This window comes from Lichenostomus cassidix, chromosome Z, assembly GCF_008360975.1.
Source record: "Lichenostomus cassidix isolate B80296 chromosome Z, HeHo_3.0, whole genome shotgun sequence".
NCBI lineage: Eukaryota > Metazoa > Chordata > Aves > Passeriformes > Meliphagidae > Lichenostomus > Lichenostomus cassidix.
This window is the reverse complement of record NC_139511.1, coordinates 67,285,338-67,428,107: the sequence shown is the minus strand read 5'-3', so window position 1 is coordinate 67,428,107 and position 142,770 is coordinate 67,285,338. Positions and strand designations below refer to the sequence as shown.

Below are 142,770 nucleotides of genomic sequence, written 5' to 3'. Positions count from 1 at the left end.
TATATTCTCATCTGGAATAAAGAGGTCTAGCCTAAGAAAATACACCTATGCTCCAGAGTGTCTCTGAGATATGATCAGTCTGGAAGGCCTGACTCTGATGGGACAGCCTCCTTCTTATATTGCAGATGAAAGTTCAGAGCAGTCAGAGTACTTACCCAAAGCTATCCAGAGAGTCAGGAGCTCAAATGCCTTTTGTCTGACACCTGAGCCACCACACTGATAACTTTGAGTCTGTTATGTCCATTGTCCTCTTCATTAATTTCTTCCCAATGACTCCTGGCTGTGGTGGAGTCAGTTTGTGCAGCCTGAACATCACAACATGTTCTGCTGCCTCCTGAGTGCTCTCAGGAGCACTCCTTGCTCTTGGTGGCAACATTGCTTTTAGGAGCAATATCCTTCCTTAGTGCTTTCAGTCATTCCTTTGAGATTCTGCTGAGGGTCTTGCACTGCCAGGTGACCTCAGCCACTCAGAGAGAAAAAACAAAATAAATAGACTTATTTTTCAGAATTATTATCTTACAGCCCTTTCTGTTTCCATCCTTCAAGTTCTTGGAACCATGTGTTTCCAAAAGATGTCAAACAACTGACTTTTAAACCCTTAGAAACCATGTCTGGGTCCAGATCTACAAAAGTGACCCACATTTATTGGGTTGCCTTCCTAAAAAGCAGGCGCTTGTCTTCATGATAAGTGCATTTAACAGCCTTGACTAAAAAATTAAGTTTTAGCAAGCAGATTTTATTACTGCAGCCTCTTGCCACAGCTGTTTCATGGCCATGAATTAATGTGGGTCATGTCCCCATTTTAACACTAGCCTGATCATCAGACCTAAGACAACAGATTTAATGGCTTCAGAATAAATAGGACTAAACTGCTAACCAGAAATAAATGGATTAAAGGGTAGGTCTGGAGGTCTTTAGGCCTGAAGTCTGATTATATTCTGTCTCTTCTGCCTGGAGGTCCTATGAGAAGACATACCAGTGGCCATAAACACTCTGGACTCCAGGGTGTTGAGGTTATGTCAGAGACCTTTAAAGATGAGAACTTTCCTGGTCCCTGATGAATGGAGAGTCCAAAAGTATATTTCAGACACCCAATCTGTCTTTTATTGTCCAACAAAAAGCATAAATAAATAAATGCTGAGTCCCAGAATCTTCCTGTTTATGCATCTTTAGCTAAGAGGAGGTAGATTTCCATCTGAGCAGCTCCACCCCGTCTGCATCTGTTGTCTTATTTGTCCTGGCTCCCTTACTCACCACTTCTACACTCTCTCACACTTTCTGCAGGGGTTTATCTCCTTCCTCAGCCCTGTGTGTGTGTGGAATAACTCACCTCTCTCCACAGCAGAGAAGCCAAACCCCCCAGCTGCCCTTGCCAGGGCACCCACCAGAAACAAGATCTCACCAGTGCTACAGATTTAGTCCTAACAGGGAACCTGCTTTTAGTGCTTCTCTGTTCCCCAACACAGATCTGCTCACGTGGGCAGACCAGACTTAGGCACATTTTATCAAAAGACATCTGCAAACTGTCCTAGACTCTTTCCTAAGGTGGAATATTGCAAAAATCTGAAGCCCTCATGACATGGATATGTGCTCTAGCTGGGTTCACGGCACAGTAAAAGTTGTCAGGCAGATGCACACCACAACGAGGAATGGAGAAAGAAAATGCAAGTGGACTTGTGAAGGTGAGGCCACTTAACCCTCATCTTCCACCACCTATCAGATCCCACAACTTCCTTCTCTCTGAGATTCCTACTGGCTCTGACCAAGACTTTCCATTGGAAGATGCCTTTTTGTCAGAAGGGACAGGATTAACTGCTTCCCTCAGGGCACCAGGTAGAAACTCTCCCTTGTCTTCTGCAGGCTGGAAGAGGCCACAGCAGAAAAGACAGTGTGGGGTTCTTTTTTTTCCCCAGTTCAAACTGAACCATCCTCCAACACCTTCCCACCACACTTGTACTACTGGATCCTGTGTGGCATTAATGGAATAAGGACAGGGGGTCCCAAAGAGAAAATTTGAAATGTGGATCATGGGTTTCAACAAAAGGAATAATCAGCAAACATGAGAAATTCACCTTAAGAGAAAAAATCTAAATCAGTAGTGCAAGTGCAGGGGAGCCTGTGTGCTACAAGAGGAAATTATGGATGTGTTTACTCATCACAAGATACCAATTAGTGCATCGGAAGGCACTACTGCCAATCAACTAATGTAATAATTGACTGTATGCAAAAGACTAATTCATTTCAAATGCGATAAAAAGAGTTTGCTTAACCCAGCCGTGAAGGTGTTTAAACTCACCCATCTAATTTCACAACCAGGACAGGCTCAAACAGAAGAGAGTCAGTTACTATGTTTCATCTGACAGGTAATAATTTCTTGTGATGTGTTGACTTAATTCTCTTGCAATCACATGAACATGCCCTTAATTAAGCACACAAAGGCAATCTGTCCTGACGAGCAGGGGAGAGAGGAAGTGCAGTGAGAGATGACAGCGACAGCATCAGACGCCGGCTGGTGACCTGGGAATCAGAAAGGAATTTTATAACATATGGAAATTCAGTCCTGTGAGTAACAATGATCATGACAGTAAGGCCTGGGAAGGCAAGAACAACTCAGATATGTTGAAGAACTTGCAAGGATTAGAAGATAGTGGGATATACAAGGGGGTCTATAGAAGAGGTTCTTAAATTACATTGGAAGTAAGTGGAAGGTGAAGAAATGCAGACCTACTCTGAGCAGGAAATGAGAACACATGGCAATTCTTCCTGGGGTGCACCTGGAAGAGTGTGGCCAGCAGGTCAAAGAAGGTGATTCTCCCCTTCTACTATGGCATGGTAAAGCCAAATTGGGGTGCTGTGTCCAGTTCTGGACTCCCCAGTTCATGAAAAACAAGGAGCTGCTGGAAAGATGCCAGTGGAGGACTACAAAGGTGGTGAGGGGACTGAAGCACCTCTCTTCTTATGAGGAAAGGCTGAGAGAGCTGGACCTGTTTAGCCTGGAGAAGAGATGTCTCTCAGTGTTTGCAGATACCTTACAGGAAGGTGTCAGAAGGATGAGGCCAGACTCTCTCCAGTGATGGGATGAGTGTGTGACTGAGTGAAAGCTGGTACAGCCCATGCCGTGCTCAGAATGTAGGAAAAGGTTAAACTGAGACATATTACCAACCATGGAAAATGTTAAAAAGGGCTGGGAGAAGAGTCCAGAATGGGATAAACATGGGTTGAAGCCCAGTGGGCAGAATTTAATAAACCAGGAGTACTTAAGGAAGAAGTCACAGACACTTCAAACCCATTAGTAATTATCTTTGAGAACTCTTGGCATTCCCATAGGACTGGTGAAGGGTAAACACAACATCTATCTTTAAAAAGCAGGCCCTGGAGGACACTGAGAATCCCAGCTCAGTCAAGCTACCTTCTGTACCGGGAAAGACCCCTGCCTGTCCTGTTAACTGATCTGTTTGTAAGTGCTGGGAACATAATGATGTGATTGGTGCAGGTAGGGTTTGTTGAGGAGAAAACACATCAAATCAAACCTGTTTCCTGGCAGATTGTCTTGTGGTCTGGGAGGAGGTGGGAGATGAGATACCACTCTTGTCATTCTCCAGCATGAAATCCTAATGCAAAATCAGCAAGGTACAGCTGCACTAAAAGAGATTTGTTAAAAGAGATTTGTTATCGGAAACTTTCTTCTGCAAAGTGTGATCTCAATTACAGAAACATCTCAAAAGGATGCCCTGAGGGGCCAGGCTTGGGCATCATTTTGGTCTGTATTTTTACTGATTCCCAGGCAGAAGAAAAAGGGCCTGACAGTGAGTCTGGGAGGGGTCTGGAGTACAGGCTCAGGTAGAATATAAATTACTTTATTAAAGCAAACTAAAAGTCTGTAGTGCCATGGGGAAAAGGGTGGCTATCGTGTGGGTGGTAAGGACAGGAGAGCCAGAACTGGGTCATGGGAAGTAATTATTTTGCTTTTTCCATTGCTGATGGAGCTGGAGCTGGAGTCCAGTGCCCAACTGCCCCTACAAGCCAGCAGGAGTCAGGTCAGGAGAAGCTTTGGAGACTTCCAGTGGTGAGGTTTGGTGTGAGTTGAACCTGTCTGGGGCACAGCTCCCATCTGGAAGAAAGCCAGCATGAAGACCCCAAGTACTGCACACAGCTGGGACCTGAGGGCAGGGTTGGGGCAGCCATGTGAGCCTGGGAGAATGATGGTCTTGCAGGAATCTGCACCATGGTGCTGATGCCAGGATTTATGGTCTCCCAGCTCCAGCATGTGCTGCTAAGACTGACCCCCTTTCCTAAGCCCTCCCTAAAGTTTAATGCCCACATTCTCTGGGGGCTTTTCAATCTTAGGGGGAAACAGCACTGAGTGTGCAAGCGCTTTGCTTGGGTTTTCCCCACACAGACCTGGGCCTCATGGTTTCCTCCAGTCAGTGACCATCAATAGCATGGCCTTTCTCCCTGTGCTCAGGCAAAATAAACTCAAGGTGTGCAAGGCACTGGCTGGGAGCAGAAGGATGCACATGTTCAACAGCAGGGGCTGATGGAAAACCCACAGGAGCCAGACAAGTAGGGTAAAGGTAAACCCTCTCAGTCCAGGGCCCTGACTAATGCCCGGGGTGACACAATGCAGGTGATTCAGCAAGGTGGGAGGTAAACAGCTCCCCTCTTCTGGAGCTTCCTCCAGGGTCCCTGGCCCCCTTGACACCCCTACTTTTGCTGCCAAACCCTTCTGGGCACACCTGGCACCCAGGGACAGCCTGCCTGCATGTATTTATCCCCTCCCCAGCACAGAGTCACCTCACCTTGTGCTCAGCCACTCCACACCTAAGGGAACCCACCAACCCATGACACGAAAGCCTTACTCAGCAGCAGCTGGGAAAAGGGAAATTGAAGTTTACTTTCACAAGGAATTTTTTTTTATGCCATTCCCTGCCTCAGGGAATGCCTCTGCAGCTGGCAGTGAGTAGGATGAGCCAGGACCATTACAAAGCATCACTCACATCTCCCAAGGTCTGAAGGTTGCTTTCCCAGGCTAGTGATGCTCACCAGTCATGTTGGGCTGCTGCCACAGTAGTTTGAGGGGATTCAGGAAGAAGACCTGCCCAAAATGTGGGCATGCAGCCAAGGAATAGATTCAGACCAATATTTAGCTCAAGCCTAGTGTAATCTCTCCACAGCTTGAGCCATGTGAGCCACTCACCATTTCTCCATTTTTTTTACATAGCTTGGACCCAGCTGCTCCCCCATGCCACTCACTGTACAGCAGAGACCTTTGGAGATGGGTCCATCTTTCAGCAAAGCCCTCTCAGCCACAACAAGGCACTCAGCACAAAGCTGTACATCTTGCTCTGCCCCTGCTCATGAGGTGGAAGCAGTCAGTACCTCTTCTCCATTACTCCCCATTCTTCCCCCAGTTCACAGGCAGGGCATGAGGGACATCAGCTCCACAGCTCTCTGCACCTGAGTTTGGACCATTTTTTCTCATATTGCCTGAAAGTAGATTGTTTTTGTTGTTTGCCTGGAAGAGAAAAATCATCCCAACATACTCAGTCAGCATGGCTGCTGCAATCTCACTCAAGTATTGAGTTAATCAGGCCCACCTACAGTTTTTTCCCTGCTCTCCTTGCCCAGTCCAACATTTCTCTCCACATCATGCACAGGGGCAGGACTTGGTGCTGCCAGCCCCAAGGTCCCCAGCAAGCTACTAATGGCACACACAGACTCCACCAACTCACCCACACCCCATCCCAATTCCTCCTGCAGAGAGACCCCTCCACTGCTCACGCTTCCCAGGGAAGCCATGGCACCTTGTCTCCAGCTCAGACCTACAATGAGTGGCTCAGTGATGTTCCCTGAGAACTCCCACCTCTGCAGCACTGGGTCCACCAGGACCTGACACTCCCTGGGTCTCTGGTGCTGAGGCCTGTCCTGGCTGATCTTCTCAAGACCAGTCTGTGCCCAGCTCAGAGGTACACACAAACTGGGGCACTGCTGGGAAAGGGTTAAAACCCCAGCCCCTGCATATTGCTGGGGAATTTTGTAAACCACAAGGAATTCAAGCTGCTTTGTAGCAGGGTGTGCAAGGAAACCCAGAGAACCACAGGCAGTTTGCTGTGTGGTTTAGGAAGCTCTCAGCTAATTGCCACCTGCTGTCTGAGGTGGTGCTGGACTGTGTAGTAATTTAGATGCAAAACAAGATCAAGACATTCACCTGAACTCCATCAAGCCAGAAAATAGAATTTGCATGCAACTTATAAACCTGCTTTACACAGCAGGTTGTAAAACCAGAGACCCTTTGGTCCAAAAGGCAAGGAAATAATTAAATGTCTGCTTATGGGAAAGCAACTCCTACACTTACAAGACATCAGATTTAGTGTAGACCAAACATGTACATGAGGAAAGCAAACTTTGTGAGGTATTTATGTTATTCAATGAGATGCTCTTGTGCAAGAAATACTGTATAGCTTGTTGGCTGAGAGCAAAGATGTAGGAGGGTGTTATTAGAGCCATTCAAGGCATTAGATATGTCATATAAACACAAGCCTTTGTTCTGCTTGAGAAAGATGCCAGTTTGAGAAATATGCTACTTGAAGAAAGCAGCAGAATAAGTACAGACAAAAGGCACTGCAGTTTTTATGAACTATGAAAAGCATGTTCCTCTAGAGGCACTTTCTATTCCCCAAGTATCTCAAGCTAATAGATGACTGAAAAACTTTCTGTTGATGTTGGTTATCTTTCTGATTCAAGACTTTAACTATTAGACTTGGTTATTCCCCAACTGATTGTGATGGCAAAACACTTTGAAGAAGTTTAGTGTGGATTTTCTTCACCTTATATAAACCTTTATGTAATTACTCCTTCATTCCTTTTTTTATGTAGATCCAGGAGGGTTTATGTTGCATATGCCAAACCCCCATATTGTTAGCATGACAACTCAGAAAACAGAGTATTTGCAAGAGTCAGGAGGTATTTCTTTGGCAGCACATAGAAAAGCTCCTTAGAAAATTCAGAAAGACCTGAAGGATAATAGGAAGGAAAAGCTAGTGGGATTTTTTTAAAAGAAATTAAGTGTCAAGACTTTGTTCAATAATTAATATAATTAAAAAGACAACTTCCATGCTGGAGGACTTTAATACACATAGCAAAGTTTGTCCAGTTTATCTGGAGCAAAATCTTCACTTCTGTAAGACCCTGAATAATATAGAATGGCATCTCACCATCAAATTCATTCAGATAATTTCTCTACTTAAGAAAAAGGAGAAGCAAAAATAGTTTTTCTAAGAACAGAACACTTCACAAAACCATAAGCTGAAAATTTCAACAAGTGAACTCCACAAGGACACTGACTCATTGCAAGGACACAGAAGCAACACAAACAATCTGCTTCAGATCCAGACAAGTATAAAATAATTGCACTTTCTTTCTTATTTTGGTCTTTGAATAGAATGATCATAAAAAAACCTCTGAACTGAACATGTAAATGTGTCCTCAATCCTCATCCCTCAGCACTCATCACACCCTCTCTGTAAACAGCCCCAGCAAGACAAATAAGTGAAATAAAAGACTTTATCATATAGCACAATTGCCAGACTCAGCAAAGTTTCAGCAAAATGACATATCAGAGGCTTCTGTGTTCTGGGTGGGGTAAAGCATTTAAAACACTACCCACAAATCAGACTGTCACCTTTATGGATGTTAATGGATTTTTTTTAAAAGTTCTCGTTAATTCAGCATATCCCTGCTAATCTCATGATTAGAACATTTTTCTGAAGATGAAACACAAACAAAATTTCAATGAGAAAGAAAACCAGTAGGATTTGGTTGTGCTTTAGCTAGCTACTGAGATTTCAAGACAAGTCTTTAGATGATTTTTTCCAAATAATAGGCTTAGAGGACTTCTTTGGTTTCACAGAACTTGTTAATATCACCTGTGTTTGTCCATTCAGCCTGTGAGTTTGTAATTGACATGCCCAGGAGGATTCTCCAACAATGAAATGGTGAAGCCTCCTGTCTACTGCTGATGCTTGCAGCAGCTCTTTTACTAATTTGGGCAAAAGGGTGAGCCTGCTTAGAGCTGTAATCCTTTCAAGGCCTTTCTGCAAAGGGGTTGCAGCTTGCATGAAACACACTTCACTCTCTGCTTACTTTAACATCCTATGAAATACCTTTGTCCTGAAAAACCCTGGGCAAAAACATCCAGCAAACCCTCTGGAGTGGAAAACTCATCTCCACAAACCACAGTTAAAAGGCAGTGTGTTGGGAAAAATGAGGCAGCAAATGTCAGTGCCCTGAGTGGTGCTCACACTGAGGTGAAATGCATTTTCATCAGTGCTGGAAGATAAAGTGGGTCAATGAGTTATGGCATTCCAATGACAATGGCTGCCCCACTTCTAAACTGTGCCCTGAATTACCAAAGCCTTTTGACACATCAGTCCAGGATTTCAGAGAAAGGAGGATTTTAAAACTGAAAATTAACAGCAATTAATAGAACTGGAATAGAGCCAAAATAGCAAGACAAAAGAAAGCCTCTGCTCTTGCACTGAAATTACAGAGAACCTGAATCCGTCCAGATGAAATGCAAGTGTCTCACCTCTCCTGGATCATCCTCATTAAATCCCTGTCCTCAAGACACTTTTCAACTCCATCAGCTCCTCCACTCTTTCTCCTACCTGTCAGTGACACCCCCTGCAAGAAGCATGGCCTCTCTAAAAAAGTTACATATGCAGCAAGACTTTGTCCAGTTCCCAAACATTTTCTGTGATTTTGCCATTCAGTTATCTCTCCTCACTCAAAAATAGAGGTATTGTAGTAAGTAACTGCAGCTTTTGCTTTCTTCAAGCCACAGCAAGTATTTTTACAGGAATCAGATCCTTGTCAAACAACAGCAGTAACATCACAGCCAAGCTTCCTGGAATTACCTTTTGTCTTGCTGCTACCAGGTAAAATTCAAGACAGTGGGGATTAGCAGGGAGGTGGATAACATTCAGGTGGGCTTGTTTGTCAGCACTGTGAAAAGTTAGGATCAAATCTGAGGCCACTGTATTTACCTCCCAGAATCAACATGCCAGGCTTATGATGCAGAATCATAGAAAAATGGAGTTGGGGCTGTCTGCCTAGCAATTCATAGATACCTGGGGCTGGATTAGAGGATTAATATTGCTCAATATACTTTTACTAATCCAGAAAAGGAAGTGAGCAGTTAGGTGACAACTGGTTCATTGCTCACTCCCTTCTCAGCTCTGTTTATGAATATATTAAATAGCAATGACCATAAATTAACACGAGTTAGTTACACAATCATAGAGAACTGGGATGCAAAGTGACCTGCAGAGAGCCAAGAAGAGGTCAGCCCTATCCTTGTGATTACAGACAGATAATAGGTTTATCCAGCCTGTTCTTTGAGATTCCCTTGCTGGTAATTTCAAGCCTGCCCAGATCTCACATTTTAGCCCCCAGAGCTCCCACTATTCCTAAGATTTCTTCCATTGTCATTGCTACAATGCACTCTCCTAATTTTCTACCTCTCCAACTGAGAGAACAGGTTCTTCCTTCTATTTTTGCATTTAAAAGGTGGCATTGGGCCCCTTTCACTCTTCTCTGTGAAACAGGAGGGGTTCGTTGTCTCTCACTTCAGTGTTGGGACCTAAGTAAGTTCTTCTGCAAGGGCAGACCTTTTTAGAAATATTATATCTGTATACCCCCCTAAAGAAACTTGCTTTTGTTACTCACCTCTTCCAGACCATGTACAAACAGACCACAGTCTGAAAAATCACTGCTCTAGACCAAACAACCCTGGTTCTGTCCATGGATCATGTTCCCTCACCCTCCAGTCACTTCTGTTGCATTCCTCTGAACTCTCTCCTGCTTGTACATAACCTTCCTGGAGGGCAGTGCCCAGAGCTGGTCATATTACTGCCATGTAGGCACTAACCATGCTAAAAAATCTTTGGAACTATTTCATGTATCCTACGTTTAATGCTGTTGTTTGTAAATCCCAGGGATGATTACATTTTCCTTTCCTTTTTGCAACACCATGACTCTGTTGACTTATGGTCAGCTGATAACTGCTACAGCCACCTGCAAAGCCCTTTCTGTGCAGCTACTGCCTCCCTAGAAGTCTGCCTCTCCCTTGTTTGTACAAAGGGCTATTCCTGCATCCACACCGAGACCTGCGCTGTCCTCCTGGAAATGTATTCCTTCTCTCTCATCAGAGCTCATAAATACAGTGAGCAAAGAGCTGACAGGGCTGGGCACATCACTGTGAGCAAGGAGTGACAGCTTGTGGTCTGTAACACTGGAAAATAGAACTCCATAATGCCAACTGAAAAAGGAATTAATTTAATTGTTCAAAACAGGCTTAGTTCAGCCTCTCTCCTGAGACACCTGAACACCACAGTAGTCAACTCACTGGCAACCTCTGTTCTATCAATGATCAGCCACAGTGTTCCTTTTCTAATTAAATCTTTGCTTCCAAGTGGGAACTTCTCCCAACACCTCCTGGTTCCTTGCTGATGTTCTGCAAGATGCAGCCTGAGCAGCACATCTCTCAGAATAATCTATACAAATGAGGGTGGGCTTGCAACACTAGCACCACACAGCTCTGGTTACCGTAGGGGAACAAGGAAGTTCAGGTAGGGATTCCCAGAAGCAAAAGGGAAAATTGAGGCTTCCCCAGTTCCTGAGCAGTACCCAGCACAAGCTGCCTCTCTACCAAAGTCTCGTCCTGACGTAACACCCACATTTCATCACATTTCACCTGAAGTGAAATGGGAAGTGAGCCTGTGAGCTCCCAAAAAGGTGGAGCTTTAAAATCTGAGCTGAGGCTTTACGCCTCAGGTGTCCGGCAGGTGAGGTGGATAAAACAGGTCATGGCATCTCTCAACAGCAGTGACCAGGAAACCCATCAGAGCCATCCTGGCCTTATATAAGCACTTCAGCCAAAGCTGCAAAATAGAAGCAAGAAACAGGAGGCTGGATGAAATCGAAGCCAGGAATTTTCTATAACATGTTTCAGGTTTGTTTTGTTTTGTTTTGTTTTGTTTTGTTTTGTTTTGTTTTATCAAAAGGACTAAGTCTGGAGAATTTTGACTTAATAACTTTACTCTGAAACATTCCATGGGCCACAGTTGTGGAGTGTCTCATGCACAGTGGCCTTACAGATCCTGTTCCCCAGGGACACCAGGGCACCTCTACAGGTGGTGAGGACAAGCCAAGCACATCCATGCGTCCTGTAAACAACCCCAGCAAGACAAATAAGTGAAATAAAAGACTTTATCACATAGCACAATTGCCAGACACAGCAAAGTTTCAGCAAAACGACATATCAGAGATTTCTGTGTTCTGGTAATGCCCATCCCATATAAACTGTTCTCTTTAATTTCACACTAAAGAACATTTTAAGAACATCAAGCTTCTCAGCTAGTTCAGATCACAGATAAAGACAAAGGAAGGGTCCATCACGTTGCCTGCATATCTTCTTGCTTTGTATCAGGATCTCCTATTCTCGCTTACTAATTAGACCTCAGCTGACAGGCTGAGACAGTTGGGGAGACTTTATAGCACCTTACAGTACTAAAGGGGCTTCAAGAAAGCTGGAGAGGGATTTTTAGCAAGGAAATGAAGAAATAGAACAAGGGGGAATGGGTATAAGCTGACAGATATCAGGTTTAGATTAAATATTAGGAATTCTTGTCTGTGAGTGTGGTCAGGAGCTGGCACAGGTTGCCCAGAGATTCCCCATGGATTCCCCATCCCTAGAAGTGTTCAAGGCCAGTCTGGGCAGACCTGGTCTAGAGGAAGGTGTCCCTTTAAGGTCTCTTCCAACCCAAACCGTTCCATGATAGAGGAGTGAGTGCTTTAGCACCCAAAAGCCCTACAGCCTCCCATGCTGCAGCTTGTCATGCAGGACTCTTCACCCAGCAGTGCAGTCAGCCTCCCAGCTCACACACAGCCGGATATCAGCTTCTTGCCATTGGGAAATACTTGTAGTTTAAAGGTACAAAAGCAGGTCAAATCCTAAGATTTTCCACATGCACATCTTCTGAAGCATGAAAGAACATGGGGAGGGCCCCAGAGCTCAGTGAGGTGCACAGGGCAGCCCCACCTCACCAGGCTGTGCAAATCACACCAGGCTACAGCCATGCCTGCACCACATCCCCAGGAATCTCAGCACGAAGAACCCAGCCTCTCCCTTAACAGGAGGGGAGGAAGGCTAGAGAGGACTGATGGGAGTACCTGTGAGACCCTGGGATGCTGCACCACCCTGTTTGACCACCCCCTGGGAGAATTCATGCACAGGCCAAACAGTGAGCCAGCAGTGCCACTGAGCCAGGGCCCCACAGATATTTTTCTTTCTTTTGGCATCTGCAGTGGCTGTTTCCAGCCCATTAGCTGTTCTGTCATGGCCTAGGTGTGGATGCTCCCACTCCTGGGGCACAGATGGGGCCCCACTGATGGATTAACCACCTCAATAGGCAACATGAATGGCAGGCATGATTTGTGCACTCAACTGCCAGGAGGAATCGGGTTTTAATCTCATGCAAATATGGGTCATACCCTCAGCTCACAGCCTGAATCACATCCTCACCTTACATTCCTGACCCACCTTCCAGCACGCTCCAGCCCCCCTGGCAAGGAAATGGTGAGTGCCAATTCAAGCACATCAGAGACAGCAAAGGGGGAGCTGTGCCTGAGAGTCCCATTATAACTGGGTTATAATGGGTGCAGCTGAGCCCCCTTTAACGTGCCCGACAGAAGGAAAAGTTTAAGTCCTGTCTACTTTCTTTTTAAGGAGTTTCAGGAGATTGTTTTGGAGATGGACATGGACAAAGAGCCATCAAACCACAGCTGCATGGATTTGCTTTCCTGGCTGCCTAACACCACAGCTGCCCAGAAACAGCAAACCCATCCCTATACCAGGAATCACGTCTGGTCCTTGATTTGGTGAGTGCCCTGCGAATAAATTACATAAGAAACCTCTGATTACATAAAGTACATTGCACAATGCATTATATAAAGCTCAGGTCGTGGCCTAATCAACCAGCACTCAGCTCTCTTACATCAAGAAAAATTGATCTGAGGAGCAGCAAGGAAGGGGGAGGAAGAGGAGGATGCTCTCCCTGTCTTGAGGAGGCGTGTGGCACACACGTGGCACACGTGCCCACTCAGCACATTTCCATCCATGAGCCAGCCCAAGATGAGCAGCTTCCAGCCAAACCCTAACTTTTGGCTCAAAGGCCACCTGCAGGATACCTGAACAGGGGAGAGAATTATGCACTCCTCAGAAAACAGACCCATCATGGCAACCACCACACCGTTAACCTTGTCTCCAGGTTGCACAGTCCATCAACCACAGTAACACACCTGGAGGGAAGAAGGGAGAAACTCCTCATGAATGCATTGCTCAAAAAGGCCTGGTTTTCTTTTCTGTCACTTTTTTATTTCAAATCAGCAGGAAATAGCCAAGGGGAATGTTTGAATGCTGACAGTGATAGAGGAAGTTTCACACCAGCAGATGGAAACCAAAACAAACTAGGAATTCTATGCTGAATCTGGTGCCAGAGGTGTCCCTAAGATACGTAACAGAAGCCAAAGGTTCCACTTCTGTGCCCTAATAGTCTTCTTTTCATTGAAAAAATTGGGGTTTTGTAGTTTTTGAAGTCCAAGAGCCACATAAAATTAGCCACAGCATTTCCACCACAGGGGTGGCAGGTGAGACCTCCTCCTTCTCTTGAAAGACTTTGCTCTTAGAGATCCCTGAGGATACCTGTGGCTTTAATACAACTCTTTCAGTCAGCTACAACAGGTCTTGTACAGGATTTTGAGCTTGCAAGTACTTCAGGGCAGGAAACATGCAAAGTTCCCATCATGTCTTGCAGAATCCGATCAAATCTGCAGGGCCGTCAGTGAAAATAATTTTTTACTACTGCAGGTTTCAGTGATAACAGTGTCTATTACATAGGAAAAGAAATAAATCCATAGGGGATGTCTGCTGAAAACAGTGAGGTTTCAGCTGTGCTTTGAAGTAGAATGGAATGGTCCAGAGGCAAAGAAGTGCTGGAAACCACTGGAAAAGGTACATTGTGCCAGACATGCAAAGAAGTTCCTTGTACCAGTGGAGAGGCTGAGAGTTGCAAGAAGAAGAGAAAGGCTCTCTTTGAGGGTTGATTTTTGCAGCTGGGCTGTTAAACGGATGGTGAAATTCTGAGAATAGAGATGGGAATGCAGGAAACAGCAAGGGCAGTGCAGAGAAATGCTCATGGGATATTTCTGAGTCTTGGAGGGAGATGGTTTCTGATAGCTCTTCCCATGAGAATGGCCATAAAAGAATCCAAGAAGAGACAGGATTTTGTGTTCTGTCACATTTCCCTTTGGTCACAGAAGCACCAGCTGTCACCAGGGGAAGACAAGAGGTGGGCCAATTGGATGACATGAAGATGGAGGGGTGTTACACCTCCCTGGCACTTCCCAACACAACTGGCAGCAGATTTAGGGGGAAAGAAAACTACAAAACACACCAAAAACGTTGCCCTGCGTGATAAAACCCAAAGGGAAATTGTGAGAGGTGAGAAGGGAGCCAGAGCACATTCCCTGGGACCAGCCATTCCCAGGGAGGGAGTTCCCACCATATCTTCTGCAGAAAGGAATGAGTCAAGGAGGAGTTGCCACATGCACGACGGAGCATGCCGGTGTGCACAGGGAGACAGCTTTCCTGCTTGGGTGATGGGAATAGGGAGGATAACTCAGGAGACCTTTCTTGCAGCCAAGATCTCCATGGGGCAGGTCAAATGGGTCCTCAGAAGTGAAGGCACTGCAGACAGATCAACATGCTGAAGCCTGGATGTGGCTTCAGGAGAAATTCAAACACTTGGAGCCCGCCTGTGCCCAGAAGCCATTGCAATGGCAATGAGTTCAGGTTGGAGGCAGAGGATAGGGAGTTGCTCCTACCTACTCCTTCCACCCACCCTGCTTTTCTTCCAAAAATGGTGTTATCTAGGGGCTATTCAGTACACAAAGGCTCTCTGTGCCAAGGCCAGGTTTCTGAGTCACTAGATGGAAAGCAAACCCTTGCCACCGGGGAGATAATGCCTGTAAATTCAGGAGTGAGAGGAATCTTGCACAAGGCGCTGGGTTCCCAACTATCGCTGTCCCACGCCTGGCCAAAAGCTGTGGGCTTTAGTGCTCTGTGTAAAATTCCCTAAGCAGACACAAGATGCCAACCCATGGGACGCTCAGGCTGGCTTCACCTCCTGTTTGTCCAGTTGGGAAACTGGTTCTGCAGCATGACCAGGGAAACCTGGTGATCCTGCACCAACTCCTCCCTTTGTGTGAAACGGCGTTGAACTGGTGCTTCCACTCAGGCTTTCTCCAAAGAGTCTGTGCCACCCACACCTCTGTCTCACACAAACTGTGTGTTCAGGGGATCCCAAATAATCCCCAGCACAAACAGCCTTTGTGCTGTGACCTGGGGAGATAATCACTCACATCATTCTTGGTAAGATCAGACTTTGCAGCTTGCATTAACACAAAGCTCACATCAAAGCCAAGTAAAGGACAGCAGAATGTGGCCAAAAGGTCTCATATTTGGTCCTGGCAAGCCTTAGTGACAGTCAGGCAATCCATAATCATGTTTGATGCACAGGCTGGTGGCTCACAGGGGGTTTTGTCACTGTGGGTTGCAGCACAGGATTGCTCAGATGCAAAAGGGAGGTGAGACAAAAAGAGAGGAGCTCTCCACAGGACACAGCAGAGCCAATGCAGACCAGCACCAGGGAATTCCTGAGTCAGGAAAGGGTGGGAATGCATACACTTTGCACAAAAGAACAGAGGCTCAGAGAAGAACTCTGCAAAATCTCAGGTCCACACCATGTGCCAAAGCCAAGCCACAGAAAATACTAATGTCACTTTCCTGGCCAAGAAACAGCTATGTTGGTACAAGGTTAGCAGTGCACAATTAGGGCTCCTGCCAGCACTGGCCCATCAGGCAAATCCTCAAGGTTTTGTCAGGCCTTAGATATAATGCAAAGGATTCTGCACTGACCTCTTTCAGCCTGTGGTCCCCACTTGAGGGACAGGAGATTCCATACTCAAATCCCTTCTCTCCCTGAAGGAATGAGACACCATACTGAAGGAATCAGCCCCCATGCAACAGCCATGCTAAGTGCCAGAGGGACACAGCCGAGACTTCCATATCTCTCCTTTGGAAAGCTTTCCCATTTTGTACAAAATAATCTGAAAGAGAGCATGCAAGCCGTATCTACCAGAAAAGCCATGGCACAGGGCCTTCAGCAGGACAGCTGGAGAGAGCCCTTCACCTCAGCACCCTGCTACATAAGCAGGCATGAAAGACATGGGTTCAGGCCCCTGTAGGTGGGGAGGGAGCCAGACCTGGGTCTCCTGAAACCGCAGGATGGGTTTAAGATTAAAAAATAGGAAGGTAGCCAGGGAAGAAAAGGAAGCCAGCTGTAGGAGAGAATTACATACTATGTTTAGCTCCCCTGGCTGGAACTAAAAAGGACAAAAATGGTGTGTATTTGGCTTAAAGATCTGTATTCTCAGCCTGGAGTATTTGGGGAATTTGGGGAATTCCCCTACTGTGCAGTGTACAGAGTCCAGGACAGTTAATACCATATTTCTAGATGGGGAATAACTGGGGTTAGAGGTGCTGTCCCACATTAGTGTCCTTCCCCAGGCATCCCAGGGGAGCACCACCACCTTCATGTGACCAGATGCACCCCAGAAGCCCCACGGTGGACTCCACCCCTCCCCTTTATCAAGATAAACAATGTGGTTCTTCCTCCCCTTGTTTTTGGTGTCCAATGCCTGGCTAAGGAATGGCAATGGAAAGTGGTATATTTATAGAGAGAGAGAGAGAGAGGAGACAGGTAGCAGTGACATTCAGAGTGATAGATACAGTTAGATTTAATTATACAGACATGACTGTATACTTTTTGCCACAGTAAAATATCTGCCATCACTTTTCTGTCGTATTTGTTAGTTGCCACAAAATTTAAGGCATTTTCAGGGTCTGAGCAATATGCACAAGATCAGACACAGCATAAAGCAGTGACAGAAACAATCCACACTATGTGAAAGGAAGGATCCCAAGGGGTTTGCACCAAGGAAGAGCTTGTCTGCCTGGTTCAGCTCAGCCAACAGACCTGTGATTTTAGTGACTCCTGCTCTGTCATATAGGGGATCCATTGCTTGGAGGAGGCCTTTCGCTAACAAGGTTACATGTCAGGTTTTTGCCAGAGAAGAAGCAGCAGTGTTGACCCAGAGCTCAGGTGGAGTGCTGCAGAGCCAGCCTGATGATGCTGTGTGCCTGGCTTTTCTGCACCACCTTTCCTTGCTGCTTTCCTGTTAAGGCATGGGAGAAACACCAGCACTGTGCTGAGGGCAGGGGGAGGCAGGTTGGCAGGCAGCTCAGTAAGTGGGCCTCTTCTTTGTCAACTTTTTCAGCCTTTTACCTTTTTAATTCTATTGTTTCTCTGCTGGGAGAGCTCTGGGGCACCACTTGGTGCCCAGCCATCTCCTTATCTTCCTCTCTACGGCCTCTTTGGTCAAGGACAATGAAATAATCCAACGCAAGGGAAGCTGACATCTTCTTGGAGGTATGGACAGAGTACAGACCATGGAGGTAACATGGGAACACTCACCTTTGTGTCCTTGGGTCACCCAGGCACTCCTTGCACATTCAGCTGTGGCTGTGTACTCTCCTCTCTCTGCTCGTGGGGGTTGGCTCCATCTCACATCAAGATCAGTGATAAAAGCAGGGAATAAATAAATACAGTAAATTGAGAAAGATCAGCTCATCAGGCCAAGCGCAAACGCTACAGAGTCATCCAGAAAGCATCCTGCAACTTGCAAACAGGAACTGATAGGGATCCTCTTCCAAGGGCTGAGCTTGTTCATAACTGATGGATTCGCTTGGCCAAAACCACCTCCTGCATATCTGGGTGTGAGCACTGCTATCTGCTGCTGCATCGTGCACAGCCCAGATCTCTCCTGGGCCAAGGGCAATTCTCAAATTGGAGAGACTGGAAGCATCAACAGGGGCAGATCTGCTGTCCTCATTAGCCCATCCTGTCAGGGAGCATTTCAGGATGAAAGTGGGGGAAGAAACACGCATTTTTATCTTGTCACATTCTTGCATATGGAAGGGAATAGCTGAATCCCTGTGGCAAGTTCTGCCTAGCAGAGCAAGCCCAGCTGCAAAACCTCATGCTGCGGCCCACATAAAAGTCATCTTGGGAACATCTCTTGGGAGTCATACCACAAAAGGGCTCAGTGCCTGGCAACAACTACAACAGTGGAAAAAAAGCCTCACTATGGAGTCTGGGCTCTCAAGACACTGTAACACAATCAGTCTCACCAACTCATTTCCTTACCCTGGGGAAGCTGCAGCATGGCAAGCCACCTGAATCCTCTCATTAGAACTGCTATGATGGGGAAGGCACCCAGTAAACCAGGTGGTATCACACCTCACCTGCACTCCACAGGTCATTGCTGAAGAAAGAAAGGAAGACTCTTAGCAAGACTCAAGGAGGCGTCATGAGGCAAGACAGCAGCAGGATGAAGCAACCACTTGGGCAGCAAAAGACAGGAGCAGGAAAACCTGCTCTTGGGTCAGATTCCTTTGTCCAGGCCAGGTCACACGCTCTATCCCATTCCTGTCATTACTGCTGCTGACTTGCAGAGCAAACTCTGACATCCAGAGATCTGCAAGGCAGATGGACAGTAATCATCACAGCTGACCACTGGCATCACTCAGGCCGAAGAGCTCCACACCCCGTGTGTTTGGTTTGCAAAGCCAGGTTGTGGTAGAAGGGGGGTTACAGGGGTGGCTTCTGCGAGAAGCTGCTGGAAGCTTCCCCCATGTCTGGCAGAGGCAATGCCAGGCAGTTCCAGGATGGATTCACCACTGTTCAAGGCTGGGCCAGTTGTGAATGGTGGTAATGTCTTCATGATAACATATTTAAGAACAGAAAGAAATTATGCGGATGAAATTGTGTCCAAAGAAGAGCAGGGTGAGAACATGGGAGAGGAACAGCCCTGCAGACACTCAGGTCAGGGTAGAAGGAGGGGCAGGAGCTGCTCCAGGTGCCAGAGCATCTTCTTCCCCTCCTGCTGTGCCCCTGCAGCCCATGGAGGGCATGGGGGACCAGAGATCCACCTGCAGCCCCTGAAGCAGCTCAGGCTGGAGCAGGGGATGCCTGACAAAGGGCTGTGAACCCATGGGAAACCTGGAGCAGGGGGATGCCTGAAAGAAGAATTTGGACCTGTGGGAAACCCATGATGGAACTGTCTCCTGGCAGGACTGTGGAGAGAGGAGCCCAGGCTTGAGCAGTTTCCTGGCAGAACTTGTGACCCTGTGGGAGCACACACTGGAGCAGCTTCTTCCTGAAGCACTGCAGCAATGGAAGAGTGACCCACTCTGGAGCAGTTTGTGGAGAATAATATCCGTGGGATGGACTCACTTTGGGGAAGTTCATGGAGAACTATTTCCTGTGGGAAGGACCCCACACTGGAGCAGGGGAAGGATTCCTCTCCCTGAGCAGCAGCAGGAACAGTGTGTGATGGACTGACCACAACTCCCATTCCCATCTCTCTGCTGTGCTGGGGGAGGTGGTAGAGCTGGAAAGGAGGGAAGGGTGGCGGGGGAAGTGTTTTTAAGATTTATTTTACTTCTCATTATCCTGCTCTGACTTTGATTAGTAATAAATTCAATTAACATTTCCAGTTCAACCCTGTTTTGCCCATGACAGTATTTGGTGACTGACTTCTTCAGGTCTTTATTTCAGCTTATGAATCTTTGTTGTATTTTCTCTCCCTTGTCCAGCTGAGCAGTGACAGAGCAGCTTTGGTGGGTGCCTGGCATCCAGGCAGGTTCAACCCACTACCCCCAGCAGTTCCCAGCCTAAGCCTACCCATCCTGCATGGCTAGGACTTGGTGAGCTCCTTGGCGAGGCATTAGTGTGCTCACCACCTCAGAAATGCACCCAAAGAGCCTTTGCTGGGCAGGGTTTGCCTGTGGATAGTCACAGCTCCAAGGGATGGCCCAGCAAACCCTGACTCCCTGCCTTTAGGATTCCATACTTTTCCTTGCTGCTGTCATCTCGACCATCCCACCTCTGTCTGCAGTCTCATCTTGCCCAGCATGGCCACTTCTCCCAGCTCGTGGGCAGGGTATGGCAGGGTCCCAGATGGGATTTCAGACTCAGGGAGTACCCAGAGATGGGGTTACAGACAGATGGGGTAAGGGTGGAGAGGACGGGTGGGAGGGGTAGCTTCTCCATGCTTTTTGCTTGAGCTGTTCTACCTCACAAGGCAAAAAAAAGAGTCCCTTGAGCCATAGAATGCGTAAGAGTGAGCACAGCTCCACTGTGAGTCATCTCTGCCTTGAGACAGGAAGGTAGAGCTGAAGTTTCCCACACCTTGAACACATCTGGCACTGGCACTCCATGCCAGGGGAGCATCTTCCATGGGCTGAGAGACACACAAGCCTCAGGGACAGCACAAGCCAAAGCTGAGCCTGAGAGGAGCAAATACCATGATATGTGGCTCCCAGCTGCCTGTTTGGTGTGACATTCAGCAAGATCCCTTCCAAGTCCAGTGGAAATGTCCCTGCCCATGGCAGATCATCTGGGAAACAAGATGACCTTTTAGGTCCCTTCCAGCCAAAGCATTCTGTGAAATCCCAGCTTAATGGGGTCCAGTCAAATCTGCCTGCAGAGCCAGGACCCAGCCTGTGCATAAAGAGCACAGCCAGGATTGGGCTATCCACTGGAGGTGACTCCTTGGATGTGTTACTGCTGAAATCCTAAGAGGAATACAGGAACTTCTCACACTGGTGCCGCAATCCCACTGGAAAGACTAAATGCAAATCTACCCTGGATCAGCCCATGTGTTTTAGGCTGCTGTAGAGACAGCAGCATGAGAAGCTCCCTCCTGCTCTGCCCTTCCCAGCCTTTCCCTGTGTGCCCCAGGAGATGTAGCAGAGCACAGAAGCAGAGCTCAGGATGACAGTGCTTGTGGGACCCACCAGATTCAGGAGCCCAGCTTGAGCCTCTCTGTTCCCACCCCAGGGCCAAATGGTGGTCACCCAGCCCCCTAGAAGGTCTGTGGGGAAGTTGATGCTGCCCTCCAGCCCTCCAGCTGGTTTGCCACCACATGAGCTGAAAACATAAACTGAACAAGTACAGCTTGAGCAGGGAGTTTCCCTCTGAGGGCTTTGCAGCCCTTTTTGGGGTAACTCAGCTTCAGGCTGTGCTTGTGGGCAAGGGCAACCCAAAGCCCAAAGGTGTCACTGGATATGGGTACATTGTGGAAGACAGCATGGAGACAGCTTGGGCAAAGCAGAGGGCAGTGCAAGGCCTGCACTCCTCTCGGTGCTACATCTATGCCCATCTACCTCCCTGGTTAGCTATTTTTGTTGACAATGCACACAGCCCACATCCTGTCTTCTCAAGAACTCCATGTGGATGATTCCCAAAGAGACCTCATGTCCTCTGATTCCCCTCATGTCCTCTGCCACCAGCTGCAACATTCCTGCTGTGCATATTGAGCTCCACCTCAGCAGTGCTCAAAACCACAGTAGTTCAGGGACAAGAAAAACAGATTTCCCCTCTCAGGATCCTCAGATAGCTGCTCTGCGAGTGAACGCATCTTTGCTGTCTCCAGCAGCTCCCAATGGAGGTTGAGTTGAGCTTTTTTCCTGGGAGATCCACACCTTCTGGAGGGCTTTGCCCATGCGCTGGCACGGCCGAGGTCTGCCCTGACTCACACCGAGACTCGTTTGCCCCAGGGGTACCAGTTCCAGCCATAAATCCCAGCCCAAGAGAGGCCTGCCAGTACGCTTGGCCCAGCCAAAATTCCTGAAGAAAAGCTAATACTAATAAATGCAGACTTGCTGGAAGTGTTGGCACGAGCCAGCAGGATGTGGCTGAGCTTTGCGCAGAAACCTACCAACGGCGCTGTGGTTTCAGGTGAAACTCAAGACATGTGAGTCCTCTGTCCGAGTTTCACCACTGGGTTTCAGCATCACCCTCAGCAGCAGGAGCCTACCACCACTGCAGGACATGGATGCAGCAGCTCTGGGAAACTGGGAGCACAGCCAGATCTCTAGCACCTCCAGGGCTGGAGCAGTGGGCTGGTTCAGGAGGCAGAGGGGAACTGGTCTGCCCTGAACCTGCAATGGCAGGGTTCCCTGGCAGCCTGCAGGTCCTGGATTTCATCTCACTCCCCAAAAGGTGACAGGGAGGCAGCCCAGCCCTCTCCAGCTTGCAGCAGAGGCACATGGGGGTGGCACCTGGCCTGCAAGCCACACAATGCTGCTGAGAGCTGGGTGGGCAGCCCACACACCCCTCCACTGCCAGCCTGACTTGCTGCAGAGATTACTGCACCTCAGGCAGCCTCCATGCTGACTACCCTCTCCATCCCTGCCAGCAGCACTGCCACTGGGAGCTGCAAGCCCAAAGCATCCTCTACCCTGCATCCTCTACCCCCTCCATCTCTCATCCTGCATCTCCAAAACATTGCAGTTTGTGGGTTCAGGGCTGCTTGCTACTGAGCAGGCTGTTTTCTCCAATTGCCACCACCAACAGATTTTTGCCCATGCAAAACAGCAGACAGGCCACCCTCTGTTTCCAGGGTTTGTGGGGGAAATCACTCAGGCAGGGCTCTTTTGTCCTCATCAAAGGAGGGATGGCAGCTTTGTAGCATCCCATTTCCATGGAGCTGCTTCACAGCAGCAGAGGTGCAGAAGAAGCCTTGCAAGACACGTGAGTCTTGCAAGAAGTGTGTTACAGGCTGATAGTTTATCTTGGACCACTCCTGAGCACTGGCAATCCCACACCCCTTGGAGGAAAACCCTCTTGGCTGCTTTGAACATTATTCTCCAAGCACAGCAGCAGGCACATGGAAATATTTTCATGCTCAGGGACATGTCTTGGAAGAGAGGGAAAGAGTGGCTGGTGTCATTTCCCTGCTTCCAGCACTGCTGGTGACTCATCCTGTGACTTGGGTCCCATTGCTCCACAAACCACCCTGTGCCCAGCTGAGATGGGAAGATAAGGGCAGCTGTGTCCCCACACTGCCAGACCATGTCTGTGAGGAATTTTTATAGCTCTTTACACACATAGGAGGTAAAGACTGCAGCCTTACAGGGGAACTGACAGGTTGGCCCCTCAGCCTGGCTGTGGGGAGGTGAGGGAAGAGCTGCTGCCATGGGGAAATAGTGTAAGTCCAACAGGTCTGGAAAAGGCCAGTGCTTTTCCCCAGGGTGGCAACCTCAGTGGCATGGATGGACAGTACATCACTGGGGTGAGCAGAGGGTGCCAAATGGGATTTTGGATGCTTTGATTGATGGCTGAGATCTTGCCCATGGCATGGAAACGAGCAGGGGAAGGGACCCTGCAAGCCCATATCACTGTGTATCAGCATGCCAGCCATCCTCCTGCCTTGCACAACAGGGCCAGGCTTACCCTCTTTTCAGAGTCATTCCCAGACCCCTGGCTGTGATGTCCCATCCATTCCTTTCCTCAGACCCCATGCTTCCCCTGAAACTCCCTCCCTAGCTGCAGCTCACGCCCTCCCTGTCTCATCCCATCTGCCTCCAACCGTCAGTGCTTCAGGGCAGGGAAAGTATCTCATTGCCTCCTTTCAATGTGGCAAATTGCTGATGCTAAACAAATTGCATTTCTTGCCAAAAATCATCACTGTCGTGGGGCAGGAGCTGGGAGCGTTACTCACTTAGGGAATTGCATTTGCCTGTGTCAAAATGGGCTGGGGGCAGCAGCTGCTTCAATTGCTCTTTGCTACAGGCCAGTGGTGACATGGCACAGGCCACCAGCCCTCAGCTTTCCAGGGAAAGGCATGTCATTCCCCAAGTCCTCACCATCCTCCAAGTACCAAAAAAAGTGAAGAATAGGTGCAGGCATGCCTATATAAATGTAAGGTATAGGGCAGGCATAAGACAGGGTAATACACTGCCCTATAACCATTCAAGGGAGGGACACAAAGTCTATTTTGTAAGTCATAGAGGAAAGGAAATGTGCTTGGGACAGCACTGCCTGGGGAAGGGAACAGGTCCTGATGCTGTGGCAGCAGGAGGAATGTTCACCCTCTGCAGCCCCAGGCTCCACTGGGAGGGAACTTGGGATTTGGTTGCGAATTATTCCACCTGGCTGAGTCTTTAGCAAAGATAATCCCCACTGACAAGACCTAACAGTGATGGCTGGCTCAGCCCTGCATTGTAGGACACCCCTTGCACCATGCAGTCCTGCCCTGTGTGCCCTGATCCCACTGGATGGAGGAGACACCACTTTTTCCCTCTGATCTCCTCTGGTCTGGGGAGCAGCCATGTTTCAGGATGGGGTCTGCTGATCCCTGCTATCTTCACAGAGCTAGGTGCCCACCTGCAACACATTGCTCCTCATCCCTGCCCTGTAACACTGCCAGGGTCTCCAAACATGCAGGAGGACATGGTTACCCCATGGCAGCATCTCCAGCCTACAGCCGTGATCTTGCCCTACATTAACATGAAGCAGTTAATGAAGCAGGTCAGCATTTCACCAAACCAGGCCTGGCTACCATGTGTGTTCACCAAATCACAGAATCAGCTGAATTGGAAGTGACCCACAAGAATAATGGAAGCCCAGCTCCTGGCTCTGCACAGAGCCATCCGCAAGAATGACACTGAGTGCCTGAGAGCATTTTCCAAATGCTTCTTAGGCTCTGTCAGGCTGGTGCTGTGACCACTTCCCTGGGGAGCCTGTTCCAGTGCCCAACCTGTTCCAGTGCCCAGCCATCCTCTGGGGGAAGAACCTTTTGCTGATATCCAACCTAAGCCTCCCATGACACAACTTCAGGCCATTCCCTTGGATGCTGCCACTGTCACTACAGAGTGATCAGTGATCAGTGATCAGTGCCTGCCCCTCCTCTTCACTTCATGAGGAAGCTGTAACTGCAGTGAGGTCTCCCCTCACTCTCCTCCAGGCTGAACAGACCAAGTGACCTCAGCTGCTCCTCATAAAGCTTCCCCTCAAGGCCCTTCACCACTGCCCTCCTTTGGACACTCTTAATTAGTTTTATGTCTTTCTTATACTGTGGTACCCAAAACTGCTTCCAGCACTCCAGGTGAGGCTGGCCCAGTGCAGAGCAGAGCAGGACAATCCCCTCCCTTTCCCAGCTGGCAATGCTGTTTTCTTGATGCCCCCCAGGACAGGGATGTCCCTCCTGGCTGCCAGGGCACTTCTGACTCATGTTCAATATGCCATCAGCCAGGACCCCCAGGTCCCGTTCCCTGGCACTGCTTCCCAGCATCTCATTCCCCAGTCTGTACATACATCCAGGGTTGCCCCATCCCAGGTGAAGAATCCAGAACTTTTTCTTGTGGAACTCCATGTGGCTGGTGATTATCCATCTCTAATTTGTCAAGGTCTCTCTCAGGACCTCCCTGCCTTCACAGGAGTCAACAGCTCCTCCCAGTTTTGTATCATCTGCAAACTTGCTCCAGTTCTGCATTCAGGTAATTTATGAAGATGTTGAAGGGCAGAGGACCAAGGATGGAGCCCTAAGGGGCCCCACTAGTGACAGGTCTCCAGTCTGATGGCACCACAGTCACTACAACCCTTTGTGCCCAGCCCATGAGCCAGTTGCTCACCCATCACATGGTGTGTTTGTCCAGCTTTGGGATGGACATTTTGTCCACAAGGACACAGCAAGAGATAGTATTGAAAGATTTACTGAAATCCAGAAAGATTACATCCACTCACTTCCCTTGATAACTAGGCAGGGGAGAGCCAGCAAATGACAAACTTAAAGCCTAGTGGGGCCACCACTGTAGTTTTACCTCCCAGACACTGTGATCCTCCATGTTTTAATATGCATGAAACAACATGATGTAACCAAAAGGGAGAGACTCAAAGCTAATTAATCAATACAGTACCAGGTTCCTGCCATGCCTTTTTCTGGCACCTCTCTTAGACTTCCCATGCATATTCAGGAGCAGCATGAACAGGAACAGTCTGTCTGGCACCTTCAGCAGTGCAGGAGTTACCAGCACAAGGCACAAGTGTTTCTGTGCAGGCTCACTGCCAAGACAAGCCCTCAACACCTTCGTTTGTGACAGCAAACGAAACCCTGGGGAACAGATTCCCCCTTTCTCGCTCTCCAGTGGGAAAAGGCAGAGTTTGCTGAGCCTGGTCATGATGCTCAGCAAGAAAGTGGAATAATAGGGAGATTCTTGATGCATGCCCACTTCATTCCTCTGCCAGAGCCCACCACAGCACCATCACCTACCCAGCACCTCCCCACTGTGCTTATGGCCAGTGTTTATTTTTCTCCTGGTGACTGCTGAGCCTCTGGCACTTGAGTCTAGTGCAAAGGCTTCACAGCACCAGAGAATGAGTCTTTGTGACAGCTTGTATGGTTTGAGCAAATTGCAGTTTCGTTCTTCTCCCCCCACACAGCCCTGAAATGCCAGCAGCCAGCATTGCTTCTCCCACTATCCCTTCTGTCCCAACCCCAGCCCCTTTCCAGACTGCGTTTCTCCCATTCTGCAATTCCCCCACCCAATATTTTGATTTCCCCTTCCCTGTGGTGCACCCTGCACTTGCTGCATCACTCTGCCCTTCTGAGGAGACCACAAGCACTAAAAGCTGCTACCTGCCAGAGCTGCTTTGCTTGGGAACCAGTATTTCCCAAAAGCTTCTGCCTTGGCTGGGAAAAATCACTTCAGGTCCAGAGTGCTTTCCTGATAACAGAAACCCCAGCAAACAAGCCGTTCCCCAACCTGGCAGAATGGCCATTGTGGGAACAGCAAACTAGGGGAGGATATTCCCTTTCTGAGCCAAAAAAAACCACAGACAATCACTCCTTCCCTAGCCAGCTACAGAAATTTAACCTAAGGGTTTCCAAAAATCACTAGTAATTGTGGGTGCCTGAGCAAAACGCTTCTTTGAAAGGCCTTTATTTCCAGGACACATGTGCTTCTTGCCTTTAAAGGGTCAGCCTCAAGTCAGACAGCCCCACGGAGACCCCAAACAGCCTCTGAAAAGATCTCAGCAGCCCCCTAGAATGAACACTGAAGTCTGAGCAATTCAGTAAGCACTCAACCTGCTGTGGTCATCCCATAATCCCAGCTGTTTCATCAACCCTGTTTCCCTTTCATAAATCTTGTGATGGTCACTCAAGGCTGTCAAAGGTGCCTGGCAAGCAGGAGTCTGGCGGTAGAAGGTTCCATCTACCTCCCCTCCTGCTGAGCCAGCACCAGCAGCCTCCCAGCAGCAGCTGTCTGACCATCCTTGCAAAGCATGAACTGATCCTTTGAGGAGAAAGCTGCCCAAAGGGTGGCTCAGGTAAAGGCCCAGGAGGACACACCAGCATTTGGAAAGTCCTGCTAGAAAGCAGAAAGCATAGATAAAGCATGCACCACTGAGCTCTGTGTATGGACTCCATCCGTACACTAAGCATGCCAATGTCACTGCAGCCCAGTCTTCCATTAGGAAGCACCTCCCTGTTTGCACTCACCCCCCACACAGAGGAGACCCCTGCAAAGAGCTTCTGAGGTAGCTTTGCAAAATCAACACATCAAAGCCCATTGCTCTTGCCTCAGCTCTCCCTCTGCCCTTATCCCACCTCCTGCAACATGACACGGCATGGGCTCCCCAGGGCAGCTCTGTGTTTGTGCAGCTCTTGTTTATGGCTGGGACCACAGCTAATCAAACAAGCAAGTGCCCACTCACTGCTCTGGAAGCCCAGCACAGTTGTCAAACAAGGGCACCCTGAATAACCCAGGCCCTACCCCATCTTTCACAATAGGAATTAGTCACAGCGCTCCAAGGAGGGCAGTAAATCCGGCAACAGGAGATAAAGTTACAGCAGAGACCTCACTTGTCCTCTCTTGTGTACCTGAGACACCCCTTTCCTTTGGATCCTGCCTTTCCAGACCCCTTTGAGGTGCAGGGATCCTCTGCTCCTGAGAAAGGTGTTTTGTGTTTTGCTTTAGGTAAACTGTGGCTCAAGAAGTCAGAGCACAGTGATATCCAGGCCCCAAGAGCAACCAGGGGATGCCCAGAAGAGACCACCAAATTGATTAAAGGGTTCGAGCACCTCTCCTATGAGGAAGGGCTAAGAGAATTGGGTTTGCTCAGCCTGGAAAAAAGGTTTCAGGGTGACCTACTTGTGGTCTTCCAGTACCTGAAGGCAGCCTACAAAAAAGATGGAGAGAGACCTTTCACAAGACACATAGTGACAGGACAAGGTAGAATGGCTTCAAACTGAAAGAGAGCAGGTTTAGATGAGGTATTATGGAGAGATTCTTCCCAGTGTGGGTGGTAAAGTACTGAAGCAAGTTGCCCAGAGAAGCTGTGGATTCCCCATGCCTGGACATGCTCAAGGCCAGGTTGGATGGAGCTCTGAGCAACCTTGTCTAGTGGAAGATGTCCCTGTCCACAGCAGAGGGGTTGGAATGAGATGATCATTATGATCTCTTCCAACCCAGGCCATTCTATTCAGATTATATGGTTTCATGATCACCAGGCTTTTCAGAGAAATGGCAAGGTGATTTTAGTCCATGGGCATTGCCCAGAAGGGTCTGAGTTTACCAGGTGATAAAACATGACCTAGAAGATTTGCAGTGTTTGACCATATGAATAAGGCTTTCAGAATGGCTCCAAGGTACTTTTAAATATTTGGATACTGGGAGATTGAAGGCAATGAAGAGTTATCCTTCCCCTGAAACCAGAGGCAGGATCCTCTGGATCAGCTACAGCTTTGGCAACAAGATTATTGCAAGCACAGCAGCAATAATGTGTTATCTGGGTGACTTTTGCTGACACAGATGTATCTCAAGATTCCAGGCCATGTAACCTGGGCTAGCAGTGGTCAATTTTGCTAGTGTTAGGTGAATTCATGACAAGGTCTCTGCTGAGCTACCAGCATTTGTCACCAAAACTGGGCTCACATCTGGCTGCTGAGCACAGTGGCACCACCTTGTGAAACACCAGCAGGTTGGTACTTGTACAAGGGCTTGCTTACCAGTTTCATTTATCATCGGTTTATTGGGACCAGCAGAAGATTTGCCCAGACAAATTTGCTGCAAATGGAGGGTGAAGGAGCAGTTTTATGCCTTTTTAAAGGCAAATAGGAGAAGTAGAAATACAATACCTGGCAGTGTAAAAGAGGCAGGTGAAAGCAGAGCTGGGCTGGGGAGGACAGGAAGGGCTATCCCTACAAGGTGCTTCCTTCACAGACTCCACTGCAGGAGCTGGGCTAGGGAGGACAGGGCAGAGGACATTATGGCACTGTTCAGCTGCAAATGCAGAGGCCACCTCTCCATAAATATTTCCAGGCAGGAAATAAGCCTCTGAGGCCTCATCCCATGACAGCCCCAGCCAAGGGGAGTAGGACCTTTCAGACTATCTGGGAAGCAGGAGGCTGGAGGAGCTCTGCAGCCCTGGAAGCTAATGCAGGCTCTGGCACATGCTTGTGCCCGGGGGAAAAATGGATATATGCAGCAGGAAGAATGTTCCAGCATCCAGAACATAGAGCAGGGGGAAAAGAAAGGACAGGATGGGGCATAGAGGGAACAGGCAGAGCTGTGGCACAAGCCACCACTGCACCAGCTCCAGTGCTGTTCAACAGTTGTGTTGGCAAATTCATGGGACCCAGAAGTCAAACTGCATGTTCAGAGTGAAGGCAAACAGACACAAAAAGCAGGAACAATCCAGCTACCGAGGAAAATTACAGCCATTGCTGAAGGCAGGTTGGGCAATTCCAGCATCTAGAGGATGATAAAGCACAACAAAGAGAAGATTAAAAATTAATCCCTAATTAGCTGCTTCTGAAACCTGTTGAAATCACTGCCTGCATCATTTGCTAATGGACCTGTCAGCAAGTTCTGAGGCTGCAAGGGTCACACTAGCAACAGAACGTGCTGCTTTGTTCTCAGGTGAGAGATCTATTTTGCCCATTAGGAGCTTTTGATGTTTTCAGTTTAAGTGCACTCAGAAAGCTCTTGCAAGCAACAACGGGCAATGGATTCCACCTGCGGCCTCCCTTAGTCACCAGAAAAAAGGAGAGAGAAAAATGATCCTTGTAATTTTAATATACTAGATACATCTCAAAACCAGGGATGCTGCACACATGTACCAATCCTGTAGGACACACTGTGCCTCCAGCATCAATCAATGTGCACTAGGAAAACAGCACCAGCCCAGAGCCCCATCTCTGCCACAGCCCTTTCAAATGATTCAGAGAAAACATCTGAAAAACAAGTTGTGAATTTCCTCAGCAAAGCACTGGGTTCACTACCAACAGCTGGAGAGGCCAGTAGGTCTTGAAGCAACACAACGTGCTATCCGAGATGCTCCTTACCAAGAAACAACTGCTTAGTTATCAGGCTGCATGAACCTCCACCTGCCTTTCCTGGCTTGATGTACTTCTGCTTTCTGCAGTATGTGCTGTCATGAAGTCTGTTTGTGTTGCTCTGCATCTGATTCACCCAGGCTTTGCTGTTGGAACATGTGTTCTGCCTCCATCAGAAGAGGGGATGGAACAGGTGCATTTACTCCCTCTTATTTCCTTCTCTTCCCTCATCAGGAGTCTTCATGATCATCCCACATGACAGAAATAACCCAACATCCCTGCTCTGAGTAGGATCACCTGAAGCAGGTTGCCCAGGACCATGTCCAGTTGGGTTTTGAGTATATACTACAGAGACTTTACCACCTCCCTGGGCAACCTGTGCCAATGTTTAACCACCTTTGTGTTAAAGTATTTTAATCAGAATTTCCTGCATTACAGTCTACTCCTCTCAGCCATCATTTGGCACAACTCCATCTTCTCTACTTCCCCCTCAGTTATTAAAACACATTGGTAAGAACCCCTGGGCCTTTTTCTTCTCCAGGCTGAACAAGCCCAGCTCTTGCACCTTCTCCCCCTCATGACAGAGGCTTCAACACCTTTATTATCTTTGTTGCACTTCACTGGACCTGCTCCAGTGTATCCACGTTTCATTTTTACTGGGAAAACCAGCACTGAACACAGCATGCCAAATATGACTCAGTGGGGCTGAGCAGAAGAGAATAACCTGGTCATATCTTAACAACTGTATTTTTGTGTTTTGCTAACCCCTACAATAGCAGCATCTGGTATAAACTCCCTACCAAACCAGGAAACTGCCTTCCTGTTGCACCCCTCAGCCATATTTTTCAGACCTTGACATTTTCGTGTAAATACAGTTCCAATTCCTACAATTTCTTCCTGACCAAGAAAAAGGGACACTTTAAAAAACTTTATTCCATCTTTATATTTTCTTCAAAATAAAAAGGCATTTGTATTCTTGAAAACAATAACAGGTCCCATTGCTTTTCTGAATCAGGTATATAAAGATAAATAGAGTAAAACATACAGTTCTGGGATTTAAAAAGCTAAAAGGCTTTTGTAGGACTGATTTATAAAAAAGGAACATCCCCAAAGTGAAAAAACTGCTTCAGCATGGGCCACTCTGGCACCTCTCAGTGGTTTCAGATAGCCCATTTCTCTGTACGAGCTTCCACATTTTTGACCAGGCCTTCTCCCAAAATCTCAAAGTCCTCCAGAATTGCTTCCACATTGGGAACACAGACCAGCTCATTGTTCACAGTGGTCACCTTCCTTCCTTTCATGCTGGAGACCTGCAGGACACAAAAAATATTGCACAAATGGGAGCATCTACCCAGAGTTGCATTGCAACCTCTGCCAGCGCCAAGTAAGAGAAATAAATTCCTCTCCTGCCTTGTCACATCCAAACCCTGCTACACCACTGCACCCAATTCCCAAAGTTTCACTTCTCAACAGCATCGGTGCTCGTTATTAGAGCTAACAAAGTGCAAGAGTGACCCATCCAGCCCCTTTTAGAGTTTACCCTGGAGCCACAGTCCAAAGACTGCAAGGAAGTGAGGAAGAAAAGTAATGGCCAGGGACACAGTGGAATTGCAAGCATGCAGACACATGGCAAAGCCTGTGTAAGCAGGGCACAGGGAGTATGCAAAAGGGATCACAGCACAAGGCTGAGTTAAGAGCTGCTTCTGCTCTGCTCTTTGGTGGGTGTCAAGACTTCAGGTGGGAAGATGTCCTGGCTTCAACAGTGGCAAAACCCTCATGTTTAATCCAGCCAGACGCAGCTCCAGTGCAAGCATCTCCTCCTGTTTCACCACTGTGAATAACTGGGTTTCACAACGGCAGCCAGGCAGAGTGGCCAATGCCCTCTGGCCGTGAAGAGAGGGGAGATAAATCACACAGAGACTGACAGCAGAAAAGCCTGGGCTGCCAGCTCCAAGCCATGAGTAACCGGTTTCTTTGCGTCTTTCCTTCATAGAAAGCAGCATGAATCACTCCAGCGTGCCTCACACCTGGCTTAACCACCCTCTACAGTTTGCCAACCCACACAGTGCAGCTGGAAAACAGCTCTGTGCATCAACGGGACATGGGCACTCTGGACCTGAGCTTGCCACCCTGGCTTCTTGTGGGTTGGGTATTCTGGGTAAGATTCTGAAGCCACAAGAATGGGATCATCTGTTTCCCTTCTCTGACCTGCTGATGACTGTAGGCATTGTGCCACAGCCCTGTCTTGGTTTCACCCCTTCTAAGAAGCAACAGAACTATGATCTCCATTTCTCAAAGGGCTTTGGGGCTGATAAGAGTTGGACAAAGCAATTACCATGTGGGAAAAAAAAAAAGCCCTTCAAGCTTACATGGTATAAAGGTAACGTGAAGCTCAAAGCAGAGACAAAAACTCACCTTAAAAGGCTGAGGTTGAAAGCTCAAAGGTTTCCACAAAACTGCAATCACTTCCCCACCATGCTTGTCATAGAAGAACAAGGCAAGATCATCAAAGGCATCCTGGGTAGAAAACAAACACAGGTTAAGGACAGTGATCCCTCAGAGAGAACCCACTGAGTGTCTCTCACTGTGGTCCTCCATCAGCTGATCTGGCACTACCAAGTTTTACTTCCTGAATGTCCAACAACCATATCCAAGAGTTCACAATGCATGAGACAAAGAGACAGGCACTACCCAGCAGGCACTCCTGCCACAGTACATTTCATGGCACCAAAGACAAACCCCAAACCAGAGACCAGCATCTCAAGCTCTGCAATCTGTGCAACCAAGGTATCAAAGTACCTTCTTCCCCCAGAGTAAACTCCACGTGAGCTGTAAGCACCCAGTGCCCAAAAAGGAAACATAAGAGCAGAAATTTTAAGTAACACAATGTTTTGTGGGGCGCAAAGAGATGGAAAGTTTAAAGGTGGCATTGCAAGAATCTGTCCTCCTTGCCCCCTGTGTTTCAGCAGCAGTGTCAGTGAGCATATCCTTTGGAAGATGCTCACTGGGAAGCAGGGATCAAAGAGAGATCTTGCACAAAGGGATGACTAAAGCCCACAGTCTGGCTTCCCCCAAACCCACACAAGCTGGATTCCCAGGGCTGCAAGGAGGCAGGAGATGAGCATCACAGCAGAAGGAAACAATGCTGCGTGCAAGCATCATCTCAAACCCAAAAGTCTGGCCCTACATGTAGCTCATGACCCAACATGCTGATACCAATAGATGTGCACCCTCAAAGAAGCTGACCAAGACAGCCAAGCAGCTACTCCCTGACACTTGTTTATCTTGGTGGAGATTAGCATCAGGCAACAAGACATGTTTACCAGGCTGAGCAAACAGTCCTCAGCAGCAGTACAGCACAAGTTTCTGTACAGAGTTTCATCGGCCTTGGAACAAATTATTGCACAGAATACAGACCCTCTGCTCCCTTTTCAGCCTTTTCTTCCATCCCTTTAGTTGCCCAGCTTTTACAAAGAGACCTCTCTGCTGGCATCATTGTATTGTAAAGTTTTCATGAGGATATGTATGAAAAAAAAAATCAACATCAAAAGCAAGCTTGGATGAGATTTTGTATGGACATACCACGACTGCAATCAGAAAAGAAAAAAAAAAAAGGTGGACTGGGTTGGTGTTATCAGTGATCCTAAAGGGTGAGGTGGCATTTTAAGAATACAGACCTGATAAGTAAAGAGGGGTGGTATTGTCTGCAATCTTCAGAGATAGATTTGAGTTTGGACTGTTGTTGCCCTCACAAAGAGCAACAAAATTAAGTCATCAAGATGGGAAGATCCCAAGAACTGCCAACTCATCCCACTCCATGGGCTCTCACAAGGGCAAGCCTGGTCAAGGTACTATTTCACCAAACTGGCTAGAAAAACCATTGTCTAAAAATACATTGAGAAAGAGGCAATCCACGCCAGCATTTCCATGCTGAGAGCAACAAGTTATACTCAGAGCCCAGTCAATAGGGAAGACTCCTCCTTTAGCCAAAGGGCAAATAGAAAAAAGGAGGGAAAGCTCAAGAAAGGGCAATAAAGCTCAGGGCACGCTGACCCGCCAACGTGCGGCTTTCTGAACCAAAGGGGAGCAGAGCATGTGAGAACCTGAAAAAGCCCAGCTACTCTGCAGGGCGAGGTCCTCAGTGCCACGCGATGCTCCTTATGAGAACAGTATTTTTTACAGATACATCTTGCTGGACAGAAGCCAGGAGCATTTGCAGTAAAGAAACCCTCCCAGGCCCAGCTAATTTCCCAATAAAACCACTGTTTGGCCTGATACCCAGCACCATTTTTTTCCAGACAGCAGGGAGCAGAGAGCAGATGTTAAAAGGATGGTATTCAATTCAAAATGCCAGCACTTGTCCCACTCCCAGCATCATGCATGTGATAGTGTTCAAGCTGGCCTACCAAGCCGCAGATATGCCCATCCAGTTCTTGGGAAATTGCAGCTTTAAAAAGGTCTGGTGTGTTAGTCACTGCACTTCTGTTTGTTCAGAGGCTTGGGGAGTAAAAGCAAACAGTTCACCCTCCTTTTTACATCCCATGTTCTCTGCCCAGTGTCACTGGACTTGTCTGAGCCTGCAAACACCTTCTTCCAGGAAAAGTTTCAGAGAAAAGGGAGAAAAGGCACAGAGTACATTTGTTCCCTTCTCAAGCTGCTCTATCTTTGGTTGCAATTCAGCTTGCAAGGCCCAGCAAAATCTGCCTTCAGCAAAACATACAGCTAATTCCCATCTCACAGAGACCTGGGGGACCTACAAGCTCAGGGCTTCAGTTTGGAGAAACCTCATTGTCCAGGGAAGGTGTATATATCACCTGGAAAAAGATGATAACAAGCTCTGTAAGGAACCATCTGGGTTAGAGGAATGAAAAGGGTGGAGAAATGTAGTGAGTAAAACTATACCCTGATCTAAATACCCTGACCAGATTAAGCAGCTCCATTTGAAGCATGGATTTTGCAATGTAACAGAGTTAAGTATCGACTAGTTTCTAGGTATCTACATTGTTAACTATCTAGATTGCTTCTAGTTAAGTATCTACATTGTTGTTTAGGGAGACAGGTTTTTTTCATCTCTCCCTTTATCCACCCATTTTTTCACTGTTCCTACCAACAGATTAGGCTCATTGCATCACAGCTGTTGGAAGACCCTTTTAGGAAGGTCTCCCTAAAAGGAGAACAAGATTGTGTCCTAAACTAGCTTTTCCTGGCTCAACAGCAGCTCAGAAGGCAAATGCATCAATAAACATTTGCAGAGTGCTCAGAGCACTTTAAGTGCTCTTTGCAAGGAATCCACAAGTGCAAAACCCTATTAAAAGGTACTTACTTCCATCAAACAAATACATTTGTGGTTAACATTTTGAGGTCTCCATCATCCTAGAGCAACCTGTCCCGATGTTCTCAGTTACGTGACACAGACCGAGCCTCCCACACCACCCAATGGAGCAAGGAGCACTGTCTAATTAACACCAGGCTGAGCTATTTCTGTGTCACAGTGGACTTGCACGTCACCCTCCTGCAGGGTTGGGGCAGCAGCAAAGAAGTGTGGCAAGGAAAGAAGCCACCCATGTCCTCCTGGCTGCATCACCAGACATGCAAATCCACCAATCTATTGAGACAATAAGTCTTGTGTTACTTCCTACAGGACAAATCCTACAGGGCCCCTGGGAGGGCATTACCAACGCAGAGGAAATGCAGCTACAAGTCCTCTGTCAGCTCACCCCACGAGCACAGGGGCTGATGCCTCGCTGATGCTGTGTGCATCCACCCTGGGCATTATGCTAAGGGTCTCGTGGCTGCTCTTCATCTCTACAAACAGCTGATTTCCTGCCACCTCTTCCCTTCCAAGGACACAGATGCAGACAGAACAATTTCCTACATGATATGAGAGCCCTCAGAGTTTTTTCAGTTTGTCCCTGTCTGCCTGGTGTCACCACAGGAAGAGTCAGCCCTGTCAGTCAAAACAGGAAGGGGGCAGACTGACCTGGAAAGATTTCACCAGTGTCAGCTACATCACATAATCACAGCTTATATATTTTAAGAGACAGAATATTTTTACTATCATTAATTCCTTAACATGCAGACACATATTCTTACACCATGGGAGACAAAAGGAAGGGGCTCCATGTCTTCCTGATAGTCTTGCCTCAAGGTGCAAGAAATGCAAAACATCGCTTTAGAGGTAAGGATGTTTACAGTAAAGCAGGAAACATTTTCCTGCTCATTCACACAGAAAAGATCTCACAAGATGGGCACCCCCTCTGCCACAAGCTCTTCCTCAGGCATCTGCAGCCCAAGAAAGCAAAATTTCAGTGATTGACAGGACATCCAATCAGTGACCTGGTGAGACCAAAGACCCAGTAAGAAAAGTGAGATCTGTTAACAGCCATAACAGACAGGCAGATGGACATGGCACAGGCAGCTTCACCTGATTTACCCCACCATGAGTGAACAGCTCTGGGAAGTGACCTTTGGGTTTTGTGAGCTGCAGAATGCAGGCATACAGGCATGCCCACACCCCTGTGTTCTCTAGATGGTCTCTTGAGTCCAGAGAACAGCCAAGCCACCCTGGAGCAAAAGCTGCACTGACTAAGCCTTCTCACATCACATCCCCAGCAAACATCAGGGGGTTCCATAGCTCCACAGCCACCACAGCACAGATCAGCAGCACGCAGAGACTCAACGGGAGCCTCATTTGAGACACTTAGATTTAACTTAGCCTTGCTGGAGAATCCCCACCAGGAACCAATGCAGGGTTTGCTCAACAAGATGCTCTGGACTGTAAGTGGCAGGGAGGCTGTTGATGGGCTGAAGCTCCAGGGAAGCCCTCTCTGTGGGATGTCTGGCACCTGCTTTCCCTCAAAAGCGTCTGTTGGCAAAGCCTTCTCATCTGGACAGACTCACAGAACAGGCCCTTTCTATCAGATCTGTCCTGGAATTGAAGAAGTTGCTGCCTGAATCCCAGAGCCAGCCTTTCATCTCTACCCAGAGCCTCCCAGGCACCACAGCAACTCTATCAGGCCAGTTACTCCAGCACATCTATTTGAAGCAGGAAAAATTAAAGCAGTCAAGACTCAACACCTCTTCTCCTTTCATTTTCTACTCTGATTAAGCTCCCTGAAGAAGGCACACAGCAATCCTTCAGCTCCTGAGCATTCCTGCCTTGCTAACCTCTTTGACTTTAGAAGAACAGGGGCGAACAGGCTCGACAGAAGAGTGGATCTCCTGGTTAATGGTCCAAATACACTGGGCAAGAAGCTACTCCCTGCTCCTCTCAACTCAGAACACCAAGGCATTTAAATTCCTTTTGCATGTGAGAATCTAACTGAAGGGCAGATGTTTCTTTTCTGCCCCTAGAAGAACAGAAAATCCCACAGCATCTGTGTGGCAGATGTCTGCCTTTGTTGCTACAAACCCACCATGGCTGCACTGTCAGGCATGGCTACAGCCCTGTTGCTCAATTCTGTGGTTTGTGCTGTTAAGAGAGAGCAAATTACTCTGAACCAAAGCCAGTCAGTTCTGTGTCCAAACTGCCTTCTCATCCAAGATCTCTCATAAGGATTCACTGGTGTCACAATGCTCCTTTCTGGCACCAACTTCTTGCTGGGTTTGGATCACCCCCAGGGCTCCCATCCCACAGGATAAGGAGAAGTTGAACACTGCTTAGAGCAACAAGAGCCAGGGAAGGAGAAATACAAAAGTGCAGGAGAAGCTACCCAGCAAAGCTGAAGTTGATGAAAAGGTCTTGCCTTTAAGCAACAACATCAATACACCAAGAAATGAAGCCAAGAATATTTCTGGTGGATGGAGCAGCTTCTATTGACAGCTCAGTATCACCAGCTTGCAGTGATCCTGTAGTGCAAAATCAGCTTTTGACGCCGTCCATCCCAACTGGATACAGCTGAGTTCTCTGAGACCACGTGCAGCATTACCTCTGTGATTTTTCCAGAAGAAACACCTGTTTTCCAGAGAAGCAGATATTCATCAGCCCCGCTTCAGGTCTGACTGCTACTGATCTGGATGCTATGAATGACAAGTGGACTGGTACTGCAAGATACTTCCAATATGATGGCCACAAGGGAACAAACCATATCTAAGACTTCAAGACAAAGAAAAGCCCCCCAGACAGGGATGCTGAGGCAGATGTTGGGCTCTCTGCCCCACAGCTCACTCTTCAGAGAAAACTGTGACCAGTTTCTGATCTGTTCCTTCCCAGGCACCCCCAGGTCAAAGAACAAGGGACACGAAGAGAATCAACACTGCTTCTAACAAGGCAACATGAACTTTGCTCATATCCATGTTTCTTCACAGGGATGTTAACATATTGGATTTAGGAGCAGCTGTAATGTGCAACCTGACCAAACACTATTCCAAATCTATTATAACCTGTATTAGAAAAAACAGGCAGTAAAAAGCTGTAAAAATTCAGGCAGTCTGGATGTCACTACTGACTGGACGAAGTAAATCATAATTGCCTGAAGATTAATGAAAGCTGCTCTCAAGGAAAATCTTGTCTACCTTTCACTTCAAGAGCCACTTACTGTCAGCAACTTGTCTAGATGCATAAAAATGTCCTATAAACCCTGATGAGTTTCCTGATTGACTGCCTCAATCTACAGCCAGACCTGCTGCAAGCATTTAACAGTTAGCCTCCCTGAAGAGCCAGTTCTTCCAATCAGCTCATCCAGCATCCTCCAGTTCCTGTTCAAGCAAGCAATCATCTTTCTGTCAGGCCTCCACAGGCGTTGCTTAGCCCTGACCCCTTCAGAGACACAGAGGCTCTATTCCCATGCATCTCCAGCACCTTGGCAGCTGCTAAAGGCTCTGTCCAGCTCTAGGAACCACTTCCAGCATTGCATGGAGAAGCATTTCAGCCTTAAAAAACTCCATTTCCCACCCACATCTATGCCTCTTGGCTGAGGTTTCATGGCAGCAGGTCAAATATTCACCATTTAAAAGCAAGGGGCTGATTTTGATATGACTCCTCAGACCCAGAGACCAGGAAGGAAAGGGCAAACAGTTCCAAATCTGCCCCCTGTTCCCTTTTAAAACACTTGTGAAGGATGCTTCTCCCCCTTCTTCTTGGCCCAAGAAATCACCCAGTGCTCTCTACAGCATGTCTGCAGACCTCCAGGTCCACCTTCCTTCTCAAAGGGAGGAAAGCATGGGGTACCTCCTCTCCCAAATGTCCTTCCAGCTAAAGAAGCAGTGCTTTCTGCAGGGAAATTGTGTGACAGCTTTGAGGTCTTCCTCAGTTTCACAAGGCCATTCATGCATCCCTGTCTCTCACTTCCCCCACAGTTCTGACACTCACAGCACTCATATCAGTAAGGGATGATGGCACTTCAAAGTCAAACAGGCTTTGACAGGAGAGCATCACAGCCCCACCTCTCTGAACACCCAACACTAACATTTCACCCAGCTACCACATCTGAAGCTGGGAAGAGCCAAAGTGGTAGGTGCTGTACATCTGCAAAGCACTGGCTGTCAAGATCCAGTATGGATCATGGCTGTCATCCAGCACCTTGCATATCTCCCCAGCTTGCCAAGGCTTTGGCTTGGCGCTCATGGTGGAAAAGAACATGGTTGATGACTTTGGATACTGATGTTCTCCATACTCCCACATTACCAACTTCCTCTGTTATTATGCATGCAGTCAGACACAGAGAAATCACCCTGTGACAATATTGATGCCCTTTGCCTCACACAAGCATTGGCCTAACAGCAGAAAGGCTACTGGGATCATATCATGGATATCTGTACATTCCCCCAGAAATCACATGTGGTTACAGCCCATCATGCACACCAATCGGTGCAAGAAGCCATGAAAAGTGAGTTAAATGACTGGAGACAAATAGCTTAAAGATACTTTTGTGCTGAATACAATGTTCTTCAGCAGATGTCCTGGTGAATGCACCACCTCCTCCATGGAAATGGGAGCGCTGCTGTGATGTGAGAATGAGCTCAGATACAAACCACCAGGATCTTCGCAAAATTGCAGAAGCAATGCCCATCCCATGCAAACACCTAAAGATGTCACCAACCACATCCTGCAGCGGCAGGCAACCCAAATGCCACAAGGCAGCTTTCCCTTAGGTATCCCCCCTGCCTCCCCAACAGGCTGTGCTTACTCTCAGCTCCTGGAGGTACAACTGCACAGGGTCATAATCCACCACAGGAAAGAGGATATTCACAGCAGAGCTGTTCTTCACCACACCACGGGAAACTGATTTCACTGGCCGGTCCACACTCTCCAGGTGCCGAGGAATCTGCTTGGGATTCAGGTGGATCAGGACATCATAGAAGTCCAAAGGAGGGCGGAAGACCATCTGCAGAGAGAAACAAACAGTGCTACTCAATACAGGACACAGGTGAGCAGGAGAGGTAAGAGAGGTTTCCCAAGTCATTGTTTGCAGTTCATCCCCTTCTCCTTAGAAAGCAGTAAACCAAAGACAGAATTTTTGTGAGATTAATGTTAGAATTTTGCCACAGACCCCAGAAAGACTACCTGAGTAAATGCTAGTGGGGTAGGCAGCTGAGAGAGGGACAAAGAGGAGAGCTGAGATAGATAACTGCATTGCACATGGCAGAGTCTCAGGATGAAGAGGGGAATCAAGAAGCCAATAGGAGCTGAACAACACCCAGGGGACACAGGGAGCTGTGTAGTAATGGGATGGTCCTATCTGTCCAACACAATTTGCCCCAGAGGGCAACTGCATCTTCCAGGAAGCAGACAGAGGGGAAGAGCAAAACCTCATAAATGGAGGGGAGCAATCCCAGACATGTAAATATTTGGACAGGCAGGATCTAGCTGTGGATACAGCTGTATTAAAACGGAAAAAACTTAAAACCATGTGTACATTTTCATGGAACAAATGATGCAGAAACATGAACAGAGGCATGGGACACAGCTCAACTTGGGACTGGTAGAAAACCCACTGCTTGGACCTGGTTTACAGCCAGGCTGAGGAGAACACACATGAAGAACATCAGTGACCAGCACTGAATCGCTCCTAGCTCTAGTTCACACAGAGCCCCTTTCCCACACAGCTGACCAAGTCTATGGTTTTCTGTGTGTGCCCTGGGAGCAAAGAAACAGCTCAAGAACCCATGTCTGCATCTTCATGAGAGCAGGCACATCTCCATGGGACCCAAATGCAAAGATAGAAAAAACAGCTTGGAGCACCCCTCTTAGATACATGTGCAGAGGAAACAACTCCAAACTAAACTGGAATGGCTTTTTTGTCCTCCCTGCCCCAAGCTTTACATATAAATACATTACCAGCCCCGGAAATAGCATCCCATGTTTATCCCAAAGGAACATCATGGGCCTGGGAGAACACTGGCATGGACCAGAGGGATTCCATGGCAATGAGAGAAGTTCCCACTGCAATGGCCAGAGGAAGGGAGACAGAAGGTGGTCCAAGGAGGCTAAGCCAAGGTGTTGGGAGGCTGCTGTGGCCAGCTGACAGCTTGTTTTAGAAGCTAACCGTCCCCAACTCACAATGCACTTCTTGAATTTCAGCCTTGGGCTGGCACTGTGACTGCAGCACACTGGACATGTCTCATTCCTTCACAGCCCTGTAACACACACTGTTGCTGCCTCAAGTACATCTCACCCTTGCAATACTTCCAGTGCAAAATGCAGCAGAACTGAAAGAACTGTCAGTAGGTCCTTTTTGTATTGCTTAGGCAGAAAAGAAAAAAATCCACTGTATGTGCTTCTTTCTGGTTTTGGTTTTATTTTGGGTTTTTTTTTTCCCCAATATGAATCTGCAATATCTAATCACTGCTTGGCTTTTTTAATCCTTTGAGCTTAAATCTCCCAGTTCATTACTTGGTACACCAACAAACTACCCTTCAAAGAGCAAATAAATATGTCTACATCTCTCAGGTCCATTGCAGTAATGAATGTTTTAGTTTACTTGAAAAATAAAATCACTGAGAAACTGAAGAGGGTTACACTACATAGGGTTAAACATACATAAACTCCTCCACTCAAACAAAAATAACATCTTCCTGAAGTGCCTGGTACAGTCCTGCCAAAATCTCCCAACACCCTGAGCTTGGTTGGACCTGAGCACACAAGCCAGATTTGCACAACTACTCCAAAACAGCCTCCCAGAGGAACTATTTGATTCAGTCATGGACATACAACCTGCTTGGCATAGGAACATCATGGGTTTGCTCATGTCCCAGGAAAACCAGAGAATACAGAATAAACTTGTCTCATTCACCCCAAGTTACTATGCAGAGCTGGGTGCCCCAGAAGCAGGGTGGCACCAGCCTCCATCATTCCATCCTTGCTGCTCTACATCCCATGGTAACCACCTGGCCACAGCCTGAAACTTCCTAACACATCCCAGTGATCACCAGCAAAGTCCAGTCTGCTTGGCCAGAGCCTGAAAACCCCTGTGCTGCTGCCCCAAGGAGTCACCTTCACATCCTGGTCACTGAGAGGGTCTGTGAGCTGCTCCTCCAGGGCACGGAGAGACTCTGAGGCAAGCACAACAAGGCGCTGCAGAATCTGGGGAGGGAAGGAAGTCAGAGGGTGAAATTTGGCAGTCCCAGATGTAACAGGGACTCAACTCCCTCATTATCAGAGCTGGCTCCAGCACCAGGAGCAGGAAACTGTCACAAGTCAGCAGCCACCAGAGGCAAGGGGACAAAGCTCACCTGTGCTGAGGGTCGCTCCTGGGTCCACATGGAGCTCCACTGGTCTTTGGGGGTGGCCAGGAACATGACGGGGAGGCGAGAGCGAGCTGCTGCAAACTTGTTCTTGATCTCTGTGCAGTCAGAGTCTGCAAAGGGCAGGCACACAGGTGAGATGCTCTGCCCCATTCACAGCCCTCCAACCTCCTCACCCCCATTACAGCCAGGAAAAAGCAGCACAACAGGATTTATGCTCTCCCACCCTCTGATCCCACAGTCCACGTGCAACCAGAGCTCCTACACCTCAGGCTTGCTACTTGCTCTCACTGGAACCCACTCAGGTGGGCTGAGGCATGGCAGGTACTGAGACTGACAGAAGCTGGAAACTCACATTATAAGCTAGTGACAGTTTGTATTATCCAAAGAGTGTACCATCTTTTTCTTTTATTTCCCCACAGGTAGAGAGAAAGTAGAAAAAGTAGCTCTTTAGTTCATTAAAATAAGCTGGAGGGCACTTTGGAAAATACCAGTTTTCAAAATCCAATTCTCTTCCAAACACCTTTACTTTTTTTATAAATCAGCTTTAAAAGCTGGGTATAACTAATTCCCCCACTCCATGACTTTGCAGAGCCAAGACAATCCCATGGTCTCTTGTAGCTCCAGCATGTATCCAAAAGACAATCAACAGACAAAACACTAGAGGGCAGGAACAGAGGGCTTCAAAGACAACACCACATCCAACAACACCCACGCTTGTCACAGATTTCAACTCGACCAGAAGGAGCAAAGAATCATCACTGAGATCCACCTCTTCAGAGGCAGGCAGGGAAAATAAAAAACCATGGCACAACAAAATCCATCCTGTAGGCAAGTTAAACATGACAGGACAGGGAGTAAGGGAGTGCAAAATCTCCTTGCCCCCAGCAGAAGCCATGATACCTCCCTGAATCCAAGAGATGTGGAACCTGGCACCGATGAAGGAGTGATCAAGACCCTCATGCTGCAGCTCTACTACCTGCTGCCTGCTCACCTGTGAGGCTAGTGTTTAGGTTGACAATCAAAGGGTTGTTTTTCCAGTCAAAGGTTGCCAGCAAGTTGAGGAATCGCAGGAACCCCACCTGTGGAGAGCTGCAGGTAGGACAAAACAGGTCAACACTAGCATTAGCTCTCCTGGCAGCAAGAAGGGCTGCACATGGGGGTGACTTAGTGAATACCCAACCCACATGCAGCCCAAGAAGGGGTGTCTGTGGTGGGAAAGGGAAGTCCAGAATGAGTTTGAGACACTTGCCCTTCTCCAAATCCCCAGGGAAAGTCTTTCCCCATTGTTCTTCATTCCCCAGGAGAAAGAAACTAGCAGAATATAAAACACTGGCACTATCTCCTGATGGGGGACACAATCTCCTGATGCCACTCCCACCTAGACTCCCAGGTCTGGGGCAAGGACAAGGTAGAGAGAGAGCTGCTTCCACCTCTGGTGCAGGTCTGAACACCAGCCAAGTTCCCACTGTGCTTCCTCCCCTACAATACAATACATGCACAAAGCCAGATAGCTGGGAAGATGGGGCTCCTGTTATTTTTGGAGACAGGAAAGCATTCTAGGCATCAGACTCTTACTCCTGCTACTTTGGGAAAGGAAACTGCATCCCAAGTGCAGGGCAGAGTAACCTTTTGACTCCACACAGAACAAAAACATTTCCTTTAACTTCATTTCACTTCCTCCAGGTCCCATAACATCTGCCTGCCAGGGGCCAGCAATCAATTGGCTCTGTGGAGTTATTTACCAACACACTGGTCCCTTCAGCTTTCAGTGGCAGACCCCTCATCCTTCCCTTTGAAGTCTTCTCCAGGAGGAAGGGAGCTTGGAGCTGCCAGCATCACCATAAATCCTCCCTGGAGAACCCAGGAGCCCCAGCATGCTGGTAGGCACAACACAGCTCTCACCCTGCTTCTCCTGGCCATCACCCTCAGAACAGGGGGCCTCACCAGTCCTCCAGAAGGCACAAGACACTGCAGCTGTGTCATCAGTACCCAGATGCCACAAGGACACTCACTCCCAGCCTTAACCTGCTTTCCCCCTTTCTCTGCAGTGCACATGGCAGGGAAAGCCACTGCTCCATAGTGCTAAGTGTCTCCATCTCCTCTAGCAACTCCTAAAAGGACTTGGGACAGTGTTTTGGCAGCACAGGAGCCTCATGTTCCCTGCTGTGAACCCTCCCAACACCTCCTGCCCAAGCAGTATCCAACCCTTCCTCCATCCCAGGTAAGGAAAAAGGCACTAAATCCCCATCAGGCCAGCCTGAGCTCCTCATCCTCACCTGGGTGGTGTGAACGGGGCTGGGTGGAGAAAGAGAAATGCCACAAGAAGGTCCACACACTCCTCAGAGATGTTGTCACTCAGGAGTTGGGCGCTGATCCAGCGCTTGGCCAGCCGGGAAGAGCTGCCAAAGACAGGGTGCTGCTGCTGGAGCCTGTGAGAAGGGAGACATGCCACTGCTCAGCCCACACATCCCAGGACCCACAACAGCCTCTTGGCATTTGGCAAGGAAGAAGTGAGGGGCAAAAATCTGCAAGGAACATGTAAGCAGCATCACCAACACAGGGACTGTCAGCAGGTGCTGAGATTTTGGGAGGAAGGAGGGAAAATGCTGTCTCATGTTCATCTCTAAGCAGGCCTCTCTTTGGTACTTGTCTCCCCACACCAGTGACCTCAGGATGAAAACTAGTGCCACCCACACCCACATCTACCCCTTAATCCCAAAGAGGTTCTTCTCTTCTGAAGAGCCTCTCTCAAGGCTGGCTGAAGGGCTACTTCCCACAGCAATCTCCTCTACCCAGCATCACCCTTCTGCTGAAGTGTGATGCTGGCTTCCAACCCATGCTGGCTTCCAGCCATGTCCCATGTTCTGACCCCTCAGACACCTTCTGCCCCACCTACCCATGCAGTGAGCTGGTTAGATAGGGCAGATGCAATGTCTCCAGCTCCAGCTGCCGAGATTCCTCTGTGTCCTGGTACTTCAGCATCCCTTCTGGGGTGACCACCTCCTTCAAGATCAGGGGCTCCCGGTGGTAAGCTACTTGCAGACGGAAAACGTAGCCGTCCTGAGATGGGAGCACAAGGCAAAGTCAGGCTTGGTGGTGACACAAACTGCACGTGTGTTATCCTGTCCCTCAGGGATACCACAGAAGCATCCTGACATCAGTGCAGTCTCACCACACTCTCCTAGGCCCACCATCCAAATACTGGTTTTGTCCACTGGGACCACTGCCACAGCACCCCACCTAGGTAAGGTAAGGCCTGGAGAAGGCCCTGGGGACCCCCCTACCTTGTACACATCGGTGTGGGTGGCTGCAGGTCTGCAAACCAGCTGGTGCTGCTGCCGGAGGAGCTCAGCCAGCTGGAGGTGGAAAGCAGCCTTAATGCGCTTGATGGCTCCTTTGTCCTGTGGCCACTGGCCACTGCCTTCCATGTGGCAGATGACTGGGGGAGAAGGGATAGCAGGAGGCCAGTGAGTCCCACACAGAAGTAAGGTGTTGGATAGGGGTGTCTGGAACTATGGGTTACAGCAGGAGGGCAGGAGGAGCCACTGTTCTGCTCCTGCCTGCAGCACACCAACATAACAATAAGAGAGCCAACATCACTGCTTGCTCCCACTTCCCTCCACCACATCATCCCCCACTCACATCTCTCCCCACTTACTTTTCAAAGGGGTTATGTAGGCCGGGCAGGGCTTCTCCCCTGAAGGAAGCAGCAGGTGCTTGTTTCTGTTATGGAAGGAATAAATCGGCTTCATAGGAATGGGAGGAAAGACCTGAAAGAGAACAGCCAGCCAGCAACTGAGAACAGGGAGCGGAAACCCCACAGCAATGTGCATCCCCTCACTCAAACTTCCCATGCCAGCAAAGTCCTCCAGTGCAGAGGGTTTGGCCAGCTTGTGCACAGCCAGCCCAAAGGATGGAACAGCAAAGAAGAGGCACCACATCACCCCAGGGGCTCTCAGGAGCCACAAAACCAGTGAGTGACTCATTCTCTGGGTCCTCCCTCACCCCAGGGCACACCCCAGCTCCCTGGAGACCCCCATGCATGGCCATGCCCCAGGACACTCACATCTGTGTACCGAAGGGCTGGATGAACACCCTGCACAGCAGTCACTGTCAGCGGCAGCTCCTTCAGGTTCCAAAGCTTGCGGCTCAGGTCATCGTAGGAGCAGACGGCACTGACCATGGCCTCCTCGCCTGTACCTGACACCTGAGGACAGAGGGAACCTGTTCATGCACCTCTCCTGCCCCTGCAGTCACCTCACCTACCCCATGGGCCGGCATCACAGCCAGGCTCTGAGGAGCCAGCACTGCCATGCCAGGGAGCAGCTTCCAGCAACAGCGCTCAGCAAAATGGGGAGGAAAGAAAGAGAGGAAAGACAAGGTCAAGGCTGTCTGTGACTCTGCAGCAGCCACAGGCATCCTAGAGGCTGCATTTTCAGTGGAAAATAAAATTATATCTTTTGCAAGACACTAAGGCAGCACCTAGAGTTGCACTGCCAGCAATCACCGTATTAAAGAAGCCAAGAATGATCTTGGAATAAAGAGATTACACTGGTGAGAGCCCTGCTACTGTCTCCCCACCAGTTACCATGATGCCAAAAAAGACAGCAGTTAACAGAAAACTCCACTGACTACATCCTTAGTGAAGGCAGAACTCTGGAGCGTGGCAAAAGCAAAGACAGAAAACATCCAGAGCATCACAGGAGCCCTGCGGAGGGCAGATGAGAAGCACCAAAAGGAGAATCAGTGCTGCAATTGCTACTTCCATCACTCCAAATAATAGCAGAGGAGACTGAACAGGGAGGACATATTGGTGACACCAAACCACCCAGCTCAGAGGCAGCTGAAAGCCACAAGGAGCCGACCTGCCCAGAGTCTTCCGACCCTGGGCACTCTGGCAGAGCAGCAGCACCCTCTGCAGGGTGTGCCACAAACAACAAACCCCATCCTGCCCGTGGCTGCACCCCTCCTCTGCCTTCATCCCAAACGTCCTTGCACTGCTGGCTCCCCAGGCTGCCTGCACACAAACAGCTGGAAGAGCAGATACCCCTGTACCCACCACCCCACACACAACAGCAAACTCCTCCTTTGTTCCTCAAGGACTGGCAAAAATGGGACTCCTAAACACCCCTCAGACTCCAGAAAAGTGCATCCACTTGTCAGACTGGGGTGTATCAGCCCTGCTAACTCCAGACCAGCTTGAATGGACACAGAACACAGATGTTCCTGCTTCACCACACAACAGGCTGTGGAAACCAGCATCTCGTCCCAAATGTGACACCAAGCTCTGCCCAGACCGCAGCTGGTCTTGGCACAGGAGATTCTTTCCACCAAATGTGTGCTCCTTTCATCTTAAAAAGGGGAAAGGAAACAATTTCTTCCTCCCTCCAACAACCAGGTAAAGAGCTGGTTTTACAAAAAGACCAACAAAGCACTGCCAAAGTGCTCATGGCTCATCTCCAGGCTTTAACTTCACAAGCTGGAAAGAAGTTGGAAGGAGAGACATCTCAAAGAGGCCTCTTCTCTGTCTCAAAGTGGAGTTTCTTTGTTTCAGCTGTACATGCAGATGGAGCACAACCTAGCACTTTGAAGAATGCCGAGAAAGATCTTTTTCCTGGGTTTCCTAGCTGAACCTAACAGATGGCAGCACAAAAGTACCTGGCCCATGTCCTGAAGGATGCAGTACCTGAAAGGCACAGCCAGAGGAGCACTGTGGGACAATAGTATATCCTCAGACATGTGGACAGAGAGTGCATAAGCAAAGAGAATAGGACAGATGTTGGGATGCCTGCAGGGGAAAAAGAGGTGTGGGGGATGCTAAAGCAAGACAATTTCAGCAGTTATGCCTTGGTTGCCAGGAAGGAGTTCGTAGATACAAAGAGAGCACCACACTCCTCATCTAAGAGACCAAGAGCACAAGTTTTCCTTACCATTGCTACATTCTCTTGGGAACCATCCCGCTGCCTCAGGGCTACTAAAATGACCTCTCTAGAGCCCTCCCCTCACAGCTCTTCCTGGAGAAAGCCCCAGCCCCACCAGAGGAGTAATCATACCTCCTTCCCAGTCCTGATCACAGACTCCAGCAGGGCTCCTGTGTAGCTGATGGAGGACTCAGGAATGTCGGCATGGCTATGTGGGAGAAGACAACAGAGCATTAGAGCTATGATATGGAAACCTATTGATCCTACTGACACTACATGGGTCAGCCCAAAGATGAGAAATTCCTCTCTAAAGGAAGGTCCTGGTGAACAAAACAATCTCTGAGCATTCCTCCCCTGCCCAAGTAATTCACCCAACATGTACCAGTAACTTGTGCAGCTTCACAGGATTCAAAGCCAAAGCCACCAATGTGCAGCCTTTTCACAGGACAAAGAGGTGCAGACAACCCCTCCATTCCGTGCAAGAGGGCCTCACTTTTGGCAGATGGTATAAGCTGCTACAGAGAGGTTTTCCAATGCCATAGGGAAGACCCAATCTTGTGAACCACTACAAGGTCTAAGGATTTCGTGAAAACATCCTGCAAGGTCCAGACAGCTTCTTTTGCAGCTCTGACAATGAGTGTCCCAGCATCCCATCTGTACGTAAGGGCAGGCCATGCTGCTTCTTTGCCCTTAGCATTATCTCCAGCAGAGGCTACAGGACCATGTGCTTGCCCTCCCCAACCACTCTTGAGAAGTAGTTCACAACATCAGGACAACTGAAATTACTTCCAGACCTCAGAAATCCAAAGCAACTCACAACACCCCATAAAGCATGAAACTGACAATGCGGTTACCAGGGACCGGACACATGGCAGGAGAACAGCAGCAACTCACAGCTGATGCTCAGTGCAACTTACAGCTTCAGCAAGTGCCTGATGATCTGCTCAGGAATGAGGCGTTTCTGGCAGGCAGTGTTGGCCTCCCACACCACGGCCTCGCAGATGCTGCCATCCTGGAACCGACGCAGCTCTGACTTCTCTCCCCAGAAGGTCCGGAACTCCAGGGCCTATGTGGGACATTGACCAAGCCAGGCCAGAAACACAGGTCATTTCTGGGCCAGACAAAATACTCACAGTACCACCAGCCAGCCTCACAGCTGTCTGCAACCAAAGCACAGCACCAGCTCTGCTCTTACTTAGCATGAGCTCCCCTCACCTTGGGGTGATCAGCCTGCGGACCCTTCTCCAGTGCGCTGGCAGCAAACTCTGGGACAAACAGGAGCCCAAACGTCAGAGGCCCAACATCTTTGTGTTTTGGGGGTTCAGCATCAATTGGCCACTGTGGGAAAACAGGGAACATGAAGCACAAGAAGAGATGAGGTTTCTGGAGCAGCAGCTGCTGGGATATTGGGATATTAGATGAACCTCCTGCCACGTTCTTGCAGGAGCCCAGAAAAGGACAGGGAAAGCCTCATTTAATAGGTCTCCCCAATGAAAAAAAGCTTTCTTCACCCTGTCCCATTACTGGGCCAGGACTCATGCACAGACCAAGCCACACAGCTGCATCCCACAGCCCAGTGCAGGGCCTCAGGTCCTGTATTCCCACCCAGGGTCTCCCTCCCAAGTGAGCAAGGATGCCCTCCCTGTGCTTGAGAGACACTCGAGACCCCCACGAGATGCAAAGGATGCAGCAGCATTGCCAAGCTGCATTACCTCAGGGATCTGGGGCAAGGAGTGAGCCACAAGCTGTGCTCTCCCAGACAAGCCACGTGCCAGCAGTGAGACAACAAAGGGCAGGGCCGCAGCCACGTAGTTCCCACCCCGATCCATCAGCTCATTCAGCAGCTGCATCTTCTTGCAGGTACCTTGCAGCTTGGAAACATGCTTCAGGCTACAAAGAAGAAGAGAAGCTAGTCACCTACCTCTGCCACCAGATCCTTCCTGAGAGAGGGATATGTTAGAAGATGGATAAAGTGGGGAACTGAGGGTCCTAGCCCAGAATGCGGCTACAAGAATGCCCTCTGGCATCTCAGGAGATGCTGGTCCTTGGGACAGTCACTGCTTCCAAGGCTTAAACATTGCTCCCCTCTTTCTGGGAGGCTATCTAGGCAATAAAAGTGGAACAGCCCTGTGCAAGGAAGCACCGTGCCTACCTAAGAGCTTAGCAGGGCCACCTCCCACCAGGTAAGTTAAAATCTAGCACAGTCCAAAGCCAGAAGCAGCTCACTCCCCTTTGAGCAGGCTCCTTCAGCACCACCCCACCAGCACAGTGACACTCACTGGAAGATGTGGTCAAAGGTCCTGAGCATGGGCTTTGGGGTCATGAGCAGCACTTGAAAGCCATCCACCATCCGGTCATCCAAAATTTCCATAGAGCGTTTGGCTTCAAACTGGACCTAAGCAAGGAGGGAAGGCAGTGCAAGAGCATGAATGGGAAGGGAGAAGCAAAGCAAATCCCTCCAGCAGTGGTCACCAGTGCTCCCCCATCAACCAGAGCCAGACCAGTTCCATAGCCAGCAGCACATCCTGATCCCAGTGTCTGTCCTTAGCAAGAAGCCAAGTCACCAACAGCTCTTGCAGTTGCCCTTCTTGATATCCCTGACATCAGGGTGGGTTTTTTTCTCCTTCAGAACAGTTACATCTGCCAAACAGCTGCTTGGCTTCACTCGAAGGGCACATGAAGAGGTAAACAACTTTCCCACATCACTCAAGCAAGACAGGTAATGCAGCACTACACCCAAGTCTCCAAATTCACTTCCGAGCTTCAGAGCTGGAGATGTTAAAAGATTAAAAAGCAACACTGAATGCCCTCCCCTGGTCCTACATCCTCCTTGAAGACATCTAACCGCTTTTGCCTGTCTGAGCTCACTCCTAAGACAGCACCTCAAGAAGCCACCACAATCTGCTTGGTACCTGGTGGTATTTGCTGGCAGTCATATCAGCACAGAGATTCACTAGTCCAGAGGGATCCACAAAGACCACTTCAAATGCCTGGTGGAAATCATCCAGGACAGGCTGGAAAAGCAAACATGGTCTTTAGTGCTACAGTGCATCACAGACATCAAGACACCCCAACATCACTGCCATCTGCCATCTCTGCAACAGGCACATCCCTGCCCCAGGAGCAGTGGCAGTACAGCCAGACACAGCCATGAGACCCTCCAGAGGGCTGCTTACCAGGGAGGGATCCTCATCCTTGGCCAGACTGATCCCTGTCATGCTCAGGTCAGTGGTGGCTGTGAGCAAGACAGGAAGGAACAAGTCACATCACCACCCACATCTCCCTCCCTGATGACAGTGGCACAGTTATGTGTCAATACCACCAAAGTCTCACAACATCAACAGAGCTACAATACAATGCTGGCATCAATCCTGTGGTAACACCTACCCACCCCTCTACAAGCTGCACCATCCAGGCCTGCTCAGCTGACTCATCCCCTCCTGTCCATCCCACCCACAGGGGCTCAGCATGAGAGAAAGAAAAGCCACAATGGCCTCTCTGCCTCTTCCCCTGCTATGTTTAGGCTTTGTGCAGAAATACAAACCTCTCCCTGTCCAGAGAGGCCACTGAAAACTCACCCAGGAATTGCAGAGTGCTTCTCAACACCTGGTACCCACTCATCATCTTGACAATCTTGCGTTTCATCAGCAGGTAGGCAACAAGCATGGAGACCAAGAAGCCGCTGAAGCCTCCCAAGCCCTGTGAAAACAGGGGTTATCACAAACTTATTAAAACCCACAGGTAAGGATGGGGCCTCCACGAAACCTAACAAAGCTCAAAGAAGAGCCACAAGACCTCCACCCCACCCACCAGGACCTAACCACCACCTTTCCACACTAGGATGGAGAGCAGACCAAAGGCAGGTTAGCCAGATAGGCAAAGCATACCTTGTCAGAGGACATACCTTGCTGAGCTGCCGCTGGTTCAGCCAAACTTTGAGGAGGGCCAGGCCATCCTTCATGCCTGGGAAGTCTGTGGCTGCATTAGACAAGAAATGCAGGTGGGAGAGCATCACTGTGTCACACAGGATGGAGTTGTTGTAGTGCGGGGTCGGGGGCTCAGTGGCTCCTGCGTGGGGAGATGACAGCACATTGGACACAATCACCAACCTCCTGCCCACAGAAAAGGGCTGCTGTGAACCCACCTGAAGGCACCGGGTGCACTCTCTACCTGAAACAAACAGCCTCATGCTCCCCCAGGCCCAGGCCCTACCTTCTTTGAGGGTGCTCTGCTCCATGAACCAGGCAGTCCGGACATTGTTCTTGCTGGGATAGAAGCGGCTGGGTTTGAAGAGATCAGGACCGGGACAAGCATGGAGTCGGACAGTGACCATCTTCTCATCCTTGCCTGTAAGCACCCAAGGGAAGATGTGCAGGAGGAAGAGATGTCAGAGATTAAATTGGGAAAGCATGGAGCATTCCCAGCCTAGGCAAAGGAAAATGCTCCCTCACAGCAAAGTTCTGCAGTAGTGAAGTGATCTCAAAGCAGAGTGACCACATCCCAGAGCCAATGATAAATTTGAGGACACAGTGCTCATGTCCCAGTCCCATCTTGCTCCCCCCTGGCCAGCCTGGTATCCCAGCACTCTGCTGCCTGCCCTGGCCTTGCCATGCCACATCTGTCCCAATTCCAACCCACTGTCTCCTGGGGGCTGTGGGAACAAGCAGCACTCAACAGCCCATGCATCCCACATTATCTCATCATGGAAGAGCCAGACTGCACACAGGTTTCTGGGGAAGGCAGAAGGATGGTGGGGAACAGAGCTGGAGAGAGCAGGGAAGCACCCACAGCCCGTGAGGCCAAGGCTGGGGGGCCCAGTCAAGCTGCAGAGGAGGACTGGGAGGGGAAGAGACTGAGGACTAAACTCTGGGTGAAGGGATAAAACAACTGAGAAGCACTCAAAATTTATCACCAATCATGACAGCGGCTCCAGACTGATTGCTCTCCAAAGGACCTTTAAACGGTATGAGACCACCACCCTCCACTCAACATCAGAACCCAGTCACCCCCCACAGCAGAGCAAGGCTCAAGTGCCACCTTGAGGCCTCAGGAGCAGGATGGGCTTCAGATGGTTGCTGTTCATGTAGGCAAACTTCACACTGCCAAAGAGCTTCTCCTTGGATAAATGCTGGGCAATGTGGGACAAGTACAGGGCTCTCTTCCGGTGGTAGCGTTGATTCAAGTTATCTTTGTCCTGGAAGATTTCCTGGGAAGAGAGGGAAGGGGCAGTGCCACCTCAGCTGCCAGCCAAGCTCAGTTCAGCCCAAGGCCCCCCCACCAACCCCAGCTCTTCCTGGCCCCAGAGACAGCCCTATCCCAACCACATGGCTAGAGCCCCACAGAGCTCCAAGTCAGTCAGGAGCTTGCTGCTGGCTCACCAGGCTCCAGGACTGCAGAAGACAAGAGCAGAGTCATGCAGCCAAACAAGGTGGGCTTAGTCTCAAGTTTTTCTCAGAAGCAAGTCTGGGCAGCAAGGGGAGGTTAACAGCCTCCAAACATCTCCCTCTCTGTAATAGGCTTGGGAGCTGAGGCAGAAGTGCAACTGGGTACAAAACCAGACAGCATGGATCCCCCTGGCAATCCTCAGTCCATGGTGAGGAACTAAGATCAAACAGCTGCAAGCTCTGAAACTAAGATCAAACAGCTGCAAGCTCTGACAGAGCAAGTGGCCAGACTGTACTCCCCATAGGATTCCTCACAGGAGTCACCCTGCACATCCAGATGTTGTCACTTCACTGAGGAGTGGGTAGGGCAGGGCAGGGGTCACAGAGGACAGGAGGGGACAGAGCTCAGGCAGGTCCCAGGCCATTTAGGAGGTGGCATGGCCAGACTCACCCGTGGCATGGTCACTGCAATGTCCACATTGATCTCTGGCCTAATGCAGCTGCCCAGCAGGTAACTGCCCACCACCTTCAGCTCGGCTGGGGGCACGAAGTGGAACTTTCCCTTCACATTGAATGGCACTTGCAGGAATGGAACCTTTACATCCTTGGAAAGCCAGGCCTGGTCAGTGAGCTGGGAACAGACAGGACACACAAAACACTCTAAGCCTCAACAACAGCAGATGTGCAGGGACCAAGACCATGCTCCCCACACAGCTGCACCCAGAGTTTAAAGGCAGTGTCCCCCTTCCTCCATCAAGAAAAAGCAAAGTATTATCTTTTCAGCCCCTAAAGAAGACAGTCCATGAGGACCTCTGCTTACACAGCAACAGCAGCGCCTGCTCTATACAGGACAGAGGTCTTGCCACCTCCTTCATAACCCTGAAACATACCTCAGTTTCTGGGGTCTCTGGGAGGGCGCTAAGCAGGCTGTTAATTTCATGGAGGAAGGCATCAATCTTCTTCTTCTTTGTCTCCTTCAGTGTCACCTCCTTCAAAAGCTCTTCAATCTGTAGGGCGAAAGGGGACCTTCAAAGGCAGCTGCAACACTGGAATTGCTCCTGTGTTTTATGTTGTCCTCCAGTACCAACCAGGAGCATGATGCAAAGGGCAGCTGGTGAGCTGGGGAACACACTAACACCTCTCCACAAACCCTTTCAGCAGCTGGCAGTTCCATCAGTTCCTGCCATTTTCTGTGAGTACTAGATTGGAATCATCTCTATCCCGACCAAGATCCAGGCAAAAAACCATGGTGTAACTCACAAAAGCACAGCTCTCAGGAAGGCTGTTTGTATGACAGAGAATGAGCTGCAGGAAACAACCAGGCAGGTTTCCACCACAAACCAGGCCCTAGAGATCCCATCACTGACACCACCAAGTAGCCAGGAGATCAAAACTGTTCCTCATAAAAATCACCAAAGTTAGATCCACCTGAGGGACAGGATGCCATCCAGAGGAACCTGGACAAGCTTGAGGAGTGAGCCCTTGGGAATTTCATAAGGTTTAACAAGATCAAGGGCAAGGTGTTGCACGTGGGATGCGGGACAAACAGACCAAGAGCAGCCCTGCCCAGAAGGACTTGGGGCTGCTGCTGGGTGAGAGGCTGGACGTGCCCTGGCCATGGCACTCACTGCCCAGAGAGCCAAACGTGTCCTGGGCTGCATCCAGAGCCCTGTGGGCAGCAGGGGAGCGAGGAAATTCTGCCCCTCTGCTCTGCTCTGGTGAGACCCACCTGGAGCACTGCATCAGCTCTGGGGTCCCTGCACAGGAGGGACATGGACCTGCTGGAGTGAGTCCAGAGGGCAGCCTACCAAGACTATAAGAAGGATGGAGAATCTGATGAGGAAAAGCTGAAAGCATTGGGATTGCTCAGCCTGCAGAAAAGAAGACTCTGGGGAGACTTACTGCGGCCTTCCAATACCTAAAAGCACTACAAGAGGGCTAGAGAGGGACTTTTTATGAGAGCATGTAATGATAGCAAAAGGGTGAATGGATTTAAACAGAAAGAGAGTAGGTTTTGATTAAAAATTAGGACCAAATTCTTCCCTGTGAGGGTGGTGAGGCCTCAGCACAAGTTGTCCAAAGAAGCTGTGGATGCCCCATGCTTTAAACAGAAAAAGAGTAGGTTTTGATTAAAAAATAGGACAAAATTCTTCCCTGTGAGGATGGTGAGGCCTCAGCACAAGTTGTCCAAAGAAGCTGTGGATGCCCCATTCCTCAGTGTTCAAGGCCAGGCTGGATGGGGCTTTGAGCAACCTGGTCTAGTGGAAGATGTCCCTGGGGAGGTTGAAACTAGATGATCGTTAAGGCCCCTTAAACCCAACCTGTTCTGTTATTCTATGATCTACTCACCAGTTGATCTTCACCTAACAGAAACAACTTGCTAACCCTGAACATAAAAATAAAATCCATCCTGAAGCTGGTTAAAGACAGCAGTTGGGTACAGCTGACCACGTCACCTCCTCACCCAGAAAGCAATACACCATCACAGCAAAGGATGAAATGGTCATCTTTTCACGGTACTGCAGCTGTGCACTGAGGGAGTTCGGTTTTAAGGGTGTAAAAGAAACACAGAGCCTGGCACGGGACGGTAACAGGGTTTACAGTGGAAATTTTGTGCAGGGTGTAGCGTGAAGCCTGTGCTCTCTGTGTCTCCATGTGCCAGGGCTGCAGAGGAGCTCACGCTGCCCACGTCACCAGGGCTCAGGGCCTCTTCCCCAGCCGGCTCCTGGGAAGCTCCGAGCCCGCGGTCCCCCCCCCGCTCTCCCCCCAGGCTGACCTGCAGGCGCAGCAGGCTGGAGTGGAACAGATCCTCTGTCTCCTTCAGCTGGTTCAGCTCCTCGCTGGTCGGCGGCTTGTAGAGCTCGGCGCGGCTCAGCTTGGCCGGCTGCGGGGCTGCGGCTGTGGGGGCAGCCCTCTTCCCGCGCCGCGCCGCGCCCCCGGCGGGGGGCTCCGGGCCCTGCTCCGCCTCCTCCGCCGCCTCCGGAGAGCCCTGCGGGGAGAACACAGCACAGCATGGCTCGGCTCGGCTCGGCTCAGGTCAGCCCCGCACCGCCCGCGGCCCACACCCGCCGCCCCTCACCGCCATGGCCGCCGCTCACGTGCGCCCCCGTCACCACGTGCGGCGCCGCGCGCCCCACCGGCCTCCGAGCGCAGCTCCCTATTGGCCGCGCGGAACAGCGCGGAGCTTCCCATTGGTCCGCCGTGCCCGCCACGCCCACCGGAGGCGTGTCCGCCGCGTCGCTCCGCTTCCGCAGCAATGGCGGCGCTGGTTGTCAGCCGCGTGGTTCGCAGGCTTACCGAAATCACCGCAGTCACCGCCTTTCACCCCAAAACTGCGGCTCTCGGGGCAGCGTGACGAACTTTCGCGCTCAGACGGGCGAGCGCCGGGCCGCCTGCGCCCCGCAGAGCCCGGTTGTGGTACTTGATGATTAATCGGGGTGGACATCCTTGACGTAACCTGCCAAGTGCCTGAGCCGGCCTGGCCGCCAGGAACGGGCACCGGGAGCCAGGGAAACCCTTCTGGCCAGGAGGAACGGGCACCGGGAGCCAGGAAAGCCCTTCTGGCCAGGAGGAACGGGCACCGGGAGCCAGGGAAACCCTTCTGGCCAGGAGGAACGGGCACCGGCAGCCAGCACCCGCCCTGGCCAGCTTCCGCAAGGGCTGGGAGGGACACTGGCGGCCAGAATCATCTTGCGTTCAGATTACTGGAGTGGGAGGAATATCCCCTTTGTATAAATTACATCTATATGGCTTTGCAGAAGCAATTCTGAACACGAGGCCCGATCGGATTTGGGTTGTCAGGGTATTTAAAAGATCGCTTCCCTGAACAGAAGGACATGGATTTGGGACCTAGATAATTTTAATTCACTTTCCAGCTCTTCAAATGGCTTTTGCATAACTCTGGTCAGTTTAATTCACTTCTCTACACCCTACCGTGAAGCGGGGTTGTGTCCAGTGGGACCATTCTTCTCTAGAGAGTGTGCTCTGGGATAGCATCACCTCCACACCAGGTCCAAATTCTCCCTGAACCTTGGCCACACTCAGGTCAGATTTTTCCTGCACTGTGAGAGCACTGTAAGAAGGATCTCTTCAAGGGCAAATGTGTGAGCATGTTAAGACAGACGTTAGAAGATCACGTATCCACCCTGAAGGTAAACAGGAGAGTTCAGAGAACTCAGTGAAGTCAGCTGAGTTCTGTCCCCCACACAGGACCCCTAAAAACCAGATCAGCCCACTGCTCATAGGCTGTTGGGGAAAAACAAGCAGGTTTAGGGTAAAAGCTAAGCTCTGTTGGAGGCAGGCGGTGAGAAACAAGCTGCGTTTTCAGAGGATGTTTGCAGATGATACTCTGCCCTGCAGGTCTTTCTTGTGTCTGAGTTGCCTCAGAGCAGGGCAGGCTCTCACCCATCCCTCTGCCAGGCAAAGGGGAGTAATGCCATGTCCTGCCCAGCTTCAGAACTCATTTCCACACACTGCAGTATCTCTGCCTGGGAAATCAAGATGCTGAGCTCCTTTTCAAGGCCAGGCATTGTTTCTGTTGCCAAAAAAGGCTGGCACCTGACTTACTGCTTGGGTGGGGTGGCCACCAGGATCTTTGCCAAGAGCCCCTCAAACCTCACATCCCTCCCTCATGTTTAATTGCTTCCATGCAGGGAAATCTGCTGGAAGTGGGGCCTCAGCCTTGTGTCAACTAGGCTAGCAGGACTCCTGCTAGTGAGTGTTTGGCTCCTGCTTTCCAAAGAGAGTGTCTCGAGAGCCGAGCTGTGTCCAGCACACAAGTGCTTGTGGCAGGGATGCAATTGGTGGCTGTAGGTATGACATGAGGCTTCTCTTGTCTCTGTTGCTACTCATGGCAGCTCCTGCATGGCTGCTGCATCACAGCTTCTCTGCATCCCAGCCACGGGCAGCAACTTCCCCAACCCACTCCAGACCATCCCAGGAAAGCATTTTTGCTGATTATTATCTCCAAATCACTTTTTACTCCATCTCAGTGGCCTAGGTGAGATCTCTCAGGTTTAACCCTGAACCTTGAGGTGGGTAGACCAACCCCCTTCATCCATCTGCATCTATGCACACACTCCCCTGCACTGCCTTGTGTTCCAATGTTGCCTCCAAAACTGACTTCCAGTTAGTGTGGGTACTTAACTCCTGTCCAGTTTTGCACATAATTCCTGAGCACAGTGACTCTGCCAACTTGGGAGGTATTTATCCTTCCTGTTCCCAAAAAAAGATCCAGTTTCTTGAATGGATGAGCTCCTGTTCCTTCCCCTTCCTGAAAGGACCAGGACTGCCATACTCAGCTCCACTCCACTCCCTCAGTGATTCACCACCAGATACCTGCAGGTGCTGTGGCCATACCTGCAACGTCAGGCTCCTCTCTTTTTAAGGTGAGGGTAATTACAGCCCTGTGTACGATTTTTAGGAAGGCTGGGCAAACCAGTTTGGTCATTGCTGTCCCCAAGGACACATCCTTGTGTTGTCTAAGAGCAGCAGAGGAGGAGGGACTCATTCAGAGGCAGGCCCAGGGTGGGTCACTGGGGTGTAAATCCCTCGGCATCCCCTGTGCACTCCTGCTGTGCCTGGGATGGCATTTAATGCCCAACCAGTGTGAATAATGAGTTCAGGGTCTGTCCTGGGGGCACTGGGAGTAGTTTAGGGGACTGGGGGGAACAGGGCAGGTCAGCTCCTGCATGTGTCACCCCAGGGCAGCCTGGCAACCTGGCCAGCTCTGCAGCAGGGAGCAGGACCACTGATGCTTGTCCCAGAACAGGTTATTTATAAAGTATTTCAGCACATAGTGAGTCATTAATTACACCCAATCCTATGATGCTAATAGTAGTAATATTAATTAAAAAACAATTTTACTACATTCCATACCATGTGCCCGCCCTTACAGGCATCATGCACCTCCTTCTGTCCCACCTTATCCAAAGAGCCACTGCTGAGCTCCTGCTTCTTGTTACGCTTCATCCTTACTGCCCAGAGGCCCCTGGGGCATTGGAGGAATCGTTCCCCTGACTCTGTCCCCAGGAAGCTGGGTCTTCCCAGCCCAGGTGAAGCCATTCCTGGGTGGGTTTTTGACGTGAGCACCCCCAGACTCTGTGTACCAACATATTCTCAGCATGACCTTCTAGAGCTTCAGCTTTCCTAAGAGGCACAGGCAGATGGCAATCTGGCACCAATGCACCCCCTGGAAAATCCCACTCCAACACTGGCTATCTGGACACTGCCATCAAAATGCAACAATGGCATCTTGTAAATGGCAAAACCCCATGAAATAGCTTGCATACTTCCTTTAAAACATGTTCATCATACTGCAGGAGCTATAGTACAGTCCCTGGCCAGTGTCACTTGGATGGCCCAGTCATCCAAATGTCTGATGTTGTGTTCTACACATTTAACCCCAAGCTTCAGAAACTTCATGATCACCAACCTGAGGGCAAAACCCATGCCCCATCCCTTCACTCCATGTAAATGGAACTCATGTGAGCACACAGCCTGCTGCCCTACACTGCAACAAGCCAGGGACAAGCTGAAATCTCTCCCATGAGATAACAGCATGGGTGGGGCCAGCAGGCTGGGATGAGGTTTTTTCCCTCCACATTTGGTTATTTCTGTTTCCATGGATTCCTCACTTGGTTCACCTGTGCTGATGGAGCAGGGCTGTCCTTTACCCTGGGTTGCAGGGAAGCTCAGGGGTGTTGTTGAAGCACTATTGGTGATCACTGGTGTCCCTAAAGTGAGAGTTTCAGAAGAATAAAGAGGTTGCTGTCTCCCATTGCGTTTTTGCTCCTGGCAAAATGAAAAGCCTTGGGGTGACTTTCAAACGTGATTCTTAGTTTTGTTTTTTTTTCCCAAGGGACATAAATCCCTTTGGCCTGCCAAAGCTGTTTGTAAACAGAATGCCAGATTACAGCCTGGCATCCTCCTGCACCCAGGTCTGGAAACCACTGAGCTGGCGCACGGACCAGTGGGGGCATGTGGAGCCCCATGAGCTGACAGAGGGACCACTGGGAGCATGTGTCTTTCCTGGGAGCAGCACCTGAGCACTTCAGCCCGCCGCGGTGGTGACGCCGTGCGGCACAGGGCTCAAAGCGCTGCCGCACGAGTGCTTCCCCGCACGCACACCTGTGTACACACACATCCCTGCTCCCTCGGCTCCAGCCTCAGGAATGCTGCCGGCATCCCGCGCAGCTGCCAGCAAGGGGCTGCGGTCGATGCGGCTGCCGAGCAGGTTTAGCGGTCACACTGATCCCGACTCCTGCTGTGTCCGCTTAACCCCCGCACCACCTTGTCCGCTCCTGGGGTCTTCCCAAAAACAGCACGGCTGTTTGAATGCTCTGCTACTTTGGCAGCTGTGGAGAGCTAAACATAGGGCAAAACCCTTGGCATAAAGCCAGCAGCTTGGCATCACCTGCTGGTGATTCCAAGCAAAGCCAGCTTCTGCTCAGAGCTCCCCTCTCCAAGACTTTTGCACCGTAACTTTTTTTGGCCACCCCATGGCCATGATTGGCTTTTCTTCCAAAGAAGAAACCTAATCCCAGTGATAACACCTGGACAGGGCATTTCTCACTGCCTGATAGCTTTACCCAGATTTGATGGAGTTTCTTGCTTCTCCTGGGGAGAGAGGGCTCTATCACACTGCAGTAAATCTGCATTTCATTGTAGGATTAAATAGTTCTTCCCTTTGGTTTCTGAAGTATTTTCAAGTGTTTCAAATTCTGAAGTCTTAACACATGACAGAGTCATTTGTAATCCCAAAAATAACCTGGTACACAGGCTAATGACACCCATAATGTTAGACTGTCCATCCCAGGTATGGCCATATCACAGAAACACATAGCGACTGAGCAATCTTCACAATGGCCAAGAGGTGGGGGACTTCATCAGGGCAAAGGGATAGATTAAAGTAGATGTTTGTAATCATTGAAGTTTTTAACAAAACCTCGAGGGCTTCACCCCAGGGTTCAGCCAAACACCCAGCACACTTCTGGCAGCCAAAAAAAACAGATCCAAGGTTAGTTGGAGCCGAGACACTGCCTGTGGGATGGGGTCGGAGGGACACCCACGTCCCTTCTGGAGCTCAGGGACCACCCAGGCAAAACATTGTTGCATCGATTGAAACAAGCCTCAGTCATCACTCCTTTCTTGGATGGATGATTGTTTGTTAAGTGTCACCTGGTTCATTAAGTCTCAGCCATCTGCATTGAGACACAGAAAGTATTTTGCACCCCTCCCACCACCAGCAGTAGCTTCAGAGCTTTATAAGGGCAACGCCGAGGTTCACCGTGTGGTACAGCAGCCAGAGCCCTCCTGGGTGGGTCAGATGCTGGGACGGTGCGTTAGACAAGCTTTCTTAGAGGGGAAAAAAAAAAAAGACGACTAATCCATACACAGAAGTCGGGGCCAGAGAGGGAGAGACTGATTTTGACTGTCCAAAGTCAGTGTCTCCGGCAGCTTTATCTCAAAACCGTGGTGATCTGAGTTACACAAAGAGAAGTAATGGGAAATTGATATGCTTTGAAATGTACCAGCAGTATTTTGCCTCCTCCTAAATTACCAATTTGCCTTTTGCATAGATTGGTTTGTGTACTTTGTTTTTATTCTCTGGTCTCTCTGTTTGCTTTATGCAACAGGCAAGAAAGCAAATTTACCTTATTTCCTGTCTGTTGCTGGGTTGGCTTTACACATAGCAACAAGGAGGAGAAACATTTTTCTTTTTTTTCTGATAGTAAAAAACAACCTGCAGTCTCTAAAAATCACATTGGAGACACAGAAGGAAAGAAAAAGCTCTGCCCCCTTTTTTCTTGCTATCATGTCATGTTTTATCAGTGTTTTGCCTTCCCTGTCCCACCAAAGCAGCCCTTGGCAATCTCCCTGAAGTAGAATAGCACTCTGTTTCCCAACCACAACAAAAAAAATTCAGTCTCCAGGGCAGCTGAGACAAGAGGGAGTGGAGACAGCCAGGAACATGCAAATGTGAGTTTCATTTATTTATGGCTTGAACCTCTGAGTGCCAAATGGCCTGGCAATGTGAGTGCCCTCTCCACCTCTCATCCAAACCCAACTTGCATATTACTGAGAAAACGTCAGCAGAGTGGCGACAATAACGATGATGATTATGATGACTTGATTAATTGAAATCTTCAAGGACTCTTGACTCAGATTTAACAGCTCTGGCCTTTTTTATTCTTTGGTCCAGCACCCCCATTCCAATGACTCTTCAAGACAGGTATGTTACATCCTCATTCACCTGATGGGGAACTGAGGCAAGGTTGTAGAGAATTTTGCTGGAGTGCAAATTCAGGAATTCAGGAAGTTCATTCAGGAAATTCCTTCACAGTTCCCCATTTTGCCTTTGCTTCCCATGGAAACAGAGATGAGGCAATAGTGTTGACTGTGTCTCTGCCACATCCCTCCTAGTTTGTGATTTTCAGCCCACAGGGGCTGCCTCACCTCCTGATGCAGGTGTTTCAGAGATGTTTTGTGGAATTTGGCAGCTCAGCTGGGAGGAGGAGAAAGACCAAATTCTTCCACCACATGGAGGAAGATAATGAGGCACTCTGAACCACATTACCAGCTGCTCAAGGCTCCACGTAAGATGGTGCTACCAGAAACCAGCTGCAAAGCTCTGCCGCTCCAGAAACACCTTGCAAAAGACTTACCCTGTGGGTGTTGAAACCTTCTTTTGCACTAGGAAAATACCCAGCATGTGGCCTCACCCCATGCTGTGCTTTTGAGCTGGAAGGACAGAGAGAAGCACTCTGGCTTTCAGCTGGGATGAACCCCTCTTTCCTGGCCTCCACAGCCCCTGCAAGGCTCCTCTATGAAGCCAGAGCTGTCATCTGCTCAGGTCTTTGCCAGCAGGGAAGACATCTTTGAGGTCTCCATGCGGGTTCTTCCACCAAAATAAAAACTGGGCATCAGCTTTGGGGAATCTGAGCAAATATTCTTGGCTGCCCTTCAGCCTGGTTTGACCTCAGAGGGTGGGAGTTACCTGTCCTGGCTTAGACACCTGGGAGAGACACACCCCAAGATGAGTCAGAGGAACATGGGGTGAGGCCAGCTGCCTCATGGAGGTGCTGAAGGCTGCACAGAGAGCTGAAGGCTTTGTGCCATCTAACGTTTAGGTGGATCCAAAAGTCCCAAAACCCAGGGATGCCTCCCAGCTGAATGGTGTCGCTCCAATACCCCATCCTACCCTGCTGTGTGTTACCAAGCCATGGGCAAAAGGCTTCCTTGCCCCCTGGGAGGTGAGCCTCTGTCCTGAAACAGGCTGGTTATTGTATCAAACTTTTATGCTGGAGATGAATGTCTCTGCCACCATTTGGGGTTTCTTTTGCCTCCCCTCTGCTTGATGTGGGAGGAAACACAAAGAGACAGATCCCACAGGAAGTAGGTCTTGCAGTCTGTGTGAGGACAGCAGCAACATCCAGGGAAGTATGGGCATGGGACAATTTCAAGTCATCTGGCAGATGGTGGGCATCTTACTTTGGGGAATTTCCCTTTGATTTGTTTTTAAATAATCTGTGGAGTTGTACCCAAGACTCAGGGAGCTTTTAATGAAAGGAATGGAGACAAAAGGGAAACAATTTTCAGATGATCATAGCTCTATAAGATCTTTGTGTCCATAAGAGGAGCAGTTCTGAAGGCTGGGAATCTTCTGTAACAAAAAGACACCACAGGAAATATTATAGTACAACCTGCAAAGGTACGGGGGAAGAGTGTGATTGGAGAGAGAAGGACAAATTATCATCTTCTCCACTGTGAGGATAAGGGCATCAAAAAAGCTATCAGGTGGCAGGATCAAAACAAACCCAAGGAAATTATTCTGCGCCCAAACAGGTCATTAGATTGGGCAGCTGTTTGGCACAGGATGTTGCAAATGCTTCAAATCTATCTGCCTTCAAAAATAACTAAACAAATTAATGGGAGAAAAATTTACTGAAGAATGTTATGTGCAAGGACACTTCTGACTCAGGGAGTCTGAGTCACAAAAAAGTGTTGGAGGTTGAGGAAATATTTTAGGGAAGTATCACTTGTCCTTCCAAGGGTGGACTTGTATGAACAGAAGTTCTGAGATAGATGGGTCCTTGTGGACTATTTCTAGATTCCAGAATATGGGAGCACGATCACTGAAACTCGGTGTTGGCCATGATAAGTTTGCTATATACCTGTGTGAATCTGCCTCACGATCTCGCTGCTGTGCTGTGCAAAGCATGTCCTGGAGGGTTGGGGGGGAAAGACACGTGGCCCCCAGCAGGTGGGGACAGATGATAGTGCCTATCAGGACCTGTGCAACCAGGACCTTGGAGATAAGGTGGTGTCAGGGGAATCACCTAGTGCAGTGCCTTGATAGAGCAGCAGCTGCTGGCTCTCACGCCAAGAAACCAAGCCTGAACGTCATGAGATAAAGTGAGGGCAGAGGGAAGCCATGACCTGGCAGTGAGCATTTCCAAATTTCCTTTTTCATTCCTGTGACAAGATAAAAGAGGAAAATATTCAAAGCAATACATACCCCAAGCAGGCAGAGCTCATCCCAGCTGACCCAGACCCAGCTGCAAGGTCAGGCTCTGAAAGCTTGTGCAATATCTTCATGGTCTTCACGGTCAAGATGCCCTGAGAGCTCTATGATGAATGCACTGGCAGGAGCAGAATTCACTGTCATCCCAACAGATAGGAGCACTTTTCAATCTTCTGGGCTGTTCTTACATCTGTGTTTATAAGAGGAAAGTTCACTGCTCCCAAAACAGCCTCCAAGTCTTCAAGCCTTCCATTAACCCCATATTAGTATTTTTCATTGGGCTCTGCAAAGCATTGTCACCCCTCTATCTGTGTGCAAGGTATCCCTTGTGCAGCCGGTGTCAGTGCTGGCAGAGAGCCTCAAAGCCTCAGGTCTCACTAGGCAATCACCTCTGATATCAATAAAATATTACTCAAATAGCCCCATTGCCAAGCTGATGATCAACAAACACAGTCAGGAATGGGATGCCATCAAGAGGGACCTGGATAAGCTCAAGGGATGGGCCTATGGGAATCTCATGAGGTTCAACAAGGCTATGTGCACCTGGGTCAGGGCAATGCCTGGTATCAGCACAGGCTGGGCATGAGCAGATCAGAGCAGCCCTGCCCAGAAGGACTTGGGGGTACTTCTGGGTGAGAGGTTGGACATGCCCTGGCCATGGCACTCACTGCCCAGAGAGCCAAACGTGTCCTGGGCTGCATCCAGAGCCCTGTGGGCAGCAGGGGAGGGAGGGAATTCTGCCCCTCTGCTCTGCTCTGGTGAGACCCACCTGGAGCACTGCATCCAGCTCTGGGGTCTTTGGTATAGGAAAAGCATAAACCTACCTGTGTGCTGGTTTTGGCTGGGGTAGAGTTAATTTTCTTCACAGTTGATTTTCCTCACAGTTATGTGGCTGTGTTTTGAGTTTGTGCTGAACACAGTGTTGATAACATGGATATGTTTTTGTTATTGCTGAACAGCAACACAGAGCCAAAACCTTTTCTGCTTCTCATACTGCCATGCTGGCGAGGAGACTGGGGGCATACAGGAGGCTAGGAGGAGACACAACCAGGACAGGTGACCCCAAATGGCCATTCCAGAACATATGAAATCATGCTTGGTATATACAGTGTGGGGAAGAGGGAGGTAGGAAAACACTTGGAGTGATGGTGTTTGTCTTCCCAAGTAACCATTATGTGTGATGGGGCCCTGCTCTCCTGGAGATGGCTGAATATCTGCCTGCCCATGAGAAGCAGTGGATTAGTTCCTTCTTTTGCTTCCGTGCATGGCTTTTGCTTTTCCTGGAAAACTGTCTTTATGTCAACCCACAAGTTTTCTCACTTTTATCCGTCTGATTCTCTCCCCAGTCCCACCAGAGAGAGTGGCTGCCGGGGGTTGGCTGCTGTCTGGGGTTAAACCACTAGAAGCTATCAGAAGTGGTGGATGCCCCATCCCTGGAAACATCCAGACCAGGTTAGACAAGGCTCTGGGCAACCTGCTTTAGTTGAAGATGCCCCTGCTCTCTGCTGGGGGGTGGAACCAGATGACTTTTTAAAGTCCCTCCCAGCCCAAATCATTCTATTATTCCATGATTCTGTCAGTGAGAAGCATTTTGTTTTCTCCTGCTTTACCAAGCTTTCGGAAATACCTTCATGGATGAGAACAGCCAGAGCCTCATGGGCTTCTGTTTTCTAAGAGCCCCAGATAAAATATTACTCAAATGGCTTTTATGATTTATTAATCATCAGAATATGAGGAGTAACAGCAGGGTAATTTCATTGTGCTCTGTTATCAGATCTTTTGACAGCATTTGCAGGTTTTTAGACAGCAAGTAGATGTGAAAGAACTATATCTGTATATATATTTCACATATATGTGAAAGGCAGTATGTAGGTGACTGTAAACAAAAAGCAGGGTAGGGCAGTAGAGTCAAAGGGACAATATTTTCACATATATGAAAAAAAACCACAGAAGAGTGCCCTATGGTCAAGTTAAGCTTAAAAATTGCTCTGGAAGAAGCAGATTTATACTGTTAGAGGACAGGCTAGGCACACTGTTTGCAAACCCTCCCTTCTAATTTCTTTTGCTCATAAGCATTCAGGTAAATGAAAATACATCTCACTCTAGGGAAAATCTCTGCATTTCTGAAGCTAAGCACATGTTCTGATGCCTAGAGAAGGATCTGAGTGTCCTGGCAATGCTCATCAGTGCTGCACTTAAAGAAAAAAAACAAAGAGATAAATATATTAAAAATGGATGCTGAGAGAAAAACATGCTTGAGGTGGAGAAAGGCTTTTATCTAAGTTTTGTGGCCTTCATGGAATGTTGGCTGCTTGTTTGCAGAGAGAATAATTCCCTCCGCGGAAAAGGCTTTCTGCTTTCTCTGGTTCCCATTTTGCAGTCTCTGCTCTGTATATTTTTTCTACGGAGGGAGATATTTTCAGGCTTCCACCCCACAAGGCTTTTCTGCTTTACCCCACTCTCACACCAAAAGGACAGCATGTAGAGAGAAATAGCTAAAACTTGCCCTTTTGGTTCTTCATGACCACTGGCAAGTATGTTCATGGGGTTTTTTTAACTTCCCCAGGGCAAGAGCAAAGAAAGGGTCTTTGATTGTCTCGGAGATAAGGGGATGCAGATCCACAGGACCAGACTGCAGCCAGCTCTCCCAGCTGAATGCCTCCCCTGCAGCACCACTGCATATGTCACCCAAAGACAAGAAGAAAATCATTCTCATTTAAAGTACTGCACAAACAAGGGTCCAGATGCAAAGGCTTGGCTTGGCTCTTAAACTCCCTCCCTCCTACTCTTCTGGATCCTTGGATTGTCCACATGTAGGAAAAACAAACCCAGTTGAGATAAAAAACACCAGTTTATAGTCTGGGACAACATCAGAGCCTTCTCCACCTTTAAAATGGAAATTCTGCTGCAGAATAGACTGGCCCTAAGGTGCATCCAGATGCAAACCTGGCTCTTTTTGCACCCTTCCTGCCCTTGAATTGATGGCTGAAGGTTGGAAGGGGGGAATGACCCATCCTACAGGCAAGCAGATCTGAGATGTGCTAGATGGGACTAGGAAATGGGATGTGCCAAACCTACCATGGAGTGAGAGCTTCAGGTTGGTGTGGCCAAAGGGTTTCCTGTAGCATGGAGAAGCATGAATGTAATTAATGGAAATCTCACAGTAGGTAAACAAGTCTGGAGGAGATTTACCTAGCCCTGCAGGCAGCTATAGATGGGGATTGAGATGTTGGCACAGCAAAGCAGGGACAGCATCTGCAGGGCACAGACATGCTCTGCCCCCTCCACAGATACCCCAGGGACCCTCTTGAAGGTCTGAGCCCTCCCGCCCCAGTCACAAAAACAAGGCAGGAACACCTCCTAGAGTTGCCTCAAGGTCTGCAACAGGGTGCTGATGCAGCAGGGGGAACCAGCAAGTGGTGGCTGGAGATGGCAGGAGTGTAGAGGAGCTGGTGGAGCCAAGAGGAAGACAATCAAACCCCTGAGCAGTCCCTGCAGGGTCCCATCCCTCCCTTCTCCAGGAGCACTGCTCTCCAACATGGACAATGCTGGAAGGATTCAGCCTTGCGAGTTCAATGGTTTTCTGTTTGTTTTTTTAAGACCCCATAGAAGCTCTTTCCAAATTTCCACGGGACAACACGCCCCAGCGTGGAGATGACAGCACCTCTCAGCATGCTCAGGCTAGGCAGGAAGGCTTCTCCAGACTTGTTCACCTGTCTGGGAAATTTGCATTAATTATCCTCCTGGTAATTCAGGCTCCTGCAGGAAAGTTCAGCCTCTTCCTCTCTGCAAATGAGTGCACATAGCAGTTTTCAGGACCGGTGCAAGGGTCTGCACACAGGAGAGTGACACATTGCATGTGCCACACAAGCCCTACAAACAGTTTTTCAGAGGAATATCTCATGTTTAGGAAGTTGGAGATGAAGACACTAAGGGAAGATCCCCTGCCCCAAATACTCTCTGGGCCTTTTTGCCCAAGGGATCCTCTCTGGTGTTGTTTGTGGGGTTTGGTTCTTACGCTGCAGTTTCCTTCCACTGGATCTGCTCATATTCATTGTGGGAAGGGTCATGAAAAGGCCAAATTCAGCTTCAGCAAAGCAAGGTCCAATTCAACTCATTTGGCCCTCTCTGTTTCCTAATGGAATTCTTCTTGTGACCAGTTTTCAAGGCCTCAGGCAGGATCTGAGCTGTGCATCTTCACCTACACCTTGCTGGCCCTGCATTTTAGAGTTACTGGCAGAAAGTGAGTGCATTGCTGCTGAGACAATCCCACAGAGGACACCCAAGGTACGGCAGTGAGTGAGAGCATTGTAAGTTCAGCTCATAGCAGCTGATAATGTGCATTTCAGCATGGAACATGGTGTTGGTGTCCCAAAACCAGGAATTATGTGAGACTCAGAAAAGTTTCCTCCCTGCCCCTCACTCACCTTCTCACCATTGCTTCTGCCAAATACAAGGAGCTGTCTGGTCTGAGGGTAAAAGCAAGGTCTGGTGAACCCACCAGGCAGCTGCTTCATGGGCTCCAGCTGCCAGTGCCTGCCTAACACAGATGGCTCATCCCTGGGAATGGGGACAGCTGTTAATCCCTGCCTGATGGTCACCCACTCTCAAGAGATGGACAGTCCCACAGAGCTGACCGTGCAGGCACGGTGAAGGGGAAACACCAGGCATGTTGGTTCAGGCTGATGCCTCTCCTAGAGCATACCCCATGCTACCTTATCCCAGTGATGCTGACATTCACACCATCCCAGCCACACCAGAATGCTGGAGACATGTGTCTTGTGTGGCAAGAAGAACTTAAAATGCCATTTCCCAACAGAGAAACTATTCCTGGGACTGAAAAATATGGATATTGAAGCCCCATCATTATGTTCCACAGACTGCTGCTTTGGAGAATGGTAACAGTCACTGCAGGCTTCAACAGAATCTTGATGGGTCCCTTCCAACACAACATTTTCTATAATTCTGTGAGCTCATGAGTCTCTGCAGACCACAGCATATACCACCACCCCTGTGGGCAGCTGGAGGACTGTCCCTATAGTTAGCAGCTTGCAAAGGCTCAGAAATTCTGCACACTGAGGCCAGAATGGAAGGTGTAAGGTGACCTGAACAGCCAGGTACACAAACTCTTTAGAAATTCAAACCACTGTCTGGCAGGCATAAGGTCACAGTCGTCACACTCCTCAGACCCTGGAATCACAGCTGAAATAGCATTGTAATGCACTTATAATTTATTCATCAGCTGAATGGGAGCAGCAGGCATTGTGACGGCACTCTTTTATCAAGCCCTTGTGATGGACTTCATCCATTTTAAAAGAGAAAACTGAGTTGAAAGCCAAAAAAAAAAAAAAACCAGTGAAGCCAACTTTATTCAAATTAAAACAAGCAGAAAAAAAGGCCAAATCAAAATAGGGAAAAAGAAAAGGCTCCACTAAAGATCTGTTTTTCTCTTCCTTTTTCTTCTGCTTTGCTCTGAATCTTCCAAACTTTGCATTACTCTGCTGGTGGCTACTTTGATGTCAGAGGCTCCCGTTAACCCAGATGCTGCTGACTGATGCTCAAAAGCATCTTTTCATGCCTGTGATGAGTTCTGCCTGAGGATCAGCTTGCCCCATTTTTAGGTGAAAGAGAGCCAGAAGGAGAATTCTGGACAGAGTTTTATTCTCAAAGATGGACAGTAGCTTCACTTGAGTACTCTGATGCTTTGCTCCCCACATAGAGGAACCCATATAGGTGTCAGTGGGGTGAGGACTCTTGTACAACTGTCCTTTTTGTTTTTTTTAATCCTCCCCATGCAGTAATACTGGGCAGCAGAGCAGATAATCACACTTTGATTTCCCTCACTAAATGGTCAGGGAGTTTTATGGGAAAATCTTTCCTTGGTATCCGGGCTGATATCCATCAATACGATGCTGCCTGTCCTCTGGTCTGGGACTGAGGTACCTAGAATAAAAGAAGCAACCCCAGAGTCCTGTTATCGATTCCTCCAGGGCTTCAAAACCAGGCTGCAAACCCCGAGTGGTTCTTCCCCTCATCCCATGGGCAGTGTGTGCTGCTGTCATGGGAACAATGGGCTGCCAACACTTCTGTGGCCTTGGCTAGAGATTTGCACCCAGCCAGGGCAATGGCTCTCCAGAGAGGAGATGGAGGGAATAATCCTGGCCCCTCTCTCTGTCTTCTGTATCCATACAGTGGTCTTGGCAAGAAAAAAAAGGGTAAGATTCAGGCAGAGGTGACACCTATCAGCTCTCTAACAGGAAGGGGAGCTGAGTCCAGAGCTGGGCCACATTGACCTAGGAGCACATGAATTTCCATTTTGGGCAGCCTGAAGGACAAATACTAAAGAACTAGCTGGACAAATACGTCTTAGGCTGTTTAGAACCAACTGTGGGACAAGACAGACACTGATGAGGTGGACCTCCAAGTGTCCCGCTCTGTTTCAGTACAGTCTAAGGAATAGCTGCTTGTTCTCTGAACTACAAAGGGCTCCTGGAGGAGTAGCTGTAAGATGAGCAGAACTCTTACCCCTTGCCTGATCTTCATCACTTCACCATCTGACATAGAGAGGGGTGAGAAGGTGTTAAAGTCCAGCCCAGGATCCCTGTTGATGTTCCACCAAAGCACAGGAGTAGAGAGGAGGCGGGAGGAGAGCAAATGAAGTTGATGGTGTTGATGGTACTGTCTTTTATCCCAGGTGAATCCTGTTCCCTTGGGGAAGGAGCAGGTATCTCATCCTTTGAGCCACTCAGGAAAGAAATTAGATAAAGCAGTGAAAAGTATCACATGAGATGATTCTGTCCTAAGAATGGAGTCACATAGGCACTCCCACATCTTCCCACCTCTTGTCCTCTCTCTCTGACAGCTCATGGAGCAGTAACCCTCTAATGTGACACCAAGACAGGTTTGCATTTTCAAAGCTTCTGCTGTTGCTAAGCAGAGGAGTTAACTCGCAGTTTGTCATCCTTCAGGAACATGGTTCACAGGAAGAAATAAAGAAATGAGAAAGAGAGATATTAAAAACAGCTGATAAGAGCAAAGCCAAAATGTTTTAAAGAGAAATTTTCATCTCAGATTTAACATGTTGCTCCTTGAGTTTACAGTGACAAGTTCTGCTGCTGGGGAGTGGATTAATGGCATGTGTAGCCTTCTCTCTCAGTGAGAGTTCTCCTTCCTGGAGCCCTATGTTCCTACATCAGATTCTATTTCTTGTTCTCTGAGCCCAAAGAACAAACTGGTTAATTCAGGTGAAAATAAAAGAAAATCGAAGAAGGAACAATACTATTTGTGGCAGAGCATGCCCCATGTAAGAGCACTGCTTGCAGGTGAACAGTGACCATCCGCAGAAGAGCAGCTGAAGGAGGAGGAGTAGAAGGCTTCATCCTTTCATTATGATATATCAGAAGTGATTAGAAGGAAGAAATACCATATGATAAATCAAAAAAAGTTATGCTAGCCTCTGGGCTCTGCAAAAGCGACACCAGGCAGAGCAGCCGAGCCTCCCTGGAAGCACAGGCAGAAATGCAGGCAGGAGTCTTAGAAGGGGCTGCCAAGCTGCCAGGCTTCAAAACGCGCTGTTGCTTCAACAGTTTCTATTTTCTTTCAGTGCTAAATGTTTTTGTAGGAGAGGAAAAAAAAACCTCAGAGGGAAAAAGACCAATATTCCTTCTAAGAGCAGGCCCAATCAAAAATCTGCAGTCTTCTTTCTTGAATACACCAGAGCTTGCTTTACTTTCTGCCTTGCATGATTACGTCTTGCATTAAGATTCAATACAGGCAGCAAGCGGAGATAAATCCTGAATAACTCCAAACTTTGCTTCTCCCATCTCTTCCAGCATTAGGTGGATTCAGATAAAGCCTGTGCTGGAGGCTGGCTGCAAGAAAAGATGTTTTGAGGGCAGTGTCATACCAAAACTGCTCGGCTCCTGTATATTTTTCTCTGAGCATGAGCAAATCCATGTTTTACCAGCAAGCTGGAATTAACAGAGCAGGTCTTAGCTGGCTGGCATCAGCACAGAAGTCACAGCTTATGTCCATCAACTAAAGACAATTTAAGAAAGATGTGAAGATCCGTGAATATGTCCTGAGCAGTACAGTAAAGGTGGTGAAAAGGCTGGAAAAAAGTCCTGTGAGGAGCAGCTGAGGACTTTGGGCTTGTCTAGTTTGGAGAAAGGAGGCTCAGGGTAATGCTCTCTCCAGATTCCTGAGGAGGAGAAGCAGAGAGGGAAGTGTTGAGCTCTTTGTGGTATCCAGTGATAGGACATGTGGGAATGGTTAGAGTATGTGCCAAGAGAGGTTTAGACTTGGCATCAGGAAGCATTTCTTTGCAGAGTGGGTGGACAGATACTGGAACAGCCTTCCTAGAGAGGTGGTCAAAGACCCCAACCTGTCAGTGTTTTAGGGGATATTTGGACAATGCCCTGAACAGTATGCTTGAACTTTTGGTCAGCCCTGAATTGGTCAGGCAGTTGAACTGAATGATTGTTGTAGGTCACTTCCTGCAGAAAGAGTCAATTCTTTTCTGTTCTATTCCATTGACATAAATAAAAAGAACATGGGATTGAACCTCCACCAGGAAACAGCATAGTACTGCCCAGCCTCCAAGGAGCTTCTCGGATAAACAGTGTTTCGTCATCCAGCCCTCCAGTCCCCAGCTGAGGAACTGAGATCTGAATTAAGCAGCTTTCAGAAGATCTGAGCTCACTCCAAGGTGGTAGTGAGCCACAGCAGCTGACCTGTGCCAGTGTCTGACTTGTCCCTGTAGAGGAACACTTTATTTCAGCAGTCAGGAAAGCCGTGGATGGACGAGGGATGTTCCTCCATATTTCCCCCGTGGCACGGAGCAAGAACTTATCCCAGCTGATGAGAAGGGTGATGCCAGTCCCCACAGGGACATTGTCCAGGGTGAGATGGGATTTTGCAAGGGCTGGAGTATTTTATAGCCTGGAGGCAGGCACAAGCCCTGCACTGGGTACAACTGCCAGTGCTGGGGCAGCTTTGGAGAGGGTAAGGGGGGCAGCTCTGGGGACAGCTCAAGAGGCAGGAGAAGGGCAAGCAAGCAGAACAGTCCCAGGGACAAGGGGCAGGATGCCTTGCTTTCCATTGGGAACAGCAAATTTTTCCTGGGAGCAGCTGGAGCTTGGGGAAAACTATCTCCTTCCTGCTCTCCTCCCTGGGCCAAGGTCTGTAGGAGGAGCCAGAGCCAAGGCTACCAGGTGTCAGGAAGAGACTTCAAGGTCCCCCTGCAGTGCAGGCTGCCCCAGCTGCATGATCTCCCACCAACACAGGGGGCCCTGGCTGTCAGTCCTGTGCCTTTGGAGAAGTTCATGGCTTTGGAAAATGCAGGAGACTGATGCAGTTGTCACCCATGCCTACAGGCTTGTCATCAGGATGGGACAGTATGGGAGGTGATGGGGGCAAAGAATAAGGTTAAAGCCATGCAATGACATAGGGATGATGGGACACATCATCCAACCTGTTTGTCCAAGGAGCAAGTGCCTCTGTGAGGTGACCTGAGCTCTGCCATATGCAAAAGGATGAAAGAAATGCCAAGCAGAAATAGGTCATCCTCCTCATGGACAATTACTGTTATTTTTCTTTATTTTTTAATGAATATTATTTCTGTTATTCATTAAATACTCGCTAAGAAATGTGTGCTGGCTCATGTTCACGGGCTGATATACCTCTACACTTCTGCAAACATTTTTCACCCTTAGCCAAGCTGGGGAATGGGAGGAAGGCTGGAAATGGCATGTTCTAGTGTGACCACATCCCACATCTGTGGAGAATGTGAGAACAACATGTGGGGGTAGGGGGTGGCAGCTGACTATTTGTGTCCTACTGCAGCTTGGGAGTTGCTGCAAGATTTTTATGGGACCCTGAGTCATGTGAGTGCACTCCTCAAAAACCATGTTCTGTATTAAACTGGTTTGTGACCATGGGTGCCTGTGAGTGGGCCAACCATGCCCACACATGACCTGTGACTATTTGGACAGGATAGATGGATGGACCAGTAGTAGGAGGTTCAACAAGGCCAAGTGCCAGGTTCTGTCCCTGGGTCACAACAACCCCTGCACCTCCAGGCTGGGGGCAGAATGGCTGGAAAAATGCAGAGTGGGAAAGGACTTGGGGACTACTCAACAGCAGCTGAACGTGAGACAAGAGCAGTGTGTCCAGGTGGGCAAGAAGGCCAATGATATCCTCTCTTGGATCAGTAATAGTGTGAGCAGCAGCATTAGGGAAGTGGTTCTTCCCCAATACTTGGCATTGGTCAGGCACATCAAGTGCTGTGTCCAGTTCTGGGCCCCTCAATCCAGCAAGAAGACTGAGGTGCTGGAAGGAAGTCCAGAGAAGGGCAATGGAACTGGTGGAGGGTCTGGAACCTATGTCCTGTGAGAAGGGGCTGAGGGAGCTGGGGGTGTTTAGCCTGAAGAACAGGAGGCTCAGGGGGGACCTTATCACTGTCTGCAACTCCCTGACAGGAGGGTGTAGCTGGGAGTCAGTCTCTTCTCCCAGGCAACCAGTGACAGGATGAGAGGATGCAGAATCACAGAATATGCTGAGTTGGAAGGGACCCACAAGGATCATCAAGTCCAACTTCTGGTCCTGCACAGGACACCCCAAGAGTCACACCCTGTGCCTGAGAGCATTGTCCAAATGCTTCCTTGAACTGTGAAAGCCTTGGTGTTGTGTCCCTGGCTAGCCTGTTCCAGCGCCCAAAGATGCTCCGGGTGAAAAACTTTCCCCTCATATCCAACCTAAACCTCCCCTGACAGACCGTTTCCTCAGGTCCTATCATTGGGCACCAAATGAAGAGATCAGGGCCTGCCCCTCCTCTTGCCCTCATGAGGAAGTTGTCACTCTTAAGAACTCTCCCCCCTCAGTCTTCTCCTCTCCGAGCTGAACAGACTGTGTGACCTCAGCCGCTCCTCACACGGCTTCCCGCCCGGACCCTTCACCATACTTGTGTCCCTCCTTTGGGCACTGGCTGATGGCTTAATGTCTCAAGCGGTGCCAGGGAAGGCTCATGTTGGACATTAGGAAAAATTTCTTCACAGAAAGGGAATGGGCTGCCCGGGGGCGGGGGGGGGTGCTGGAGTCACTGTCCCTGAAGGTCTTTAAGGAAAAGACTGGACATGGCACTCAGTGGTGGTGTTGAGTCACAGGCTGGACTCAATGCTCACAGTGTTCTTTTCCAAACTAATTGATTGTGCGATTTACTGACCCCGACACTGCACCGCCCCCTGCGTCTCACCCCCGTTCCCGCTTCATCACGTGACTCCTCCCGCCCTCACGACCGCGGCACCGCCGGGCGCGGCCCCTTTAAGGGCACGCGGGGAGGGGCGGGGCGCGCGGCAGCGCGTGCGGCGGGGCGTGGCCCGGGGCGAGGCGGGGCGTGGCCTGGCTGTGCGCCGCGGCACGGCCGGCGTGCGGCGGGGGCGTGGTCCGAGGGAGGGGCGGGGCTAACGGAGCGGCGGGGGCGTGGCCGGCGCGGCGCGCTGAGGTCAGCGCGAGCGGCGCCGTCACAAAAGGAAGTGGCGGCGGCGGGTCCGTCAGCGCGGGGAGGGGCGGGGGCGGCACCGGCACCACCGGCACCGGGACCACCGGGAGCGGCACCGGGAGCGTGGGGGCGGCCGCGGCGGGGGCCGCGCCGCGCCATGGCCCAGCAGCAGATGAGCAGCTCGCAGAAGGCGCTGATGCTGGAGCTGAAGTCGCTGCAGGAGGAGCCGGTCGAGGGCTTCCGCATCACCCTGGTCGACGAGTCCGACCTCTACAACTGGGAGGTGGCGATCTTCGGGCCCCCCAACACGCTCTACGAGGGCGGATACTTCAAGGTACGGGCCTTTCCCCGCGCCGCGGGCCGCGGTGTGGGGCTGGGCCGGGGCCGGGCCTGCGGGAGGGGGCACGGGCACGGCCTGGCCGGAGCGGGGGCCGCGCCACAGCCACCGCTGCGCTCTTAATCTTCTCTTTTAGCCCCAAAGAGCCTCCTGGAGAGAACTCGTGGCAGGGTGAGAGTTCTCCCGCCCCAAGTTGTCTCCTGGGCTCTGCTCTGTTGTATTTCACACAATTGTTACGGTTGGAAGGGACCTCTGGAGATCATATACTCCATATTTTCATGGCCTTAAGTACCTGAAAGGAACTTACAGGAGAGATGGGGCAAGACTATTCACAAGACCGTGTATGGACAGAGCAAGGGGGAATGGGCTCAGACTGAAAGGGAGTAGGTTTAGTTTGGATATGAGGACAAAATTCTTTACTGGGAGGATGGTGAGGCAGTGGCACAGGTTGTCTAGAGGAGCTGCGGATGCCCCATCCCTGGAAATGTTCAAAGCCAGGCTGGATGGGGCTCTTGAGCAATCTGAGCTAGGGGAAGGTGTCCCTGCCCGTGACAGGAGGATTTGAACTAGATCATCTTTAAGGTCCCTTTCAACACAAACATTCTATGATTCTGTGATATTTGTTTCAAAGTAAGGGGCTTCCCAGCCATCCGTTGATAGCTTTACTCATTGATGGCTAATTCAGGGTAAAGGCAGTGTTATACCTCAGAACTCTGTGGGCTTTAGGGCTGTTTAACACAATTATTTTTCTACACCTATGTTCTTGCTCTCCAAACTTGTAGAAGGCAGCCTTCAATGGGCTGCAGCAATACATAATGGGTGAAGGTAGATTCGATTCCCCTCTCAGCCTTCCTGTTAATACAAAAAAACTTTTGTGGTCTCTATTTCCACTCTTGTAAGTACGACAAATAAGAAATCTGGCACAGCCATCCCAGAAAAAAACTGAAGGGAATGTACTTATATTATCAAAACAACTGGAGGAGGAGTTGCACATTTTTCCTAAAACAAGCAATTGGAAAACCTTGGTGCCTGCAGAAGACGTTTTGCATTAGGCACACTCCTCTGTGCTTGATGTTTGCTTGGTCTCTGGCAAAATGTTGTCCCCACGAGCTCACTTGTCCCAGCAGTTAGCTGTTTTAGTTGTGGCTCCTGCGTCTCCCATTTCATGCCCTTTGGCTTCTCTCAAACTGGAAAAAAATTTTGGATGATGTCTTTGCTTGACTAACGTGCACCTTCAGTGCCTCTTGGCTTCTGCGGGTCAAGGTTTAAGAGCTTTGTTCCACTAAACCTAAGTAACCTGTAGCTTGGGGAATAGTGGATTTGAGTCACGTTGAGTTTGGCCTCATTGTTTGGAAGGAAAAGAAGGCTTTGGCACAAGAGTTGCCTTTTGTAATGAGTTGGCTTGGCTTACTCATGTAGGTGTGATAGGTGTATTCTTAGACTCACCTGCATTATTACTTATTCAGGAAGTCGCTCAAGTCTTTGGTTGGTAACAGTGTCATCTTTACATCCGAATGGTCTGGTGACCTCTTCCTGCACTTATATTACTCATCCATTTTTTTTCAAAGAAATCATGACCGATCAAAATAGTTTTGTGTGGTTGGGGAGTTCTCTGGACTGCATATTTGCGGTTGTTCCTGGAAAGAAGCTGAAGCTGCTGAGAAATAATTTGGAGATGTGTGTTAACAAGTGTAGATTTAGGCAAGGCACCCAGTTGCCTTGTGCTTGGCATTATTTATGATTGTGCTGTCTTTTGAGGTATTTGATATCCTTGAACTGCTTCTAAATTCTTTTGACTAGTACCATGATAGTTGTTTTCAGAATGGGAAGAAGAGGTCTCATGATGCTTCCACCCATCCACAGCAGTGGGATTCCCTTCAAGCGGCATGGCTGAAGTCTGTCATGTGTTGTTTCTGTCTAATCTTTTCTCTGTGAGGAGCCCTGCGTAGCAGAATTTTGTAGCGTCTGATCTTTAGTTATGCATCCTGACTTCTGAGACACTGAAAAAGTGGTCTTGGACCCTCATTTTGTCCCTGGGGGGAAGGAGTGAGAAGCGATGTTCTTGGCTCTCTTTGTCTTAGGCTTTCACTTGCGTTAGACTCTGTTTATGGAATCATTCAGAGATAAGAATAATGCCCTAACTTTGTTTGATGGGTGACTTCTGCAATATATTAATAGTATATGCTGCTCTGAGCTAGCGCTCACTTTGCATGTGTTTCATTTTCCAGATTTCTTAACTTGATGAAACATCTAGCTTCATCTTGTTTTGTATTTTTAGTTTACTAAGGTTAGGTAAGCACTATGAGAAAGACGCAATTACAGGATGTAGCTGTTTTCAACTTTGTGGCATTGAGAGTTTGGGAATTGTCTTCCACTTGAAATGTAGTTTAAGGGCAGGGAGTGGAGGGAAAGTACACAGGCTTCTAGTTAACCTAGAGCATAAATATTTTGAGGAAAACTTGTGGTTAGGGTGACCTTAATGAATAAAGTGTTAGGGATGATTGATTGGGAAAACAAATGCTTGATTTGTGTTTTTGGAGCTCTTGGAGCTGGTCACATCAGCTTTTAGCACCTTGTATTTCTTGGAGAAATACAACCTTTCTGGGTTGTTGAACTAGCAGAGTAAACTGAAACGAGGGAAGTACTCTCTCTGCACCCCCTTGACAGAAGCTACTGCTGTGTAAAGCTGGTTCAACATTTCAGCAGATTCTGGTTTCAGTTGCAAATCCCGTAACTCTAACATCTGATAAAGTGAAGCAGAAAACAAGTCCACTTGAATGTTTAAATGGCAGGTTGTCAACATGCTGGCTATAATAAAGTCCAGGACTTCTTAAAAATTCAAGCACAGCATCTAAGCATATTTTACAGCTAATACAGTATACTCAAATCTGCTGCAGTGCTTCAGAGTTTAAGACTGCCATCTAGATGGAAAGGGCAGCAGCCTCCAGGAACAGCAGCTGTGCAAGGAGCAGCTTGTGTCAGGAAGGGATGATCCAGCTGGTACCCCCCCACCTCATCTGTGTGATCAGCTGAAGGTGGACAACTGCAATGGAGGTTTAATCAAAACTTTGTCTTACCTAGTGACTGTATTCCCAGTCATGCTGAATAGCTTTGTAATGTTTTGGGCAGCCCTTCAAGTTCCTGACTACCGTCATCAAGGAAGGAGTTGAGCTATTCCATGCACTGTTTACCACTCATTCCTTGCTGGCAAGGCAAAAATATTTCAGTGGCAGTAACGTTACGTCCTTGAAAGAGGATGTGATAAGAGCAGATATCTGTTCCTCAGCTGCTGTCAGTAAGAAATAGCCAGTTTGCCTAAAGTTCTAGCAGAATCGGTTGTGTTGGGCCACAAGTATTTGACTGCAGTAGGTGAACTTGGTGGTTTGGTCCCAGACTAAATCACAGAATGTAAGGATGAAATGTGGGTAGGCCTTGTATCTCTAAGATGTTGCTCACATCTCATTCAGTTACTGATTTTTTTTTTTGAGTGACAAAGGGAAAATTTTTCTCAGAATGAAATGCTTCATGTCCAGGTCACAGATAATGACATTTGCTTCTTTCTTAGCTCAGCTGGGAAGGACATGGTGTGGCAAGATGGGCCTTTAGATCAGATTCCACTGAGCTGTGTGGTAGTTCTGAATTGCTCTGGAAATGTGTTTTTCTGGTTTTGCAGGCAGTGCCTAAGCAGCAGAGAACCAGAATGTTCTGTAATCTGCAGAACTAGGTGTGAGCAATCCATCGATACTACTTTTATGCCATAGGCATCTTCTGTTTATCTGAGAGGGTCCTTTCCTACATGGCAGGACAACTTCTTCCCCTTTAATTTTGGCAGCTGGTTCTTAAATGGGGACCACTACAACAAAGATTATTGTGCTGTAATCTGGTGTTGATAGGTGCTAGTTGGGATAGATCTCAGTGGCTGAGGGATGTGCATGGTGAAGTTGTAACTATCTCAGGTGACTGGGGGTTGATGAGCCTCTGCTCAATGCTTTGATCAAGCAGTGGATACTTGCAGGACTTTTAGAAAGTGTTTCCTGATGGCTTGCTCAGGGTCCTGAATGTTTGGTGCAACTGTACCTTAACAACAGCGCTTTTGGCTTTGAAAAAGACAGGTCTTCTAATCTTTTAGTTGAATGGTATTCTTGTGCTGAGAGCCAGGGTTTCAGGGAAGGTACAATTGAGAAATAATACAAATAGAAACTTCATTAGCACTGCTCAGAAGCATGGTTTGACCAAGTGCACTGTGTCAAGAAGCATGTTTAATGTAGACCAAAAGTCAATATTAAAAACTCCTTTAGAGGTGATTCAGGCTGGGTAGATTAAAATGAGTATACCTAGCATGAAAGGAAGCAAGAAAAATTAGCTACATTGGTAGAGTTACTACTTCATAGTTCCTAAGGCAATTTATTCCGTAAGGTACTTTTCCTCCTTGAAGGAGCAAGCCTTGACACATCAGTTGGAAAGGGAGAAAACCACCAAACATTATGATTACTTTTGTCTGGTAATTTGGGGGCTAAATACTTGTCAAAGCATTGTTATCCTTGCTTTTTGTAATTCATTAGCCCTATGCTGTACAGAGTTCTGTATTGTTGTATCTCAGCTTCTTCCAAGTGATTTCATTTCAAAGTAACATGAAAAATGTGTTAATATGTCAGAGCAGAAAATAGATAGAGAACTTACCAATAACTGATGGGAAGAATGAACACCATGTTTAGAAGTTAGGTATTGTAGTTTGTTTCTCATTAAGATTAAAATTAAGCAAATAGAAGTTTTCTAAGCACTTGCAATTACATAACTGGTAGAACATTTAACTCCACAAAAATATCCTTGATGCCAGGATAAAAATGTGTGGTACTCTCAGCACAAAAACTGCCTTCCGTGGGCCTCTGCATTGCAAGGTCCTACAGAGTTTCCCTCTGTGTACTTGATCTATTTTTGTTGCTTTTGAGTATCACTGATGCTAATGAGCAGTGGTTTGATGCAGCAAAGGGACACAGAATTGTGGGTGAGTAGAGCCATGCTTGCTCCAGGTCTGTGGAGCTCATGTTCAGTCTCAAAAGCCAAGGAGCTTCCAAGCTGGCAGAAGGCAGGGAGGCACAAGACTTTTTCCCATGTTGGTCCATGGATCATAAGCACAGATACGATCTCAGACTCTCAGGTCTGGGGAATACCTGATTGTTGCTCACTCTGCTCTTGCATACAGTTTTTTGGGTGGCTGTGCCTCTGGGCTGCACAGACTACTCACCCGTCTTGTGGCCTGTTCTGGACATCACTATATCCTCAGGAGTATATTGGCTAAGTCATGGTGGTAGCCAGCTTCTAGTCCTCTCCCTAGGGCTGCCCTGAGCCAGGGAGGATTATTGTGTGCTGAGAAGTACAGGTAGTGATTTCCAGTTCTGATACTGCCTGAAAATAGGAGATCATGTGCAGTCAGGTCCTGTTGTGTGGTAAGAGGAGAGCTGTGGCACAGTCCAGCTCTTCTGTCCCATTATAATAAAACTGAAAGCTTTCCATGTGGGTACATTGAACACTGTTCATTTGCCTAATTTTTGTACAGTGGTCCCCAGATAAAGTAAAGTACAAGTTGAGTTTCAGGGTTTTTTCTTGGGGAGCAATGCAAGGATCTGTGCCTCTTGAAACTTCTGCCTGTCTGTCCAAGAGATAGTAACTAAAAGCATGTAGCTTTAGATGTGGTCATATTATAGAAATTAATGGAAGGTTTTGGCTCTATAGTGTTAGAAGAGTTGGGGGGTTTGTTTGGTTTGGTTTTGGGGTTTTTTTTGTTTGTTTTGTTTTGGTTTTTTTTTAATCCTTTAGATTCAGTATTGCAGTGGCATTCTGCTGGTGTCTGAGGGTTTTACACATCTGTAATTTTTAAAAAACTCAAACATATTTTTACCTCACTGTTTCTGAAGTCACTCTTATGCTGCCTTGCTATTTTACATGGTAATATATACACACGGGGTACCTTCTCTTTAATAGCACTTTAGATCTACTACATAATGGTTGTTTTGCATCTGGAGGGTAAGAAATGCCAGAAAAAAGGATTTGCAGGACCTTAACTCTGATCTTTGATGTGCAGTTTTGTTGTGTGGTTTATAGCATGTTCATCAGGTGTTCAGGGTAATGAACAGCATGGGCTAAATGGTGGAAGTTTTATGTTGAACTTGAATGTAGCTGGGTTAAAGTTGGAAATGTCGCAGTTAGACTGGCTGCTGTGTGGATGGACCAGAGGTGATGTGACTCAAATACAGCTGCTCTTATAATTTGGGCTGCACGTGATCAGATGTGTGCATAACACACATGCATGTACACAAAACTAGCCAGCTATTTCCAGAATGCTGCTTCATTTTTAAAGCCGTAGTGTTTTTATCCAGCATTATGAGTAAGTGGAATTGCAGTTAATCTTGCTAAGGTTTTGTGGTAGTGAGATACTGAGAATGTCCCATCTGCCCTGTCCAGTTTGATAGTAATAACTTCAGCATTGTGTACCCACCCTTGAAGTACTAGTAGCCATGAGTAATTAGATTGATTGCCTATCGTCACAGTTGCTGAAATATTTAAAGTGCATTTGCCCAAAGTGGCTTACAAAGAGGAGAAAAATGAGAGCTACTAAATTAGGATACGTTTAGGGTATTTTGGAATCTTGCTTGACTTGAAGAAATGTGACCTCAAGACTTCCTGAATGTTTGTTTTAAATTGAAGCTTCTATCCAGAGAACAAGAACGTAAAAGGGCTGAATGTTAAGTGGGTGACACTTTGAGGCATCATAGTATTTGTGGTTTAGAAAGAGAAGGCTGCCTGGCAGGCAGGCTGTATCTTACTCACTAAGGTTTCAATACTAAAAGCATGACATATGTTCCTTTTGGACTGCTTTGTTTTAAAATTGTACAGGTAATTTAGATATTCAAGTAAATAGCTTTTTTTTGAGAAACCTAAGTTGATAGCAATAAGGACATGTTTGCAGTAGCTGTGTGACTCTTTCCTGAGTTATGTATCCTGGTTAAGTATTTAAAACATATGTTTTAATGTTCATTGTAGCAAAATATTTGAAGAGGCTAAGATGCAGAACCCTCAGCCACAGTATTGAAACAGTGCAAGGACCAGTATTTAATCAGTTGTGTCACTTGGGTCAAGTTTTGAGTGACAGACACTTTTCCATTGTGCAAAAATTCTTTAGATTTAAATCTTTAGACGTCTTTGCAGCTAGATGCCTTTTGCTGTCAGACGTAGGTAAAAGCTGAAATAATATTCTTTTTTGCAGTACTCTTTGGCCTTGTCAAAACAAAAGCCATGCAGTGGAGTAGCTTTGACTTACAATACGTTCTGTGAATACACATTTGTTCTTGCATAAAGTCTGCTCGTATAAGCCCCTTATTCATGGATGTAAACCACACTGGTGTGCAAGTGTTTGCTTATCTTGGCTAGAATAACTATCTGTGAAAGCACTCACCTTTATTAAAAGAATGGGCTTCTTATAATGTATTGAAGAAAACTGAATTTCATCTCTGTGCTTCCAGTTACTTCTCTGCAGAGGAGTAACTGTACCCACATTTAGTAGCTGAAAACCTTTCAGGGGTGCATTAAGCAGTATAACTTGAGAGGCTGACATCTCTTCTGTACTTTCTAAGTGTCTTGTAGCTATTATCTAAATCCCTTCTAATTTGTCATTCATGTGGTAACAAAATGCCCCTACCTGGATGCTTCAGATGAAGATGCCTGGCACTTTTTGTTTAAGGTGGAAAGAAAAAGCCTAGTCTTAATGATATTGCCACTTCAGTGGGATCTTTGCCTATCCTCATTTTTTTCTTGCTGTGACCATGTTGCTCAAAATGCTAAGCAAGAAAGATGTTGAGAGACAGCTCTTACTGAAAACTTTTTGTTCAAGTTCAGTGGGTGATGGTAATGTTTCTTCTCTTATATAATTCTGAGTGTCAAGTGGCTGTTTCTTGAGTCAACCATAGCCATGTTTAAACAATTCTGTATAGACCTGTTGTTACTCTTTTTTAGAAAGCACTTCTCAATGAAACTAGGCATTTTATATTGCTGTATGATCTCTGCTGGAGCATGTAAAAATTAAAGTTTTGAGACCAGCATATGGAATGATTTCCATTCCTCAGTCTCTGCCAGAAACCTGAAAGCTTATGTCCGTCAAAATTTGACTAATATACTTTCTGTGAAATTTAACTGATTTTTTTTTTTTTTTTTCTTGCTGGTTGCAGTCTGATTTGGGTGGAAGAAGCTTGGCTGGCTTTAGCTTGAAGTACAGCACTAGTGGCACTACTGGGGAAATCTGGGTAGGTAGGGTAGACTTGATTGAGGCTGTGAACATTTGGGCTTTTGAATTTTGCCACTGGCTGTATTGTTTTTGAATATTTTTTGACACTGAAGATGGTTTTGACCCTCAGAGGTTTATGGACAGACTCATCAGGGGCTAAAAACCAGTCTCAGCAGAGTAATTGTGACACATCACCCTGGAGATCTATTTTAAATTACAATAATAGCTAAGTACATGGTCCTGTACTTTTATCATCCATGTCTGTACTCCATTTAGAAAGAGATCGGAGTTGTATTGGCTGCCACTAAGGAGGGATGGGGTAGGAAGTCTGCTAGTGTTGACCACTTTCTTCTCAGTGGTATGAAATAAGCCTGGATTCTCTTGCTGTTAGAGGTGATACTCCAATTTCACAGATTCAAAGCAGCCTGCGTAACGTTCAGCTTGGATAAATCGCTGTTAATTTTCACTCAACTTGCAGGCTTGTCCCACACCTACTTAGTGGTTGTTCACTCTTGTTCACATCTCTAATGTAAGTGATATGCTTATGCTTGGGCTCTTCAACCAGGGACCGTATTTTGCCTGCAAAGAACAGCTAAGTAACCTGTTGATGATCAAAAAAAGCTGTGAGAAGCTGTGGTGGGGTGGCTACTATAGAGATGTGGTACCTTCATCAGTCAAGGAGCTTCCTGCTGGCACCTGCAGATGCATTGCTGAGTGGTAGATCAGGACAGGTTGGGGTAAGGGTCACAAGTAACCAACCCAAAGCAGAGCATTGCCTGTTCCTGTGTCTTGTGGGGATGCAGTGAAATGTCACATGGGCATGCCTTCAGTTGGGATCTCATCTGCTGTCCAAGCAGCTGATGCCCCATCCTGTGGGATCAGCTCTGTGTGTGCAATGGCAGAGGCATGGAGGAAGGCTCTGGTATGCTTGTCCCACAGAAGACCTGTCATCATCATGCCACCAAGCCTCTTCATTTGTCTTGGAGTCTCTTGGAATCCAAGCCCCCCTCAGGCATCTCCCTCTTCCTTCAACTCTCTTCCTTAACTAGAATAACTGTACTTCGAGTCATGACTGTAGACTCACATGAGGTCACCATGTGTGACCTGATTAGAGCTCCTGGTGTCTCAGCCTTGTTCTGTTTCATTTTCTCCGCTGCAACTCTCAGCTTTGCTGAGCATGTTGGGTGACTTTCACCTCCTTAGAAATATAGAATGGTTAAGGTTGGAAAAGACCTGTAAGATCAAGCCCAACCACCAACCTAGTATCCACCACCATGTCCACCACTAAACCATGTCCACAAGTGCCACATCCACACTTTTTCCAAGAGAACAGTGAAGTGTTTTTGACCTGCCTACATCTACCTTGTCCTTCCAAGATGGCTAGTGTCTGCTTTTAAAACAAAAATTATGCTAGGGAGAACCCATAAGTTTTACTATAGGAAATCTAGGAAAGCTTTGGCTGGAGGTTAGTGGACAGAAATAGACTCTTCAGGTGTTGACAGTTGCATCAGTTCTGGTGTATCTTTAACTCTTGCATGCTCCAGTTTATTTGCGGTTACATAACTTTTTGTTCAGATTGCATTAGTTCATAGCTGGGGTTACAAGGAAATTTTGGAGTTTTTTCTTTCCTTTTCTTGCTAAGTATAGAGCAGCGACTTCTGTGCTTTAGAAAGAATGTTTCACAGAATCAATTAGGTTGGAAAAGACCACTGAGATCAAGTCCAACCTATGACCAAACACCCACCATGTCAACCAGACCATGGCACTGAGTGCCATGTCCAAGTCCTTTCCTGAAACACATCCAAGGACAGTGACTTCACCACTTCCCTGGGCATGCCTTTTCAATGTGTGATTGCCATTTCTGTGAAGAAATTTTTCCTAATTTCCAACCTAAACCTCACCTTATGCAGCTTAAGACTGTGTCCTCTTGTCCTGTCACTTGTTACCTCGTAGAAAAGGCCAACCCTCACTGGCTAAACCCTCCTTTCAGGCAGCTGTAGAGAGTGACAAGGTCACCCCAAGTTTCCTTTTCTTCAGGCTAAACACCCTCTGCTCCAGCTCCTCAATGTCCTTCCTGAATTGAAGGGCCCAGAACTGGACACAGCACTTGAGGTGTGGCCTCACCAGTGCCAAGTACAGGGGGAACAAACTGGCACAAACTCTGTGGAAGTCATGGATTTTGTGTGGTTGTCATCTAAACTCTGTTCTAAATATCTTTCTATGGAGAAAAAACATACTATGAAGGCGGTGTTTCATGGAAGAGGAACAAAATGATGGTACTGGGAACAAGTTTCCCTGTTCTCAGAAGGGACTTCAGTTTTGTTAGGCTACTTTTGTGTGATGCATGATTTGTATAACTGTAGTAATGCAGAAAAACTGAGAATGACGAAATCTGTGCGGAGCCTAAAATCTACTTTTAACGCTAGGTTGATGCATTGAATTTGCTTCTTAATTTGCAGATTAGTAACTATAGGATACCAACTTTAAATGAGAGGGTTGTGGGAAATCATCTTCCAATAAAAGTTTGTTGTCTGTTACTAGATGCTTTTATGGCCAACCAAACAACACATTCTCCTAGGTAGCAGCCAACTGGCCTTCTTGGGTACATGTTTAACTGAGCTTTATTTGGCAAAACTATTGTATATTGTGTCACATTTGGTCCAAATGCCGATCACTACAATCTGATGTTAGACTGGGTGAAGCAGTCCAGAATCCATGATCTGTTAGGCCCTTTGTGTGGGTGAAGCACGGCACTTATCCAGAATAGTCTACGGATGCTACACAAACAGGATGAGAGAGCCACTGCAATGCTTTGTTCAACATCTGTAGTGACTGTAAGAGGTGCTCACGTGAAGGACACTGGGCTGGCATTGAAGGAGCCCTGTAGACACATGGGGCATTTTACAAAGTGTTCTTTGTCTTGTCTTGTCAAAGTGTTCTTTGACAAGAGTAATTTAGTGAATAGAGACTAAGCTTTCTATCTGGGTGATATTCATTATTCTTGATAAATTAACACTTTTATGTAGAATATGTATATCTTATAATAGCATAATTGGCTAAATGTGTAGGTAGAAAGTGTTTTGCTTTTTATAAATAACTAATGGGAAAGCTTTCTTCCAAAACAAATTCGACGTGTATGTTTACAAGTACAGTATTTAATTTTGGAATAGCTGAAGAAATTATCAAATGAATAGGTTTTAGGCTGCTTAAGCACAAAAGGAAAGAGATTTTTTTCAATAAGAACTTCTGCTTATTCCTGGTTTTTAAAAATAAAAGCCTGAGCAGTTTCTTGAAGCGCCCCAGCACAGAACCTGATGTACTGACAAGTCACACTCCTCTGCACAGACTTTGTCCGTGAGGCAGCTGCGGCAATTCTCTAAGAGCAAAAAATAAAGCTGGGGTTGTGTAACTTAACCTGGGGGAGGAGGGGGACATTCCTGGTACTGAAGAGAAAGCCATCAAGTCAGGGCCTGGGTATGTAGGCTTGTGAGGCGTGTGCTATGCAGTCTTCGCAAATAAATCTCAGAGTGTATTGTGGAGAATCTGGCTAAACTTCTCATTGGAGGATGCAAAGTTATCACTTGTCTGCTTCATCGTTTGAAATGTCAGAGGGACCTGCACTGAGCTCAAAGCCACCAGAGCTTTTTTATTTCCCACCTCTGGGATTTCTTTCTTGTACTGTATTAATTGCTCCATCCTCTTGTGCACTTCCATTACAGCCAGGCCTTTTCTCCTGTGCTTTGAAGGGTAGGTTCAAAATAAAGCCTCTCAGCATAGAGAAACCAGCATGTGGGATTTGATGTCAAATGTGGAAGTGTGAAATGGCTTGCAGCTCGGCAGCACAGCCAGGGAAGCAGCCTGGTGTGGCACATCGTGGAGCTGGCACATTCACAGGGCAAGATTTGGTTCTAGTCAGTTAAGATGAGGTTTGAAGTTTATTACTGACGTGCGTCTGAGGTCTGTTGTGCTTGTCACCCCAAGTGCAATTTCTCGGGCTGTGCCACAACACTGAGCTTAAAACACATGGGCAGAAAGCCAAATTCTGCACTTAGCAAGCACTTTAAATAGAAAACTACAGCACAACTGACCTGCAGGTACCTTTCCTTTTATAAGGAGAGCTGGTGTTTCTAACTGCTTTAATTATAAATGCATTGATAACTTCTGTTGTATAATATTTATTCACTAAAATAATGCTTAATCACAGCTTAATGTAATTGCTATGTACAGTTTGAGTTTCAGGCAGAATATAAAGCCTTTACCTTCTCTAATTTTGTTAACCTTGTGTAAATAGGTACAGCAAAAGGAATACTTGGGGCATTTTCCAATGATACTGTGGCAACCTTGGCAAACCACCATAATAAACTCTAATAAACCATTGAGATCATTTTGTAGTGTTTAAGTATGTCTGCAATGCAGCAGTGGCACATTTGACCTGTCTCCAGCACAGCAGTGGGGTCTGGTAGCAACAGCATGATATTTAACACCAGTTGTGAACTGACCCAGCTTAGAGTTGGTTTTGCAGCCCATGCTTAATCCCACGTTGCCATGGTTCAGCCACCACCTGTATCCGTGATAATGGATGCAAAGCCGGTACAGTTGCAGCTGTAAATCTTTAAGTCACAGCAATGAGGGCCATGTAGACAGAAACTTGGGAAGCTGCTCTGATGTGGCTTCAGGTGCTGATGGTACAAAGATGCTGGTAGCTTTGTTGGTGTTAGAACTTAACCAGACCTGGCTTAGCTGCTTCTGTTGGCTCATGCCGTATTTTGTAAAATGTAAATTCTGATCGAAGCTAATGTTGTGATTGAAGTTGTGAAGCCTTCTTGTTTGTGTGTAAGATAGATGGATTGGGGGAAGGGAAGTGCTATGCAGGATCTTATTGCCATACTTTTACTACAGAGAAATTCCTAGAAATTGTATTATATCATCTTAGGACTTGGCTGCCTGCAGAGCTCAGCTGAATTTGCCACTTGGTTTGATGGCTGTCATGGCTGGAGTGTTAACAGTTTAAACCTCACTTAGTTAAAACATCCATGTAGTTACAGGTATTATCCATTTACTAATTGCTTTATGGAGGTTCTGTGACCTTTTTTAGAAAAGATACGTGTATGGGTGCGCATTTCAAGGCCTAGAGGTGTTTAAGAAAACTTGTGTTACCTTGTTGCTCTTGGTAACAGAATCGAAGGAGTCTTCAGTGATTGAGTTATTGAAAGTGACAGCATAGGGTGCATAAACCTGGTTCGGATGTTTATCTCTGTGATTGCCTCAGTGCCTTGGAATTTAAGCTATCAGACTTTTTACAGCTTTATAGGAAGCCTTACAGCTGAGGGTATAATTAAAACAAAGCTGTTCCTATGTCAGGAACTTGACGTTCTTAGATAGAAAATCACAAAGGCTACTAAAAGTATTTTAAAAAGTAAACAACAAAAGCCAGATTTCAAAAATCACTGTTTCTGGCAACTGATTTCATAGAAGTTATGGTGAATGGAAGGCAAGCCCAAGAGAGATGAGCTGAGGTGCTGGTGTTCATGAAGTGGTTGTCTTGGCAACTGCAGTCACTTAAATATCCTGAGGAAAATAGCAAGCAAATGTTAAGATTGAAAAATGGCAACGGGTTGACAGAAGAACCAAGACCAATGAGCAGCTTGAGGCTTCCACAGGGAGTTGATCTGACTACAGTAGCAAGTTGCGGTTTTCAGCAGTGGGATTCTTGAGTGTTGCAATCCTGATGGTTCTCCTCTTGTAATGGTAATGTAATGCTAGCTACTTGCTTCGTGAGGCCAGATGTCTGGGGAGACACCTCTCAGTGTATATGGGTGTCCAAAAAAGTTACTGTTGCATGTGGTGTGAATTCAGGTTCTACTAAAGTGCTTCATTTTCCAGCCCCACTCTTCAGTGTAGTCATACAAGCGTTGCACAAATCCCAGTGCAAAATAAACCCTGCATGCAAGCAGGTACTAGTATGAGAATTGTATTCAATGTCAGAGATAAACTGCTGAAGCAGCAACTGTGTCAGGGATTGCTTTAGGTCCCTGTAGTGCTTTCCATGGTGGGAAATTGAGCCATCTTGCCATGTGTGTTTTGCTAATCACGATTGCACGTGCTGATTTGTGGTGCTGTAGGTAAAAAGTGGTAAGTTTTAATCTTTTGCTTCCCTTATGGAGCACTTAATTCTCTTTCACTTCAGCACAAAAAGCACAGCCCAGAGAAAGCCCAGCTGAGTAAAATGAGCAGAATTTGAGCCAGTTGTTTCCTGCTGCCACAAGCATATTTGTAACTGCCAACTATGACAGGTATTCCTACAGGCACTGAATCTTAAGCAGAACACCAGGTGCTCAGAGAAGTTAAAGAAGACTGGGTGTACTCTTTCTGCCTTTCATCTAATGCTTGGTTTCTGAGCTTCTCTTTGTGTAGTAACTTGTGAAAAGTCATAGTCAAAAGCTTCATTCTAGAAGAAGTGAAAAACATGTAAGCTACTTCTTGCTTCAAAGGCCAGCAAATGGTGAAAACTGGTGGTATGATTAATTTTCTATCACGTTTTTTCCTCTTTCTTTTCCCCTAGGAAAAATCCTACTCCACAGATACAGGAATTTTTACCAGCATGTTTGAAAGCTACCTGGCTCTACTGGTAATGGTCAGGGTATGAGGCAGACTTGATGTTTCTGTGATACAGATCCAGTTTGGTGCTCTGGTTGTTTCATTCATTCATTTGACCATCTATTTCTGCTTAGCCACATTTTTAAACACAGGCAAAATCTCTGCTAACTTTCTCTAATAGCAGTGTAAGCCTGTGCTGCAGTTAATAGTTGATTTACTTTTGAAGCTTTGCCTAATTAGAGGGAAGTTTTCCTTGGCAAGTGATACCAGCTTCTGCAGTACTGAAATGTTAGAATTTGCAGTCCCTGGTGTAATGCAGATACTGATGGTAGGTGCTTTATTTGTGGGTAGCTTTTGCTGAAGGAGCAATGGTAAAAATACCTATTTAGGCTTTTCCCTCTTCCTGGCCTGTAAGTTTTTAACCTGTATCACATGTGCCTCTGACCCGTCAAGGTTTTTTTTACCCTGAAACTGCTAATCTGATCGAGAACTTCATAAGGTATCTGTAACTTTGTCTGGCACCAATCAACAGATTAAGGTTTACAAATCACTTCTGAAAGTAGAGTGATATGTTTTCCAAACATTTCGTATCATGGCAAAGAATATTTAATTAAAAAGTGAGGGAGTATGAGATGAAACTTGGATCACCTTATGTAAACGCTTTGAATTCTGTGCTTAGAGTGGTCTGCTCTATTGTTAAGATCTTCTATTTTCACTAGTTTAACAGCTAAAAGTTCCAAATAGGCCTGGTACAATCAAACCCACCCTTTTGTCAAAATTAGGCTTGATATAGGAAGTTTCATAAACTGGGCACTACTACAATATAGAGTAGTCTGGGTTTCCTGAAGAGAGCATATGGTAGTTGGCACTTCAGTTGAGATGACTTGATAATCCCAGATCCTTTGTCTGAAACCCTCTGCTATTTTCTGGGGCTAATGGCAAATAAGCTTCTTGTAGATGCAAGGAAAGCAGGCTGCTAAAAATATTTGGGTTTTGTACATCTTCACTTATTCTATCAGACTTGTACTCGCCCAATATCTTGGAGTCCAAGGTATGAGGTGAAAGAGGGTAAACTCTTCTGAAATGAAGTGTCCTGCCACTGGAGCAAAGCTTCTTGTGAACAGAGATCTTGTTTCTCCGATCTCTTTTACAACAAGACAAGGCAAACCTGTTAAGACACTTTTGGATTTTTTTTTAGCTGTTTAGGTAGTAGCTGTTTACTGAAATCAGAAGAGAATTGCTTGCTTAGGTGTTTCATGGTGATAGTCTGGGTGTTTTCCTGTGATGATCTGACTTTGAGGGTGTCACATCAACTTCTGTGACTTAAATGTCACAATTCTAGTTTAATAGTTTAATGTGTTGCAAGCATTTGTGAATATAAATTAGCTAAAGTTTGCCTTGAGTTGCTTTTATTCCAAGATAAATGTAATATATAGTTGTATAAGCTAACTAGAGAAACCTGAACCTGAGCTAGTGAAATCTAGTTTGATTTTGGTTTTTGTAAGCTGATCCTTAGTGCAATTTACTTGACAGTTGCTAGCATAGTGGGCATGGTTTCTGCTTCTCTGTGCTAAACAAAACAGAAAGAAAAATTTATATATGATATAACGGCTGACTTATACTACAAGGTGTGGTAGTCCTTTAATCCTTTTATAAACTGTTTTATCCTAGCTAATATAATTGTGGACATTCTTATTACCCATACAATGCCTAATTCCTTTTGAACTCTGCTAAACTGTTGGTCTTGATGCTGCTTAACAATAATTATCAAAACACGGGTGGTTTGTGTATTGTTTAGATCAAACCTTCAAAATTTTGTTTGGGCTGACCTGTTATGCTTTTATGTTGGTAAGACTTCCACTGCTGAGTGATGGATGGGAAAGCATCCAGACTGATGCTCAAACCAGCCTGACTGCTAGCCCTTACCTTAGATCTTCTCTTAATTTTGTATTTAAAGCTCTTGTGTTGTGTTTCCAGTTGACATGGCAGGTTTTTAAAAGTGCTGGATAGCGTACTTCATGGTTTGGGAAGGAGGCTATAGGAAGCTTCACCTTCACAAAGTAAAAGAAGCATCTGTGTCATGTTTTATGGAAACTTGAGATACAGTGCTGGATCCCATTCTGCTCTTTGCAGTTTAGCCATGCTGCTCCTACAGGAGCATGGTTATAATAATGGATAAAGGAGTAGTGCTAGTTGGTGTTCAGATGTTTTGGATGTCTGATCTGGAGGTTGCATAACTTTGCTAGGATACTAGAGAGTCCTTCATTTTGTGATTTTGATTCCATGTCTTCCTTTCTCAGATGTTGGTTCTAGGCAAGTTCGGTTTTTCAAGGACAAAGTTCCACTTAAAGTTAAGGAATAATACAAGATTCTTAAATAATCCCTGCTATGCTTTTGTAGCAGTATTTTTATCCCATATTTTCTTGCCTTGTAACTATCACCATTTTAGAGCAATCTGTAGTAAGTAGGGTAAAGAACTAAAATTGTGCAGAGGTGCCTGAAGTGTCAACAACTTCAGTACAGAAGGGTGGCATTAAGGGCCACCCCACTTATTTTACATGCTCAACTGTGGAGTGGGATTTGGGGAGGTTTAGCCATCTCTTTTCTGGGGACAACTGTGTCCTCCTCAGGGCTTTGGCTCCAGCAGGAAATTTAATATGTGGCTCTCAGCCAAAAGTACAGGAGATGTATTCAGTTCCCACTTCAGCTTAAAGGGACTAAACCCATATCTTCTGGGGTTTTTTTGAGGTAATGTAGTTACCAGGCTGTGAGTTTATATTGAGGAATCATTCCTTTCCCTTGTTGAAACTTTTGCCTCCTGGGCTCTTGGCTGCATAGTGGGATAGAGCCGCAACCCAGCCAGCAGTGAAGAAACTTGCCTCTGTAGCTTAAGGTGCTCAGCTGAAAGAAGGGGTTGCTCCTGTTTATCAGCTCACATGCCAGTGAGAAATGTTTCTGATCCTGACAGTTTTTTCCAAGCTCTGAGCCTGTCAGTCTCCTTTTGTTTTCTGGCTTGGTTTTTGCATTCCTGTTTGGACAGTGGCCTGATGCCAAGGGGAAAGCTGAAGCGAGCTGTGCTTAACACCCTCTAGGATAGGGCATCCACCCAGAAGGTGGAGGATGCAAAGTGCCTTTGGGCCAAATGCCCCAGTGCCTGCTGATTGAATAAGGCGTCCCAGTTAAGCTGTTTGGTTTTTTTTGTTGTTTTTTTTTTTTAAGGAAAATAGGACAATCATCTGAATTAAATGTGTGGTACAAGTGGTCACGTACAGAATTTCAGGCTCTGAGTCAGCCTTGTACACATACCTACTTGTAACCTTGACTTCAGTATTAAATTCCTAGAGCTCAATGTTCAGGGCATTTTATTTCTTGTTGCTTTTGTTGGGCACATCAGCAAGCACTACTGAGAAGGAACATAAGGAGGATCCTTATATTATATCCTGAAGTTTTCAAGGGTGGATCCCTAGTCTGCACTGGCTCCTGAGATATGCTTCCACAAGCACCAGGCTTGTCATGCTCACCCATGCAATGCTTATTGTATTACTCCTGCTCTAGCAGGGTCCAGAAAATCGAATGATAAGCTACTTTTAGCTTATTAATTACTCTCTTCTGGAGAGTGCAGGATCTTCCTCTTTAAACTTCTGTTCTTGTATTTTTGGAGGATACATCTATAATAGGAGTTGAGAAGGTAGATGCAAACAGTTCCTGTCCCATACTCAGTGCCTAGTAATGTATTTGTGGCAGAAAATCTTTCAGTGCAGCAGGGAGATGACTTAAACATCCATCCTTGTAAACACTTTGTGATTGGCTAACTTCTTTACAATTTCTGGTGAAATTTTGTCATTAGTTTGCTGTAGTCAGTTGTCTCTTGGATGAAACTGTGATTTTAAAGACAGCATTTCACACTGGAAGCAACTTCAATGTCCTAAGATAACGTGCCAGAATGTCAGATCAGTCAGTGTTTAATTTGCAAATTAAAAATCTTGCTGTTGCGGCTTTTTGTGTTAAGCTACTGGACTGTAAGGATAATGAACTAGTGATGCAGCCTTCCATGATCATTAATCTGATATTGCAATAGCCATGTTTAAAGCTAACTGCTCACAGTAAAAAAGCAAATGAGCTATGTGTTACCTTAGATATAATTAGATACGCTGCCTGGTGTGTTTATTTTGGAGATTGGAGCAGAAGCATAAACCCCCCTACAATATAGGCTGCAATGCCCAGTGCAGAAGTGGTTGTACAGGGAATGCGAACTCTGCAGCACACACAGCGTAGTGCACGGTGTGGGTTACTCTGTGCTGGATTTGCTGAGATTTTTTTTTTTTATCATGCTGATCGGAAAATCACAGCATTTTAATCCTGGTGGCTGCAGTAGTTACAGCCCTATGAGAAATGTGAGGTCTGTTGTCCATAGACGTTGAAAAGCCGAGCAACATTGCAGCAAATATGAAGGAAGTTGTTCATATGTCATTGCTTGGGTACTCCTGAGGTTACTTCCCCAGCATCCAACTCCTCAGTTTTTCCTCTGAGGAAGATCAGGGCTCTTGAATCTGGATTGCTGTCACACTTGCTGTAATACAGGCCACAGACAGCCACAGTTCAACCTTTGTGTCTCTGCAGGCTCTCTGTCTTGAAAAGATGACATGACTTCACTGAGCAACACTATACAGTAGTTAATTACGTAGATGTCTTCCAGATACTTGTTTTGAATCACTTTGAAGCCATGAAATATACTGGATCCACAGCAAAGCTGCCAATATGTCTGCACTTAGCACAAGGGCCATCTTGCCAGCAGGAGAAAGTAATTTGTCCTACAAAGTCTAAATTGACTCAAAGGTTTCTGGTTGGTTATCTTTGGTGTGATGTGAGGGTTTTTTGGATTTTTTTTTTTTTAAAGCACCTTTGTAGGTAATGGTCTGGTGTTATATGCAATAAGGGGGTTGCGGCTGCTAATGAGCTGCAAAAATGATGGTTACTGTACAGTTCATGGTATGCAAATAAAAGTAAATTAGAGCCCTCCTGAAAGCCCAGTGCACTCTGAAGGGTGGTGACATGTGTTTTTTGCTGTAACTGGGCTCTGTAAGAGCTGGCTTCTGGTGAGTGCTTGCTTCTTCCACTCTTCCAAAAAGTTAAACATGGTATTTTAATGACATGCTCCACAGAGGTACATGTGCTGCTGAGGCTGTAATTCTAAAATCTGCATTATAAATCAGGTGATCATGAAGTCTGGCCAAAAATTGTTGGCTTGGCTGTCTTTATCACTAAACAAGCAAACAGATTACTAATTTAACTTGCTTAGATTATTTCTCCCTGCTGTCATTCCCCTCTCCTACACCTGCCAAGACATTACTGAGTGTTAGAATGGAAAGGAAAACCTTGGCCATGTTTTGTCTTCCCAAAGTAGGAAAGTATTGATAGAGTATATATATGCATGCATGTATGGAGTATTCAGATTATCAACAGAGTATTAACACCTAAAGCCACAAACTGACAGTATGCAGAACTGCCTCATGAGTTTTCTGGTAGGAAAGGCATTGCGGGCATTTGTGGAGGATTTCAGTAGTAGCCAAAGGCTCCTGGTTGGAATTTTTTTCTCTCTGTGTGATCCCACACTTGCTGAAAGATTCAACTTGCTGGTTGGTCTGACAATGTCCTGACTGAACTGTTGTGTCCTGACTGAACTGTTGACACTTAACTCTATCAATAAAGGTCTAAAGGGTGACTTTTTCCAAAATAAACCATTTGAATTAAAATTGAGGGACTTTCTATCTAGTTTGTTACCTGGCTGCACAGTAGTGCCAGAGGAGGTGGGAGGAGGAGCCTCTGTTGTGACTTGCACTGGTTTGTTCTTCTCTTCTTGCTTAGGGCTAGTTTGGATGCTAAGTTGTTTTTAAACAGTAATACTGAGGATTTATCAGACCCATAGCTGAGTGTAAGGAATAGGAAACAACAGTTTATACACTTCAGATTTTGTGGGATTTAAATGCCAGTGACAATGCTGCCCACACTGTCATCGTTCATCTGCTTCTTAATAGTCTGTTTGACGCAGTAATTGGAATTGCTGCTTTTGTCCTGATTTGACAACACATTCACTGTGGTGTTTGTTTGGGACCCTGAGCTGTCCTGCTCAGTGTGTGACTGGTAACCTGCTCTTACAGCAGCTGTTAGACCTCACTTGCTTAAAATGCTGTAAATCTAAACAAGGTCTGAGAGCATTCTGGCATTGAGCTCCCAGTGCATTGCTTTTCCCTCAGCAGCTGCTGTGCTGCAGCTGCTTATGCACAGGCACAACTGTGCTCATGAGCATCATCATGCTGTGAGTGTCTGTAGCAGTGAGAGAAAGCATGGAAGTAGTGAGCAAGCTTGATACTGAGAACATACCTGATGTTGTTCAAACATAGCTGGGGAAGGAGGGCATCTTCACTAGTGAGAAAAAAACCAAATACGAGCTCGGGTTTTTAGAGATAATTTGAAGTTAGTTCCATAGAACTTTGAGGCAGAATAGTGGATAGTTTCTTCTACACTGGACAACTGTAACAATAAAGTTCACAAGGTTGCTGCTTCCTCTTTGCAGCGCCTTCTTGGAATTGAAATCTCCCTGTTCAACTGAGAAGCCCAAGCTACATCTTTACTGTCCTTTCACAGTTAATTTTCACCTGTGCTCAACATCTACTACCCCTTGAGCTTTCTTAGTGCTTTAATGAGTTCACTGTAACATTTTCTGTTCTTAAGCGCCTCCTCACTGTTGACAGGCTCTTCATGCTGATCTCCAGGTGTCAGAAAGGTACATTATTTGTTGGTAGAATGGTGTTATTAAGGTTTAGGGCTTGACATGCTTCAATTATCTCAGACCTAGGGGAAGATTAACGAAGCTTGGGAAGCAGGATGTGCCACTGATGGTGGGCACAAAGAATACAGAGTTTACTAGCCACAAGGACATTTGGCAGAACTCCCAAGATTAGGAAGAAAACAGTAAAGTCAACAACTGAGAAATCAGCTCCAACTGGATAAAAAGTTGTTCTGGCAAGGGAAGATTAGGACCACCAACTCATGGACCACTGGCCCAAGAAACCCACTGACACAAGGAAAAATCTTAATATTCCATGTGCTCTGAGAAGTGAGGGAATCATTTAATTAATAGAAGATAGAATACTAGTTAATGAGGCAACTGTGTAACTTGTAGCCAATTAACATTAATGCCTTTGTTTGCTAAAATGTATAAATAGTGAAAGGTTTTGATGGTCATTGTGCTAGCTTTGTAGATTTGCCACCCAGCCTCCTTTTCTTTGCAGAACTGTAAATAAATCGAATACCTCAACTCTGTGTGGGGATTGGCCTCTTGCACAGTGGGAGTAAGAGCCCATTTTGTGACAACAGCACTACAGCACAGTGAAGCTGACTGTATGGAAAATGAGTTTGAAACAATCTCCAGATCTGGCTTTGGCACTAATATGAGTTTACTTCTGAGCAGTTGATACTTGAATCAAACTGTCGTATTTTAATTTGTTGTCCTTTCCAATATTGGTTTATGCACTAGATCACAATTGCTTCTGTCTGCTTAGTTCACTGTTTTGTCCTTGATACTGCCTGGTAGGTTTTAATAAAATACTTAAGGCAGCTGCACATGCAGTGTGTGTTTTGATGGGGAGGAAAAGAACAACAAAAGAAAGACTTTAAAAATATCGTTTGGTCATCCACTGTAAATTAACACAGGCATTTGTGCAAACAGTTAGTAGCAAATGCAAATAAGATGCTGAATGTAGAGTGGCAGCCTGTCTGCCTGAGGGGGACACCAGAGGCTCACCTGGGGTCTCTGCAGAGTGTTTTTACTAAGAATATCAGAGTATAGCTTAGTAATACTGATATTTCATATTATAAGGAAGATAGGTATCTTATAAGTTTAACTTTATAAGTTAACCTTATAAATCTTAATTTCCCACATCTTTTTTTTTATTTGTCATTATGACAGTTTGATAAGTACCAGTTGAACTCTGTAGCACATAAGGAATTATTACTGGGATAAATATGTCTCTCTGAAAGCATCCTCTGAGAGGAATTCAAGAGTCTAAATGCTGACTTCTGGAGTGTGGGTAGTCAGTTTGGTGTCTTCTCTGAATCTTTCCTGTACAGACAGCTAAGTGGTTTGAGGCTGTGAAGTGTCAGACTAAAATGGCACACATAGTACCTAAAATAAATTAGGCTTTTAGATTATTCTAGGTGATGTTAAGCAAATTAATGATCTAATAGGTCACTTGCTGAAGACCAATAGCTGTTAAGACATTGAAATTACAAAATACTACCAAGTAGAAAATAATTAAATTACCAGGTAGAAAACAGTCTGTGTCATGCTTTTTGTTTACATTTTGGGGATAGACTAAACATGTTAATGAAATTAAGGAAGTTTTCTTGAGTTAGACCAAGGGATGGTGAGGTGGTTCCAAGGAAGGGAGCTGAATAATCTTTTAGCTCATGATGGTATCACTTGCTCCTGTACTTCATTATGGTATTTTGTGCAAGTGAGGTGTGTTTTGTACTGATGCCTCTGCAAATCTCGCGTAGTAAGTAGGGTCTGATGACCTAGTAAAAACATTTCTGAGATGGGAGGCCCCAGCTCCCCAGACATACTGTGCTTCTGTGTGTGCAGTTCATGCTCCAGATTCTATAGAGGAACTGCTGCTCTGCCATACAGACGCTGCTTAGCAGTTGTGAAAAAGCTGGTTATTAGAGTGAGATTGCAGACATTTTTGCCATAGTACACAACTTGAACCAAGCAGCTGCAGCTGGTTTCCTGGGATACCAGAACAGAAGCCATGAACAGATTAGATGTTGTTCTCCTTTTGCTCTTGGACTCATTGACTGGCTTGTCAGTGTTGTCGAATCAACTCACATTGCAGGTTTGTTTGAAGTGTACCATATTTGGAATGGATTAGCAAAATCAATATGATGTCATTTTGTTTGTAGCACATGAAGCTGAAGGCTGATGATGCAGTCTAAGGCAGGGGTCTTTATCATTCCCTCTGCTTTCTGTGGTAGGTACAGGTCACCTACTTATGTAGCTCTCAAGTATCCTCTTAGGAAGGTTAAGGATTCTTGGCAATGCTGCATGTTGATGTAAATGCCTGTCTTAAAATGAGATAAGGGATACCTGGTCAAGCCTTCTGTTGTTTTTTTTTAAAATACCTAGATGAGTTATATGATTTCTTACTTTTTATGCTAGTGCTGAAATCTGGCAAGCTCTGACCTGAGCACTTCAAATACTAAAAAGTTTCTTGAAAAGCAATCTTTTTTAGAGCTTCTCTTTTGACATAGTGAATACTGAACAGTAACCTTCAAACAACAAAGAACAAAACTTGCATAGTTTCTGTAACACAAATTTTTAGGAAATCTCTTGCTATTTGTGGTGGTAATTCATTGAGGTGGAGAGGGTAGCTTTTCTCAACTTCAAACCATAGTATACTAATTTGAAATCCTGTTGGGTGTCTTGAATTGCAGGCTGTTTGAGAGATAGGTCCTTACTCTTTTGATAAGCCTGGTTTGGTTTGAACACCTATATTTAATGTTGGTGATGTTGATACTGGACTGAAGTTAATACACTTTAAAGTCCTTCAGTGGCATTGTCGCTGAGAAGGGAGGAGTCTGAGCATCAAGAAATACATAGCTAAAGGTACTGTGTTCAGGAGAGGGAAATCCTTTCTAAGAAATTTTTTTCACTTCCTCTGTTTCTAAACTGGACTTGAAACGAAAACATGAATAATTGATGTCGTAAATACTATATGTGAGGTCTGTGACTTCCTGAGATGGTAATGGCTTTGATTTCCCCTCCTAAATTCACATGGCAGTGGTAAAGGTGCTGTCTCCCTGTCCAGCAAGTTTCAGAAACCATCAACGTCTGATCTAATTGATGCCAAAGGTGATAATTAAGTTTCTAAAAAACTCCGAAGATAGTCCTATTAGAGTAGGACTATCATATTCATAACTGTTCTGATAAGTGGGTGCAAAGTGGGAGTTAAAAGGGATTCTCTCATCCTTGTGTGATTACTTAGTATTGCTGTGCAGGGGAGGAGAGCTTTGCTGCTACTGCAAAGCGTCTTTGTAGTAAGGAGATGTTCATATTGATATGTAAGCATTGCTTCTGGATGTGTTCAGGTGCACTGAAGTGTTTTGTAAAAAAAAAAAAAGTGGGGGATTGGTTTTGTTATTGTATTCCAAGAAGTAAGTCTGTTCATAAGAGCAGTGAAAGGATTTTCATTAAAATTAATGAGTTCAATATGGTAGTGCTTGTGAACATTAAATGGACCCTAGCATTGTTCCTTGTCCATGGGTTTGGTGCTTGGGAGAAAATGGTGCCATATCATGTCATAGAACCGCTTTTGACTTTAAAGTCTGACAGAGTTACTGAGTTTAAGGTGTTTGCCATTATAAAAAGCAAGCTGCTTGGACATACGTTTTGTGTAGCATGGTGTAAACCTCTACTTCCAGTGGGACAGGTAAAGTCCAAGTAATTTTGGACATCTGCAGGATATTCTGTGTTGCACCAAATCCATCAGTATTGGCTACAGAACAGTATAATGCTGTGCAGACAAGTGTAATATTAAAAGTCAGATATGCAGAGACCTTTAGAGAGAGTTGTGCTGCTTGGTTGAGCTGTTCGTGTGCCTGATGCATAAAATGTGTGATGGCGTGGCTGAGGTCTGTCTTGCGAGTGGTTTTGTGAGAGTATGTTACCCAGGTCACCCAAAATCCTACTTTAGTGTACTTCATAGGTATAAATGGGGCTGTTATTAAGGTGCATAATCTGTTTCACAGGGTCAGTTCAGGATTGGAGGGATGTGGAGGCCAATTGTGCTGATGTGGAAATGCATAGCCCTCTTAGTATAGCAAAGAAGACCCTGGGATCTGATACTCAACTTCTTAGACTGTTGTCAGTGCCACTGAAGGTCACTGCTGTTGCAGTACCTGATAGAGGCAGTTCTGCTCATCTGAAAATGCTTTTCCTTAGAGGCAGTAAAAACTGGGCCAAGGTGGGGTAGGAGAGACTGAGCAGCAGCTCTAGTAAATAATACAGGCTGTCCAACAATAGGAACAAAAGGATCATTGTGAGTGATTTTTCTGTCAGGGTGCTTGGAATGAGTTTGTGCAGGTGTTCCCCACTGTTCCACCCTTATAGTGCAGGTAATTCCCCCATATGTTTCTTGAAACTCTTCGTAATATGACAAGGATGCATAACTTGGAATGAATTTTGTGAGCTGTTGTGTGCCAGTATTGCCCCTTGTATGGCTAGAGACTTGTAAAACTTAAAACTCATAGAATAAAGGTTTTCATAGGCTAAAATTTCCATGCTGTAGCTGTCCCTATAGAGAAAAGCAGCTGAGAGCAGCGCAGAGTGAAGCAGCTCCAGGAAATCCATTCACTCCTATTGGTCACCTTGTGGTCTCACATCCCAGCCAATACTGTGCTCTCTCCCCAAATCTGCCAAGACATACAGAGCTCTTAAATGCACGTCATTGTATGCTTGTTCTACAGTAGCATCTGCAGAAGTCTGAGTTTTTTTCCAGGAAATTACTTCCATGCAGGAATGAGACTCTAGTCATGTAAAAGTATAGTTTTGTAGGCAACATAGGGGTAAAAAAAACTCTTTTTGTCTTCCAGTCATTTTGCACTATAATTTTTATCCAGGGGTCTAACATAGCAGCATAGTTTCTTATATTTATAATTTATATAATGCTTACCTTTTTATGTATTATTTTCTAGGCAGAGTATACCTCAAAGACTGTACTTTTAAAATTTCATTATATCCAGGTCTTCTAAAACAAACCCTGACAACTGGCAATTATGATGAATGTACTGGTCATGTGTAGAAGGCTTTTAAGTTACTCTGCAAACATCTGTATAACTTTGGTAGTATTTGGGAAAAAAATATTCGCACCAGTTCTATTAATTATTTTATTTTGGGGAGGTTGTACTGTGCATATCAGAAGGAGTGCAAGGAAGATAGAGACCTATAGTTGTCAGACAAATCTTTCGACTGCTAAAAAACAAACCTCTGAAGTACTTTGACAGTGTCCAGCCTGCAACTGTTGTTGCAAAGTGCTGAAACAGCATGAACTTTTTCAGCATCTGAACCTTGTAACTACAAACAAAAGCTGGCTGTTTTGTTCAGTACCTGATGCCAGATGCTCCAGTTCTTCAAGGGCTCTTACTGGAACCTAAATGGTATGCAAGCTGGGGCAGCCAAGCCTCCAAATGTGGTTTTTTGCTTTTCTTTTGTGCTAGGCTAAAGGAAGTGCTGCATCAGTATTAACGCTTACCAAAAAGGGTAATGTTAACAGGGCCTCCTGAAAGAGTGAAAGTAGCTTTCCAGTTACATGCCACAACAGTGTGGCTGCGACAGGTCACAAGATAGGAGAAACTCCACAGTTATTGACACCTGCTGGTCTTGCCAACTGGAGTTCAAACAGGACTGCTTCCAGTTGGTATTATCAAAGTTCACGCTCTGGAAAAGTCCTCTTCCAGCAACAAAACATTCTCCATAGTTGTTACCTATGGAAGATACTGTTCTAATGTCAGTGTAAAATTGCTTAAAGGATGTATTCCTGCAGTGGAAGGCTTACACATCCTTGCGTTCTGTGTACATAGAAACAGTTTATTTAAAAATCATGGTCTGTCTGAGTCAGTATAACCTTTTGGAGAAAACTAGTACCAGCACTGCTTCCCATTCTAGGAAACTTCCAGAATTCTTTAAGTAATGACTGAGGAGGGATACAACTGGGGACTATAAAGCCATGCATTAACAAAAAAAGCAAACTGAGGATGATGGTTTACTGTCTTTCTTAATTCAAGAATGAATATGTGTTAAATGCAATTATGAAGTCTGTAGTCAAAACAAAAGTGGATTTTCTGCACGACATGCAGTTTAGGCTGTAGAATTCATTACCACAGGATGTTGTGCATCCACCTTCCCCCCAAAAATATTAGTCTGAAAGAGATTAAACAAGTTGTCAGGAAATACCTCTATTCAGTTTATGCACTAAACCTTGCCTATGAGCTGAAGAGGACAGGAAGCAAGCTGTTGTGGTTCCGTTATTGAATCAAGGCAAGGTAAAACTTTTAGGTAGAGCAATATTGAAAACATCCTACTTAGTCCCAATGTGTGTGTGTAGCTTGCAGATTACATTGCTCGTAACTTGACTAGGAGTCAAGTCATGTGTCTGTGTGCTACACGAGTGCCAGCAAGGCTCTTAGTTTATCCTTGAGCATCTGCTAATTCATAATCACATCTACTTTATCACCACTAGAGGCTCCTCCAAGTCATGCTTTGGATTCATTTCTGTGGCATGAAGCAGCTTATGCTCTAAGTAGCATGCAGATGTCAGAATCTATCACTGTAACACCTCTTTACAAGCAGTGAATTATTTGTTTGGGATTTTTTAACATCAAAATACACCCATTCTTTTGGCACCAGGGCCAAACTCAGATCATCTGTTTGAAACAGTTACTGGTCATTCCATACTGATGAACATTAAAGCATAAGCACCTAGAAACTTCTTATGTTGCTTGCTAGTAGGTGGCAAAAACAGGCATGAAAATATTTAACGGTGAGTGCGGGTAAATAATTTTCTTTTAACATCAACATATTTTATCCTAGCATAGATAAGGCTTTAATTACCAGCATAGGTTATTTTATGGCTCACAGGCCTCACTGTGTAACTGGGATAGGTTTCCCATGACAGGGCTGTACTTAAACATTGTTTACTTTTGCTGCAAATCACTTATTACTGCATTGTAATTTGATAAGAGTGTATCAGGTGCAATGTGTCTTATCTAATGACCTAACAACATGAAGACTTTTAAATTAATCTGATAAAACAGGAAAGAATATCACCATGGGATTGCCCAGCATACAAATATGGATTAATTGTCTATTCTTTGCCAGTCTTTGGAGTTTGGAAGCCTTGGCTTATTCCATACACAATCAAACCTAGTGTTCAGTGTTAGTTTTCTGCAGATGTGTGGGTATCATTTTTATCAGGATGGAATAAGAGAACCTAATTTCCAAACTGATTGTATGGATGCTACAATTTCTGAGTGTGGAAGTGTGCTGGAGCACTGTACTTGAGCTATCAGACACACAGTGTGCATTCTTATAAGTGGTCTCTGTAGTCATAGGTAATTATGTATGATGATACTGTTATTGAGGAAGTGGAGGAGCTTTTAGATGAGTCTTTGCAGGAAGGCAACATGCCTTGTTTCTGAGGAGGCTTCAGCATAAGAAGTTGCTGTACGGCTACTGGCAAACCCATGAGAACGCTTTGGAAGGTCATTTTTTTGTGTGTTTCTCTAGTATTCAGCTCAACATTTAAGACCTTAAAAAGCAGAGCTGAAAAATAAGTTATCCAAGAATCATGAGAAGGTAGATACCAGAAATGTCTAAATAGAAAATGATGTCTCTGTAGTAGAAAATTTGTCGAAAATCTGTAATCTACTACACATGTCTCTGTAGTAGAAAATTTGTTCTGTCTGGAAGTTCTTTTTTTTCCCCTTAAGATATCACCTGTTCCTACAAATCTTTATTGCTATAAATGCAGCACCTCTTGCAAGAGCTCTTGCTGTCAGTCTGATATGGCAGTTTATCTTGTTGCTCACCTTAGACTGGCCTGCTTTTTTCCCCATTGTTGGGTTTGGGGGCTGGCTTCTTTTCATCAACACTCTAGTTCTTACTAAGAGCAGACTGTAGATCTGACACAGATCTTATGTTCCTTGTTATGCCACTTATCTGTCACACAAATTTCTTCTAAAGTTAAGTCAGATATGACACTTCGAATCAAGAGCAATATCTATGATATGCTTATATATAGGAAGAAAAATTAAATGAGTTCTAATTTCCCTTCAGATCCCTTCTTTGTACTGGCAGGAAATACTGCATAATGTGAAAGCTACTTTAAGGGTTGCTTTTAGTCACACAGTTTTACAACTTTCCTTTGACTTTCCTACAAGTTCCATCTTTTATCATCCAAACTCTAAGATCCTTTTCCTGTGTTTTCATCTTATATCTGTCTCATTAATTTTTCCCTTGACCTTAATCCTGTTAACCTGTGGTAGGCTTAAGTGGTTATTCCTGACTGCTACACTTACCCTGTATGCCTTCGAACTTAATGGTTCCAATTAATTAAATACAAGCTTGAATTACAAGGCTCTGTATTCTTGTACCAAGCTTCATTTGACTGCAGTAGTTCTGCTTTTATAAGAAGTATAAATGATACCTTAAATTATGCTGCTCTGCAGATGACTCAACCTGCTTTGCTCCCTTTTGCTTGCTCTTTCAGGAGATTTTTCAGCAAATTGAGGTTTCTGGCTTTATCTGGATGTTGTAGTAGTAACTGACATGGCAACTAGTGGCAACATAGGTAGAAATACCAATGCTTGCTTTCACTTCAATGTTGTACTTTTTTCTTGTATATCCGGTAAAGTTATACTGGTTGTAATACTTTGACCTCCAAATCCTGTAAAGCACAAGGCAGGGGTGAAAAGAGGTGAAGAATGACAGAATGCTGAATACCTCTTTAATCTGGCTCCTCACTAGCAAAAAAAAAAAAAAACCAAAAAAACCCCCAAACCATTACTTTAGAAAGAATAGCCTGAGGAGAAAGGATGGCTCTGTATCAGCCCATGCACTTATCCAAGCTAAAACTTTAAACTTGGTCTGCTCGGAGCAGCCCATGATAATGAAGCTGACAGGTGCCTCATGCAATAATATTAACATTTGTCTCAAATATAAGCTTCTCACTAGCAAATACCTTCTGACACACTGCTGGCTCCCACAGTGAACTGGAGGATGCTGGGCAGGGAGCAGCTTGTACTTGTGTATCAGACTTCACTTGTGCAAGACTGTAGACACTTTGCAGATGGGTTGTACAATGGGTGGGGCTACACATAACACAGTTGTATCATTATAGGGTTATACATCTAGACTAACACATTGCTGATTAGGTCTCCACACTAGGAGATGGTGCTGCTGATTGAGCTGTTTGCTTGGAAGTGGTACTGTCCAGCAGACTTGCTTGCTGCTGCTTAGTCTGCCTAGATTTGCTGCCTGTGTTCAGTTCCAGACAGGATGGCTTATGATCAGTAATGCAGTGGCTGAAAAGCAAGTGGCAAGGCTGCCCAAGTGCTTAGTTGGCTTCTGCATGGCAGCCAGCATAGGTAAAATTTCAACTGCAGTTCCTGTGTGCTGCCATTCAGCTTCCAGAAGCCTGCGTCCATTGTTTAAAGAAAGGCTGCTGGTATTCCAGCGTGAGAGGTCTCATCAGAGAGCTGCTGCCTACCATGCTGGGAAAGGCAAAGTTGTGTAACACTGCAGCACAGTGCTAGGATTTACACTTACAATGCTATAAATATGTCTTTCCCCTTGCTGCTTATGAAAGAGGTGACTGCATCAAGACCTGCCCTGTGTTTTTAGCAGAACATGTGATGGGCTGTCCCTTGAGGAGAGCTTTCCTCTTGCATCCAGCATGGCTTGTATAGGAGGCGAATCAAGGCAATTAGTCATTCACTGACTCATGAATGGTACTTGTTTGAAGAATTGGCTAAAAATACTAAAAACAGGCTGAAGGAAAATGTGTTCTCCTATTGAGCTAGCTTGGACATCACTCAGCAGATGAAAATGGTATGGCTTGCTTCACAGAGCAATAAAACAGTCTTCTGTGTTTTGGTGTGGGAAGGAGTGGGTGAGTTCACAGACACTCTGTCCAGCCTTATTGAAAGCTGGGATATGTTTTGGCGATGATTAGTCACAGAATCTTAAGGGTTTGGAAGGGTCCTTAAAGATCATCTGTCCCAACCCTTCTGCTCTGGGCAGGGACACCTCCCACTAGACCAGGTTGCTCAAAACGTGATCGAGCCTGGCCTTGAGCATTGGCAGGGTTGAGGCATCCACAGCTTCTCGGGGAAATCTGTGCCAGTGTCTCACCCTCACAGTAAAGAATCTGCTCCTAATATCTAACCTAAAATCTAACCTAAATTTCCCTAATCTGTGTCCATTACTACTTGTCTTATCTACAGTTCCTAATGACATGTCCCTCTCCAGCTTCCCTGCAGGCCCCTTCAGATACTAGAGGGTTCCTGTGAGGTTTCCTTACCACACAACTTTCTCTTCTCCAGGCTGATCAGCCCCAGCTTTCTCAGCCTGTCTTCATAGGGGTGGTGCTCCAATCCTATCACTTTGTGGTGTCTTCTGGACTTGCTCCAACACTTCCAATGTCCTTCTCTATGCTGGGGGCACCAGAACTGTAACCAGTATTCCACATGGGATGTCACAAGAGCTAGAGGGGAGAATGACCTCCCTTGACCTACTTACCACACTCCTTTGGATACATCCCAGGGTACATTTGTCTTTCTGGGCTGCAAGCGCTCACTGCTGGTTCAAGTCAAGTTACTCATCAACCATCACCCCAAGACCTTCTCAGTAGGGTTGCTCTCAATCACCCAATTCTCTGTGGGTGTTCCTGATATTGCCACAATCCAGATGAAGGACCTCACGCTTTGCTCTGTTGAACTTCATGAGGTTTGCACAATCCTACCTCCCCAGCCTGTCCAGGTCTCTCTTGATGGCATCCCTTCCCTCCAGAGTGTGGCTGTACCACACAGCTCAGTGTCATCAGTGAACTTACTGGGGTGCTGTTAATCCCATTGTCAGTCAATCCCACTAAGTTACTAGGGTAAGTCTGAAGTATATCATGCTCTCTCACAGTAAACCATTTCAAAGATGTGCCTGTGTCAATCTGCTTCAAGAAAGTATAAATTACTTACCCAGTAAAGTGAAATTCCAAAACATGAGATTGAACAGGATGTTGAAGATGTCATAGGCTAATTCAGTTATTTATAAAAGAGACGGTCTTTTGGACCCTGAAGCCTGGCAAGTGGAGAGAGGTGCCCAAAATGACAACACTCTGCATGCATAATTGGAGGACTTCCACACATGATGCCAGATGCCAGTAATGTACCATGGTACTTTGAATAAGCATTCTCAAATATTCTCGCCACTGCTCCAACAAAACTATTGTTTTTACAAATGGAAAGAGATGGAAAATTGCATTTTCTGGGGTGGACAGAAACTATTTCTAGAACAGCTGCACTCATGTTAGAGCTTTACTAGTTTAGGTACCAGCATCGTCAGTTATATGTGCTGTAGGGCTATGTCATGTGCCAGCTTCTGCTCTGAAGCAAAGACCTAAGAGAAGACTCATAATTTGGTGTAAACTTTAGATGTGGTATCCCCAAGTATCTCTTACTCCTTCAGCAAATATCAGGCTGCATAGAGAAACTTAAGTTTCACACATACGGAGTTATTCTTCCTGTTTTGTCCAAATGCGGAAGTCGGTGTGTTTGTACATATATAAATAAGAACTGAGTTATCTGTTTCTGCCTGGAAAACAGTCACACAGAGCAGCCTGTCTGCACAACACACACATGCAGTGACTCTGATCTCAAGCAAGTGTACCTTAAGGTTTCTGATCCTAGAGCACTATCTCTACACAAGGCCTTCAGCCGTGGCAGAAGTCTCCTAACATCTGACATGCCACAATCTCTAATATATTCCATCTTAATCTTAATCTTTTTTTCTGCTAAAATCAGGCCTAGTCCTGGAGAGAAGGTTAAATTGAGGATGGAATCTAGTAATATTTCAGCATGGGAATTCCTGGGGAAACACATAAAACCTCAATATGATGTCATCTTTCTCCCATGAGAATCCAAAATTGCTTTAGTGCTTGGCTCCTGTGTCAAAGCTCAGTAAAACTGTTGGACCAGGAGCTTGCCCTGTGAAAGAGGATCAAGTAGTTTTGTTTGGTGTTGCATCTTAAATAGCTGCTGGTAATGACCTTTTCAGTGATGAGATGGCAGACAAGAGCAGAAGTTGCATAAAAATGGGAAAGTTGTAGAATAAATACTTTGTTTCAGGATACCACTGTTTCCAGCTCAATATCTCTTGCTAATGCTGCATCTCCTGCAGTTGTTGAAATGTGATAGCATTTTCTGTAGTGTCATGAAAAGTCAAACTGACAATCAAAGAAGTGAAAATGGGCCTGGCAGTTGTAGGCTGAGTGTAGGTGGGTGCTCCTGTAATCTGCCCCTTTATCTGCTTTAGTCTGGGTTGGATGATTTGCCGACAATCTCAGCTTTATGAACACAGCTACATGGACAGATAAATATTTAATGACATCTTACTGTTAAAAGAAGTTCTGGTAAAAGGAAATCTAGTTTGTACCAGAGAGAGTCTTCCATTGAAAACAATGCATTTAGTAGTGCCCCAGATAACTAAATTAGGAAATGTATACAAGATATGATTTAGTGTGAAACAAGAATGGGCTGGTGCCTGTCAAACCAGTCTCTGATTGTGTAAGCTAGCCTTACTTCTTGACTCATCATTGCCCTGCTGTCTTGTGGCTCTGTTTTCTTTTTTTGTTCAGATGCTTCATATCCTTCTCATGAGATCTAATTAATTCTTCGCATTCAGATCTTTGTGAGTTAAATTCATAACGAAACAGTGGAGGTAATGCAGGGTATAAGTGATTTGCCATTGCTGTTCATATGGCCATTGCAGCACCAAGGGAGTTTTCAAGACTCACAAGACTTGAAGTCAAGATGACCTGATCACTCATCTTGAGTCAGAGATGTGCTCCTGTTCTTTGAAAGCACAACGGATGTCAATAAACACTGATACAGTGCTGCTGGGAGATGAAGCAATAACTGGGTTTAAAATACCAGGCTAGCACCCAGCTGTGCCATAAGAAATTACTTAGAACATAAGTCATAGCTGCAATAGCAGTGTTAGTCCTACATTCATTTTTACCTCACCAAATAGTTGACAATGCAGTGGGGCTGGCTATAATGCTGTTTCACATGTTCTGAGCTGCATGACACTGTTTTGGTTTGAAAACAAACCAGTGAGAGATCACAAGTCAAGATTGAAATTGAAAATAAGTGAAATAATACAAGGAAAAGCACTGACAAAGTCAGATACAACCTAACACCCTGTTAGGGTGGTAGTAGCAGTCCAACTGAAGTAGTCCAGTTGAAGCGGTGATCCTGTGAAGGTCTAGTCTCCAGCTGAAGATCTAGTAGTAGCTCTCGTCCTCTGGGAACCCAGTAGACAGGGCTAGCTCAGGCAGTTCCAAGGCTAGGTTATATCCAGGTGGGAACACCTGGCTCCTCCCTCCTCGGCAGAGCATCTCACAATGGGATGAGATAAGTCCATGAGTCACACGGTGGGTCCCTGATGGCCCATTGCCTGTCATGCGGGGGTGGGTCATTAGCAAGTGATAATAGCTAACGGATGGCCCATTGCCTGTCATCCGGAGTGGGTGATAGCAGCTAATGGCCCACAGCTGGTGGTAATAGAATACTTAACTACATCAATATTGCAACCTAGAACAGACACCAAAATGCTTTCAACCTCACTGCTGTGAGAAACAGGCTGCTGAACTCTACTGAACATGCACATAGTGTTTAATACTGCATGCACTAATCCAGGCTTAATGTGAAAGAGGAGGTTCCATTAAATGAATTGTATAAATGCATGATGCACCAAATTGTATAAATGCATGATGCACCAAAAGCAGGAGAGGGCATTTTGTGGAATTAGATATGAACTTAACCCAGTAGTGGCCTGTAGTTCCTGTTCTCACCTTTCTTCATGTTCAATGTGTGGAGCAGTCAGCAGGAGCACAGTGGGGAGCCTGGTTGTGCCCCTTAAGAAGGAAAGCGAGTAGCCCTTGTTCTGTCTGCAAGTCTACCAGGGCAGGTGGTGATCTATAAAATACCTTGGTGGTACCTGAACAGAGTCATTAGGAACTTATCTGTGGGCTGGCTGTAGCAGACAATTACAAATAACAGCAAAATAATTTAAAAACTCAAAGTACTTCCTTTGTGTCTGATCTTAAATACAATTTGCTAAATGTCCTTGGCCTCACTGATGCAGAGTTTTAATGGGGTTGGCATTAAGCTTGTGATATTTTGAAATAAAAATAATCTCTAAATGGCACTTGCAGGAACACCAAGTAGCTGCAGTTTGTGCTGGCTGCCATAAAAGCTGCTGGTGCTCCCCATTATCTTCAAATCAGATCAGTTGTGATCCTGGTGGCTTTCCAGGAAATGTGTGCACTTCCCTCATGGCCTGTCTGTGCTGGGCAGGTGGGATGAATTCAACATTCCTTCCCTTGCAGCCTAAAAATCAGGGATCTTGACTTTGTCAGCTTGAGACGGGTGTAAAAAAAATTTTAAAAATCAGTGTCAGACTCCTGAAGTGTCATTTACAGATAGGCTGGAACAAGAACTGAGGCTAGGAGGGAGTCCTGCCTGTGTTAGTCCCACTGGCCATGCTATTGCTGATCCAGGCCAGGATGCTCTTGGCCACCTGGCACATGCAGGCTCATGTTCAGCTGCTGTCAACTAGCTCCCCTAGGTCCTTTCCAACCAGGCAGCTTTCCAGCCTCTCTGCCCCAAGCCTGGGGTGCTGCATGGAGTAGTTGTGACCCAAGTTTAAGTGTTGAGTCAAATGTGTGGCAAGATCTCAAGAAACAAAGTCACTGTAATAGTTACTGATAGTGACTGAATCAGTGAATAATTCAGTGGTTGGCAGAAATACTAGGTTTGTAATTTCAGTCACATAACATAAGATCGAGTGAGATTGTGCATTTTTCTGGCATACGTAGCAGAACCTTTGGCTTTGTCTTGTCCAAATTAAAATTAACAAACCTGAAGTGCAGTCACTGTTGACGATGTGGGAAGCAGTAAAATTGGAAACAAAATTACTATGCTGGTAGCAATATTCTTCTAATACGTGCTGTGGTGTAATCTGGAAGTTTAAGTTCTTGTGGCAGTAGCTGTAAATGCCTGTAAAGGTCTGTATCTTCTGCCAGGCTGGACTATTTAGAAGAGTTTATTATTTTTCTAGGGGCTCTAAGCATGACTAGTTATGAAGTGGGGAAGGGAGGGATGGGTTGATGACTGCTCTCCACCTTCCTGGGTATTGAGTATGTTCAGTGATGTCAAGGAGCCATGGCATGCAGTTGACTAAAATCAGCACCAAGATAGGATTATTTCTGTTCTGTTTAAACTTCGTTTGGGGAATCAAGCACATGGTGAATGCAGTAACTGTTGGAAACTTGCAGGGGAAAGACTGTGTTGCATCTTTAGTCCTCCTAGATTAGTTCGTGTGGCTGTAGCAGCTAACAAAAAACTTCCCAAAAACTCTGCCACTCTGTAGTACCTAGAATTTTGGCTGAGTTTAACAGACTTCTTTGCCTTATATCAGTGAAATTGTAGGGGAAAACCATTCTGTGAGCTCCGTTTAAAATTAGGTTAATTGCCTAATTTGGTCTTTTTTTTTTTTTTTTTTTTAACATGTTTAGAAGCAGGCTTTCAATGGGGAAAAAAAATTACCTGTAATTGTGGCTGTTGCTGCATCTTTGCAAGCAGTCTTGCAGCTTGTCTTGGAAATTCTTGGCTTGCTTAACCCACACAGAAACTCAAATAACATTCAGTGAGAGCAGAGTGGGCTTACGTAACTTTCCATGGTTTCTCTTGCAGAAGAGATGAGGTAATTTTCTCAGACCTGTTTGTAATGGCCTGGAAAAGTGTTTGGTTTCACTTTCAAGTTCTGGATGATCTCACCATGGGGAGCTGGCAGTGGTGCTCTTTTGGTTTGGGAAAAAATCCCTGCCTGTAATGTAAGGTTTTCTGTTTTGGGGGCTTTTGACTCTGAAATCAGGTCTATAGAGAAGCCTCACTTGCTTTATGCTCCAGTACAGCATCTCAGCATGCTAAAGAGCTACTAGTTAGAAATAGCTGATCAACATGTAATGTGACTTCTTTCTCTAAATATGTGGTGGATTACAGGGAAGTTTGCTGCTTAGCTGCCTGTGTGTGGGAAGGAAAGATTTCTCTTATTTCTCCAGTTGCATTTTCTGTTCCTAGAGCTCAAGAGAATCCTTCATGTGACACACCACCACATTCTGTAGCAATAGTTATTGCAGGCAGGTAGTCCTTTTCTACTAAAGAGTTGTGTTTGTCAAAGAGGATTGAGAAGTTTGGAACAGTCTTGCAGGATCTATGGGTTCTGCATGAGTCTGCATCACATACAGGGGTCATAACTGGTGTGTCATGCTCAGCTCTTGGAGGGGTCTTCTTGATAAGACCCCAGGGTTAGACAGTTTGAAAGCAGAGGGGGTTTACTGAGAGGAATGAGACCTACACAACTTGAGCATCTATGTGGGTTATAAGCATGGCAGTGCTAGCACTCTGCTGGAGCAATACTTTTTGTTTTGGTCACCTAGAAACCATGCAGGTGTAAAAGACAGATTTTGCTAAGAAATCTTGTAGGCATCTCTGCCTTGAGTTTTGTTGTCTCTTGTATTTTTACTCTCAGTCCTTGTGCTGTTTAATGTATTAGATCTCACAAAACTGCATGTAAGCACAGGAATGTGCTTTCTTGGGAAAATCCCAGTGTCTGGAGGAGTCTACAGCAATGATGATGCAAGCACTCAAGTTGGAGTGAACATGCTCTGTCCTGGGTAGATCTCTGCTCTGCTCCCAGTTCATGGGGGCATGTTGTAGGCCAGGCATGTCCTTGCTGCAGCAGTGTGTGGTGAGACGAGAACTCTCTTCTGCGGTGCTGTGGTGACAAGAGCCATTCACTCACTGCTCTTGGAGCTATGCCATTTGTGCAACTGACCTTAAACTATCAGATTCTTTAAGCAAATCATAAATCTCTTGGCTGTGAGTGTGCTGTGACAAATGACTGCGGGGTGAGGACTCAGTGCTGCTGTAACATACTCACATAGAGTCATGAGTAGGCATGTGCTGACCATAAGGCCATGTGAGCTGATGAAATTCTTTTGTGGAGGTGAAAATAAAACCTTCTTTTCTTGACTGCCTAGCACTCTGATCCCATTAAATTGGGTTGCAAGGTAAAGGTGTATGCTGATAAGTAAAACTGTAGCCAGGTACTTAACAGCTCAGTGATCCATTTGTTTGGTTGTCTGCTGCTGTGGACGATGGAATAAAACTTCCCATAGCTTGTCTTGTTGAACAAGTGGCATGGCTAGGTACTTAAGCAGAAGAGGGTGGCCTGGAATTCTGCTCTTACCATTTGATTCTTGGTTTTGGGATCTCTTTTTGCATTCTCAATTGCTCATAAGTCTGGCCTTGGTTCAGGGACTAGGAGATGCTTCTCTGGAGTACCCCCAGGGGGCTGGCAGTGGGACTTTTTGGTGGGTTGAGCAGTTCCAAGGAAAGGATTTGTGTCCCACAGTGCAGCAAGCAGCATGTAAGTCCACCTTCCAGAGAGGAGTATTTTGGGCACTTAATCAGATTCAGACTGCTGTGAATGGCAGGACAGCACAGAGAAGTTAATATCCAGTGCTGGTATCTCTGCAGCCTTCCCACAACCGACTCCACTTAGAGCCGTGTGCCACAGGTGGTTGTTGACCACTGCAAGATGTTTGCTGTCATTGCCCATCAATATTCCTCAAGGTGCACTGATTTATTAAACAGACACAGATTATATTGCAACTTCAAAAATGCCTGTGGTGGCAAAACATGTAGTATTAGAAACACAGGGGGATGGAACAGCTTAACTTTCAAACAAAGGCAAAATAACTAGAGCAAGTTATATAACAATTTTTCTTCCTCATGGGAAGAGTAATTTTAAATATTTGTACAGGCACATTTAAACAGGTCTATTCAGCTCAGTAAGCATTTTTTTCGTCTGCTTTTGAACCAAAAAAGAGAGCAGTAGTATCTTGAGTTAAAACTTTTCCAGTATATTTTGCCCCGTTCAACAACAGCTGTTGAATAGTGCCTCTTGAAATAGGACGTGGTAAATGCCTTTTGGCTTGTTTTTCTGAGCATTACCAGCCCAGGTGCTTAGATTTTTCTTGTTCAGTTCTCTTGCTCATAAGAACTTGTATAGTTATACTGTGGGGCCACATGGGCATTAGTTTGTAAAATGAGCAATTCAGTAGCCCTAATGATTTTTTTTTTCCCAATCTTTTCACATTAGCTGTTGCGTGTTGGCCTTTTTTGTTCTGTTTCCTAACTAAAATACTTGCTTTTTTTCAGGCTCACATTAAATTTCCTATCGACTATCCATATTCACCACCTACCTTCAGATTCCTGACCAAAATGTGGCACCCCAACATTTATGAGGTAAGATGTTTTTTAAACACTTTCTCTGGCATGTGTGAGAGAGCTTCCTTCTTCCTTAAACTCAATGTATGTATGGGTCACATTCAGAGGGTAGTCAAGGCTGTGGACTGTCAATACTTGGATCAGAATACAACTACACAGCAGGTCCAGAAGGGGATTGAGTCTATATAGAGGTATTGTTTCAATAATTGTTTCAATACCACCCAGTTTCATAGGGCTGTATTTGAAGGCTGAAGGCCTGTTTTGGCTCAGAACTTGACTTTTAGTGGGGGCCAGCCAAATCCTAGCTGAACTTTTGGATATCCTGGAAGAATGTCAACCTGCTAAGGGGCACTAGTTCAATAGTTTGGGGAGCTAAAGGCCTTTCAAAATGTTCCTGTTAGTGCAGGTTTGTCGCCTTACCACAGGTTTTCTTATGAGAAGTTCTGCAGGCTTCCTTTGGACCCACTTTAAAACAGGAGTGTCAGTCAGTTCCATGCTGTGAACAAATGAAGGCTTCAGTTGATGGCTTGGGCATGGAAAACTCGTTTCTGATTAAGTTCTTGCTGCTAAATACCCAGCTTGGAATGGGCATGCTTCAAATATCATGGTGAAAACAGCACTGATGGCTTAGTAATAAATGGCTAGAAACCTTGCCAAACTTCAGTGCAGAACAGAATAGTAATCAGCTTTAATTATTGACTGATGAGGGAATTGCCCTAAGTCTAGGGACATCCTCAAATTGGTTATCTCAGAGTTTTCTGATACGGGGCTTGTACTTGGTGCAGGATCTTGCACATAGCCAAGGATGGTGTTTCTCTTTAAGACTCTATTTCAGTTACATGAAAGTTTGGTCTGTAAATAAAGGCAACAATCCTCAGATTATTGCAGATCCGTACTGTGGGTATTGATTCTGAATCCAGAAATCCTCATTCAGGAGGTGAGTGGGAAATAGTTACCAAAATGAAATATACAAAAATGAGCCTTGGAAACTGACCTCTCTCAGTCCTGGTGGGAAAGATGGAAAATTGATTATAAACAACTGAACGTAGGAGGAGAAACTAACCCAAAACTTGATGAGTGTATTTTGGGTTTCCTCTTCAAATACCAAAGCTCTCAGCTTTGTGTTCATAGCAGTATTTCTTGTAGCTGAGGAAATTTGAAGCAGCTTGCAGGCTGTTTTGGAAACAACATTTAAGCAATAAAGATGAGGCACTGGGATAACTCCAAATGAAACTGAGATTATCTCAGCAAATTACTTAAGGTTTGAGGGTTTTTCAGGAGGATGGCAGGGGGGCGGGGGGGGAACCCCTCTTAGTGCAAGGAAGATGAAAGAAAGTAGCAGTTTAGACAATCTGCTGGTAGGACCAGATGGGGAGTTTGGGGCTGACATTCCAGTTCTGAGCAATGAGACTTGAGTAATGTGTGTTTTTCCCATCTCCAGTTTGCTTTGGTCATCTAATTAAATTCTGGTAAAACTGCATTCACTTGCTCTTTATTTTTATGACGTAACAGTTCTCAGTCCTGACAGAAGTGTAGGCTGTTTCCCAATGGCAGATGGATACCCCATTCTCTGTGTTATATCTTTCAAAAATGTGTGTAGGGAAAGGCTTGGCTCATGGCTATCCTGATCCCTAGAACCTTGTGCTGATCCCATCAGGCACCATTATACCTTTACCCTTCCAGACTCTAATGCGATGCAGTTTCCAAATATGTAACACTGATTGTTGCAAGAGGAAAACTTCTCATATCCTTGCTTCCCTCTATATCTTCATATTGCCAAATACCTGCTTAAAAATGGTCAAAGCAAAAACTAATTATTAATAAAAGCAGAGTAGACTGAACATAATCTAACATTAGTAAAGTTAACTTCACCTTGGAATGATACTAAAAAAATTCCAAGGTTTCACAATCCTGTTGGAGTCCTAAAAAGGAAACTGCCTTCTTGTATCAAACTGTTCCAGGAACATAAGTATGTGCTTTGGAATTCAGCAGCTCCAGGTGCTGCATTGCTGTGCTCTTGACTAAAACCTGCTTCAAAGTGACAAGGGCCTGCTAGATTAGCATACCTGGCAGGGTTGGTGTACCACTGAAATCTGGATATGGATCACAGCCCTCCAGGTGAGCTGCTGCTATCTGTAGTCGTGATCATTGGCTTGGGCTCAAAGGCGCAGATGCTGTTGCTGTGAGCAGCCCTTCTCTGCACTCAGGCAGTGTTGGAAGGACCTGAGACCAGGTGTGTGGGGAGCTGCCAGCCTGGAGTCCTGAACAGAGCTGATCCCATCATCAGCCTGTGCCTTGGACCAGGATGACAAGGGATGGCATGAGTGCTGCCCCCCTAGCTGGGGCTGTGCCTCCTGAAGGTGTGGGGCTGCCTCTAAGAACTTGTGACTCACCCTACAGATGGCTGCAAGGGAGAGCAAAACCTGTGATGCCTGGAGAGGCCAATGTGTGCTGTCTGGCTTCAGGCCTCATCTGCACCTTCACCCCACCCTGCAGTAAGGCATTGGGACTGCATGAGTCCCTGGGGTCTGCCTCAGTGGAGGATATCAGCTATGGTGGATACTGCTCCAGCACTCCTACAAAGCACTTGTGTCAGAGTACAGTTGCTGGTGGAGAATTGGGTTGACAGCTTTCTTAAACAGGCATTATGGAGCTTTAAATCTATATTCAGGCCATAACACTGGTGAGTAGAACACATATTGAGGATTATGTGGCTGTATGGCTTCCATATGCTGCCAGAATATTCTTCCTCCTGCATGCTGGAAGGGATTTTCAGTGAAACCTTCAGAAAGCATCTCCTACTTTTGCACCTGGTATTTCGAACAGCTGTGTCCTAGGGCAGCAGCGTAAGCCTGCCCCACACCATCTGTTCAACATCCATGTCCTGGGAGAAGTAATGTTTTCAAAACTGAGCTAGTAGATGCTGATTAAACCCTTCAAATAAAAAAAATCCTACATCTAACTCAAGCTACCACTGGGAACACATCGTTCTTTTAACCCTACTTCGGCTCTCCTGTGATTAAAGCTTTTTGTCACTGTGACACTAGTACTTGCGATCTGTTGACCAATTTAGCTTTGTGTTACATTATTACTATTTTTGCTCGCTTTGCTACATTCCTTAAACATCTTGACTTTAGATGAAGATCAAAACTGGATCTTTTTGCCAGTTTGCAGGCTAACCCTTGTGTATAAACAAAGTAGATCTGGGAAGAACTTAGAACCATTTCCAGTCCTTGTTGGTTTTCACTGGCACTTGGGTGTTCATATCAACAAGGTTAAACTGCTCAGAGTGGTGGATTTGAGTCCTCAGACCTCAGTCTCCAGCCAAGCTGTTCTGAGTGCTTTTTTTCTGTCTTGCAGAATGGAGATGTATGTATTTCAATTCTTCACCCACCTGTAGATGACCCACAAAGTGGAGAGCTGCCATCAGAGAGGTGGAACCCCACCCAAAATGTCAGGTAACTGTGAATATGTTGTGCAGTGGTGACCTCAAAGGCCTGGCATCTCTGCAAGTCTTAATGCCTATATTGGGAGGGAATTTAGGGGTTTGTGGGGTGTAGGGCTTGAATCAAGTGGGAACTGGATTTATCAATCTGCCTGAATATACTGGGGTACTGTGTCCTCATACTGGGCTGACAGTGCAGATCCTTCTGTCCTGTTCACAGGATCTCCTACTCTTAAGGCAAATTATCTCAAATGTTCAAGCCTTTCCCAGCTGCTGTTATCTTCTTCAGGGTACCACTAGTGGAAAAGTATGTGTAATGGGTGCCAGATGCAGTCATGGTTTGACCCTGGCTAAATGCCAGGCACCTATGGCATCTGCTCTCTCCCAACTCCCCTGCTGCAGCTGTGCAGGAAAAGAGGAGAAAAAGACTGTTAAACACAGGACTTATGAGTTGAGATAGGGACCGGTGAGAGGACACACTGAGAAAAAGGGCAAAACAGGCTAGAAACTTACAGTTGCAAAGTGATTTATTAACCTAACAGAGCAAGAGGATAAATGAGAAGTAAAAATAAGCTCCTAAGACACAATTTCTTTATTTACTCCCCTCCCTTTTAAGACACTGTTTCTCCACTCACCCCCTCCCTCCTTCCAACCCTTCCCTCCTCCTCTAGCTAAAATGAAGTGTGTGCTCAGATTGTTTTGATTTCTTCTTAAATATGTTATCACAGAGGCATCACTAACATCTCTAATTGGCCCAGGCTTGGCCAGCAGCATGTCCATCATCTTCAGAGCCATCAGAGATTGGCTCTGCTGGATTTGGTGAAAACTTCCAGAGCATTCACACAGGACACATAGGAGCTATCTTTGTACCCCACTCCACCCACTAACAAAAACTAGGCTAAGCAAAACTAACTCATTAACACAGGGGTGCATTTTCTCCCAACCCGTCAGACACTTCTTCAGGCCTACCACAACAACTTTTGAAGGGTTTAAATTTCTCTTAGATGCTAAAGATGCCTTGCTGATATTCTGGGCTAAGCAAAACCAACACAGGTGCCCACCAAGCTGGTCTCTTACTCCCCTTCCCAGTGGGACAGTGGAGAGAAAAATAACATGGAAAGCATAGCCATAAGACAAATATTGTAAAATAACAAATGCCCCCCTTTCCTCCTCTCTACTTTAGCTTTTGTATCTGAGCTGATGTAATGCAGTATGGAATATGCCTTTGGTTAATTGTGGTCAGCTGGCCAGTTGTATCCCATTCTAGGATCTTGCCCCTTCCCAGCCCCTTAAGGGGGGGAGTGGGAATGTTAGAGAGACAGCACTGATGTGTGCCAGCGCTGCTCAGCAGTAGCCAAAACACTTGTGTGTTACCAACACCTTTCTGACTATGAATGCGAAGTACTGAGGCCTGCTAAGGGAAAATGAACTCTAGCTCAGCCAGACTCAATATAATCTCCACTCCTTATTTCATGCCATTTGTGTCATACTTAGATCTGACAATTTATCTGTCTTCCAACTTCTGCATTGTATTTATTTCTCATTACTGGAGTCCTTTCTTACCCACACTTAAACTACGTCCTTGAACCATCTCTATACCATACATTTTCATTAACTACTGTTGTATGTCCTTTCACAGATAGATATTATTTTCCCATTAAATTGGCTCCCTCCACCCCTCCAGATCCATGCCCTGGGCTCCATTCCATCAGGATGGGTGGTCAGGACAGGAGAAGCAGCACACTTGGTCATTGGTCTCCAACAACAGCCTGTCTCAGTCATCATTACATTGTCCTTGCAAAATTTGTTCTTTGTCTGTTCATGTCATTCCTGCTGCTTTACTTGCTGCAACATACAACTTACACTATGGATTGGTTTTCCCCCAGTGTTAAATCTCTTTGAGGCACACACTGGGTCTGCCTATCCTTCCACATTACCCACCAAGTACACCCTGGTCCGTGGGCAAAGACAACCCCACAGATGGGTTTGCTTTTTCCCATGGGAGGAGAAATCCACACTGACTTCCCCAGCCACTTCCCTGTGTGTAATGCAGGGACCTTGTCTCCTTCCACAGTGTCTAAGGGCTTAGTTTGGGCAGGACATGGGGTGGTAAGCAGATCCCCTAGCACTGACCAGCCAACTGGCTTTTGCGAAATTCGCATCCCAGTGCTTCCATGCCCCATTACCTAACACTCCCAACAGTCTTCAAGATCTCTCGGTCTTTCCAGAGCCTTGTGGGTAATAAGGGAGGTTTCTTTGCCCAAGAGTTTGTGAGGTTATTTTGAAAATGATTCCCATTGTCTGACTCAATTCTCTCTGGGATACCATGTCACCACAAAATGTGTCTCTCAAGGCCTGAGATGGTGTTCTGAGTAGTGGCATGGTTTACTGGGCGTGTTTCCAGCCAGCCACTTCTTGCTTCTACCATGATGAGTATGTAGCTTTTGCCTTGGTGTGTTTGTGGCAGTGGTCCAGTGTGGTCAGTTTGCCAGGCCTCACCATACTGCAAACCCAGCCACTGCCCTCTGTTCCAGGGAGACTTTACTTGTGTGGCTTGCTTGATGGCAACACAGGTTTCACAGTGGTGGATAACCTGTATGATGGCCTCCATGGTTGATCCACCCCTCAATCACAAGCCTATGTGTAGATTGTGTCCCTTCCTAGATGTCCTAAAGATTCCTGGGGCTAGAAGTAGCTCACCCTTTTGCTCCCAGCCTAAGTCTACCTGAGCTATTCCTATCTTAGCAGCATTATCTACCTGTTTGCTGTTCTAATGTTCCTCAGTGGCAGATAAGGACCAGGAGAGATCATTCACCAAACACCACCATGGACAAAACAGGCTAGAATTAGAGAGATTAATTAAATTTATTACTAACAAAGTCAGAGCAGGATAATAAGAAGTAAAACAAGACCTTAAAAATATCCTTCCCTCACCCCTCCTTCCTTCCTAGTTCAACCACCTACCCCAGCAGCATATGGAGACAGGGAATGGGGGTCATGGTCAATTCATCACACACACCTTCTCCCACTGCTCAGAGAGTGGATTCATTCCCCCACTGCACTGTGGTGTCCTTCCCATGAGAGGCAGTTCTCCATGAACTACTCCAACATGAGTCCACCCCACAGGCAGCAGTCCTCCCCAGAGGAGGTGGCTGGTGTGGATTAATCTTCCATGGGCTGCAGTCCTTCAAGGACAGGCTGCTCCAGCATGGACTCCTCTCTCCACAGGCATCCCACAGGATCACAGCCTCCTTTGGGCATCCCCCTGCTCCAGCTGGGCTCCTGCAGGGGCTGCAGGTGGATCTCTGCTCCCCCATGCCCTCACTGGGCTGCAGGGGCACAGCTGCCTCACCATGGGCTGCACCAGGGGCTGCAGGGGAATCTCAGCTCCAGTACGTGGAGCAGCTCCTGCCCTTCCTTCTGCACTGACTTGAATGTCTGCAGGCTGCTCTCTCACATATTCTCCCTCCACTCTTCTCTGGACATAATTAAAACTTTTTTCTCTTAAATATGCTAGCACAGAGACATTACCACCTTTTCTAATTGGCCCAGCCTTGACCAGTGGCACATATGCCCTTGGAGCTGCCAAGAATTGGCTCTGCTGCACCTGGAGGAAGCTTCTGGCAGTTTCTCACAGAAGCCACCCTTGTAGCATCCCTGCTACCAAAGCTTGACCATGCAAACCCAATACAGTGTGGTTTTGAGCATTCCAACCCGTAGAAGCAACTTTGCAGAGTCCTGCCTTTTGTTTGCCTTCCCTGGTTTGTCTGTCTCCTGTCCTGCTGACTGGTGTCATGAGCAGCTGGGTGATTTTCTTCCTGCAAAAAATACAAACTATCACTGAGTATCAGAGCCATTCAAGGCCTAATCTGTCCATGTTTTTTGAAACAGCAGCTGAATTTCATTCTCATTACAAAACACTGTCAGATAAAGAGCTGACTCGGTGACAAGCCTTAACTCACAGTTAGGAAACAGCTTTGGGCATTAATTACATATGTCACACATACATTTTGAGTATTCTATTATATTCAGCCCTGGAGACTGACATGGAACTTCTCATGGTGCTTGTTCTCTAATTTCTGCTCTCTGTAGCCACAGCTGCAGTTTTTATGGTTGTGCTCTTGAAACATCTAGGGCTTAAGGGTGACTTGACAAAGCATTCCTCAGCAAGTGAATGTATCAGTAAATGAAAATAAAAGTGGTCCTTCATTGTTAGCCTGCTACCAGCATCACCCACAGGGCTGAGTGCCAACAGAAGCACATCCTGCTGCTGTCCCATCTGGCTTGGGAAAGCTCCAGAGTGTCAGACAGAAGGCAGCAGGGCTGAAGGGGTAGAAGGGAACTGCTTCTTAGCTGCTAAATGCTATGAAGCCTGCCAAGTGTTGACTGTTTGCCCACAGCTGTGCAGAGTTGAAGTGTCTGAAGAGGAGAATTCATTCTTCAACTGTGAGAGATCGCCTGTGCTTCCACCTCCAAGGGTGTCAAACAGGCTCATTTGCTTTATTGAACATAATCAGTATGGACTTTCCCGTCACTGGGAGCTAGGTGAGACAGGCATAAGTAAATACAGCAAGCACCCAGCAATGTGAAGGAATGCAGCTCTGATCTGCTTGGCAGAGAATACTGCTTCCTGTGTCCCATGGAGCTGAGTGAGTGGGGGCAAGGCTCAGAGTTGAGGCTCTCTGATCATTTCAGTTGTCCTTCATGTCTCCCCTGTCCTTGAGCAGCACAGACCAGGACTCAGAACAGTATTCAGGATGTTGATACACCTGTATCTCATACAGATAGGTGATGTACTGTCTCCCTGTTGCTTTTTTTCTGAGGATTCCCATTTTTCATGGCTTTTTTTTTGCTGCCTGAGACTGGGGCAGATGCCACAAACAGCTTTATGCAGTAACATGACTGTCAGTGCAGCCTAGGCCAAAACTTTTAACTTTATACCAGAAAGCAAAAATGCACTAGGGTCAATCTATACCTACCTCTAGAGGTGGCTCTGCGAGACTACAATGAGGATAGCAGCTGGAATTAAAAAAAAAAAAATCCTTTTCCAACAAGGAATATAATAGGATGTGCTGGTTAGGAGCACCAGCCAATCTACATCGTGTCTCTTTAGGATGAAATATGTCTGTCTCTGAGCCTTCTTTGGTTCATGCATGAGAAAAAACAGTCTTTAACAGGTCTGTTTCCTTGAGCCTCTGCTGGCTGCTCTTCCATGCTAGAGCAACTTTGCCTGAGGCAGGGGCAGATCACCGACAATATTCCAGAGCCTCATCCTATATCCAGTCCATGCTGAGGTTTTCAGTCCTACATTTTTAGTGGTTTTAGTCCTGTCAGATCTTTGCCTTTCTGTTATTGTACCTTGTTCATCCCACTTTCCCACAGCAACCAGCTGGAGTAGACTGTCCAGCTCTTGAGGATATCAGCAGTGATGGAGCTGATCTAATGTACTGGTTGGGAATGAAGAGCTCAGAGAGCTTCACCTGTAGCACAGCCTTGGTGTATTTAAGTAGCTTTGCAGTGACTTTGGTGTCTGGACACTGTAGTGAAAATTGGCTTCTCCTCATTGTTGATGGAAGTGTGGTAGAGCAGATGCTAAATCCAGACATGAATTTCTGTCCTTGGCCTTCCCTAGATTTTTTTTTGCACTACATGAAAGCTGCTGCATGATTCTGGAGCTGACATGCTGGCTTTGCAGCCTGTTTGCAGAGAATCAAAGGCTCTTAAATGAATTCTTGAGATGAAGTAGAAAATTATCTCTTATGCCCATCATTCTGGTCCGATGAGACAGTTTTTTGCCAGAGCTGATGTTCTCTTTTCGTACAGAATTATATAATTTAGAAAATAAATTGTATAAGACTCTCTTGGTAGCTGTGCTGAACAGTATGTTCAGACACAAATACTTATTTTCGAAACCTTTCAAGATACTCAGTGTCCAAATGACCAAGCATTTCCTGGAATTGTACCCAGATATATGATCTGGTAGATGCACTCTGAACATGCCCCTAAATCAGTGCAAACATCACTGCAGCTCCCAGTCTCTAATCAAGGTCTTCAAAGTGGGTGTGAGGTAATTCTGTGTTTCAAGAACTATTCCCTGTCTCTGTCACTTCCACTTGAAAGGGAAGTTGTTGCTGGCAGGACCACTGGGACAGGTGATGCTGTTGTGGTGGCAGCTACAGCCAGGGGCTGTCGTGCTGGCTGGGGCACTGCATCTCTCATGTGCAAAGGATTCTAGGAACTGCAGGGGAAAGCTCTGGGCAAGAGGATGGTGTTTGCAGCTGGTAAATGCCAGCAGAGCAGGGCACCTGGCTAGAAATCCTGGAAGGCTGTCTGTCTGCCTGCCTGCCAGGGGTTATGTGAGTGGCTCATGCTGGCTCTGCTGAGCACCAGCAGCTGAATCCTGCTGGGCCCTGGCGCCTTGCCTGGGTGTTGCAAAGCATCTGCGCTGTCTTTCCTTGGGAAGGGAAGGGAGGGGGAGGAGGAGGGAGGGGAGGGGAGGGGAGGGGAGGGGAGGGGAGGGGAGCGAAAGAGACCTCCCACCACCCAGCAGGGCAGGGAAAAAGCAGTGCAGCCTTTTCTGATGGCCTTGGGTCATAGTGGTCCTTCTCCCTGTGCAGCGCAGGCAAACAGCCTGGCTTTCTGCTGGAGGCTGCAACCCAGGAGCAGCTCACAGAGCAGGTTTTCAGCCCCACACCATCTGTGGGTGGTGCAGAAAAGCTGAATTCTGGTCTGATTGTAGCTTTGCCTGCCGCCCTGCCCCAAGCACATGCATAGACACAATGATCTGTAGTCCCATGATGTTTGTGTTTTATCACCATTACTATACCAGTGTCCAGGGTCTGAGGTTCATAAATATCTGCTCTCACTTATAACACTGTCCTCAGCTTAAGGTTTCACATCAAACAAGTTTATGATGCAGGACCTAAAGAAACTGTGGGGATCCAGAATCCATGATCACATTAGCTCTGACTCTGCTGTTGTGATTACCTCTTTCAGGACTATCTTACTGAGTGTAATCTCTTTGCTTAATGAGCCCAACACATTCTCCCCAGCCAATGTGGATGCGTCAGTCATGTTCAGGAAATGGAGGGACAGTAAAGGAAAAGACAAGGAGTATGCCGAAATCATAAGGTAAGCTTTGCCATGTGTGATGCTGGGCTACCAGCCTGCTGCTTTGAATCCTATCAGGCAGGGTGCTTCCAGAATTTGCTGAAATCAGCTTCTTGCAGTAGAATTTAATTTGGAAATTAATTTCAGTGTCTTATTCAAAGTCCGTGCTTCTGGTCCCTCCAGAATTTTCAGCACACAGAAGCAATGTAAACTTCTGGGGCAGGAGAACTGGGCTGATGTATCTTTAAATTGTTCTTTTTTCAGACTAATCTGTCATGATGCTCTGCAAAACCTATTGGCTACTACTGAATCTCAGTCAAAGTCCCTGCTTGTCTTTGAGCCCTGCATTGCTTGGGATGTGATGCAAACTGACTGCATCCTACTAATTTCTGTGCTTAATGCATGCATGAATCATAATCTTGTCCCTCCAATTCAAAGGAGCATCAGCAGGATTTGTCAAGGGCTTGCAGAGCTGGGTTGGATTAGCTGGCAGGACTGCTCAGTGCTGCTCTTGGAGAAGTCCATGGTTCATCAGGAGCTGCAGGGGGGTGATGTGAGCATGGGCCAGGGCTGCTGTGGAGGGACAGCCCAGCCTGGAGTGGGACTGCTGGCATGAGGACACATCTGTGTTGTCTCTGCCAGCTGGGCAGCCAGGATGTGGCCCTGGGTGGGGCCAGCAGGGCTCTGTCTGTGCAGAGGGTTCTCCAGCTCCCTCAGCTCTAGGGGAGCTGGGTGTACTCCATACACAGGGAACGGCAGACTGACGAGCAGTGGGTGGATGAGGGGACAAGTTGCCATGTGTTTCTCCCTGCTGGGAGGCAGCAGCCAGGACTGTCCCGGGGTGATGGGAAACACTTGGCTTCTGCCAGCCCCGGGCTGCATCCTGGGGTGCTGCCCTGTGCTCCAGCTGCTCTGGCCCTCCAGTGGGAGCTGAGAGCTGCTTAGGGCTTGTGGGAGTTGCAGTTTTGAGCATGCTGGGGGCGAGTTGTCAGCAGTAGAGTCAATAACTCATCCTAGGAAACCCCTGACCATCCGATAGCGAATGGAATTTGCTCTGGCCTCTGGCAGGTCTCTAATGCAGAGCCCTGTGGAATAACTGATTTCATGTATTGCTGGGTGTGTGTGTGCTGCAAACACGTTTGGCATGCTCCCAAGCCCAGGGCTGCAGGAACCAAACCTGTTTCCTGTGGTGCTTCTGGCAAATGTCAGCTGCTCTGCCCCTGAGCTGCCAGGAGGGCTGGGCTGGGCAGGACCCGGAGGGGAGGGTGGGGAGTTGAGCCTCTGGCGCACAGCCCTGCTCACGTTCCTGCTGTGTCCTTCTCCCCACAGGAAACAGGTTTTGGCTACCAAAGCTGAGGCAGAGAAGGATGGTGTGAAGGTCCCCACTACACTGGCAGAGTACTGCATCAAAACTAAAGTGCCTTCCAATGACAACAGTTCAGATTTGCTTTACGACGACTTGTACGATGACGACATTGACGATGAAGATGAGGAGGAGGAGGATGCCGACTGTTACGATGATGATGATTCTGGCAACGAGGAGTCGTGACCTGCTCCCTCTATGCCCCTGTACTGCCCTGCCGACTCAGGCCAGAAGGGAGCAGCGGTAACCTAGCAGCAGTCCAGCAAAAAAGTGGGGGGGGGTGTCAAAAAAAAAAAAAAAGTCAAAAAAAAAAACCCAACACAAAACTTTGTCTCCTGCTGTCTCCTGTTGTATGGATCTGTTCGCTCCTTTTTTATGGACCTCTTAGAGACCCTCCACAGAATGTCTGAATTCTTGCATTCTTAACCCTTTCATCACTGTATTACAATTTCTTTTTAAAAAAGAAACTCCCCTTTTCACTTCTCTACGAAACGCTCACAGCAAAACAGGTTTGCTCGTGTTTAGATTCTTGAATTAAATACAGTCTTGCATTGAGATGTTTAATGTATTTAAAGCTGGAACAAACCCATTGGAAGCCGGGTTTTCAGGAGCTCAAGTGCTGCATTTACTGGGAAGAAAAAAAAAATCCCCACGAAGCAAATTGCCAAGGTTTAGCTGCTCCATTTACAATAATAGCGTGTGTACATTCGTTTAGCCTTGTGGTGGTGGCTTTTCCTTTATAAGGTGTGGGGCGGAGAGTGTAAAGCTACTGTGTGTTGAGCTTGATGGGATGTCACTGAAAGGTACAGTATTCCTTTTCAGCCTGCTAAGTTAGGAAATAGCTGACCCTTGGAGCCCCAGAGGGCACAATCAGCTTTGTCTCTGGAAAAGGCTTGTGATATGAACCCTAAAATAAACACTTAACGCTTCACGTCTGTAAAACTGAGCCCTGGGTTGCTATTTTTTTTTTTTTCCAGACTAGGGTAGGGTTGAAAAAGTTCAGATTAGCTGTTCTGCTGCCAGCTGCCCCTCTCTGGAGGGAGGAAAGCAGATGTGCATCCTGCTGCCCAGCAGGCCACCATTCATCCAAGGCTTATTTGTGGCAGTGGGAGAGACCAGCAGCCTCCTGTCCCGTGCTGGCCGGCAGCCTGTGCTTCCTGTGCTTCCTCCAGCCCTGTGCAGCTGGAGCTGCCTTCTGTTGCTTGTGTGGGTCACCTGTGGGTAGGTGCAGCTCTGCTGCAGCCCCGCGGGCTGTGCAGGGCAGAGTTCGGAGCTCGCTGTGGTGTCCGCGGGGTGTCCGGGCTGTCCCTGTGCTGCGGGGCAGGGCGGGCAGTGCCGAGCTCTCCCCTGCACGGCACGCTGGGGCACAGGGGTGTGTGCAGCCCAGCAGCAGGTTTTGAAAGGCTCTTCAGCAGATGCTCCAGCTGCTGCCCCAGCTCAGCCTCCCGCATGTTTTGGGGAGCCCTTGGCAGAGCTTAGGGCGCTCCGTCGTGGGCAGGGGTATTCTGCATGTTCCTGTCTCAGAACCCTCTTCCTCAGGCCCTCGGCAGCCTCCCCCGTTGCAGCGTGCTCGTGTTTGGCTGTGGTGCAGCGCCCCGAGTTCCCCTTTCGCGTGATCCCTGGATCGGCAGCCGCGCCTGGCAGCCCCGGGAGCAGATCGGCGGTGCTGGCCCTGCTTGGGCGAGACCCTCGGTCCGCACAGGTACAGAGGCATCACCCTGACCAGAGCCTGCGCCTCCCCTCCGTGTATCTCAGGGTTTTCCACGGTACGTCACCAGCTGCGGTCCCTCGCGGGTGCTTCGGTGGGAGCAAGGCTTTGTTTGGATCCGCGCCGTGGCTCCGTCCCGGGGCGAGGCTGAGCAAAGCTCGCAGTGCGCTGCCCGGGGGTGAAGGAGAGGAGAGGAGAGAGGAGAGGAGAGAAAGGCTCTTGGGGCTCCGCATGAAGTGAGTGAGGCAGATCTGTTTCCGAAATGTTGCTTGGCTGCGGTTTGCAGGGACAGGCCTTGCCCCGGCCGTGCGTCCCTCTGCCCCCAGGCAGCGAAGGCAGCCCAAGTGGCGATTATTCCTTGTCCCCGGCGCTCCCTCGGCCGCCCGCCTGCCCTCCTGCTTGCATGTTTATCTGGGAAGGCAGCTGCACCTTCCTGAGGTGTCAGCCTTCTTCCAGCAAGGACTGACAGCCCCAGGTGCTTTTTGGAGCCGCAGCGGCGCTTCCCTGCGTCTAGTGACAGTGCGGGGCAACCCCAGCTTCGCACCAGCCAGGGCTGGCAAAAACAAGTCCCCCTGGCTGCAGGACTGGACTCGGGGCCACACCAGGGCAGGGACACCAACCTCCAGCTTTCAGGCGGCTGTGGCAGGGTGAAGGAGCAGAGTGTGGCAACAGTGGCTTTGCTGATGACTTGGCTGGAAATGAGGATACTGCATCTTTCAGGATTTCCCTTGTACTTTTGACCGTCTTCACTGTATACTCTTCAGTGACTTGTATTTCCAAGCTTGGTGTTGTAAGATGCATTATTATGACTCTTCTGTTACCCTTTTTTAATGACAAAAAAGCAACCTCCTTTGAGAGCTCCGACATTAACCAGACTAATTCTCTTCCCCACTGTCCTGTGCAGTGTCATTGCTTGTTGACTTGCTGGTTTCCTTTTTTTGAAATACAACCGAAGTATGAGGGGATTTTTTGAAACTATTTAAGAGATTGCAGAAAAATGTTTACCTGCTCTGTGTATTCTGTTTTTTTCTTAACCCTTTTTCTCCTATTTCAGCCAATTTTAGCGTTTACATTTGCAACTACACGTCCCTTGAAATGCAGTTTTCAACCATTCTGAAACCAGCGGGGTACACTAGATTTCTTAGTAGTTTTCTTAGCTGAACTCCCAGATCTTTTCCTTTTTTTCTTCAGTATAATTTACCAGAAAGAATTAACTGATGCATTTTTGTGTTGTCTTCTTCAGTAGTTATATTTTGTCTTTTCTGCACATCTGTCTACTAATAAAAATGTGAAATGAAAATAATATCTCTGTGCTGTTACTTCCCTGTTTGAGCTGGTTGCATTGCATGGGTCACTCAAAGCTTTCAATAACAGCTGTTTACAAGTTCATTGCTGCTCTGGTATCAATAGACATATTTATACATAAATAGCTCTAAGTTTACTGCAAAATAAAGCTGCAGTTTGACTGCTGCGTGCACCTAAGACTTAGGAACAAAACTGATTTAGAGGACTTTGGTGAAAGGCCAGAGGTTTGCTGTTATATTTAGTCTTCCTAAGTCAGGAAGGGGGAGACCAGTGAGAAGGTTGTTCATGGATTCATGTGACTGGAGAAGGGATGCAGGACTTGGGCCAGAGCTGCTGGTGGCCAGTGCCCTGGCAGGGCAGGAGCACAGGGCTCCTGAAAGGGTTGGACACAGTGGAGGACGAGTTCAACCACTGGGTCAGGCAGCAGCTTTGGCAGAGAAGTTGAGGTCACAGCTGCCACTTCTCCCGGCTGCCAGCCCTGCCTGTCCCATGCTGTTCCCTGCAGGCTCAGGAGGGGAGCAGGGTGTTTGCAGTGCCCTGGCTGCTGCAGTTGAGCTAAAATTAGCCGGACAAGTGTCAGGGAGTTGCACTGGCTGCACTTGGTAGCAGCAGCACAGCAACTGCTGAGTCAAATGTGGCTGGGGCTCAAGTGCTTCTGCTGCACAGCCAAGCTGGAGGGTGATGGCATTTCAGAGCTGCCGTCCCAAAGGAGTCTCCAGATTAGGGAATGGGACCAGGAGGGATGGTACTGTCTGGGGTCCATCCTGCTTGTATCTGCTTCCTGCCCCTACAGCACTGGCTTGCTCAGAACTGCCAGTAGCTGCTTCCTCCAGCAGCAGTGTGGGACCAAAGGCAGCGCCAAGGCTCCAGCCCATCCTGCACTGTGTAAGCCCAGGGGGCTGCAAAAGGAGGTTTTTCCCCTCCTTTCCTTGATGGCCAAGTGCAGCTGGGCAACCTCAGCTCTGCCCTCAGTGGAACAGGGCTTAGAGAGGAAATTGCTGCAGGCGAGTCCTGCTGGAAGTGATGGCGTAGGGAAAGGGAGAAACAATTTGCTGAGTCTCACAGAGAGGAGCCTGTCTCTGGCTGAAGGCAACACTCTGCCTGCAGGCAGGACCCCAGAGCAGCTGGGAAGGTGCTGGAGGTGCCATGGGTATCTGGTGCTAGGGAAGAGGAGGATGCTGCAGGACAACACAGTCCATGCACTGCCCTTCCATGCTCACAGCCAGGTGAGCGGTTTGGGACAACGGAGCAGTGCTTGTAGGAGTCCTTGCAGAACCTGAGGCTTGGGGCTGCTGGGGTTTGGCACCAACTCTCACCTGTTGCCTTTTCCCAGCTCCAGCTGCTTCTGGAACCATGACACACACGCAAGAACTGAGCGTTCAATACAGACATTGGGTGTCTATAAACAAGACCTCAAGTGTGTGAACGCAGCTCTGGGGAAGTCTGTTTTGAAGCAAATAAAATGAGGTGCTGCTGCTGGGAGGGCTCAGTTGCTGGTGCAGCAAGCTGACAGTACCAAGCCTGCAGAAACATTTCTGCCATCCCTGACAATCAGGCCCTAAAGCCAGTGGCAATGGGGCAGCAGCTGTCAAGGGCTTGGAGCAGCTGTTGGAGTTCAACCAGTGTCAAAACCTGAGCCAGGGCAGAGGAATGCCAGCGTAGCTCTTGAGCTGCTCAGAGGCTGGAGGATGGCTGGGTGACAACTGGGTCTCACAGGGCCCAAGAGCTGGTAACAAAGAAAAAGTGTTCTCAGGGTAGAAACAGACTTTTCTTGTCAATACTGAAAGAAAAACTGCCCCATGCCTGTTGCGTGCTTCACATTTACCCACCTCCTCTGCTGCATGGGGACAGGATGATCAGAAGGACAAGCCTGGGGCAGGAGACTTCTCTCTGGAGCCCACACACCCCTGCCCTTCCTCCCAGCAGAGCGCACAGACCTTGTGGGCAAAGTGAAAGAGGGAAGAGCTGCAGCTGTGCTCCACCTTACCCATCACAGCTGCTCACAGGGACTCAGAGCACCACCCCAGGAGACACCAAAGGCAGAGACAGGCTGCTCATGGCAGGAGTGAGGGTGCTGCCCTGGATCCCTTCCCTGCTGCAGGTGCCTGAGAGCTCTCAGCACACAGGTGAACTCACCGTTGTCAGACTCACCTGCTGCTCTTACCCTCCCAGCTGTTGCAGGAGCAGGTAGAAAATGACAGGCTGTAAAACTGCTCCTGGAGCCTTTGAAAATGCAGACAAACACCAGCGATATGCTCAGATCTTTATTAGGTGGAGGAAGGGCTATAAAGAAATGAAACTCCCAGAACATTCACCGCACTGGTGCAGGACAAGAAGGACCAGGAGTTGCCTCCATGGTCTTTGTTTAAAAAAAAGTGGGGAGGGACAGATGAAGTTTCCATCCAGTAACTCTGGCTTTCCTGGGAAGGTGGCTCAGGGCAAAAAGAGGTACAAGACACAGCTTATGCTTTTATTTAAGAAACCGCTACATAGTTTTTGCCTCTAATGATGCAAAGGAGGTTCCAGGACACACTGAGCCATCCAAAGTCTCTTGCTAGAGAAAAACACCAACAACAAAATACCCCCCACAAACAAAAAATATAACCCTGTCTTTTTTTTTTAATTATTATTAAAAAATTGAAAAATTAATAGTTGAGACTGCAGCTCAAGGCCACAGTGATGAAACTGCCCACAAGAGCTTGTCTTCCACAGCAGTGAGGGAGGAAATGAAAGAAAGGGGAAGGCCTACAAAACTTTCTTTTCTTTCTTTCTTTCTTTTATTTTCCCCCTCTAAAATAACAGCTATATTGGGGGCTGGGGAGTAAAATCAAACCAACAGGACACATCTTGATTTTTTTGGAGGGCAGGTCTCCTTATTTGTCTGAATTTAGAACTGCATTAAATAAATGGGCTCCAGCTCCAAAAAAAAAGGCGCAGCTTGTCTTTGTCTGACAGAGTTAAAAAACCCATAGAGCTTAAAAAAAAAACCAAAGAAAGAAGGATGCCCGGTGCAGATGGAAAATGAATGGTTTTCCGACAAAGAAAATAAAACGGGCTGCAAGATGCAGAAAACCACATTTAGGCTCTATTACATTTACAAGTACATACATAAATATATTACATATAACAGCAACTCAAAGAGGAAGCAGGCGAGTCACACAGAGGATGGCTGGCTGGCTGCAGTTCTCCCCGCACAGATGTTTGGCTGAGCAGTTACTTTTCTTAATAACTCCAGGAATGGGCTTCGGCTTTTGTTTTCTTTTTTCTCTTTTATTTTCTTTTTTTTTTTTCCTTCCTCCTCTCCTTTCATTCTCTTCCCCCCTCCCCAGTTTCGGATTTAGTTTGTCCAGTATGGAGAAGTGCCATAGGCGGTTTTGGTAGCCTGAGACTTTTGCTGCATGGTGCTGGGTTGGTTGCGTTGGCCAGATCCACCCTATAAAAGGGAAACAAAGGAAACAGGGGCATCAGCTGCCACAGCACCAGCATTCCCAGGAAGACAAGCCCACCCCAGCACCACCAGGGACAGCCCTGATACCCAGCAGTGCAGTGATCCTCCCCCCTGAACAGATCTGTTTCTGCCCTGTACCCACAATCCAGGCCAAGCAACCACAGACCAAGCAGGAGCTCAGGGATGCACCATCCCACAACAGGCTCAAGCACAAGGGAAGTGAGGAGCAGAGCCAGGCTCAGCAAAGGAGCCTCCCCAAGGTGAGCCAAAGTGGCACACCAGACAAGGACATCACATACAGAGTGCAAAATCATGTCCTATTTCTGGACTCTAAGGCTGAACACTCTTTTTTTTCAGGGAATATTTAGTGTTAGGAAAGTGAACACACGTGCAGGTGAAACCAAATTGGAGCTGGCATGCAACCTGCAAGGGATGCCTGATTTTTCTCCAGAAACACAGCACAAGTGCTGACATCCTGCCCTCCTGCCACAGACGGGACAGGAGCACCTGCCTCAGCTTCACACCCCACAGACTTCTCTCCCCAGTCCACAGCAGGATGGGCTCTTCACACAATCATAGCCTGGCTGAGGCTGGCAAGGATCTCTTGAGGTATCTTGTCCAACCCCATTGCTCAAGCAGGATCACCTAGAGCCAGCTGCCCAGCACCATCTCCAGACAACTCCAAGGATGGAGACCACCAGCTTCCCGGGCAATCTGTGTCAGTGCTTGGTCACCATCCTAAACACTGTGCCAGTGCTTGGTCATCATTTTTATTGATATTCAGAGGGAACCTCTTGTGTTCCAGTTTGTGACCTCTGGCTCTGTCCTCTTTACATCTTCCCTTTGGGTATTCCTGTACATGGATGAGATCCTCTCTCAGTGCTCTCCAGGTTGAACTGTCCCAGCTCCACCAGCCTTTCCTCACAAGAGACATGATTCAGTCCCTTCTTCAGTCCTTCACTGGACACTCAAATGCATCCGTGTCTCTCTCATAGTGTGAAGCCAAGAAGTGGACACGATGCTGCAGCTGTGGCCTCAGCAGGGCTGAGCAGAGGGAAGGGATCAGTTCCCTTGTTCTGCTGGCAATGCTGTGCCTGGGGCAGCTCAGGATCTCGTTGTCCTTTTTTTGCTGCAAGAGCACATTGCTGATTCATGGTCAGCCTGGTGCCCACCAGGCCCCCACAGGGCCTTTTCTGCTGAGCTATTTCCCAGCTGGGTGGTCCCTGACATCTACTGGTGCATGGGGCTGTTTCTCTGCAGGGGCAGGATGTGGCATTTCCCCTTGCTGAACTTCATGAGGTTCCCTCCCCAAGCTGCTGCTGCCAAGGCGCTTTCCTGATGAGCAAAGCAAACATCAGAAGGACACAAAACCCCCAAGACCCTGTTGGGATGGGAGACCAAAGTGCCCTTGAGGACACTGTAGAGACAAGAAGGGGCCAACTCACCTGCCCATCCTGCTGAAGGTGGTGATGCAGCATCTGGGAGTGAGGCTGCTGATGTGCAGGGAGGATGTGGAGAAACGGGGCTGGAGCATAACCCGGGGCAGCACCAGGGTTCAGAGGCCCGGTCGATCCGAGAGCAGACGGCAGGCTGAAGGGAGGCGGAGTGCCAGCATGGAATCCCTGCTTGTCAAACGTCTGCACAGGGGGCAATGGGCACAGGGTCAGAGAATGGAGTGAGCAGCCCCAACCAGAACAAGAGTGGCGCAAACACACATCACCTGAACCTTTCACCTACCCCACGAGGAAGCCAAGGCACTTTCAATACCTGCAAGCACACCAGAGGATGAGTTTCAGCTCCTGTTCTCACCCATACTTCTGCACTAATGGCTCTTGACATTTCTATTTTCACAGCTATTGTGGGTTTTTTTCCCCTGATCTCTTTTCATTCAAAGGGACATGGGATGCCAGCAGCTGCCTGATCACTCCTTCCCACACTGAGTGGGCTCAGCCCAGACTTTCTCAACCTATCCAGAGCAGCCCAAGAAAAACACAGGAACTTGCAGCAATATTTTCCTCCTGCTGGCCAATGCTTGACCCCTAAGCACGTAGCTGACAGCTGGCTTCCTACCTGTAAGCATGGATCATAGCCAGACACTGATTTCCCCTGCTGAGGGTGCAGGGAGGAGCAAACAGGAGCTGGACATAAGCCCAGTGCACACCACAGCTTGTCAAAGCACTTTCTGCTTTGCCTGGGAAGCTGCACACTGAGCAATGGCCACAGAAGAGCATGGGACAGGGACCCCTGGGTGCTAGAGGTGAGCACTACTGCCTGGACCCTCTGATGGAAAGCAAAAAGCTTCTCAACTCACCTGCTTTGCAAGCTATTTTGACTAAAAATGCTAACACACATAACCTCATTTGCACCCAGGACACTGCTGGCAGTGTGCAGCACAGGGAGCACTGAGCCTCTGCCAGCAGCTGCTGTCAGGAGCTGACACAGCAGGAACAGTGGGACAGAAGATGAAACTTCACTCCAACAGCAAACAGAGCCAGCATTAGAGATGCAATGGCCTCCTGACCCTGAGACTGGCCAGCCTGGGAACAGGAATCATCAGCCTTGGGCCCTGAGAGAGGAGGGTCCAGCACTCCTTACCTGAGTCTTGTTATAGACTGAGCCACTGATATCAGGCACACCCGTGTTACTTGAGGTCACAGAAACACCTGGAAAACAGAAATGCCATCAACAGTGAGAATGTCAGTCCCCCAGCCAACATGTTCCCAAGCTTTGCTCCTGTCACCTCTGGCAGCCTCAGGGAATGCATTGCCCTTCTGGTTCTCTATGATTTCTGACCCACAGCACCCACCCGGGAGCAGAAGAAAGGATTCAGCTTCTTGTTGCCACTGCAAAACACCACTGGGAAAAATCACCCAGGTCCACAACCCAGCTGCTAACACTTGAATTCCAATGCACTTCACCAGGCAGCAGTTGGCTGCACTGAACACTCATTGCAGTTCACAAAAAGCCAGCTTTCCACTGGGATCAGAGGTGCATTCGGCTCTATTGCAGCATTCAGGAGCTTTCCAGTAATGCCCTGAGTGATGAGACTCAGACTTCCTGCACATCTGAGACCTTGTCCTTCAACACCCTGCACAAGAGTGAGGTCTGCAGTGCCCCCCTGTCCTGACACAATCAGCATCACTAGCTCAGACTGGCTTCCACCCCAACTGGCTGGTGCCACAACAGGCTCAGAAACACTCATCATCAAGGTGGCTCTCAAACCACACATTCACAGTTTTATAAAGGGTGGCTCTGATCATTTCACCTGGATAAGAATAAATCCAGCAGTTGCTTTGTTCAGTGAATGAGAGGACTGGACTCAGAGGGTGTGCACTGCTCTAAGCTTGTAATCCCCCTTGGACACTGCTCCTTTCTGGATTGCTACTCCACTAAGCAGAGTATGATGACCTGGTGTTTCAAATGCACAGCAAATGCTTGGTATTTGCTTGAGCACAAGGATGAATCAGTTAGTGCTAAGCAGCCCTGTATACACTTCTCAGATCTAACCAGCATGTACCCAATAAAGCTTTTGTATGAGCTCAATAAATTCTCCAGCCTTTGTGGTCAAAAAGGAAACATCTCCAGGCATGACAGAACGCTATGAGTTACAGGGTGTACAGGCATGGGCTAGCCAGCCCAGAGATGGGTGAAATGCCCTCCTCCTCTTTAACACACAGCTGTCTCAGGTGCTTACCAGGAAACTTCAAATCTAGCCACAATTTGACAGAGGATCATTTTGCAACAGCATTGAACTCCTCACGTTTCAAAAACACAGCACTGTTGAAGGAACACCATATTCTTCAGCAAAGAAAGTTTTGGCTTAGGAAACAGCTTACCATTCCTCCCATGTGTAATTGGACCAAAATGTGCATCAGCCACACAAATCCTTACGCAAAGTTCAGCCGTGAAGTTTAGAAGGAACAACTGGGCCATTAAAAAAGCATTTTGTGTAGGGGAGATGGCAAAACACCTTGGATCACAACCCTGTTTAGAGCCAGTTGCTGTGTTGACTGCACAGCACTTGGAGTTAATTTGCCCTACTAAATCCCTCCAGAGCAACCTCCAGTCTCATTGTGTTACCTTTCCCAGGTCCACTGCCAGCAGATTTGTTTTGTGCTTGAGACGACCCACTGTAGCCTCCTTTGCTGTAATCTCCAGCTGCTGTTCCCTGTGTTAAGTCATCGTAGCCTGCCGGTGTGCACAAGACAGGGCGTTAGGGTGTGCGAGCAGCGCTGCAGCACTCACCAGCAAGCAGGGGCCCAGGGCTTACCTGCACCGTAGCTGTGCTGGCCATAGCCACTCGCCTGCTGGAAGGGAGTCGACGCCGTGTTCAGGTTGACTCCGTGCTGTTTAGCAGACGCTGGAGGTACCTGGACAAAGGACGGGAACAAAAGGCGCCGTTAGGTGGGGAACGCAGGCTCCCTCTGCCACCTAGTGGGGAAGGCACCTTCCACCTCAGTCTGGAGTCGGGAGGACTGGGATGGCATGGGGATGCTTACAGTAACTCATTATAGTGGATTTCTGCCCAGAGATTTCTCTTAGAGCTGTTCCTGTGATTGCAGTGCAGCCCTCCATTGGTACAGGCTGCATATTTCTTTCATATGCCAAATATAAGCAGCAAATTTTTACCCACAAACTTGAGAAGAATAACCACAGAAACATCAATTCCTGCCTGAGCCTGTTCATAAAATACTATCCTACAGGGCCCTAAATAGCCTCATCTACCCTTCCGCCCGGAGCAGCACCTCTTCCCAAACAACCTTCTTCCTCCTGAGACTTCCAGCCCTGCTCTCTGACTTAATGGGGTCTCCTCCATCCAGGCTCTCTCAGCTCACTGACTCAGGTTTGAGTCTCCTCTTGACTCTCCAGAGACTAGGAGAGGCTTTCAGGAACATCAAAGCCCACAAGCTGCAGCTGTCAGCTATTTACAGAAACCTGCACATGGGTCCACAAGTTCTGGCCTTTTAATTTTTTTGTTTTCTTCTGGGTGGGATTACAGCTATGTTCTCATGTTGCATGTTTTTGGAGATCTCTTGCAGACTGGGGAAGCTGACTCTACTCCATTCTAATGAGACTCCACTGGAATACTGACTCCAGCTCTGGGATCCTCAGTATGAGGAAGCTGTGGATCTATTAGAGCAGATCCAGAGGAGGTCATGAAGATGATCACAGGGATAAGCACCTCTCTCCTGTGAAGACAGGCTGAGAGTTGGGGCTGTTCAGCTTGGAGAAAAGAAGGCTTTGGACAGACCTTACTGTGACCTTAAAGAATGCTTACAGGGAAGATGGGAAAAATATTTTACCAGGTCCTGTAGTGACAGGACAAAGCACAGTGATTTTAAATTGAAAGATGGAAGATTTAGATTAGATATAAGGAAAATATTCATCACTATGAGGGTGATGTGGCACTGGCAGAGGTTGCCCATCCCTGGTAGTGTTCAAGGTCAGGGTGGATGGGGCTCTTAGCAACCTAGTCTAGTGGAAGGTGTCCCTGTCTCTGGCAGAGATTGGAATGAGATGGTCTTTGATGATTCCTCTTGTATAATTCCAAGACGTAGAGTGTTTGGACTGGAGAAAGCAAAAGCAGAGGGGCATACAGGGATGGTTACAGTTTAGGCTGTCACACTTACAAACATGGTTGGCCCATACTGGAATGCACTGGGAACACCGGGCATTCCAGCATAGTAAGGGAGCCCAGTGTAGCTGTACCCCGGGGGCAGGGTTGGGTTGAGGAAGGGCTGCTGAGTCGTGTGGTGAGTCTGTGTCTGGTTCTGCTGTGGCTGGGCCAGTGTGGTCGCAGGAGCAGGAGAGGCAGAATCTCCACGGCCAAATTTTGTTACATCACCTGTGAAAGAAAAAGCTGATCAGAAATGCTATAAAAGATACTGCAAAAGTGGAGAATTCAATAGATTTAAATCCTCTGAATACAAGCAGACAACTACAGAAGAGGACACATCCTACATCTGAAAGCCTGCAGTTGTTCATGGAAGCCCTCACCCAGTTTCTGTTCCTGACAGCCACAGGGATATTCCCTGTTCGTGGCACAGAACTCTGTGCCATGGCTAATCCATGGATAAAGAGAGATGCCAATACTCACCTATCTCACAAGGTCTGAGCAGACTCACTACTACCAGATCATTGCAATAAAACATGCTAAAAGCAGAAGCATGATAAATAGCCAGACAGCCAATGGTTTCTGGGTTAAATTGTGACTCTCCTGGAGGTTAACCTGTTTAGCTAAGCTTCATGGGCTGAAAGCAGGTTAGGATTTACAGGCAGTGATAGGCATATTTTTGCCAGTGTCTGTTTATTTGTCAAGCATGACTAGTTAAGATGTCCAGTTCCTCACACCACCAAAGTTCTGAAGACAGTAGCTGAAGGCCAGGAAAGCAAGGCTTGCATCGTGGGCCACCTTATTGAAGAAGTAGGAAGGGAAATTCAGTTATTAACCCAGAAACAGCCTCCCAAGAGAAGTGATCATGAAGCAGAAAATTCACAAACACTGGTATTTTCTGGCAGCCTACAGAGCACCATGTTCACGTTTCTTAAGGAGGTGACATACATCAATCCCTTCCATCTCACTCCCAAGCAGTATTTAGTTTTGTTGGTTCCCAG

At 47.0% G+C, this 142,770-nt stretch overlaps 3 protein-coding genes across 4 annotated transcripts in view; 1 reads left to right on the top strand and 2 right to left on the bottom strand.

Annotated features, from left to right (window-relative positions):
- Positions 1-31,281: 31,281 nt before the first annotated feature.
- NOL6 (nucleolar protein 6) lies at positions 31,282-57,491 on the bottom strand. The gene is made up of 26 exons (XM_085041847.1): positions 57,438-57,491; positions 57,135-57,347; positions 55,249-55,365; positions 54,810-54,989; positions 54,012-54,180; positions 53,187-53,321; positions 52,879-53,042; positions 52,553-52,673; positions 52,151-52,209; positions 51,887-51,988; positions 51,254-51,369; positions 50,687-50,864; positions 50,190-50,312; positions 49,892-50,040; positions 49,107-49,182; positions 47,120-47,260; positions 46,712-46,823; positions 46,338-46,492; positions 45,950-46,113; positions 45,330-45,482; positions 44,045-44,142; positions 43,039-43,163; positions 42,800-42,889; positions 40,494-40,691; positions 32,782-32,883; positions 31,282-31,676 (listed from the first exon to the last, which is right to left on the bottom strand). The coding sequence occupies exons 1-26, from the start codon at positions 57,441-57,443 to the stop codon at positions 31,527-31,529; spliced, it is 3,396 nt and encodes a 1,131-aa protein (XP_084897973.1). The 5' UTR covers positions 57,444-57,491; the 3' UTR covers positions 31,282-31,526.
- A 19,912-nt stretch (positions 57,492-77,403) lies between these two features.
- On the top strand, positions 77,404-130,636 carry LOC146425179 (ubiquitin-conjugating enzyme E2 R2). The gene is made up of 5 exons (XM_085041775.1): positions 77,404-77,713; positions 117,708-117,794; positions 121,137-121,234; positions 128,218-128,352; positions 129,661-130,636. The coding sequence occupies exons 1-5, from the start codon at positions 77,537-77,539 to the stop codon at positions 129,878-129,880; spliced, it is 717 nt and encodes a 238-aa protein (XP_084897901.1). The 5' UTR covers positions 77,404-77,536; the 3' UTR covers positions 129,881-130,636.
- Positions 130,637-135,956: 5,320 nt separating this feature from the next.
- LOC146425178 (ubiquitin-associated protein 2-like) overlaps positions 135,957-142,770 on the bottom strand; it is a 7,237-nt gene continuing 423 nt past the window's right edge. Inside the window, exons 2-8 of one of the 2 annotated variants that reach the window (XM_085043149.1) lie at positions 142,505-142,567; positions 141,786-142,000; positions 140,426-140,525; positions 140,236-140,343; positions 138,751-138,818; positions 137,601-137,792; positions 135,957-136,140 (exon numbers count right to left, since the gene is read on the bottom strand). In XM_085043149.1, coding sequence (XP_084899275.1) covers positions 136,045-136,140; positions 137,601-137,792; positions 138,751-138,818; positions 140,236-140,343; positions 140,426-140,525; positions 141,786-142,000; positions 142,505-142,567 — 842 coding nt within the window. In that variant the 3' untranslated portion in view covers positions 135,957-136,044. The remainder of the gene's footprint in view (positions 136,141-137,600; positions 137,793-138,750; positions 138,819-140,235; positions 140,344-140,425; positions 140,526-141,785; positions 142,001-142,504; positions 142,568-142,770) is intronic. The other variant, XM_085043150.1, reaches the window with a different exon arrangement.

What these genes read in the sequence shown, in the direction of transcription:
- NOL6 (XM_085041847.1), bottom strand. An exon ending in CCCACACCGATGTGTACAAG is followed by an intron (nt 46,114 to 46,337) that starts GTAGGGGGGTCC and finishes CTCCCATCTCAG; the next exon opens with GACGGCTACGTTTTCCGTCT. An exon ending in TCAGTGACCAGGATGTGAAG is followed by an intron (nt 40,692 to 42,799) that starts GTGACTCCTTGG and finishes TTCTCTCTGCAG; the next exon opens with ATGGTCTTCCGCCCTCCTTT.
- LOC146425179 (XM_085041775.1), top strand. Translation starts at nt 77,537, where the DNA reads ATGGCCCAGCAGCAGATGAGCAGCTCGCAGAAGGCGCTGATGCTGGAG. An exon ending in AACCCCACCCAAAATGTCAG is followed by an intron (nt 121,235 to 128,217) that starts GTAACTGTGAAT and finishes TACCTCTTTCAG; the next exon opens with GACTATCTTACTGAGTGTAA. An exon ending in GAGTATGCCGAAATCATAAG is followed by an intron (nt 128,353 to 129,660) that starts GTAAGCTTTGCC and finishes TTCTCCCCACAG; the next exon opens with GAAACAGGTTTTGGCTACCA.